Genomic DNA, 117963 nt, shown 5'->3' with positions numbered 1-117963 from the left:
ATCACAAAAACTGCACCTATATATAAAAGAAAAATCTAGCAACAAGTCTATGTAAGTTTATTCAGTAGAATAGAAGTTGTGAGAGAAAAAAGCACTTTTTGGTGTGGAAAAAGTTAAGATTACAGTAATGCACTACTGTAGCACTAGCCCAATCTGTCAGCTTTCAAGAACAATATAAAGGCCCGTTTAAGCTACACAGCCTTTGAAAAACTATTGAGGGAAATGGAAGAACTGGCCAATATATTTGCATCTATTATATATTTTGCATTGCTGCTTGGTTGATAGGGAGAACTGATTAAAATTACCAAGAAAAAAAAAAAAGCGTGAAAGTAGCAAATAATGGAAGGAACTCAGATCCTGTGGCTGAGCACTTTCACTGGTTTGACACAGAACGAGTAAGTATCCAAGACATTAACATTGCTGCAGAGGTCACTAGAAACAGGATGGTACAAAATAATTTAAAGTAAAGACCTATTCCGGTATCCTCTGACTCTTTTCACTGAGATATGTGTCCTACTTATTCGCAGCAACAAACGCCGGCAGTAAGTCTTACATTAACAGGGGTGGAACTAGAATGTTTTATGAATTATAGCAGCAATGATAGGGAAAAGGTTTAAAGTTCAAGGTGGAAGCCATCTGCCTAGGAACCAGGTAGCTATATTGCACAACCCACTGTTGAGTTACACTGTAATAGACAGCAAGGCAGAAATAACTTGCTAGATTAGATGGCTGTAGTCATCCCTATAGAGTAGCCATGTCCTTCTTGTTTCTGAACTTCAGTTTGTCATATAGGCATTTTTTTTTGTAGCCCCGCTACTTCATCCTAACAATTCTTTAGTTAATGGGTTTATCACCAGGTGGTACTTCTATAAAACACAGCATTACATTACTTTGAAGAAATTCCATTCCCTAGCTGACAAAAAAACAAATCAAGCACAAACTCCTCCACAAGAAAACCCACCACAAAACATTACTGAAACCCTTAGTCTGAGACAGTCCTAAATGGCTATGCAAAAGCATCTCTTCGACACGCAAACCATTTCCCCCCTCCTTTCCTTAAACTGAGATTTTTGCGCTTACTTTGCTCATATAATTTTGAGCTCTGCTGAGTACTTATTTAACTGGGTAAATGACAAAACGAGGTGCCCGGCAGGCTGAGTCGCTCCATGTATCAAGTGCATTTGCAGATGACTGCACACGCACAATCGCACTCGTGAGTGTTAAGGTGGAACTGAAGCCTCCCGAGCCTGCAGGGCTGCGAACCTCAACTGCCCGGGCCTGGACTTCGGCCCCGCCGAAACGGCACCAGCTACAACATATTTCACATGATATTAAACCAAAATAAATTGGATCAAGCCCTAAAAGCTCACGCACTGCGGAACGTCCTTCCTCTTCTCTCCCTCCCTTTTCAAGGGTTTTAAGTTTTACAAGCACCCTCGCACAGGGGGCTGCCCACCGCTTTCCCACGCCATGGGCACGGCAGCGCCAGGTGCCCCGAGCTCCGCCCTTCCCCGCCGCTCGCTCGGGCACACGGGCAGCCGGGAGCCGCGGCCCGGCCCGGCCCGGCGCTTCGCCCCCCTGCAGGCCGCGGGGGACCAGCTCTGCCCGCAGCCTGCGCCCGCCCGGTGGGGCGACCCCGGCTGTCCCCGGGCCCCGCTCCCTTACCTTGTGTCGGAACTCACGGGCGACCCGGCGCTCCATGGTGCTCGGGGCGCGGGCGCTGCGCGGGGCGGCTGCGCCGGCGAGGCCGCGCCCCGGGGCGGTGGGAGGCGCGCCCGCCGCTCTCGCCGCCCGCCGCCTACAGCACCCCCGGGCTCCGCCGCTCCCCGAGCTCGCTGCTTCAGCGGTGCGCGCCGCCGGGCAGCGGTGCCCTCCCGCGCCCCCGGGCTTTGGTTGTTCAAGGCCGAAGCAAAACAGAAAGGAGAAGGAAAAGCGAAGCCCCCCCCGCAGCGGTCACCTGGCCTTGCGCCCACCGCCGTGTCCCGGGGCTTCCCGTACAGCACAGAGCTCGCACCCCAACTCCTCTGCTTTGTTGTAGGTGTCTGTGTCACTGGCCCTACTAGGTAAGAAGAGCACGAAGATGTGAAATGCAAAGCATGCTAACACCTGGAGGGGGAAAAAAAAAAAGGAGTAATTTGCTTCAATAAACTGCAAATAACATATTTTAAAATTATTTTTAGGTAAGCAGGGTGAATCTGATGTATCACTGTTTAAGTCTGATTTCCACCAGGCTTTCCCATTACAGAATATTGTTGCTTACGAATGTAGCCTCTGACATGCCTACTGTGAGTAACTGCATAAGAGTCAAGCTCAGAGCACCTGAAAAAGAGCCTACTTCAGAGTAATCTCTTTTAGGTAACTTTGTCTTGGGCTGGTTCTGCTCCCACTTTCCCTATTGTAGTACACAATAGTGAAGACTTCTGCAATCAAGGCTGGAAGCAAGTGGAGGAGACCTGCTCACCTATGCCCTTTAGTCTCCCTGCAGAATCAGCATTACCCACATAACCCTAGAGAAGGGGGTTTACAGAAGCACAGGTAGCTTACCTGCTCCTCCTTCCAGCAGAGTGGAAACTTGTATGGATACACATAAAGGCATAATAAAAAAAAAATTCCATCCTGCCAAATACCAACTGGAATCTGGTTTGTTATTTCTGTGGGATAACCTTCGTAAGTTACACCAGCTCCCTTGGAAATTGCTCTCGTGCCTTTCAGAAGATGGCTTTGCTGTATCGGAACATTTCAATGGTGTGTGCATTACCCATTTCTCATATCAGATGTCAGGAATAAGAGAGGAATGCATTTTAAGCCTGTGTACAAATAAATTAAAAAACTGTTTTCAGAAAACAATCTTTTCTCTTAGAATTGCAACTTCTAGTACACAAATCATTTATCTTCTACTTAAGTTCCAGTACTGCACAATATTGAAAAGCCATTCTATCCAAGCATTAGACACACAGCTATATAATCTCTTCCCTGCATGTGCAAAACATATTTGTCTTATATTTGAAGAGAAGAAAGATACATGAAATTAAAAGGACACATAAAATACCATGTATGTTTCCTTTAAATTTACATATAGACTATAACAGTCATTGGTGTCTATCAGTCACATCTAGAAGACTTTACAGGAACAGATTTTTTACAAGCTGAAATTTATGCACATTTGAAAGTGCCTTTTTTTTTTTTTTAATCATAATTTTCCAGGAGTCAGAAACCCCTCCATGTAGTAAAATATTGTGGAATTAACTTCATTTGGTGATGTGAAAACTGCTCTGAATCATTAGGTAAAGGATAAATGAACTTGGGCTGTTAGTCTGCTCTGTTACATGAATTCCTGTGTTCTACTGTGCATAAATACAAAGCAAACAAACACACAAAGCTATCTCATGCTCCAAAACTGAAAGTTTGATAATCAATATATTCATGAGATGGTTCTGAAGTTCCCATTACTTCAAAGATATCATATTAAAAGATTGTACAAGTATGACTTGGTTGTGGATAACGAAATCTTTCATTGCAAGAAATCAAAACACATCTAAATTAGCTTTAAACTAGCTTCAGTTATTGTTTGGTATTGTGTGGCATTAAAGGAAAACGACTAAAGGGACAGCTCATTCAGTAGGCAAAGAAATACATTAAAATGTATGTTGTGTAAACTGATTCCTTTTGCTTTTGATTACTTTCTCGACTTCCATTAATGTAATCTGGATCAGGGGAAATGCACCAAAGCCAAGTGTATGATGCATTCAGAGCAGGTGGGCTCTGCTACAGGCTGAGGCTAGCACATAATTCTAAAAATCTGTTTGGGGTTACTGGAAAAAGGCTATGCTGAAGTTAAAGAATATCTTTCTCTCACTTTCTTTTCTTATACACATTCTGCCTCCAACATTTACAGGAGAGCACAGAATTCCCAGAAAACATCACTAGCTTTCCATCATTTGATTAGAAATGAAACACTTGTTGCAGCAAGAAACACAATCCAGAGGGACAAATTACAAAGGCAGAAAAGAGATCTTTTTAATGACTTACTGTTAACAGACTTCCCAAAGCAGTCAGAAAAGGCCCCTTTTCATCTGAGACAATTTCTCGCCTGGCATGGGCAGCTTCTAAAGCTTCTGTCATAAGATATGTAAGCCTGAAGAATGATGGGGAGAGAGGCAGCAGCAGATGGGAGAGGGAAAAGAACAGAAAAAAAAGGTAACAGCGATAGGAAGAGGGAAGAAAAATAATGGAAGGAAGGTAAACAGGCAGCAAATTTAATCACAAGGAAAAACAAAAGAAGAAATCTGGAAGAGGGTTCACAGACAGCTCCAAATTCAAGAGTGTGAAATTATAGTTTTAAAAAAAAGTTATCAGAAGCTATGGAAGTAATCCATACACATTAGCTGCATGCTGCATTCAGTTCATGTCTTGCTCAGGCCTTTCGTTATTCAAGTTCCGACACCTGTTTCAGTGGGCCGGGGCCAATGCTCTGTGTTAAGCATCGACGTTTGCTGCTTCTCAGCACAAGCAGGCAGCTCTCCCCAAGCTGGCCGTTTTCAGCCTTACAACATTCCCAGGAGCAAAGGCAAAGCCCCGGGTTTGTTAGAGGTGGGGCGCAGCCTTACACCGCACAGGTTTCAGCTCCTGCTGAGAAGCCGTGACACTAACCGTTCTCTAAACCCTAGAAGGGCGGAAAAGTGGAAATAGACGTGTGGAGCCGGTGAGGTCAGCGCCCGGCATAGGCAGTCAGGGAGCAGTATATGGGGCCGGAGTCGCTTGGCGGGGCGGGAAGCGGCCGGCCCAGGAGCCCCGTGGCAGAACGAGGGGCGGTGTCCGGCGTGGGCGGCTGATAAACACCTCGGCCGCTCCGCCCGGGAGGGCGGGCTGAGCCCAGGGCGCAGGTAGCGGCCGGCGCTGAGGGCTGGAGCTCTGCGGGAAGCCCTGCTGCCCGCCAGCCCGTATGGAAGCCCGGCTCCTGCTCGGGGCGCTGCTGTGCGCCTGGCTGCCGGCGGGTGAGCATCCTGCCGGGCAGGGTGCGGGGACGGGACGAGACATGAGGAGAGGGCAGTCCTGGCCATCACTAACCTCCTGCCTTTGCCTTCCAGCCCTGTCTCCGTGGGGCACCCGGGCGCAGCTCCCAGCCGGCGGGGACCTACCACTCTCTAGGTAAGAGCCAGCCGGGGTACAGCGGGGCGCCCTCCTCGCCCGGTCCGCGGCCGGCCAGGCGGCAGCCCCGGGGCGGGGTGGGCTGTCCGGGCCGAGCAAACCCTGCCTTGTTCTACTGCCCGCAGTCGAGGCAGCGCCGCGGGATCTCGGAGAGGGGGCGGCCTCGCCGTGGCGACGCAGGTAGGGGGGCGCGGGCCGGGCGCTATGAGGGGCGGCGGGCGGGCACGGCGAGGCTGGGGACTGTGGCGCTTTCTCGGGGAGACGAGACGGCCCGGACGTGAGGCTTTTCCCTGAGGAGCCCAGCCCGCCAGGAGAGCAGCCCCGTCCCGCCGTCGGTGGCCTCGAAGCTCAGTGCAACCAGGGCTGATGAGGCGACGCAGCGACGTCGTTCGTGGCCCAAGATGGCGCCTGGCTTTCCCGCCGCCTGGTGAGACCCCGGTGAGGTGTGATTGGCGGCGCCGGCCTGAGGGACGGGTGTTCTGGTTGTTATCAGGACAACGAGTTTTACCTGTCTGAGCCGAATATATCTGTACATTGCCATGATACTGTCAGTATTCTGATGGCTGTTCTACTTCTTGTGATTCTTCAGGATTTGTCCTTCAAACAGTGTTGAATGTGTATTTTATCCTGGCTATAAGGAGTGTCAGTTGTGAATGAAAGGAAATGTGGGGTTTAAAGCATTTCAGCAGTGAGGGAAGATGGTAGCTAGAGCTTCAGCTTGTTCAGAAATAGTTCTATGTTGTATGAAGCATCCTTGCTCCAAGGAAAGCTGAGGTCTGTTCTGGCTCATCCAGCAATAACCGCTTTGTGGGAGCCTTTTCCCTCCATAGTAAAAGTAAATGAGCTGGCAGTATCAGATCGCTACAACTCAGACTTGGCTTTTGGCTGTGGTTTGTCTTGGCAACCTGACTGTACCATTCGTGGTGTGTTGCTGAAATGTAATTAGGGTGTGTGGTTCCTGCTCCCTTGTTTGAGGGTGGGAAAAAGAAGGTTTGCTTTGTAGCCCTTGTTTGTAGCTCTGCGGAGGAGTCGCCTTTCTGCTTTCTATCCACTTTTTCTGGGAAAAGCTCAGTGGAGAGAAAAACTTGCTATGTAACTGTGAACAGGTAATAAAATGAACCACTAATAAAAGCAGATGCTTGTGGTTTGAGGTTCTCCCCCAAGAATTCAAGATACAGTAACAGGCTCTTTGTTTCCTTCTGTGCTAGCCTACAGAGCAGAAAAGTTAGGTAAGAAACACACTGAAGAGAAAGGAAAAAAAAATCAATATTAGTTTTAAGAAGGTAAGAACCTGAAGAGTAGTTGTTCTAGCCGTTAGAACTGTCAAGTAATAATGCATTTTTACATGTTCTTGCTTTTAATAAGCTTCCTCAAGAGGAAGAGGTAAAGCAACACTAAGCTTTAGTCATTAAGCTCTCTGCAGAATTTTATGTCCCTGAAGACTTAGTTAATGGCACAGCTTCCGAGATCAGTTTTCAGTCAAATGTCTAAGTAGGTATTTAGAACACAGAAAACACCTGCTATTTTAAAAATACTTTACAGAATTGTGCATAGGACTGAGAAATTTGCATGATAAAACTCTAGGGCATGAAAATTAAATGCAATAAATCTAACCAAGTCATTAGGTAAAATTATGTAGACATAGCTGGTGTTGTTTATAATGTTCTTTTGGAAATATTTTGCTCAGTTATTTGTATTGCTGTAGACATCATATGTTGTAGCTAATGCAGTTTATTAACAGATACTCTATTTGTCACTGGATTTTCCTTAATGAAAACTGTGTTCTATAATTGTGTCATTGAAATATGGATGTTTTGGAGGGTATAGCTGCTGCTCTTCATGAGGTGAAGTGAAGAAAAAATATGAAATGGCTGTAACATTTGTGTTACTGTATTAAGTAAACTAGGTAAAGTAATTAGATGCCTCATTAATAAGGAAAAACTATCGTAAGTTATTGGCTTCTGAAGACTGAAAAGCTGACGTTAAATTGAGAAAAATGTTACTCGGCCTACATGTAGGCAGTTCTAGAACAAAGATACATAGAAATTGGGTAATATGGTTTTAACAAAGGCATACTAATTAAGAGGTACACTTCTGCCTGTTATGAGCATGGCAATATAACCACATCATGACAAAATATCAATGGATTTTTTAACTTGGCTAAGCAGGTCTGCTCTTTTGTTTTCTCAAATAGATGATATAGGCAGAATTGGCTTTTGTGATTTGATGTATTGCTAGCTTTTTTTTAAGGAAATGTAAGCATTAATTTTTGACAATTCTTTAAGGCATCTTTATAGATCAATGCTGATGCTGCTTTTCTTTATGCATGAAAGCACATTTTACAGGACCGGTTGTTTTGTGAACACTAAAATCAAAAGTTAATACTATTTCCTTAAAGCATATATTCTGCAAGAGCTGGTATGGAAATTATTTTGACTAATACATAAATTGTCTTGGATATTGTTTCTTCTCAAAGAAAAATTGTGGAGAATATTAAACAAGTTACATGTGCTCTGGTGCTGTACGATTTCTTTCTGTCATTAAAATGCCTTCTTTAAGATGAGTTGTCTTTGTTCACCAGTTTCCTTGAACTTGGGCATTCAAAGCTGCGTCTTAAAGAGCAATTTCCAAAATACTATCTACAGTACCTCCTTGTATAAAAAATGGAGCTTGTACCTAGTCCAGCTGCTCTGTAAATGTGGTAGACAAGGTCATAAATTTATAAGCGAAGTGCTAAAGCTTTGCGCTTGCAAGAGGATGGGATGGAACGCGTATGTTCACACATAGTACCTAAACCATGCACCATCATCTTGGCTAAAACGGTGTGAAAGAATCTTATCCCTCCAATTTACCCAGAAGCTGTCAGATAACTGATGACCATGACTGGTTTTTAAGCTCACTAACCTGTGGGTTCTTCCTCCCCTGTCAAGTATTGAGTTCTTGTCATGGTACTTTGGTAAGACTCGGTGTATTTCTGGTTCAGAAGTGATACAGGTGCCACTGTGTAAATAAGGTGAGTTCAGAGAGAGAACGGAGGGATTGTGACTGGCACCACTGCTAGATGGAAGAAGGAAGGGGAAGTTGGATTAATAGATAAATATGGCAAGAATCAGGAGGGCAGTCAACATTATTATGACATACCAATTTATAAAAATGATTACAAAGTCGGATAGTCTAGAAACACTGGGATTCCAAAGGGTAATTTATTAGAGAAAAAGAAAGCTTAATTCACTACAATATTAAGAATTAATACAAGAAAACTCAAGATATCTTGCTGCTGACTTGAAGGCAGAAGTGCTTATAAGAGAAGAAACACAAAAGAATAAAAGATTTAGTTTGTCATCATAAATTTTTGGATGTTAGAACTATAGGAAAAGATTAAGGAGGAGGTGGTAGGAAACATTTTGAAAACTAACCTGGGTGTTTAAATTTTTTTAAAAACAAACAAAACCCACCATAGAACAGACTTGTTGATTTTGCATCAAGTTCTTGGAAAATAGTGTGACTTCAGGACCTCAGAAGTCATTTTGTTAATTATTAAGAAGGTGTGTAGTGATTTATGCATGCATACACTTTACAATTATTTTAAATAACTGAGTGATAAGTATTTCCAAAAGAGCAGAATGTTTATACTGAGAATTATGTTAAATACACCTGATGGTATAGAGGATGTAATTGAGCGTAAAAGGAATAAGAAGGCCACAGAGGACAGTGTTTGGATATGCACTTTTAGGCATTTTGGCTTAACTGGCTTAAAATCTGCCTGCTGGCTTCAGGCATAATGTACTTTGCTTCTTTATTGGAGGCTTGAGTAGAGTAACTATACTTTTTGGTTTACAATGGGGTGTTCTGGTAACTTTTTAGTAAACTGATATGAAGCAGTGAGCTTACTAAAAATGGTAAATCTACTGATAGACTGTGAAGATATTTTTTTTTAAGGTGTCTTGGTTATAGCTGCTGCTTTCTTTGTTCTTTCTGAAAGGAGTCTGCAATGGCAGTTTCCAGTGCTTCATCTACTGTGATATCTTTATCTCGGAACAGGAGACTTCACAGTATGAAATGTGGACCTTCTAGTAAGTTACTTATGTTTCTACCTGAAATAACTTCATCCGTTATATCCTGCATAATTTAATTATTTTTATGAAGAAAAATGTCTCAAGTAGCTAATACAGGTCTTCAGGGTAAGGGAGCTCTACCTCGATTGGTCTCAAAGTACCACGGGAGTATGATGATTTATCATGGGGTTTGACTTAGCTTAAAGTTTATACTTGGTTCTTGCTTAATCATTTGACAGACTGCCTCTAACTGCAGTTTCTCTAACAAAGACCTTTCAGCAGGGCAATCTGCTCTTGTAGTGATGTACCTAAAGATGCTGCCTAGATGCCATTAAATTAACTGACCCGTATGTCTTCTGTGTTTGGAGGTTTTTTGTTTGTTACTTTTGTGCTGAGGTAGTCTGTGGATGCTTTTTGTGTATGTAATCTATGGGTTAGCATGATGAGGTACTCTTAGCCACCAGCTTGCAGTGGTGGGCATTTGCTTGAGGAATTTGCATCTTGGCTTTTTTGGTTCATCTTATTTGCAGCAGTGGACAGGCTTAAATCTCTCTGCTTGAGGGTAAAGGTCCTCTGTGTTAGCTCTTCTGTGGAGCCTGTGCCATGCTTGTCTTGTGCAAAGGAGAAACATGAGGCAAAGTAATTCAGAGTCATTTTAGTTAATGATGCAAAACTCCTAGTTTCTCTTCAGCCAGCCTGATTGGTTACATTGTGTGTGGGTCCTACCTCATGGTGAATTGTCTGGCTTGTGTAGTCCAGCTTTATAGCACGAAATGCAAGACTGATAGGTGGACTGGGCTTTTACCAATTGTGATTAGGGCTGTGCTTTTTTCATCTCCAAAAGCTTTTAATTTCTTCAATACATACATACTGTTTTCAGCAGCTTTTGAGAAGCGTATAGCTGAATGTGGAGCAGTAATGGAAGGGTTTAGAGAAGCATAATATTACTGAAGTAAAAACTATTACCTATGAACCTCTCCAGTATATGAAAAATATCATATATGTATATGTAGTCTATGATAAAATTGCTCTACAAATATAGCAGTCAATACAAGTAAAACTCTTTGCTTTTGAGGGTTGCACTAGCTTGTTGACCAAAAAGTAGTTATTTTTTTAGCTTTCTTTTTTCATCAAATAAAGCAGCTTCCAAAGAGAAGTGCAAATTGTGCTGAGAAATTTGTTGCCATAATAGTTGTTTCGTTTCCTGGTTTTATTTTTTGCCAAATGAAAATTTCTTTAAGGGGCCTGGTGGATTTCATGTTCTGCCTCAGAGCAACCAGCTAGAAAAATCTAAGATGCATGGTTCTATTTTAACAGAGCTCTTGAAAAGGGTTTGTATGCAAGTTTATTGCTTCTTAAATAGGCCTAATATTTAAGTAAGGGAAGAACAAATCTAGAAGGAGGGAGAATGAAATGGGTAGCAAGTATCTCATGTTAACTCATCACATGTCTACGCTTTTAAAGGAGGATGTAGTTACACTGACAAGAATTAGGTTTCATTGCCCTCTGCAAATGTAATAGGATAAGCTTCCTGGTTTCTTTCTAACCTGTGTTTCTGTGTGGCAAAGATATTTCATAGGGATTTTCTGTTTCTGGTGTACTTGCTTTGTCAAGACAATGTTGTTGGAGATATGCTTTAGAAATGATCAATGATTGCTCATACTTGGAGGCAAATAAATTCAGAATTATTAAACTCTTTAAACAATGGAATATCTAGACATGAAAGTTTACCTTTTAAGTCCCAGTAAACTCTGTGTGGGAAATGGAATCCATTGTTGTCTGTGTGCAAAAGGCATATTAAAAACAAAACAGAAAAACAACCTGATCTGCTTTGTGCAAGAGTTTTGGTAACACACTCTAAATGCTTAGAACAATAGTTCAGTTTTGGCTGTTCCTGTTTGAAGTGGGATGCAAGCTGGTATAGCTCTGCCCATGGATTGGGATTTGCACCCATTTGGAGATAACATGAAATAGTAAAGCTGTTTGGTTTTGGTTTGGTGTTTGTTTGTTTGTTTGTTTTTTTAAACCAGCAAGGTAGTTTATCAGCTTCTTTCTCCAGTTTAGTGATGCCTTTATGAAAATTGTTCTATGACATACTTAGAAAGCCGTGATTATAATGGACTTATATTTCATCCTATTACAGTCAATTCTTCTTGCAATAACACTTCTTGCTTCCTCTAACTGTGTATGTAGATAAACCAACAGATTTTACATGGAATTTTTGTACGATGAGTGTGTGATTTATTGTGCAATAGATCTCTTTAACTTTGTGTTGTATTAGTCAACTGAAAGCAGCTTAGAAAGCGATGTGATGTCTTATTTGTCAGTGGAACAAAAAAGTTGATACAGTGCGAGTAAATGCCAAGAGACAAATTCTTGTGTTAGTTTCTTATAGCCAGGGAATATGGGATTTGACTTTTGAAATGTTTATCAGAGTGATTGACAGCAATTAGGATGTAGTTTACACAGCTGTTAAACTTGTAACTTCCTTCCACACAATTTTTTTTATGGGTGGTTAAGAAACCTAAAACAAGCACATGAAAAAAAAACCCAACAAACCAAAAATCGCGAACAAAACCTCCAGAACTAATGCATGTTAAGAACCCGGGACAGGCAAAACAAATTATTTCTGGAAGTATGTTTCAGACTACTGCTGAAAATTCCAAACAGGTTAAACACTTCAGGTTTTCTTGTGTTGAAATGCTGTAGCAGGAATAAGCTTTTAGTGTTTAAAGTCACTGTTACTATAGAAGATACTTGTCCCTTACAATGTGTGCTGGTTTCAAGAGATGTACCAGAGCAGAGAACCTACAGCTAGCCAGAAGGCTCTTAGTATTGAAGGATTAAAGTTACATCCTAGTCACTCACCTCAGAATCTGAAAAAGGAAAATTTTATATCCTGGTAATGAGATCTTTGTCCTCACTTCAAGCATGTGTTATGTCCTGCTGAAGCCTGTATGCCATGCAAAACTTGTGCCATTATGGGTAGATGCTTTCAGACTATAAAGTTGAAGGATAAAAGATAATGCAAGATACATTTGTTGTATTAGTTGTCCTGTAGTCAAAAGGACACCTGAAAGCTTTCTAGAGAAAGTGTGTGATGGAAATTATGCAGACTTACAAAACACAAAATTTCAAGAATGTTTACCACAAAAGTTTAAATATTCAATTTTAAGCATACCTTCTACTCTTTCTATGGATGGCTACAGATCTAGTTGAGGTTTCTTGCAAATTCTTAGCCCAAACTGCTTTGTTTTTTCTTTTTCCCATTTCAGAATAAAATTTGCTGATGTTTAAATAACTGATCTTTTTAGTAGTTTGATAACCTTCAGGCAGACCTCTCTTCTACAGTTGCATAAAGCTTTGAAATGTGTCATTTTTTAAAGAATCCTAAGAGTTAAAAAGGCTTTGTCTAGTTCTGCAAATGGCACTCCGGAGCTCTGAAACTGTTTGGGCTGAAGTTGCTAAATAGGCAACTTCATAAGAACTGAGGGAACAGACTGGACCTTTTACCTACCCAGCTGAAGTAAAACTTGATCACTTTTAGATCTCTAAATTAATCTTTCATACTTCAGCTTTTCTGTCCAAGTGAATCTAATAATGAATATCCTGAAAGGAAACCTGTCTTCAGTGATTTGCATTAAAGAAAGTTTTCATACCATGGCTTACAAAACAGTAACAAAATACAGAATTCCAACACTAGCAGGTGCTTAATGTTTTACAGGAAAATAGCTACAGGAAGGTCCACATCAGTCACAAATCAAGACGTTATAGTCTGTTGATGATAATGGTGAGGTCAAAATTCAGTTAGAGCGTCTGGATTCATGTGACAGTTAAAACAAAAATCAAGTATTTCAAAGTTGATGTGCCTGGTAATTTGAGTAGTCAGACATGTTCTTGAATGTGTGTGTTTGCTTTTACTTTTGTGGAAAAAGCTTTAGATGTCTCCTTGATTTAGTATCTTAACTTTCATATAGGATACAGATGCATGCTTTCCTTGCAGTTAACCTCTGTGCTCCAAGCGGAGAGCTGGTCTCTAGTGACTGTATCTCACTTCATGCTGAAGGGTTTCATGTTATATAAATTACTTTCAGCTGTACTTATTTTATTCCTAATAAACATGTTTGAAGTTCAAAAGAACAAATTACAGGTGAGCATACCTGGATGTACAGTCAATTTGCAACTGAAACAAGTTCAAGAGATCTTAAGTACTCATAAGAGAAGTAGTAATGTAAGAAAGCATAATAAACTAAGTGGGTACAATATCCTAGATACAAACCCACAAAATATATTGCATCTACAATACTATTTCAAAAAAAAAATGCTTATTTTAATGAAGATGAAAGATGCCTTTGAACAGTTGTTACATGAAGGCAGAAATTGTCTTGGAGCCTAAGTACAGAACATTTGGAAGGCCAACCAGAATTGGGTAGGACTGAACTGTTTTTCAAAATGGGTTTTGGAACTTCCGCTTGTCAGGTTATGTGATGCTATTAAAGCATCTCTGTTCAGAGAGCAAAAGCAGTGGTCACCTCTGAAGCTCAGACACTGTTCTCCAGAAACACTTGCAATGAGATATGAACAGGCTAGATCAGTCTCATTTCTTCCAAGGCTGTGATAAATAAAGGGCATGAGGTTCTGCTGCTGCTTGTAGGGTACCAGCTCTGGCCTGAAGACTCTTGCTGCCTGACACTGAAGAATTAAGAAGGCGGATTAACTAAGTGGAGGTCTGGGAGCCCAAGGGAATAAAATAACCCTGTCCACATATTGAGTGGGGCCTGTTTGGTAATTATCAGATGGTTAGAGTTAAGCAATGAGAGGAGCGGAGAAGAATTCAGACCTGTGTTATAAGATGATCCCAAATCTTCGCCCTGTTTAGTAAAGGAGAAATTTTTGACAAGTTACTTCATGACAACGATGGTCATGTTGTCAGAGTGACTTGCAAGTTGTAATGGCATCACTGGTTAGAAATCACGTTGCTGCTTATGCAAGTTGAGTGATGTTACCTGGGCCTGCCCCTTCCTGCTAGAAAAGTTTTCGATTTCAGATTCCAATGCACTCAACTGGCATAATGTCAAAGGAAAAGGAGGAGCTAAGGACTTTTTAATAGAGGTCACTTTCAGGTAAATGAAGGACACAATATTCTTCCATAACCTTTCCTAATTTTAGCCTTTGCTTAGTCTTGATGTTTATCCCAGCTCTGCTGGTGTTACGATGTTTCTCATGTCGCTAGGAGAGACCTAAACTTGTGATATGATCGTATGGGTTACTTATTTGGGGAGCTTATATTCCTTTAATGACAAAGATCAGAGTGAACTCTTTGTTATGGGAGGTTTATTCCAGATACCTGAGGAAGTATTTTTGTGCTAATTGAGCAGAATTGCATGATTAAAGGCCACATTGTTTGCAGTAGTAAGATCACTCAATGTAATCTGCATCAGCACTATTCCTCATTACCTGGCTGAGAGTAACTAATCTTCGCACACAGAGCTCTTCTAAGCAGTGTAAGGAAGGATACTACAGTGATGTAAAATGGGATAAAAGCAAACACAAGAGGTGTGTTACTATGTTTTACTGGGTTTGCGTGGCAAGGTTTTGGTGGGCGGGGGGCGGAGTGGGGGAGGCTATGGAGGTGGCTTCTGTGAGAAGCTGCTAGAGGCTTCCCCCATGTCTGATAGAGCCAAAGCCAGATGGCTCCAAGACAGACCTGCTGCTGGCCAAGGCCCAGCCCATCAGTGACAGTGGTAGGGCCTCTATGATAACACATTTAGGAAGAAGAAAAAATCTGCCTGTGGCAAAACAGCAGCTGGAAGAGAGGAGTGATGATATGTGAGAGAAAGAACTTTGCAGACACCAAGGTCAGTGAAGGAGGAGGGGGAGGAGGTGCTCTAGGCACCAGAACAGAGATTCCCCTGCAGCCCATGGTGAAGAGAATGGTGAGGCAGGCTGTGCAGCCCATGGAGGTTAATGGTGGAGCAGATCTCCACCTGCAGCCCATGAGGATCCCACACTGGAGCAGGTGGGTGCCTGAAGGAGGCTGTGACCCCATGGGAACCCCATGCTGGAGCAGGCTTCTGTCAGGGCCTGTGGCCCCATGGAGAGAGAAGGCCGTGCTGGAGCCAGTTTACTGGCAGAACTTGTGACCATGTGGGGGACCCAGGATGGAGCAGTATGTTCCTGAAGGACTGCATCTTGTGGAAGGGACCCACTGGAGCAGTTCATGAAGAGGGGAAGGACTCACATTGGAGAAGTTGGTGGAGGACTGTCTCCTGTGGGAGGAACCCCATCCTGGAGCAGGAGAAGAGTGTGAGGGGTCCTCCCCCTGAGGAGGAAGGAGCAGCAGAGACAATGTGTGATCCTCTGACTGCAACCCCCATTCCCTGTCCCACTGCACTGCTGTGAGGGAGGAGGTAAGGAAAATCAGGAGTGAAGTTGAGCCTGGGAAGAAAGGAGGAATAGGAGGAAGGTGTTTTAAGATTGTAGTTTTTGTTTCTTACTATCCTACTCTGATTTGATTGGCAAGAAATGAAATTAATTTCTCCAAGTCAAGTCTGTTTTCCTGTGATGGTATTTGGTGAGTGATCTCTCCTTGTCCTTATCTTGACCCATGAGCCTTTTGTTATATTTTCTCTCCCCTGTACAGCTGAGGAGGGGAGTCACAGAGCAGCTTTGGTGGGCACCTGGCATCCAGCCAGGGTCAGCCCACCAAACATTTTCTTAGACTCATACATGCCCAGACAGAAGTGAACTTAGTAAAGAGGAAAATCCTCATCGTTGAGTCATTTGACTTCCAATTCAGATTCGACTAGCTCCCTTTCTCTCTAAGGAGAGCAAGGGAGATCCTTCCCAGTGATAGCAAGGGTCCCCAGACCAGCTGGCTGTGTGCACAATCAGAAAAAATTCTGGTTGAAGCAGGTTACCTGAGCCACGGTTAAAGGGAAATCATTGAACCCAAAACATCAAAAGGGGGCTAACTTCCTGTACAGCTGGGAGGAACATGACTTGCAGTCTAATTGTGGATTATTGTAACTGGACTGGCAATAGGGCATATCTTAGAGAAGCAAAGAACAGAGACCCGAGCTCTGATTACATGTCTCGCACCACTCAAGATCAAAGAGATCAATGTCTGCCCCTCTTGTCGAGAGGAATAAGGCTTTTGTATTAGTGACAAGATTGGTCACTGTGAGTATGTAAATGAGATGGCTCAGTCAGGATAAGTAAGGATCTTTCTACATTGGTTTTTAAATTTAATTCATGTTGGCCAGACAGGGAAAGGAGCTAGATATTTGGGCTAGCTAGGCAAAGGAGCATTCTTTCTTACTTTGTCTACCTGACTTTTTCTTTTCAGCATGGCGTCTTTTTTTTTTTTTTTTTTTTTTTTGTGGGGAGGTGGGTGGAGGTGTGGTATGTGTTGAAAACAAAGCAATCAAAAATAATTGTTCAGATATTTTACAAGTCTTCATATAAGTGATTAGTATTTATAATGTTTTTGCAAATGGAAATGTCCATATAAACACCAATAAACTGTACTGACAAATTCCAGCAGAACTCAGTAAGCAAGGGTTCTGTAAACTTGTGACTGAAGAAAATATTTTGTACAAACGCATGGCCTAAAGTAGATGAACATGTAAGCTTTTGAAGTCTTCCTCATTATAGCCACTTGTGAGCACAGAACTTCTTTCTTCTAAGTTTCTAGGATCTCACAAAGCAGAAGGAACTTTACATATGGTCTTTATGCTCATTAAACTTCTACGTTGACCACACTTTGATAAAACAGCTGGTGATGGTGTTTGAGGTAGCCTCACAAGAGGCAAAGTATTTACATCATTCAGTCCATGAATACTGATGAGTTTGCATGTGAAGTAAATGCTGGATGCACAGCTACTTGGTGTGTGCGTCTGAAAGCAGTTTGTGTGTGGTACATATACTTGCAGACCAGGTGAGGTTTTTAAGAGGCATTGGCAAGTCTTGCTCAAGCTGAAGTAGGGGCTTAAAAGGAAGATGGAGAGTGTTTGTAGCATCTTGTTAAAAATGCTGTTTCTGATTGTTAACAGAGGTTGAGTTGCTTTTGGCTGGGATACACTCACACGATATGCTCCATTTGCAGCTTGCTTTTGGATTATTTTAGTGTATTTAAAGCTCTTAGTAAGAGGGTATGGCTCACTGGCTTCTGTAATGGTGCTTCTATTGATGTTTTCTGCTGGCAAAACAAACTGAATATGTGCTATAAAAGATGTTGATAGGAAATTGGTACTGGTAAAACATCAATCAAAGGAGCTTCTAGTAGAGGGAAGAAAAATGAGGTAGGGAGGAAATGCCCTTTGAAATGGATTTATTTTTCTGTTGCTATTGCTGGAATCAAGAATTCGGCATCCATTTAATGACAGTAGGATGTCAATGATCAACTCTTGACTTGTTAGAAAGCATTTATTTCCTTGCAATCAGTTTATTAAAAAAAAAGGCAACCATCCTCTAAAGTAGTCCCAAATCTAGTTTTGGTGTTGGTGCTTTTCATGTATGTTTAGTGAGTGCCAGTAGCGAGAACAAAACCTAAAGATGATGTGACCCATAGAATCATAAAACAGTGGTCTGTATCCTAGAAGACTTTCCTCTGAAGTCTAAGTCTGTCAAGACTAAATAAATTGTAGAGTTTATTTGGATTGGCAGAAGTGGGCCTTCCTTTATCTTTCCTGCATCAGCAAAGCTTCAAACCCTCTTTCTCAAAAGACTGAAGGTAATCTAGGTATGTTAGGACTTCTGTATATACTGCTGGTGATTAGATGTTTCATAGGCGAAGGTTTCGTTGAAATGGGATAAAAGATTTTTATTTTTTTTTTCTGTGAATTCTGGGTTTCAGGACAGCACTTAGTTCATATATAAGATTATTTTTCAAGGATGATGTGTTTATAAACAGAAAGAAAACAAGAAAGCTGAGTCTTCAGTTTGTCTCTTCCTAATATAGTTTCTTCTGAGCAACTTGTCTGCAACAAATAAAATCTCAATTTCTATTCTTCAAACACAAAAATTACTATGATTGTGTAATACTCAGTTCTTAAAATTCATATGCTTTCCTAAAGAGACTTAAACTTTAAAAGATCAAACATTAGCAAAATAAGCGAGTATATCACGATTGTTAGAAAAGCACTTAATCCCAAAGTCTAACCTGAGTAGCAAGAAGCTTTGTTTCTGCTTGTGCACATCTTTCCTTAGACTGTGAAAGCTTGTTTTGTCAGATTTTTATGGAAGTCTTCCCAGGGAAAATAAAAAGTAAAAAACCGCAACACCTGCCTCCCCCAAACCCAAACCTGTCATTGCGAGTTAGGGAGCTTGCTTTCCCTAGAGCAGGCTCACTATACTTAAGCTTTTTTTTTTTTCTTTAAAGTTTGTCTAATAAAATTAGAAACAAGAGCAGTGGTCTGTGTCTTTATGGAAAGTGTTTGTGGTTGGTTTACTTAAAAGTTGTAAGATGGAAGGAGGGTGGGCAGCTGAAAGTTTTACAGCGGGGATCTCAACACTTGTGTTTCTAGGGTAGCATGTGCTTATCCTGGTAGAGCTTGCCCATGCTGTGTTATCTGTACCAGTCTCTTATATAAGGATATAGGCACAGTGCTTTTCTTGCTGCATAATACTTGTTCACTTCTTCTATACATTGCTTAGGGGACTAAAGATATGTCAGATTAACGGATATCACAGCAATTTTGATTTGACTCCTTCAAATGTGCAGTAGACTTAGTTCATCTGGTTGTATTTCTTGAGGTGAAGCTTTTGCAGTATGTTTCCTGTTTGTGGAGGTCTGTGGGAGTCTCCTGGACTTTTAAATGCTAAGCCAGCATCTCCCATCATTCCTGGAGTTACATTCGGTGACAGAACTGGGTCTTAAGTACAAAAACTATAATAATTTATTTTTAATGTGCCTTCTTTTTTTCCACTCAGATTTGTTTACATGTTTTAATGGAGGTGAGTGTGTCTACAGAGAGCTGTGCAACTGCAGTCGATTTAATGCAACCGGACCAAGATGCCAGACAGGTGTGTAAAGAGAGAAAACTTAACTGGGTTTCTGGGATTGTACTCAGGTTCATACAGCTACAAGAATGACTACCCTCTGCCTAAAGGTTCCTTCATGCCCTAATATTTTTCCCTCTTTTCTGTGGTGGTATTTCATAGCACACCACATACATACATCTCAAGTACAGATTGAATGCAAAAACCAGTGGTACTTCTCAAGTGTCTCTCCTCTTAGTGTATAATACAGGTGCTGAAAGAGATCATATATGCAGAACATGGGGTCAATATAACTTTGAAACTTTCGATGGACTCTATTATTATTTTTCTGGGAAATCCACGTATGCACTTGTGAGACACACTGAAGTAGATGGACAGAGTTTTTCCATACAGGTAGGGGACTGTGTTTCTATGTTCCTTTTCGGCTGTCATTTAGCTTGCTACTAATGCATTAGTATTTAGAGATTAAAAATAACTTGTGATGACAGTATGGGGTTCTGGAATGTAATCTCGGTATAATTCTCATGTCATGTGGGCTACTGGTTGCTATAGCACAAAATGTAAATAGCTGGAAGGAAACTGATGCGTGTACTTTCAGAACTTGCTGCTGCTGTAAAAAGACTGCTCTGAAAAGAGTGCTCAGGTTTGGGGGGAAGAGTGGGACCAAACTCCTTGTTCACATGCTGAGGGTGGGGTTGGGAGTATTAGTTGTGTAATGTGGATTATGAAGAGTTTGATTAAAATCTTGACTTTGATGCTAGTCATCTTATTTGGCAGGTGAATAATGATCCTGAGTGCCATTCTTCTCCTTATTCTTGCAAAAGGTCCATTAGTTTATTCTTTTCTGGAGATGAACAGATAAAGATGAGCAGTGAAGTCACCTCTAAAGGATTTGGGTAATTGCACTCATGTTTCTGATGCTGTAGTTACACTGGAACTAATGTCATGATACTGATTTGGTAAGAGATATGAACTTACTTGTTGGTAGATTAAAAAAACCTATCCAGACCACAGCTGTAATAATTACGCCCCATCTAGTAGCCGTGTAGTAGAGTAGTGTCTGAGGAAGGTGATACCTACATGAGTGGTATGTAGTATTAAGAAGTATAACCTTTGATATTGATCCTTTGATTTTTACTCTTACTTTTAATTTCATCTCTTCTTTTAGTGGAATTACTCAATATTTTTATCAGGGTTTTCAGAGGTATGAGGAAGTAATTAAATCAGCAAGTAATTTACTTTTGATAGTGATGCTTTCTCATGTAAAGCTGTTTTTTGGTTCTGTTTTATTTCTCAGAGTACGGTTACCTTATATTACTGGAAACTTACACATCCAGAAGCTAGCTGGATACTTCCTAGTCAGGCACCAGTATGCCTTTACCCTGGCTTGGGATGGTACATCTGCAGTGTATATCAAAATGGCACCAGAGTATCTGGGCAAGACACATGGACTGTGTGGAAACAACAATGCTATCCTGCAGGATGATCTTGAAACTAGTTATGGTGAGTATTTAAAATACTTCTTTTTGTGTTGATACTACTTTTTTTTCGGGTGAACTAAATGTTACTTTGCTTAGTTTTTAATTGTAAAGGTAACTGAATTTACAATGGGAAACCTTTGAAATGAAGAATATGATATGGAAATACTTCTGGTAGATTATATTGTTAGTGAAGAGGGACGATTTCAATATAGATCGGGCTCTGGGGAGGAAGATCTTTAAAAAGCATGACAAAAAACTGTCTTACTCCGTTACCTCCAGTGGTATTTATACTTCAGTTTCCTTGGACTTGAAAGGTAAAATCTAAATGTGCACTACCCTCTCAGCAATTTTATATAGGAGCCTGTGGAAGCCTGAGATACTGCTGTTGGAAATAAATTGATAATTTTTATTAGTAAATCAAATGGATGAAGACTGCCGAATCTCGTTTGATCTGGCACTTCATTTATGCAAACACTTTCAGAAGTGACCAGTGATCCTTGGACACCAGCTTCAGATACTTCCAAGATTCTTGGCTTTCAATAAATACTGTGTGAAGACTTATAAAAGAAAAAGAACCAGGGGGAAAAATCAGGCCCCTTGAGAGGTATCTCAAGTTAGACGGTAAAAACTTCTGAAAATCATTGCTTTGGGCTGTTTAATTCATTGCTGCTCCTCGTTAAAATTAGGGTATTTCTGTAGAGTACTACTTTAAAGCTCAGAGTGCAATACGTAGGACGTTTCCTCTGTTGTTGAAGTGTGCCACTCGATGTTAGAAAGCATCAGCCCTAGGCTAATAGTAGCTCTTACTCCCGTTGAATAGTTTGCTCACTAAATGAAAATGCTTAAAATAATACTGAGATCATTGCATTCAGAGACTTTCCCTCTACCTTCTCACTTTTCTCAGGACATCTCAGTTGCATAAAGCTGTGGTTGTAGCAGAAGTCGATTCGTTGCATACCAGCTTTATCCAATTAGCTTGGGGAGCAGTAGTAATAAAGATATGGCAAGATACGCATTTGTGGGTATTCCCAGTAGTAATCAACGCAACCTATTGATTGCCGATGATGAATACCTTTCTTGGCCGGTTTAAAGCTAGCGTGGACATTACTACTTAAATGAACAAGTCACACCTTTACTTGGTTAATGTATATGATCATTTTGTACCCTTGCAGTGACCCAGGAATGCCTCATCTTTCTTGGGTTTTAGACTCCTTGGGACTGTCTTAATAGAGTAACAGCGTAGACATACGTATATACACTTTATTACATGTTTTCTTTCCTTTCTTCCGTTCAAGGACTGCGGCAGTCCTGCTCACTAAAGCCCTTCCTTGCCAAATCACACGAGTAGGCTTCTTTCTGCTATTCAAAAGCCTTCCTACTATAGTCCCTTTCAAAAGTTTTTGTTTCTTAAAAGGACCAGATTGTCTTCAGACTAATAGCTGATTCATGTAGTTGTAGGAAGGGTTTGGTGCTCTCTGCTTAATGTGATGTTTTGATTGAGATGGTTCCCTGGGAAATCCTATAGAAATATTGTTCTTCCAAGTCTCTGTGTGACTGTGTGTGTGTGTGTGTCTTGTTTAGGAAAACTGACAGATGATGTAACAGAATTTGTAGAGAGTTGGCAGGAAAATCCTCCACAAGGAACACCCAATTGGGATAAATCTCTTCTCGATGAACCACCCTGCCTGACACAAAGCCGTGAATCTCTACAGGTTTGAATCAACACAAAAGAATTATTACAGTAGTTGGTGATTCTAATTAGAGCAAGAATTTGATTTAACACTTTGAAGGAGACTAGAAATATTCCCAGTTCTTTGGAGAGGTGGTTTAAAATAGCTGCTGCAGCAGAGCTTCACTTGTCCCCTCCTTTTCCCCCTGCTTTTCTTCTGTATGAGTTCATAATTTAATTCTTGGTCTTTTCAGATGTTATACTGTATGCATAGCAGCCAATAGAAGTGTTTGCATTTGGGACTAAATGAGTGAAAATTTGTGAAGTAGGAGTGAGTTCTAGAGCTGGTTCCCATTCCTTCCCTTAGGAAGAGTAGAAAGAAGCAAGCTGGTGAAAACAAAATGAGCACAGTTAATTTGCCAGTGTTTAAAAAATGAATTATTGTTACTTCTGTCCATCACATTGAAGTAGATTTTCTTTTTAAGCAATATTTTCAAGATATAACCCTGAAAGGAAGTGCTTTGAAATTAAAGCTAATGCCAGACATGTTCTATTTCTGTTGCCTTTTACTCTATATTTTAACTAAAATGAAGGCTGTTTCAGGTTATCTGGGCTTAGCTGCAACAGGGTCTCTGCCTTCCTTCCTGGGGAAGGGATATGTTTTAGTACCATTGGTATGACCTTGGAAAAAGCTTCAATGTTTGAATACTGTGGCATGGAGAGCAATGTGTTGCTAGCCACTGCTTCTACTGGATGAAAGCGACTCCTAGTTCCAGACTCAGATGTCTGTTCTGATTTCCGTAGTATTCTATTCTGCTTAGGTTTATTTTTGAAAACCTTCTCTTCACAACAGCTATCTCATTCATTTCAGAGGGCATATGCATTGTGTAACATCCTGTTACATCCCCCATTTGAACAGTGTCATGAATATGTGAGTCCTCTTCCTTTTATGGCAAGCTGCACCAATGATCTTTGCATGTAAGTGAATGTTTTTGGGCAATTCCAAAGTTATTGTAAAAAACATTGTCTCTTGTCATGACAATTAATTGTAAATGTTAACAGAACTCATGTCTGTCTTTTTCTGCATATCAGTTCTTATCTAACGTTCTTTTAGTATTATGCTTTTCCTACTTGTTCTAGTTTCACTGCGAGAAATGTCCGTGGAGTTGTTTCTGGGTTGTTTTTTTTTTTTTGGTATAAGGATGACCAAAATCAGGCCCAGATACTTTGATAATTTGTTAGTGTACCTTCCCTTGAATGTGGCATCTGTTTTGATTCTGAGTGTGCAATATTATTAGTGTTTCTAGCCTTAATGAAAAGTAATAGTGAATAGATCAGTTTGGCATCTGCATATGTTAATCTAATGAAAAGAGGAATTTGATTACTATTTGAATTTATGCTATCATTTTATAACCTGCTATGCTCCTTCTCCAAGCAGTTTTGACTAGTTAAATTAACAGGCAGGACAGGAGAACATAATTTCCCTTTCTCGTACCATGGTGACTCATTGGCAGAAATCTTACACTTTCTTCCTGTGAGTTTTCTGAATTTATTCAAGTCTGTTTATACTGCTGTATCTCTGGCTGTCATGAATTTATTCACAAAATTAGCGTCAGGTCTCAAATACATTGATGACCTGTCTTCGAGTGTGGCAAAATGTCTTATGCATTGAAGATTTTTAACCTAGCCAAACACAATACTTTAGAACATTATTAAACTAGATTATGACAATGTGGTTGTATGCAATGTAGGAGCATTCATGAGGTTGTGACTGCATGTTTGAATGTATGTAGAAAATAATATGTCAACTCTTATTTGTGTAAGGTCAGCAGTTGATAATGCAACTTGGTGTCGAGCATTAACTGAATATGCCAGAGCATGTGCCCAAGCAGGAAAGCCGCTTCATGGATGGCGAATGCACTTTCAGCAGTGTGGTACGCTGATGCTTTCATACTTGGAAATACTACTTAGTAGTTGTCTTTGGGAAAGCATGCTCTTCATACTTTTACTTCTTTGTCCTTCCTCCTATTTTGAACTCTTATACTTCTCAATGGAAGTGTAATTATGGACTCACTAGGCTACATAAATGCAATGGATTTTCTTTTTTTGTGTGTAATTTGTACTGAATGTATTTAGAGCACTAAACTTATTAGAATGTGTTTTAAGAACTTTCCTACTAAAACATCAGAGATTCTTTAATATGATTAACAGTTTGTTTTTTCATAGAGCTACTCTTTCAAATGTTGTCAAAGTTTTCGTGCCTTTCTGATACATAAAATTTGTGTCACAAGAGATAAAAATGAATTTGAATTACACTTGCTTAAGTCTTCATTTTAGAAGTCACAGAAAGTAAGTTTGAAAGAGATGATCTAATTTGTCTGCCTAAGACCAAAACTACTTTGTCATTCATGACAGAAGATTTCCCCTCTATTTCCAAAAATGTTTGTTAATGGATGTTCTACCACTTCTGAGTATCTAAATAGCTCAGCTGTGAGAGAGTTTCCCTGGGTCTCCCTTGGTGTAATTTAACGTTATTCCTTCTCAATGCACCTTTAGTGGACAGAATATGAATATGTGTATATTCTGTGTGCATGTGTTATGAAAGTGATTGTTTCATTGTTCTAGATAACAGATGCTCTTTTGACTTACCAAAAAATAAGTACCTGAAAGAAAAGTGTGCATCCTATTTCAGCCCTGAGGCAGTAGCGTAATACCTTTTGTTTCTCTACCTGTTTCTGGTTTTAGTTATTACCTGTGCTGAACCCTTGGTCTACAACGAATGCATCAACTGTTGCCCTGTTTCATGTCATCAGCAATCACAGTGCATTGACAGTGAGCTTCCCTGCATTGACGGCTGCTACTGTCCGGATGGTAAGTTTGCTTCTCAGATCAATTCCATATAACTTTCAGATTGCTTCCCCCAAGTTTAAATACCTATTTGGCCAGACTAGATTAAGGCATTCACAGGACCCATTTATAAATGCAGTGCCAGCAATGTCGATGAATGACTCTCTTCCTCTCATAACTGACAAGAGTCTTTTCCTTCCTCTAACAAGTGGGATCCAGAGCACAGATCTACATTCCTAGCCATAGTGCTCCACAATTTCAGTGAAAAATGGGGTTTGCCCTGTCATTGATAGGATAGCCATTTTCCTGATTCTTGGTGGTTGCTGCTCGGGTTTTTGTTTGGGTTATTTTGGTGGGTTGTTTTGTTGGCTGGGTGTGTGGTTTTTTGGTTTTGGGTTTGGTACTTTTTGTTGTGGTGGGTGTTTTTTTTTTTGTTTTTTTTTTTTTTTCCCTCTTGAAGAATGTCTGCAAGGTCAGGTGCTTAGGAGAGCTCAGAAATGTGACAGGACTAAAGCTCACTCATGTGGCCAGAAAAAGGTTTTGGTACTGAGGTTCTTACACTTGTATGGTTCTGGCAAGTGAGGTATTTACTGATGTGGCCTATAGCAAAACTTTATCCTTATTACCAAAATAGACTTTGATGTCCAGTTTTCCCCTTCTTAGTTGCTTCTCTTGGGTCATAATTCTGTCTAAAAGAGGACAGAGAAAGTTATGCCATGGATCTTCAAGTCCTGCTTCTTATACGTACCCTGGTGATTTAGAAGTATAATCATCTTTGTCATACATGTTATCTTTTATGGGCTGGTAGAGTCTTTTAGCTTCTGGTGCTCTAATAATGGAATAATCAGAGGGGGCAGGGGGGAAACAAAGCACAAAACCATGGTAGTAAAACAAGGACCAAACAGTGCCTTAAAACATAGAGGCAAAGATTTATAAAAGTGTCAAAAAAGAAGCCAAAGGCACTCAAAGCAGCATGGTTTGGTGTTTGTGTGTTTGGTTTTGGTTTTTTTCGTGTATGTGGTTTCCTCTCCCTCTCCCCCAATATTAAATACTTGTTATTCATACTATTGTTAGTGCATCTCAAGCAATTTAGGGACTTGATCCAGGTAATATAACTTATTTAATAGAATTCAAATGAACACTTGTTCTGCAAAAATGACTACCAAATAATCTATAGAGTTTTATAATCATATATGACCATTTGAGCTGTTCTTGGGTATACTTGTTAGTGCTCCATCAGCCATTTGTACAGATAATTAACTTTTTTATTATTGTTTTTTTTCTTTTAGGGTTAATTTATGAAAATGAATTGTGTGTCAAGCCTATGGACTGTCCTTGTGACTACCATGGAAGTTTCTTTGAAACTGGTTCAGTGGTTTATGAGGAGTGTAATAACTGGTTAGTAATTTTTCTCTTTAAGCTGTGGACTTAATCCTTTCATGGTGATGAAAGACAAGTTCTTGAAGGCTTACTTCAGTTAAAAATTAAATGAACTTGCTAAGTTCTCACTCTTTCTGCCTACAAAAACTGTTATTCCATATATGTTTTGCAATAAAGGGAAAGATATAAGAGCTATTGATGTGGAAGAAGAGCAAATGTCAGATATTGCAAAGAACACTGTAATGTTTAGTACTCTCTTCACCTTGAACTCTGTCTCAAAGTAAAAGGAATCTGGAATTCAAAATCTTAACAGGAGAATTATTTTGACTTTAATTTGTCTCCTGTTTGTGTTGTCTCACTTGGATACAAAGAGCCTCCTGTCATTATGACACTAAGCTGCTGTTTTGGGATTTTTCAAAGTTAATTTTATACATTGGAAAGAAAAGTTTGTAGGAAGAGAGAATGCCTTTTACTGGATCAACTTAATTGAAGAAAATGGATGAGCTTGCCGATGTGCAACTTCTTTTTTTGCAACAATTCTATTTTTTTGAAGTAGTAAGATTCAAATTGCTTGTGTTTATTTTTCTCAATTTTAATCATCTTTAACTTTTATAATAGTTATCAAGGAGCTAAAATGAAAGAAAAGTGTTACTGGATGCATGGATGAAATTTCACCTGATCATATTTTCATGACAAGCTCTTGCCACAGCGTCCAGGCATTGTAGTGACTGTGATAGCTCTGTTGCACCCTTTTGTGAGACTCAAGACACTTGCTGCTCGTTTCATAGAGCAGGCGCCCTGGAAGAACAACTGAGGGACAGCCATATATACTTCACCAAAAAAAAAGTGTGAAACATTTTTTTTTTTATTTCAGCACTTGCATTGGAGGAAAGTGGATTTGTACAAATCTTACATGTCCAGGTACGTGCTGGAATACTTTTTTTAATAACTTCATTTTTACTTGGAGTAAAATATTACTGTTAGATCTTAATGTGATATTTCACTATATGATTTGGTTTTTTATTTTGTCTACATATAAATGCATCTGCACACACAGTAAATTAAATGTTAAAATGGTCTGAATAGCCAGCATCTGCCTTTCAGCTCAGCACAGTAATATGTTTCCCTATACATTGCCATCATGTCTCTGGTAGATGGCACTACCTGATCATTCTTGTCATTCAACTGAAGTTTTCTCTGCAGTCTTCACTGCACAGATTTATGGCAAGATTACTTTTGTTTTTTCACTGAGAGTATCGCTGGCTAGTGATCTAGTATCTAGCTATTGTACAACTGTCAGTTAATTATTTTCACAACATACCTGTGGAATGAGGGGTGTTAATCTCACTTCGCAGATAGGCAGCTAAACTACAGAGATTAAGGTCAAAAGGATTTTGCATGTTAAATGTACCTTATGGCCTCATGGTTCCTCTAGCTGCCAATAGATCCAAGCGCTGGTCTCAGAGTTATCAGTTAACTGTGGGAGTGCTTAATGTTTCTGCAAATTAGTTTTTAGAGCCACAAATGAAATACCCAGAATGTAAGGATCACATGTATTATTGTCTCCTTTTGTGGGAAGAATTGTTCAGGTATCCTGGCCTGGGATCAGGTAGGAACACCATAACAAAAGGATAAGGTTCAGTTCCTACCTGTGTTCCTAGTACTGTTATAGCATGAATAGAATTTTAGAAATTATAGTATGTATCAGAGTGTATGAACTCTACAGCAGTAATAACTGTTGGGAGTACACTGTCTTTTCTACCTACTTAAATACATTATTTACGTTTGTCAGCTGAATGCTCAGTTTCAGGAGACATTCATTTCATGACCTTTGATGGGCGCAAATACACTTTCCAAGCTACCTGCCAATATATTCTAGCAAAAAGCCGTACCTCTGGAGCATTTACCATAGCCTTGCAAAATTCTCCTTGTGGACAGGTAAGGGGTAAAACCTTCTTGTAATGTTTATATCCTGAGGCATTTATTAATTGGGGGGAAAAAGTATTAAAAAAAAAAAAGCTACCTGCAATTGAATATATTAAAATTAATCAGTGGTAACAGTTTTCTTCAATGATGAAGTAGTTGAACAGCAGCAGTGCAGAGGAATGTACCTCAATTTTCATGTTTGCTTGCAATAAATAGGAAAGATTATGCTAGCATTCTGATTCAGTGTTCGCTGAGGTCATTCAATAGCATATCGTGGGTCATGCAGCAAACCTGGATCATGACTTGTTTTCTTGAGCTTTCATCTTTGTGAATTTGCAGCCAGGACAGCGTAAGCCTTCTGCTTACTACAGCTTGAAGGAAGAACAACTTTTTTGTGCCTTGAATATAGATTTCTCTTTTCAGCTTTGTTCCTACAGCTTGAAATTCACTTTTACTTACATTGATATGAAAAACTTCGGATAGCTTTTGGGACAGCTGTCTCGGATTCAGGTATATGCATGCATCCATGTTACTGCTGTTGGTATCCTGTACAACTGATTTCAGCCGAACGTGCATGCACATATGTATAGCTGATACTAAGGATGTTCCTACTTTATATTTGAAATTTTTTTATACTGTACACAGTAGTCACTAAATACTTAATTTGCTTTATGTCCAAGACCCATTCTCTTTCCTTTGTTATGTATGTGGATTTCTGAGCATGTATTATAACGTTGTACATAATAGTGGATATATGAGGTATGGAGCACTGGTAAGACTTTCACTACAGTATTTCATTTTTATTACAGTCTTGATAGGTCTTGTAATTTTGAGGAAGTTAAGGCAGGTTAGAATAGGTCTTAAACAGGCAGAGGTGGTGTGAGAAGTGTAGTTGACTGAGCTGAGCTATTTGCTGCAGTCAGGCTTTTCTCATCGACTTTAAGTTCTACAGATGCACCTAAGGGCAGAACTTGGCCTACATTTGCATTAGGATCATAATGCTTCTGTGAGCACCTGCATACTAAGCTGCTGGACTTGCTGTAGGAGCAAGATGTTAAACTTTACGTCTTGGCCAGATTTATGTTCAATTTCCAATGGTCTTGTGTAATGATTTTTACCTAGGAGCAACTGTACAGATATTTGAAGTCTGTATAGACTTAAATATGACTCTTCTTGCTGTATTTCTAGACCATTTACCATATGTTAGGCCCAAATATCAGTTCGTAGTGTGATGAACTTCCATATTGTTGTATTCCATGCTGTACTTCGCATAAGCATCATTATTTTTTACTTCGGCAGAGCTGTGAAATGAGATCTTGGTGAGGACATGCACGTTAAAAAAAGGTCTAGGCTTTAAACTCCGTATGCATTTCTTGGATTTTACCACATGTTGAGTTTCATATTTTACCTAGCCTTTAACAAAGCTTGCCTGATCAGTCCCTAAGAGGTGTAGACTTTTACAGAGGTTTGAGTGAAGCATTCTGGGCATTAAGAGCCAGGTGGGTGGTCAGAGGCTCGGGTGGTGTGTTCCAGGGCTATGTGCTGCTAATTTAATCACCAATGTACAAGTGGTGAGAGGGTAGCAAGAACAGTTTGTGTATTATAGTGCAAGAACTTGGGGCTTCAGTGCAGCTATGTAGCTATCGACTAGCTGGTACCGCTTGGCAGAAGAGCTGCTTTACAGTTCCGTAGGCACCATCCATTATCTAGTTCCCATTTATAAAAATGAATGAATTGAAATGGGAAGATAAAAAATTTGTAATACAGAATCTCCTATTTCTTGATGGCTTGAGGTTTTATGTGTGTTTAAAAAAAAAAAAAACCCACAACCAAAACCCAACCAAAACCCACAAAACCCCCCCACAAAACCCCTCACAACTTATCAGTCCTATCTCATTCAAGCAGATTAAAAAATGCAGAAAGAAAATACTTGGGGAGATTTTAGCTCTCTGAATCACAAAGAATCCAGTCATCTAGAGCCTTAGAGCTGGTGACATAAACAGTCATCAGGCAACACGTTATTTCAAAATGATGTGAAATTTTGTTTAAGCACTTTTTGGAAGGAGAATCAGTCAAGTGATCAGCACAGCTTAACCTTATCTGAGTTTCAGGTGACAACCTCCCTGGCTTTGTAGTTTGTATGATGAGAAGGTCTTCTGAGTATAGTTGGGTTTTTTTAAGTGTTTAGTGAGAGAAATGGCCATTCATGTGAAAACACCTGCTGAAAGTTGGCAGAGGCAGTACTGTGCAAGAAACAGTTCACTGGAAGAAAGAATAATTGTCAGGCAGAATTTCTCCTTTAGTTTCAGCATGAAGGCATAATAAAATAAAGCTTTTGTCAATATTGTGTAGTGATGTATATACTATGGAGGGTTGTTCTCTTGGCTCTGGTCTGCTATGCATACCAGCTGGTATTCTTTTATTTTCAGGTGCTTAAAAGGTTGACAAAATTGTCAATTATAGCCACTGTTGCTGAATGATACGCACAGTAACATAATTTCTTAGTAGAGGCAAGACAGTAAGATAAGCTACAAGAGAATGGCTTCACAATGCAGGTTTCTGTCTTCACTGTCAGTCCAGGAGAGCTAGTTGAGCTGATGAAATATCTCTGGTTACTTTTATAATTTGCTATTTTTAAGTATCATTTTATCATTTCAACTGTTGGTGGAAGATTGTTGTTGCACTATTACTTGGAGACAGGGAAATTGAGTGTTGTTTTTACTCTTTATACACCACTGTGTGTCCTTTTGTGTCCACGGTGCTTGAAGGACTGACAGATGATCTGCTCTGTGCTAGTTCAGCATCTGTCAAAGCCACGTGGTACTGTTCAGAGATTCTTGCAGCTCTAGTACTTGTATTCAATGAGTAAGGCAACATTTGCCTTGTATTAGGCAAGTCCCAGTGGAAGTCAGTGAGAGCTGGATAAAAGTGTAAATTGTTGAACTGAACATCCTAATCTGTTTGCACTGTGAATGGTGCTGGTCACAGTATAATTTTTGTGTTAGTGCATCTGTCTGAAGGTAGCGATATTTTAAGTTACATTAAATCTTGTTCAGTGCCCCTTTCAGCATTGCAGATGCTTAACATTTTACTATTTCATCATCAGTTATGCCTTCACTGTAGGCCATGGGACCGAAAAGTGCAGCCTCCCACACCTCTGCTCGACATCCCTGGACTGCAGCTCAGGACCAGATCCAATCAATGAGAAATTTCCTGCAGGGAGACCTAGCATGCTCTTTGACTAAGTGATTTCAGACCTGTCTCTGTATGTTTTGATATTTGACATTGAGACATTGAAGATACATAATCAAGATGAGAGCAAAATGAACAAATAGTGTGCCAGAAGTGACTGGACCCAATTTTTGTCGTTGTTCTTGAATACCTTTTAAACTGTTACAAGGCCTTTCAGTGAAGGAGGCTGAACAGAAGAAACAGCAGTTGGGTGCCGCACCCTTTCCTCTGTAGATGGCAGGGATCAGATAGTCTCTTAACTTTGTCCAGCTACACTAAGCCAACGTAAATAAGCTCATGCCTCAGAGGCTGTAGTAGATTTGAGTATAGCAGGAATGGCAGAAATTTAATTCCTTCCTAGAGCCAAGAGAAAGTAGAAGGTGCACCGTGATGTTGTCTTTCAGTTTGTATCAAAGTGAATTACAGGATGCCAATACGCTAAAGTTCAAGTCATCTCTTGATTCACCTCTGTGCCTGATTCTCTGTGATAGACCCTCTATCTTTTTAAAAAAATCAGCAGTGATCAAATGCTGATAATAATAAAAGAAACATCTGGTAATCTTCTGTGACTAATAAGCATGCTTTAATGAACGTTCTTTCCCTATTGGCATTGAAAGGCAAAGTACCTGTAGTTATTCTGAAAGGTAGAAGTCCTAGCCTGGAAACTTTGATATGAACTGACTACTGTTAATCATCTATCTGGCTGATTGCCATGTTATTTAGTACAGGTGTATTTGTTACTGTGATATGTTGAAAACATTCAGTATTCAATAGGCCTCAGACTTGTGCTGCTTTTTACCTGTGTGGTGTGGTGTCTAGCTGAAGATCACTACAGTGACATAAAACATGCAGGGATATGCAGTAGTTCGGGAATGCATTTAGGTACCAACCAGCTTCATGGCTTGCTTTAGGACTTTTCTTAGTCTGTCTCAAAGGTGTTTTTTTCTGTTTGGGTATTTCTTCATGCTAAAGTTTTATAAAATGTGGGCCGTGTTGGCTTTCATGTCTTGAGTGGGAATCATCCACCTTTAAAAATAATTAAAGTTAAAACAAATGGCTGAAGGTTTTAAAACAATTCTGTCTATACGTCAGCATAGGCCCTAATTTGTTCCTTAGAAACTTGAAATGATGGACCAGAGTCATGAAGGGAAAAAAAAAAAAATCTGGCCTAACTAATGTAGAACAAGTGTACTATAGTTGACTTCTGTTTTGATGAAAGCAGTTAACTCACATTCAATTCTTGCTATTTAAACTGGTGAGAAATTTTATTTTGTAGGCCATGTAGCTTCTTTATGTTGTAAAACTTTAGCACATGAGTCAATATGTTGTTTCTTAGGATTTCAGTCAATTAGCTTTTGGTAATGTTGACAATTAAGAGCCACTGAAGAGGGTGGGTGTAGGTAAGGTAGAAGAGGTTGATCTAGGATTTTTTTGGAGTATGTTTCATTCAGACTGAAATGTAGTATTCCTTTTCTTTTTTTTTTTTTTATGTGATGTTTTGGCTTAATTAGAAAACTAAATGGAAATAAGAATAATGCTGTTTTAGATGATGATTCACAAGATGCTTCTGTCTCATTATTGTATGCCTTCAGAAGAATTTTATATCTTAAATGTGCTTTAAAAGAACCTAGGTTATATCAGAACACTTTAAAGTACAAATTTGGATTTCTGTGCACTGTGATAATGGATAAGGGACAATGCAGCCATGATGGTGAGCATTAGCTCGACCTCGGGGCGGGTGTCTTATGAATTGCAGGTGGCTTTGTACTAAGCTATGTAAGAATTGTTTAAGTTCTCTTTCCAAATTCCACTTTTGTGGTATATTTGCATAACAAGTTAGTGTTTTGGATTATTTCACATGTATGTTTAAATATAACTCAAATAAGTTTTCTTACTTAGCTGTAAAGCTGTATGTTTTACAAGTGCACTCTGCTAAGAAGCAAGATAACTGAAAATTTTTAGTTTCTCACTAATTATAGCTTTACTTGCACTCTTATTTAACATTCATCCTACTTAAATATTTTTTTTTTAAAAAGAATTTGTTTTGCTTTTACTTGTAGAACCAGGATGGATCATGTATCCAATCAATCAGCCTTATTCTTAAGCAAGACCTCAAGAGGCAAGTGACTCTGACTCATTCAGGAGATGTTCTGATATATGACCAGTACAAAATTAACCTGCCTTATGCAGATGGTAAGGAATAATATACAAGCATATAATTCCTATGAAGCACTAAAGCAGTATTTTAGTGGTATATGTGTATGTTGTGTTACTGTCAATATTGCTAATGTACTGAAGTGGTATATTGCTAATATCAATGTTAATGTCTTATGAAATGTTTCACAAATTCACTGCTGATGTACTTTTTACACTGATGGTAGGAGTTATGCAGTAGCTGGCCTGGGCTAGTGTCTCTTTATGTTAAGATTGAATATATTCTTTCTCTAACTAAAGTCCAAATGCCATCCCTCACATTTACAAGGTTGATTAGCTCTTTTATGAGGGGAAATTGTTTTCTCTGCTTTTTGACTGAATAATTTCTTTTCTATTTGTGTAAGCAACTCAAGTAAATATAAGTGGAAGGAGCCCTCTTGCACATCACAGATAAGCTACAGATTTTTGGACAAAAAATTTATTCTCTTTTTGCTTGAGTTTTTAAATCTCTCCTTCTGGAAGATATTACTGAGTATTCTAGATGTGAATATGTGACTGTGATTCAGTGTTAGCTTCAGTGAGAGCTTTACATGCAGATCATTAGTACATTCGATGTTTGTGAGGCCTTGGCTCTTTGGGAGTTTCCCCAAAAAGGCTTTAATACAGGAAGCACACTGCTGGTGTTAGGATTAGGTTATCTAAAATAAATGGTCTGCAATGTTATCTGCAATGTTTGTATCTTCAAATTGGTTTGCTTTCAGTTAACCTTTATGAATATTCCTGTGAACTCGATGTATTTTCAAAAAGTGTGGTGACCGTCAGGAGTTTCTTGTTTTCTTCTTTAAAGTCTAATTCGGTGTAACCATCTGTGAGAAATTTATGATTAGGGGAAAATAGGGCCTTAATAGGAAAAAATGTAACTTACATAAAAATAATGTAAAAAAACCAGTGAAATGACAAGAAACAAAATGCAAAGCACAAGTAGGGTTCCTTTGCCTTTCAACAATCTCTGTTTTTACTTACCAGAGCTATTTGAAATACGGAAACTCTCCTCTGTATTTCTTCAAGTAAAGACGCGCATTGGATTACAAATACTGTATGACAGAGAAGGACTGAGGCTTTATCTTCAAGCTGATGGACGGTGGAAGGATGATACTGTGGGCCTTTGCGGAACCTTCAATGGAAATATGGAGGATGACTTTTTGTATGAATAGCTGCAAGATTTCTATTTGCCAGTATATGAATACCTACAGTTAGACTGGTAGATCAAGTGTGTACTGAAGCTGAATGGATAGATACCAAGAGTAATTATTTTGAAGTTTTGTGTAGTGAGATAGGCAGTAGGTTTTAGTTTGCTAACAGAAAATCTGTAACTTCAACTATAGGATATCAAGCCAGGTTTTGCTTAAAATATTTTAATATAAAAAAACAGTGAAATATGTATGACTTGTAAGTGTTAGTTTATCTGAGAATTTTTGTCCAAAACATGGAGTGGCCTATATAAGGGACATTCTGCCCCTGCAAAAGTCACTTTATCTGTCTCCAGCTCCTAGTTTCTGCTGCAAGTTCTGATCTGCTCTCTCCAACAAAGCCCCCATTGTTCAGTGTCTGCAGGCCAGCAACAGGAATTGGCTGTTGCCTGAGCTTCGCTTCATTGTGATGCAGCGAAGGGTGGTCAGAGCTGCCTGAGCACCACAGTGAAAACTGCTGTTTGTCCTGCTTCTTTTCAGCAGATTTTCCTACAGATACTAAGGAAAACTTGCTTCTGCAGGATTGAGCAGCCTAATGGAAGTGGAAGGAGAACGTAAATTTGAAGTATAACAGAATATTTCTTTGACCAAGGGGGGGGGGGGGGGGCGGGAAGAGAACACCTTTCTCTCAAAACAGTTGGGATTTTTAAAATAAAAACTAGTAGACAAATGGGAAAAATTTCTATAATAGTTCCCATTTAAAAATGACAAACGTGCACACACACAAATATTCTAGTGGATTTTTGAACAATTTTTATCTTCAACATAAAAAGTATTATCAGAATATTGTTTATAATGAGACTAGGAAATATATAGGCAGGATCTCAATGAAGAGATTATTTATGTAAAACTACTTAAAATATTTCTGTTTGAAGCAAGTAAGTTTTGTAACATATTTTTGATGACAGTCTTTGGACTTGTTCTCAAATAAGTGAGAAATTGTTCAGTAGTTCATATTTGTGGGAAAAGCCCTTAAACTACAGGAACTTACAAGCTGTGCTGAGATGTGACACCGACGTTAATGTGCAAGCCTCTTGATGTGTACACCAAACACCTGATCCACATCAGGTCTGGTGTCTACACAGCGGTGTCTTCTGCAAGGCCTTCGCCCCCAGCTACTTTACCAGAAGTGATACTACTGGTTATATGCCTAATGCAATCTTTTCCCTAGAGTGTAACATCCCATATTTAAATGCATGGTTTCAATCATTCTCCCTGTACAATATCAATGTGCCTTGGTTATTTTGATCAAGGTCTTTTCTATCTTTCAGCTTCTACTGCCTCTCTGCTTACCTGGGCCTCATGGATATCTATCTAATTGTTTTTGCAGTTATATCTCTAGACCCTTGGATTTCTGTTCCTTTCTCTTTCTTGCAGGGACTAGAGAGCCTGGGAAGTCAGCTACCCAGGAACAGACAGGAAATTGTAGGTAGAGGAGAGATAAAAATGGATCAGAGGAGGCAGAAGTGTGAATCAGAGTGCAGACTTTCAGGACAGGGTGCCCCCCTCCTTCTGTCTAGTGAAATGGAACTTGGTCTGGTTTGATATGTCCTTCCTTACAGAGTATCTAATGGCTTTGGAGCAGACCTTTTCTTTCTTTTCTGTGCCTTTCCCTGGATAGAGAGAGGAGAGTCCTGAAACTTAAGCTGACAGTACTTTATGGGAGAGTTCCAGAGAATATGGAGTGGTGGAGGGGGTAGCTTAAATCCAAAGGGGGTGGTAGAACTGAGACGATTCTGTAAATTCTCACTGTATCTTTTGTGACTGACTTCTGTTTTGTAAAAGATCTCCAGTTGGAGTAACTGAAAGCACTCCAGAGCTGTTTGGAAACACATGGAAAACTTCATCGGCATGCCTTCTTGTGCATGATAGTTCCCAAATGGACCCATGTGATATTCATCTGCAGGCAGGTGGGCAGTGAAGGTCAATTTTTGACAAATGCATTTCTACTTATTACATCTCTGCTGATTTTTCTAGTTGGATCAGGTAAAGTAGTAACTAATCCTACCCATTGAAAAAATGAATACTTATAAATAGCGTTTGTTGGATTCAATCCCCTAACAAATCATATGGTATATTTTTTAAGTGTCTTCTGATACTTAGAGGCACTTGAAATACCCCCTTTTTATTTCTGGTTAGCAATTACAATGTGTAAAGCTAGACATGCATTAAAGGTTGGTAGTATGTCTACTATTGGTGATACTGCTAGTTAAGCTGGATACTCAAAAAGTATTGCAGTATTAATTTTTGAAAATATTGAGCAATGAAACATTTGATTTAGTTGTCTGCTATGGAGAATGAGTAGGAGAAGTACTTATGTACTACCAGCCTTTTAGATTCAGCTGAAAGGGTACAGCTGGGGAATGATGTTAGTGGCTGATGCCATGATGACCACAGATTGTCACCAAGACATCCTTATAATGGTGAGCTTTGTAGATCATCAGTTATATCCATTTCGTAGTTCTGACCACTTCTTGTCTGGGTCTCTGCACGCCTTTAGGCAGGATACAGAGGTAAAATACTGATTAAGGCTTTGCCTGTTAACTTCAGCAGTGCTAGGAAATGATCACATCTCCTGCTACAGCATCATCCCATCTTCTGAGTATTTGTACAATATGTGGCAGTGAGAAGCTTCATTCTTGCTAAGGTGTTTGGACGTGAATGGGGAAAAACGTGGCCTGTACAGGAAGTCAGAAATTCTGGAAAAGGAGTTTAAGTCCTAGTTTATGCATCTCTTTTATTTTGTGGGAAATACAGACTTATTTCTTTCTGGGTATTCTAATATAGCATATTACTAGTTTTGACATCTATTGCATAATTAATGTATTTGAAATTAAGATATTCAGATGAGTGCTGTGTTTGAAGCTTCTTGTGTAACTATTAGATAATGCTCTTGTTCTGTGCGTTACGAATGGCACTGGGTAGGGTGTATCATCTGTTGCCTAACCCACATTCATAAATCGGTTTAAAGATAAGAGATGGTATGTAGGCACTGTCTGCATATTGTAAAGTTGTCAGAATGCCTTAAAATCATTCCCAGAACAAGTTCAAAACTATGAGCAGTTAACTTCTGTTCTGTCCTTCCGTACTGTTGTAGAGGTATCAAAGATAGAAAGATATATATGGCAAAAGAATATAATCATCATCAGTTGCATTGTGTAGAAGACACTTTTTTATTCCAGGTCTTTTTAAAACTCCCTCATTGAAATGGTGTTTCATTTGGTTTTTGTATAGCCTCTTATGCAGCGGAAGCTTGTAGCATCCTGACGAAAGAACTTTTTGCTCCATGCTACCGCTATTTGAGTCCCGTTCCCTATTTTGAGCAGTGCAGAAGAGACACTTGCAAATGTGGACAGATTTGTTTTTGCTCTGCTCTGGCCCATTATGCTCATCATTGCCGAAGATTTGGAGTTGTAATAGACTTCAGAGGAGCTGTCCCAGACTGTGGTGAGTTGCCTTTCACTTCTAGTCTTAAATAATTACTGTTTGAGGACTTTAGAATGACAATCAGAAAATAAAGTTAAATTAATATCATCTTTTAAATAAGAGGATTAATTCTAGCACAATCTTGTGTACAGGGCAAGGTTCTTTTTTTCATCAAGACAGAATTAGTAGCAGTGCCTTTAGAGGATTGTTCCTTATAGTTGCCTTTCTTTAATTCTTTTGGCTTGTGAAACAATGCAAACATTTTTTTGAAGTAGTTGGAGGGCTACAAATGTATACAGAATTGAAAATGCATTTGTCTCTTATATGGCTTTGAATATCTTATACTTATGTTGATATTATTCATGAGCTGTGTGAGCAGATTTGTTCTGTTCCTCATAGATGCTTGGTTTATCTAATTCTTTAAATAAATGAGATGAAAAATGATGGTGATGTATTTAGCAGTTTTAGCTGGATTATTGTCAATGTCTGCTGTCTGACAATCTCTTTTAGCTTATTCTCTTATTGTCAATGACATAGAAATACATAGAGTGCTGAAATAAGTGTAGAGAATTGGTATTGCTGGTATTTAATTTAAAGTGAATGGAAGAATATAGATAGTGTAGAGACAGCCAAAGGTGACATCTCTGTTATCTGCTCTATGATGCCTCACAAGTAGAGGAGTGATACAAAAGATTTTGGTAGGACAAATAGTGCCCTTATTTAATTTTTTTTTTTTTTAAATAATAGAATTGGAAACCCTATAAAACAACCCTAAACTGACACCCCTTGATGTTTCAGTAGGTTTGGTTCCATAAATGAGTCTGAAAATCTTTTCTACGGAACAGCCAAGAATTTAACATCTGGTAGTTTTCATCACATCATGTAATTATACATGTTGTAATGCACGATGAAGAGGATTTTGTAAAGTTGGTCCAGCTTAAGTATCTCAAGCTGGAGTACCTGTAGATGTATCTAAAGACTGGCTCGCTTGCAGTCATTATGGCATGAATGGCTGTGTCTGCTCTGACTGAATGAGACATTCAAGCCATTTATTTTTTTTTGCCTTTTTAGAAGCAATTATAGTTTCATTAGAATATATTTAAAAATTCATAGTTGTTGGGTTTAAAATGTCAATCTTTTTAGTATTTCAAGAACTTCAGATTTTAAGTAGAGTTTTACAGGAGATGTATATATGTAAGAAAACTTGAGATGGTATTGTGCAACATCTGCAAAGTACACACATGATATTTATTGCCTTTAATGTTTTCTTTAAGGTGCTGTCCGTTTCCCAAAGCCCATGCACTAGAGCCAAGTGTTTTCAGAGTTAGAAGAAAAAAATCTTCGTTTAGTTTCCCTAGTGTAAATCTGGATTAACTGCGCAGACTTCATTGTACTCATTATTACGTGGATTTACATCTGTGTAGTTTACACAGCATAGTGCCAAAATAGCAATTTTAGTGGAATTTAATGTGATTGGAAATGAAAGAATAGAGATGTTTATCAGAAAACTATTGCAAAGTACTTGAGTCTCTTGTACTGTAATTTGAGATTTGTTTCATTTGGACAGCTCTTTCATGTGAAGATACAAAGGAGTACAGTACTTGTGTATCTACCTGTGGCAGAACTTGCCAAGCTCTGTCTGTGCCAGAGACATGCAGCAGTGATTGTGTTGAAGGCTGTGCTTGTCCCGCTGGAATGTACTTGAATTCCAAGACTGAACGATGTGTACGGAGGTGGGTAAAGTTGCACTCACTATTTTAGACCACTGCATTTGCAAGTCAGAGTGAAAAGCTATATGTATGTAACGTTGTAGATATTATTCATCTGTAAACTTGGTGCAATCTTAGAATTATAAAGAACCTGTATGTTGAACAAAAATAACTCTTTTATAGTACTGACACTCATCCAACATCACCAAAGCTAGTTGTTACATATTGTCTAGGTTTTGGTGTATGAGAGATATAAAAGATGTCTGTTGTTGTGTAGAGGTTCTGCTTTGTTTCTGATTTGGTTTGGAATGTGCTTGAGTTGTATGGCAGTATGTACCAGTAATTACTGAGATCAGCTTTTTGCATATTTAAAAAAAAACCCCACAAAATCCCCCCACACCCAACCAAAAAACGTCACCAAAACCAGCACAGCAACCAACTGAACTTCGAACAGCAATAAAGTCAGTGGGAATTTTTTTCTTCCTTCAATTTGAGTTAATCAGTTACATGTATTTTTCCTCTACTCCAGAAGTGAATGCCCTTGTTACTTTCAAGGAATTGACTATCCCCCTGGAGAAAATGTTATGACATCTTTGGGCAAATGGTAAGATACAAAACTTCTTTTTCCGCTGACTAAATGGTGTCCCTTTTTTTAGGAGCTCTGTCAAACATTCTAGTTAGTCTGTTGGGTTTTTTGTAGTTATTTTGGCTTTTTTTTTTTTTTTTTACTGAAATGTACAGAATAAACCTGCGTGTTAGGACAGAACTTCTTTAGAACTTAAGATTTCAGACTTCTGTGCTTATCCGATATACTGAAGTGCAAAATAGAAAAGCCACAGTCATTTTATAGGTACATACTCTGTGGTGAAAACCCAAGAGTTTCCCAAGTCCAGTCTGTGCAGCCAGACCTTCGTTGCTCTTCTTCCCTATACCAGATTGTAAATCCATTTATGAAGAATTATTAAGAATCTGTTTTCTGCTAATATAGAATCAATGTAAAAGAGCAATGTCGCTTTATTAACTAAGAAACAACACAAATAACTGTCAACTGCAGCTAAAGGTGAATAAGCATCTCTGTTAATGTTACTTAGATTTAGTATTTGTTCTTGTCCTTTTTGCTCTTCCGTTTGCATCATTATAGTCATGACATTAAGGAAGAAAACTTGTTAAACTATTCTGGCTGCTGACAGAAGCATCCTTTCCAACAGTTAGTTTTGTCTGGGAAAGGTTAAGTAATGTGGACAAGAAGTTCTGTAAAAAAAACAAGCTTTCAGAATTCTTTTTCTTGAAACAAAGCTTGAGCTCTCACTGGCTCTGCCAGTTAATGAAAAGCACAGCAGTTAGTTAAAAGCAGACCAAACCAAATCGTGTCTGTGTAATACAATTGATGATCATGATCAGTGTAAAACTTTGGGTTGTTGTAAAGGCCATGTAAGAGACTAATGTTGTCAGACACCTATTGCGGTGGGGACACATCATAAAAACACACACTCATTCTCACTCCCTTCAGCAGCCTAGTGTCCATAAATACTGATTGTTATAAAGTTACATCTTAATCATCAAGTTAGCTTGTCTTTGCCTTAGGGCAGATTCCCTGGAGAGTACTAGGCAACCCATTCTGCATATGGGGCTGTGCAAAGTTTGGGTGCATTGTTGCCTTCCTGGATATTTTTGTTCACAAAGCATGTGCCAGACAGCCCTGGCAGGCATAGGAAGGGGCTTCTCCTGGTAGATTCTTTGATTTGTTTCCTTTTATCCTCCTCCTCAAGGGTCTAATTTAGCTAATTATGCTAATCACTATGGTAGATATTTGACTGAATGCATGCTGATCATGTGATCATCCACAAATGCACTTTTTTAGAAATTACAACAGGTGAAAATCATCTTTCTGTTTATTTCAGTGGATCTGGGATCTGGCATCTTACGTTTCTTGTGAATGTCTTAATTAAAATATATCCGCTGGTTTACAACTGCTAGTCTTTAAGATAAAGAAAGAGAGAGCGCTGTATCTCCTATGTAGTCATGACTTTAGCTTGCTGCACTTTAACAAGGCTGTGGGAAAGAGGAAGGGCTTTCAAACATGGAGGTACAGACTGTCAGCTCCTCTGCATTACCTTATACAAAGTACTACACTAGGGATCATGTAGGACTACATGTGTGGATGAACCAGAAAAAAATGCACACAATGTATTGGGGTTTTATCTGTCACTGGTTTTATTAGAAACAATTAGGATCTTTACTATGCTCTGTCTGTGCTTTTTTTTTTTTCTCAAGTCTTCCTCTTTCTAACGTCCACTTTCAAACTGGAAATTCTTCTCATCTTTGTCTATGGAAGTGCCTTTCTATTCTGTTGTTTTCAACCAGTTCTTTAAAATACTTTCATTGCGATACCGATGTTATGTCAGCATTTGAGTTGATCAGTTCCCTTTGGTACTGCTTTGCCAGTTGGCTGAGTTACACTGTGAAGTCCTTGAGCTGGGACACTCTTCTTGGAGTGCTTTGTGGTACACACACAACTCCAGCTGTGACAGCAGAGTGGCTGTAGCACACCCAGAATTTGATTCTGAACCTGCTGATGAGCAGTAGGTGTACTGGGCACGTCTTATCCATTGCAAAAGAATAGGAGAATAGTGCTGGAGTTCATGGGCTCAGGTTCTCTAGTGAAGCACAGAACCTAAAATGAAGCCAGTGCTGCTACATTTTTCCCTGACAATGAGTTGCTATCAGATCTGCTACCATTTTGTGAAAGTACTAGACTATTTTGGCTGGAATTAGACAGAGGCACACAGTATTATGTTGCTCAGTGCTTCCCTGCGTACAGTATATTGTCAGGGTTGAGTTTTATGCAGTTTGCTTTTTTTCTTTGAACTGTGTCATGTAGGGGGAAAAAATGTTGTGTTTCTTCCTGTCTGTGTAATATTTTGCATATGTGAATGGGTATACATACTAAAAGCTTTAAGATACACTAACTTAAAATTTTTATTTTGATTCTTGATTAGCATAGAGTTCAAATTTTTTCAGGTTCTGATTATGAACAGTAGCTCCAGTTGGTTCTGATAATAGTCACAATTAGGTTGCTATTCCAGATTGCTGTCGTATTGCTGAAAGCAAAAGTAGTTTGAGACACTGTGAGGATAAAAATTAGCAACTGCATCACTGTTTCCTTCTGTGAGCCAAGAACACTGAAAGAATAGAAACACTTGTTTTATTATTTTGATTGAGATGTTTTCAGATGGATCATTTGTTTGTGGTCCATGTTAGGAGCAGTTAAGAACAAAGTTATCAATCTAGTGTTACTGTGTTTTGCTTTGCTTGGGGAAAAGTTGTTCCAGTTTAGTACAAAAAATTGTTGCAGTCACAATAGCTTGTGATTTGTATTATCTTCAACACCACAGTCTTACCTTCAGCTATGGGATAACTTAAGAACTGTTGGTATTGTCAAGATTTTCACATAAATTAAGAGCTTGCTTTTCAGTGGAGTTCTAAGCTGATGGTGAGGAAAATGGAGCATTTATAACAGTGTTAAGAATGTCCATACAAAAGCACATACCCAGAGGCTGCTGTAACATATACATATGTGTGTTTAGGGTTTTGTTTTGTTTTGCTGCTGTTGCTCCTTGCATGTTTTAGATAATGATGATTCTGTTATGTACAGGGCTTGGTTTATTCTTACTGCACTGACATTTTTGGGAGCAGTATAGCGTGTATTTCTGTATGTATTTTTATGTATTTGAAGTGTATTCTTTAGGTGTTAAGTCAATGCACACTTTATCCATAGTTCTAATGTTCAAAGCAAACATACTTATACAGTTGTTTTGTATTGATTCATAGTGTATGCTTCATTATTAAACAGAAAACAGTAGTATTTCAGATCTTCCTGACTCTCATTACATCTTAATGTACTTCTGTTGCAGCCATTGCAGGGATGGAGTAATGAATTGTGATAACAACATAATAGGTGAGTGAAAAGAGAGGGGGAAAAGATACTTCTATTCTAATGAATACATATCATCCAGTTTCTGTGGAACCCCTCATCTGTAGTAGAAGATTGTACGATATGTACATATGAATAATTTGCAGGAGGGGGTCCATAATTTAGGAACTATGTTTGTGTGATTTAAAGCAAGGCTAGTGCAGAGCAGCAGCATAACTGTCCAAAATGCTGTTACAACTGAGCAACTATTTTTTTTTTTATTTTCCCCATGCTTTAAAATACTGTTATTTTTTTAGATTACTAATGTAAATAAGCTTAGCTGCATGACAAACAGCAGAACTTCAGTAGGACAAACAGGACAGGTTAGCTTTGCCCCGTAAAACATGGTTGTAGGACCTGAACACTGGCAGTAATTTTTCACAGATATTTTCCTCTGCAAACCCTGAGTGACTTAAATATGAAAAAATATTATTTCCTTTGTTATACTTATGAAAAAGTGCTTTTTCTATTACAGTATGTTTAATATGTCATTAAGTATTATGGTGCATACTCTGTTATGATGATCCTTTTACTTCAGTGAGAAAGACTTTTATTTGAGGTTTCAGTTCTAGAACTGCCAACTGTGACCTTTACAGAAATCTGTTCCCCATACACTTGCAGGTGGTGGTTGTACTTTGACAACTGCACAGAACCTCTCTCCCTAACTAGTAAACAAATAAATAAAACCCCAGCAACCAAACAAAAACACTGCCACCACTTTGGGCATTTCTGCTGCACATACATAATATGCTTAGTGCAACCCAAAAGCAATCATGCAATAGAATTGTTTTGTGGCTCCTTCCTGGAAGGTCACATCTAGCTCTCAGACCTTTTCTTGGCATTTTTTTGCTTTCTGTTGATTTTTTTGTTTCTCTCTTGGTAGTGCGTTGCATTTGTGTGTTGGAGGGCTGATTCCTGACTAAGTGTTTAGAAAGTCATGTCCCTTACTAAATAAATACCTTAATTTCAGTATTTTGTATGAGATTTATAGGGGTTCTGTGATGCTAACTACACTCAGGAGACAGGCAATTGGATGTTACTGGATATTATGCTTTTCGGTTACCAATTCTGAATCTAAATTTATAGCACACCTTTATGGAATACAAAATTTCAGTTGTGAAGAATAACATGTTTGTCAATTTTTTTCCACCAGCACATGGCTGCCCAGTTGGACAGATTTTTATTAACTGCAGTAATCCACAAGTTGATCCTGAACTCAGCAGAGAGAGAACTTGTGAGAATCAGCTGCTAAACCTCACTTTCTCAGCACACCTTCCTTGTGTTTCAGGTTGTGTCTGCCCACCAGGGTGAGTACAGACAGATTTGCATCTTTTAAAGGTGCACAAACATAGGTGACTACTTTCACAGAATCACAGAATGGCGGGGGTTGGAAGGGACTTCTGGAGATCATCTGGTCCAAGCCCCCTGCTAAAGCAGGGTCACCTAGAGTAGATCACACAGGAAAGCATCCGGGTGGGTTTTGAATGTTTCCAGAGGAGACTCCACAACCTCTCTGGGCAGCCTGTTCCAGTGCTCTGTCACCCTCACAGTGAAGAAGCTTTTCCTTGTTTAAATGTGGAATTCTGCTAAGGACATACCACTTTTCTGTTTGGAGAATCTGAGGTGTCAAGGGGTGAGCATCCGACTCGTGAAGGCTTGCCACACAACGGTATGGGCCATCAAAGGCATAAGAAGTGGTAAACAGAGACAGGTGGAGCCAAAGGTCTAATACCTCACAATAATAAGAACAGGAATGTAGAAAGGGCGTTGAAATGATTTGATCCAATCCCTGTACTACAGTAGAATTGTGTTTAGCTACACAATTTTTTTCAAAAATCTAACATCTTATTTGAACATTTCACTGAAGGAGTCTTATTTCCTCATTCCAACCACTGTAAATGCTGTTCAGCTCTTTCCATTATAGAGTTACTTGCAAGATAGTCAAATCTGGTATCTTTTAAATATTTGGCCCCGGTGGTCCTGTACTACATGTATATTTATGTTTTTATTTGAAACTGCTTTAAGAAAAATGAAGATGGTCCCAAAGGTATGTTTTTAGAAACACAAGAGGCTTCTACTATGTATTAATTATGCGGGTTTTTTTCATTTAGACAATGAACCTTAATGTATTAGTTATTTTAATAATAGTTGCTTTTGAATAGAAGCTATTGGATCTGAATAGTCCTAATGTTCTAAGTCAGTCACCGAATTCACACTCTGGTGATTCGTACTGCGGGTTGACCACATGGGAGTCAGAGCAAAGTCAGACAAAAACAAATTGTTAGAAAGAACAAATACCATTACCTTCAAAGAGTACCTTATCCTATGTTCGTGACAGTTCAAGTAGTGCAGGATTCCAATGTACTGTGAATTTGTGCACAAAATCACCTTTCTGGGTGAAATACAAAACTGAGGTGACATTGTCCACTTTACAAGGGTAAAACAGCCATGGAATTTCTTTGATCTTAACATTAGTCCTTTACCTGAAATCATTAGATTTTTTTCATGCTTTTGTTCCTGTTCGAGATCTTGCATCAGTTTAGCTTTGTTCATTATCTGTAAGCTAAGCTGATTTAAGCAGTAAGAAATCAGTTTAACATGTTTGGTTAGTTTCGGTTGATTTCAGTAAACAATGGAAAAAAAAACAACCCACCTTAATGTAGAAAAGTGAATATATCACAGTCAAGAAACCTGTACAGGATGCTATATTTTTTCAGGAGGAATCATCTTACTAACCTGTTTAGTGGGATGATTAATCTTCAATGATACCATAAAAGATATTTAACACAGAAAGAGAGGGGAAGAACCTGTGTTCGCAGGAAGTGGTGTTAAGATTTCAAGAGGGCAGTATTTTTATTTTTCAATTTTATTTTTTTTAGTATCTGGAGTGTGAAATGTTCTTTCAAATACTCCGCTATTCCTGGTATTCCTTCTTAGTTGTGCCTAGAGTACATTCTAGTGGAACTTGCATGAAATGGATATTAAATACAAATTAAGAAAATCATAGTGCAAAGTAGCAGTTGTCTCTGAGCGTGATTTATTTGACCTCCTTTTTAGTCTGCAGTGGATAAATCAAACACAAGTAACTTTGCTGTAAATAAATTTATGGGACATCATTCCTATTCTGTGGGTTACAGTTCTTACAGTATAAAATTTATGATCATATACTTTCCCTCTGTTTTGGAAGTGATTGAGGGAGAACACAAATTTTCCTGGAACACGCATCCTAATGTTCCACCCTGCTTTGCTGACATATTTAGTGATCTTTAAGAATTTGTGTATTTTTTTCCTCTGTTTTTCATCTGTTACTGTTTAAATGGCAATTTCCTGTATTTCTATGCTGCATTCCAGAAAAATGAGTAATATTTGTTTACAACAAAGTTTGTAATTTTTCAAGTTCAATATTTGAATTACACTTTCTGCTTCTGGGTTGCTATGATTCAAATGGTTTTTCTGTCTTTAACTGTACCAAATGTGCATGATTTGACTCAAAGACAGAGTCTTTAATCAGACTGCAGAAGAAACGAAAAGACAAACAAAAAGAGAGAAAAACCAGTAATATCTTCCTATATTTCTCTGTACTATGTAACATGTTTACTGCAAATGGGGGGGAAGGAAGTGCTAATAGAAGTGATCTTACCATTGTTCTTTCAGTCACTTTGCTTAATTCCCATAGTATTTTTCTACTGAGAATGAGACGTCAAGGCAGAGTCCCTCTCTTGCCTTGCTCTGATGTAGCAAAGACTGTACCCGGATTTTGTGTAGCTCAGAGTATTACATTTGTGACTTGCGAGATGATTTTTCACTCTTCTGTCCACAACAATCAGTGGAAGGTGTGTGGAGATAGGAGCTTCTTTTTGCTCAAGTGGACTTCAGAGGAGGCACAGGCAATGGATGAGCCAAATTTTCAGAGGCCTCTGTGGAAGAGGTTGCAGAATATGAAAATCTAGCTGAATCCCTCATTCTTGTCATTCTACTTCTTGCTCTTGTTTTTCTTACTTTCACCTACCTTTGGTCTTTCAGCTGCTACTACCATTTCTGTGAATTTTCTTTTTTAGGGCCTGCTCTGCTTAGCACCAGTAGGATGCTGATGGTAGATCTGAATGCAGGGGTTTTCCTGATACAGCATGAAACTGCAGAAGTGCAAGGGTCTGACTGTATCTCAGTTGAAGCATCAAAATCAGTTGTTACACAGGATACAGCAAGGATACTAAAAAACCCTTCAAACAATCTGCAAAATTACTTAATATATCTTTATAATAAACTAAGCAGGGGCGGGAAGAAGAGGTAGACTGTAAAAAGCTCCCCAAACAAGTAAGAAAACACTCAGCAGTAATATAGTGACTCTCCCTATCTAGAGAGCGAGTGAATGACAATGAAGCCATTAGGTGTTACAGTAATGTTACCAACATCTGCTCTTTTTAAAAAAAAATTGTTTATCCTGTTTTCTGGTTAGGGAAGTCATGGGTGGTAGTGGAATTCTGGTATTAGGAATGTTATCTACTTATTTCATTCTTTTTACCTCCCTTAAACTCTGTTACAGACTCTGTAGGAAGATCTGTGAAACCCTCAGAGAGCAGATGTGTTGTTGGGGCAAAAGTGTTTGTGGCTGCATAAATCAGTTGGTGGTAGGCTGTTGCCCAGGGGAGGGAAGGGAGCCATGCAATACACAACCTGTTGAAAGCTGCTCTGGGGGAGGCTGCAACAGAATTATTTTTTTAGTGTTCTGGTCCAGGTTTGTGGGCTTAGCAGAAGGAAGGAAGCGTTTGTTGACTCACTGGGGACAAATGGCTTCTCCTGATTTCTTTAACAAGACTTTTTGCCTATTTGTGTGTATGTGAATGAACAAAGCTAGAGACCATAATGAGGTGGTAACGAAGCTGAATGTTCAGCACGGTGAAGTGTGATAGCTATCATTGTATCTTTGCCGTTCATTGTAGGCTGGACAGCAAGTGTAGGTGTCAAGAAAAATGTCTGATACTTCAAAGGGGAGCTGTGCAAGGCCTCTCTGTAGGGTATTTATGGTGACTTCTTAGATCATTGAAATCTATCCATTTGCTTGGCTTTACAAGAGACAAAGCTGTTATCACTTGTTTTAGCCAGGGTAATAACGTGAGGAAAAAACCTGCATTTACTGTTACCTTGTCAGCGTGGTGATTCTTGTGTCTGAATGTGCCCTGTTCAGTTCTCAGCAGCTTTAAACCAGTGGGAATTTCAGTCTCACGGCTGATTGTCTTCAAGTGACACAATACTTGAAATAAGTGTGGATTACAAAGAACATTTCACATACCTTGGGGGAAAATTACATGTTTTCTGTTTAATAGGGGAGAGGGGCTTATGTTGTCTGTATATTCCCATTAAGAATAGTTAGAGCTGTAAATTTCCATCTGATAAATAACACACTGAAGAGTCTAAGTCATAGCACACAAATTACCAGTTCATTAAGATAAGTAAAGAAAATGTTCCATGATAAATGCAACCAAATCTGTTGTCTTCAGAAAACTGTTGGGAACACAGGAAAACCTGTATAAAATTTGTATTACTACAGAGAGTTACTGGAATTCTAAACAGACTTACCTTCCAAAAGAAAAAAAGACTATCAGCCCAACAGTACCATTTTAAGAGATGGTCTGTTTCCCAATACAAATACATTTCAAACCTTAGCAGTTAGAAGCAAAGATAATCATAGATTGTATGGTGCCCGTTAGAAATCCTGTTACTGTGGAACTATCATGTTAGTTACTCCAGCTTCTGATGTTGTATTGAACAGGATCCTGTATAGGAACAGATCCAAAACACAGAACAAGGTGGAGCTCAGCAAGAGTTTGCGTTTTACAATTTTAATTTGGCAGATTGATCTGTCATTGAAGATGTTCTTCTATCTATTATTGGACCTTTAGGTCCTGTATTGGTATCTGTTTGCCTAGTCAATAGCATTACAATATTTTAAAAAAATAATCTGTTTTTGTAAGAAATACAGCTTTCTTCTCTTTTTAAATAAAATCATTCAGTATTTCTGGTCTATTTCTGGAGATTTATTTATAGAATCTGTTCGAGATCTCTCTTTATCTAACTCTTCTACTTCATTTTTTCTAGATGTTATTAAAAGCCATAAATATTTACTTTAAAATTTAGACTGGTTGATTTACTTAGTCTTGCTGGGGAAGAATTCCTCTCTTCTTTCTCTGTTAATGGAATCTTTTTAGCAATTCTTGTAAATTTTCAGGCTTTATCTCTTACTCTAGGAGTTGCAGTTATAACCACAAATTTATAGCATCAGTCTTGAACTGTAACTAGCTATGCATATAGTTACTTGTGTTATAATTAAAATCTCCTTTGAAGACTGTGAGGATATTTCTGCCAATAAAGTTAAGTGTATTTGTGGTTGCTTGCTTGAAGGTGCCAGTCGTACAGAAATATGTACTCAATTAATTTCATGCAACCAGGATGGCTCTTCTGATACTGATTAAGTTATTCACAGAGCAAGAGGTGTAACTACAGCTATAGGAAAACTATGCAGGAAATGAAAGCTCTTTAAATCTAGTGAAGAAAAGAGGGAACAAGAAGAAATCTTCCTTTAAAAATTCTTAGAATAAATAAACCACTGATTTTTGATAGTAAGAGGACATAGCACTAGAGCAAAAGGGCGTGATAGAGCCTATATCTCTCGGCTTCACTTAAATATAGTTAATTTGGCTGAGTTACAAGAAATTTGGTGAAATTTATAGGAGTTGGTGGTTTAAAGGGCTAGCATGCAAAGTGCTAGCACTTAATAAACATAAAATATTCAGGTCCCTGTGAAAGGAGTTTACCAAATTACTCATAATTATTAATAAAAATTGTACCTCTTCAATTTCAGAAGATGTTAAATATTTGCTTTTCAATAATAATAATGCTAATAATTAAAAAGTTTAGGAAAATATTTTTCTGTCTAGATACCAGGTGCATTTCTGAGGAATGTGTATTTTTTGTTCTTTTTTTGATAGTCTTGTTAAACATGGGGATGTGTGCTTGGATGCAGATGAATGTCCATGTTCGTGGAAAGGAAAGGAGTACTTTCCAGGTGACAAAGTAATTTCCTCCTGTCATACATGGTAAGCAGAGATCTATTTAGGTAATTATTTAGTTTTAGTTGTTTATTCATGGATTAGTTCTTCCTTAATCATAAATTTCACACCAGATTCTGGTAAATCATCTACCCTAACTTTGTATTTACATTTGTTCAAAGAGCTATTAAAATGACGTTTTTGTAGGGTTTGTTGTTTCAAGAAGCTTTTACATAACAAAGTAACAGCTATTGGGGATCTTTTTCTTTAAAAAAAGATTGATTTAGGAAAATCGTTTTTTATTATTATTATTAAGTTAATCTGAATTACTATTCCTTGGCCAGTGTTCCTAAAGTGCAGGTAAAATCCTTCAAATATTAAACTTGAGTGATATGTTAAAGCTTTTTACTTATTCATGTTCACATTTAGCATTGAATCTGAGCAGTCTAAGCACCCGAAACATAACCCTGTGGCCATAAGTATATGCCCACTACAATGATAAATTAAGGAGGGTACCGAGTACTATCATGTGCTGAGCGTAGTAACAGATAAATTGGTTGCTGATTTTGTGTGTGTGGATAACTGGTCAATCAATCGGCTTTTAAAGGAAGCATTCTGATACACAAGGGTTGATAGCATCACTCAAATACGTGCAGAAACCTATTCCTTTTACTATCCAGAGTTGTAAATGCAGCACCTACCTTATAGCTATGTAACTCCGCAGTTTCCCTGAGCTCTCTCAGTAGAACATGGTACACTACCATTTCAATAAGCTTCATAACAGCGAAGATGTGAAAATATACATCTGCATAATCTGGAAATAAACTTGTTTCATGATGGACCCCACCTATTTGCTTCTCTTATCACTGTTGAATGGTGCAAGCTGGCAGTAAGCAGCACTATTCATCTTACCAAAGCCTCAGAAAAATCAGCTGTACTGTAAAGCATCAAGATACTATGGTAGTGTTGTAGTCCAGCTTCTCAGCAGAGCAGTTCCTCCCTTTTGTCCCCTTCTTTTAGCTTACCAGGAACATTTAACTGGTGCCACCTGGTAAACTACCTGGCCTGCACAACTCAGTATAGCTTAGTGTGGTGAAGGCTTGTCCAGTCAGCACTAATCACTGCCTTGTCTGGATGTCATTGCCCCCTCCAGCCTTGTGCTGACTGCCTACCTCTGCCTCTCGTCAGGTCCTCAGTATCTGCTCTAGAAGATACTTGTAGCCCTTTGGTCGACTGGTGAAGCGACTTACAAGCCATCTCCACTGGGCAGGCAGGTAAAGCGACCCGGGTTATTCACCCCCTTATTTCCAAAGGCCTCTCCAATTGGACCTGGTGGGGGATTGCTTGCATCAGAAAGAACCATTATGTCCCATTTAATCTGTATGAGACTTCACCAAAGGCAGCAGCAGTGCAGGCAGAAGGACACTGGATATTTAGCCTTCTCTCTTTTTTTTCTGAGGCTGGGCCCATGTACAAATCCTTAAGGTTGTCATGGCTTTTCTAGTCTATGTCCAGAAGCAGAGACAGATTAAGCGATAGCGGCTTTTTGGCAATCAGTTGTCCGCTGAAAAATGGGAAGTCTGCAAGAAGCTCTGCTTGATACAAAGTGTATCAAGTCTTTGAGACTGCTCTGTGTGTATGCAGGGGTGTATTTTTTATGTCAGGGGAAACGTGCGTTTTTGCTCATGCAAAGCATGACGATACTTCTGTGCAAACCAACCCACTTAGGCACGCGTAGCAGTTATGACTTTAGTGTTATTTAGTGCACAGAAATAGCATGAGTTGACAATAAATATCATCTCACTGATATCCAATGTAGTATTAGCAACATTAATCTGATTTGTCTATTGAACAGTAAAATGTCAAATAAAAGAATTTCTTCAATTGGCAAAACTACTAGTGGAGTGCCAGGATCTTTGAACCCAAGCTCTGGGGTCTGGCTGACCTGCGGGTCTAGGTTTCCCGAGTTTGGTTTTCAGTGCAGCTGCCTGAAATAGTTATCGCGTGCTGGTGAAATTAAACACAAAAGGTGTCAGAGCAGCATTTTGGTTCTGGTTGTGCAAGGTAAGGTGGGTGGTGCAGTTAGTTATGCTATTTTGCTGTCATATATTGAGACCATTGAGCAAATACTGGTTAGTTTCTAGGCTGCTGAACTGTGTCTTCAGTATTTTTAAACAAATACTTCTCAGAAATCCTTTTTTTTAAAAAGCTAGTCAAAGTTTGTAAGACACTAGTAATCTGCTCTTCTGACTAGAACTCCCTAGATTCTGATAACTAAATGTTAGTTTACTTAGTATGAAACAAGACTAGCGCGAAGGACTTTGAAGACATTGTGTACCTCTTAAGCCCTTCCTTCTGTCTGTAAATGTGTTAAGAATCCTGAAAAAGAAAGTATGCGAAGGAGCTCCCTATTCTTTACGTGTTAAGAAATGTTTCTGCATGAGCCCATGACAGATCAGCATATGGAGGAGGGTTTGAGTAGGCCAAGAGTAAAACTAAAACCTAATGTCTCACAGAGAGCATGAGAAGCAGCACTTACTCTTTCAGTCCAAATATGGTTTCTTCTATTTTCATCTCTCTCCATTGGCTTGATGAGGTTCATGCCTTGGGTACTGCTTTGAGGTGACTAGAGCTAGCTGGGTGAGTCCTACTGCCATCTACTTGTGCTTTGGCACACCAAACGCTTTCCTTAAGTCATACTTTTAACTTATTTTAGCCATGTACTTAGTGTATTTATATGTGTAGTTATACAAAACAGAAGCAGTGGGCCAAATCAATGATGGGATAAGCAGAATCTTGGAAAACCTAGAGGTCGGTGCAAGTTACATTGTAAGGGAACAGAAGGAAACATGATGCTACTAGTAGATGGAGCTGCCTAGATTTTGTAGGTAATTGCTGCTCTTTTGAAAGCCGTGGTGTTCTGACCCTGTTGTATAGGATAGCAATATGAACAGAAAAGTTATACTGACAAAAAACTTCATACTCCTGGGTGCTTCGCTATGAGATGCCAAAGATTAATGAGCTATCAAATATTTCAGTAAGTCAGGTTAATACTTTAGTTGTGAAATGTGAAGCGTTCATTTAATCAGAAAATTCAAAAGTCAGTATTTTTGAAAATAAACTTAGATATATGCTGAAAATATATTACATACTGTATTTATTTTAACCTATATTTATAAAATACAGCTGTAGTAAAGGTATACTAGGGCACCAGCTCTGCTGTCTTTATCAAGGGAAGTTTAAGTGTCCAGGTGATCTAGAAACATTAAAAAAGTTACATTTTAAAAACGACTTGTAGACACAGGAAATTAAATTCTATCCATTATTTATAAATCTTATGTCATTTCTGAAAACATTATTTAAATTGCAACAGGGTGATGCAGAAAGAGACATAGTATCCAGTGCTACAAAGCCTTGCTGTTAGGCAGTTACGAGGCAAAGGTAGTTCAGAAAGGTCTGAACAGTCACTGTGTGCGACAAAAGCGTTTTGATGCTTGAGGTGGCCGTAGACAGAACTTTGAACTATTCCAGAAGCCCCTAAACTGTTAGGCTGGGGTTTGGGGATGACAATACCTAGGCATCTTGGGGGGGGGGGAGGGGAAAGAAGCCCACTGACCCAAATCATGGTTCTTTTAAGGAACCTAAGCACAAAAATAGTGCTGCTGAAATTTTTCCTTTGCACTTCTGTGAAATTCTTGTTCAAGCAGGGAGCGAATAAAGATTGTAGTAATAGGAGACGTTGCTCGTTGATTTTAAGATTCAGCTTATACAGCAACAAATGTTCTGTGAGAGGCTGAAAAAGAAAGCTTTACCCTTGTGGCACGTTATTGATGTAAGTTACAAGAGAATAAATTATATTACTTTGGGTGGCATTTTTTTGTTTTCTAGTTTCAACAAAAGAAATGCCCTTTTGGTGTCTGTGTTCTGGAACCTATAAATCCTAACAGGAACAAACACAGGCTGTATGCATTCAATATGTACTTTTCCCCCTCTCCCCCCGAGACTCAGTTTACGTATGCTGCTTGTAGTTAACATTTTAAAATGCTTCTGTCCACGGTCATCATACTTGCATGGCTTTCCATTTTTTGCTTCTCAGTGCAATAGCTGTAATCAGTTGTCCGTGGTTACAGTTGATATTACCTTTATTGGTCCTACATTTTTCAGCATTTGCCAGCATGGATCCTTTCAATGCACCTTCCATCCTTGCCCATCCATGTGTACTGCATATGGGGATCGGCATTACAGAACATTTGATGGACTAACATTTGACTTTGTCGGAACTTGTAAGGTTTACCTAGTTAAGGTGAGACTTTTTTGTAAAGCCTCTGTAAAACTGGATTTTAAAAATACCTGTTAAAATAATTTAAATTTAAAAATGCCTGTTAAAAACTACGCTTCTACTTACTTCCAACCTGTACATTTTGAGTCCTACATGCTGTTTGTTAAGCTTTGATGTTACTTAGACTTTGAATCGTACATAATGTAATAATTAATACAGTTTTATGCTAATTGAATAATATACATATTTATATTAGTATATTCCATTTCTTTTTTTTTCCTTCAGGGTACTACTTCAACAAGTTTTTCTGTTATTGTAGAGAATATTAACTGCTTTAATACTGGAACGATGTGCAGAAAAAATGTTTTCATTACAGTTGGAAAATCTTTTTTAATATTTGATGATGAAACTGGAAATCCTGTAAGTTTCAGTCTTTAACACTGATCAAAAGGCAGCATATGTACTTCTATGGGTGTTTTTTTCCTTTCATTAGCAAAAACTTACTGTGCTACTTATGTAGCAGAGGCATAAATATCTTTACCGTGAGTGCTGATCACATCTAGATTGTTCAATGGAAACCTTAAACAAAGTCTTGTCTCTGTTTCACAAGTGTTAGAAGTATGATCACAGTTATTTTGTTCAGACTGAATTCTTGTTTAGTGTCTTAAGAAAAATCCAGATATTTTGAGGTCAGTGGGAATTCTGCTGTTAACTCCACTAAAAATGAGAGTTTAGTCTGGTCTGGAATGTAAAGGAGGAATATTCTTGTACAGTTGTAAAAAATAAATTGCAGTCCCTGGTATGTCCTCCACAGCCTGAATTTCATTTTTGTTTTGGCCAAAGTACAAACTCTATTGCTCTAAATAATTAGTGTTTATAGTAATTTTGGTATAAATAGAACTATTTACAGTTTCTAGACTGACCATACATAGGAAGTTTTGTCTCTGTGTAAGGTATTGTATAATTAAACCGGATGTCTTAGTCCATGCCACAAATAATTTGAAGTCTGATTGTTATTGGGTGGAGAGAAGAATGCTTTATGTAAGTAAGATGGCAATCTCTGGACATATTTAGACAATTTCTTATTTCAAGAAGATGCTCCATGCATCTCTCTACCTATCCATATTCAAAAAAAACATGTGACAAACACCTTCTGAATGCAGTGATGTATAAGTAAGAGAAAATCGTAAACAGGAACCTTAAGACCTCCCACATGAACTATTAACTTTTTAATCTTCACACCAGTTGCCGTTACCCATCCTGTAAATTTGATATAAAATTAACTTTTAAAATAGGAAAATCATAAAAGTACAACACAGTTCACAATCAAAATCCAGACTGCTTTTGTTTAAGTGTTTATCCCTGTGTGGCCTTCTGTCAGTTTTTGGACTTCTGTCTGAGAACAGTGTTGTTCACTTTGTTTAGGTTCACTTATTTATTCATTTCCTGTCAAATGAACATTTTGTGAGGACATTACTTACATCATAAGCTGTCTTGTTTTATTTTGAACAGAGCTTATCTAGTTACACAGAAGAACTACAGAAGATACAGTTATGGAAAGCTGGATTTTTCACTGTTGTTCATTTTCCTGATGAACATATCACCATTCTTTGGGATCAGAGAACAACAGTTCATGTACAGATGGGTCATCAGTGGCAGGTAAGTGGAAATCAACACTCTTATTGCCATTTCTTTGATGTATTTATCTAAGTCTTATTAAGTAAGACATAATGATTATTCAAAGAATAGTGTGTCAGAAATCATATAGGAACTCAGTGGCAGAGTCAAGGAGAAAAGCATTCAGCTGTCTTGCCAATTAAAATATTAATTCTCATTTACTTTTGTTTTTCCCAGTTAGCATTTACTAAGTTCTGTAACAACAGGAAGAAATATCTTTGAGGCAACATTCTCCTTCAGTACTCATTCCTTTTATGACTGGAGGAGGCATTATTTTGATGAAGCATAAAAAAAATCACATAGCTAGCAAACAGGTCACTTCTCTGAACAAAAGATAAGCTCTTTTCTCAGAGGCTTGGAGATAGTTATTTGGAAGGGAATAATATTGATGTTGTCATAATAAAGTTATGGAAAATATTTCATTATCGTGAAGAGTTGGAACTGTTTTGGCTGAAATCAACTGAAAAGGATCAAATCCTGACAAATTTACAGTTAAGGATCTGAAGACAGGAACTTGACAAGCAAGTTTTGGAAATGGTCAAGGCTGGTAGTGTTTTGTACATGTGGAAATATGAGGGGGTATGTGTGTGTATATATATATATATATATGTATATCTCTCTCTGTCTGTCTGTCTATCTATATATCTCTATATCTTTTTTTCCCCAGGGTAAATTGACTGGATTATGTGGAAATTTTGATTTGAAGACAGTAAATGAATTGAGGACTCCAGATAATTTTGAATTAACTAACTCACAAGAGTTTGGAAACAGCTGGACAGCTGTAGAGGTACGTAGCAAAAAGAATGTGTTTGCTAGTAGATTTTTTTGCTGTTACATCATATAATTTACCTAGAAGTTTGTTGCTGGAAATATCAGTCAGGCAAGCAATGCAATTGGAAATACCAATGGTTATTAAAAATATCATAATCCATTAAGGAGAAGAAAATAATCACCTCTCTTTTTTTTTTTTTCTACACAGCACTGTAGTACAGAAAAGAATGCTTTACAATATTCTGAATCTACAAGTGTTTTTGAAGGTGTTGGTAGAACAATCAAGTAGTCACTTTTTTATGTAATGGAAGAATTGTGGGTTCACTTTAAACTGTTGACAGTTTAGCTGATCTTTCATAGCTGGGAAATATTTGACTGTGAAACCATAGCAATGGGAAGAAAATACATTTGTTCCATATGCTGTAAAGTTAAAAATTGAACTTTTTAATGTTGTGTGTCTGGTGATGTTCACACAAATGTTCCTTCCTAGTAGTTAGATTAAAAGATCTGATTTCTGACACTTCTAATGTACGTTGTCAAAGTGAACTTTATTATTTATGCAAGTTACACTATTTGGGTGTAAGGACTGCAGACTGGGACTGCATGGCAGCTCTGTTTAGACCTATATGTACGTATGTGTTTTTCTGCTGCTCTTGGACAAATGAAATGTCTTTAGATTGTGTACTTCTCCTTTTCTGCAGATTAAAATCCCCTTTTAATTCCGTATCTTAGTCTGCCTTTAGTTTCATAAATGATGCATTTATTTTGTGGTTTACATTTTTTTTTTTTCCCAAAAAAACCCAACCCAACCAGAACTATGCTTTGCAAGTTCAAACATAAAGTGATTATGAAACAAGTTTCTCACCTCGATTTTTGCTTTCTGGTTAAGTGTGTTGACAGCTCTGATATTCGAAATCCATGCAGTTTGAATCCCCTTAGAGAACCATTTGCCAAGAAGGAATGTGGAATACTCTTAAGTGAAGCATTTGAAGCTTGCCATCCAGTGGTGAGTTGTGGTCACGTATAGAAAGACGTGAAAGTGAATGTATCACTAGAGAGAAACTTTACTCTTCAACTCGCATAATTTTAAATCTTCATCTTGTCTTCTATAACACAATGATTTTGACTCCTACAGCAAAAAAAGAACATGAAGAAGGTCTAATCCATACCTATTTGGATTCTAAAATGTGAATGTTTAGTTGGAGCTGTTATAATCAGGACTATCTGCACTTAGCTGACCCAGACAGTAAGCTACTTTGGCACCAGTTTAGCATTCTACCATATGAGTAGTCCTATTAGTTCGCTTTGTAATTAATGCAGACAAAATTATAGCAAATTTGTGTTATCTTTTTTTTTCATCCCAAGCAGTATTTGCGTAAGCATAACCACTTGCTTTATTTTGATCAAATATACTACATAGCACACACATTTTTCATGCATATTTAAATAAACTGACAGTTTCTTCTAGGCAGTATCAGATGTGAAGAACTCGTTCCTAGAAGGAAAAATGCATCTCTCTGCTCACTCAGACAACCACCTAGGGAAGTAAATGAGCCATACAACGTGTTCTAACAATCAACAGGCACGGGTTCAGTTGGAAAATGAGGGGGACTGATTTCCAGAGCTAGGTCTTATATGGGAAATAACATACCCCAAGATGTTCAGGTATTGAGACTGTGTGCATGGCTTAAAGAGTTTAAGTGTCGGAATGGTTCCTAGGGAGAAAGGACATTTCACAAGATAGACAAACAGGAATCTTGCAGGGTTGCTTTGTATATTATTTTGGAAGAAAGGGGAAGCTGGTGTTAAAGTTGTGTTAATGTAATGTCCACTGCATAACATAGGTAGCAACTAAGTTCCTCGTAAGTGTATAAGTATTAGCCAAGTGTAATTCCATGTAGAATATGTAACAATTCAGTAAGAAAATTAGCTTTGACAGTTGTCTTTTGAAATTTTGTCACTTAAGACTTCAAAATAACTTAAGGGAAAAATCACAAATTAACCTGTGAAATTGTCTAATAATATGAAGAGAATGAACACTCACATGAAGAGTTTTCCATCTACTTTATTATTTCTTATATTTTTTGTATATGTAACAACACTTGTGAGGTTTATTGATTTGTGATCAGTTTAGAAAGAGTTTCTCTTATTTCATAAACTTCTTTGAGGTTTATTATGGTTTAAATATTACAAAACCATACAAAACACAAGCTTACACCAAATTCTTAATGTACATGTTCTTAATGGGTCATTGACTTCATAGTGTTACTAAGTACTGTACAAGATTTTAAGATGTGTTCTAATAAACTGTTTTTCTTGTGTTTTAGGAAACATTTAAATTAAAATCTTTAATAGTTCAAAGTCTTATATATTAAATTGTGAAAGTCAGAGCTTTGTATTGAGTTTGTTGAGAGTGTCTATGTGAATATTTTTGATAAGTGATATTTGTCTTTCCAGATTGACGTCACCTGGTTTTACTCAAACTGCTTGACAGATACATGTGGTTGTAACCAAGGAGGTGACTGTGAGTGTTTCTGTACAAGTGTATCAGCATATGCCCATCAGTGCTGCCAGCATGGAATTGCTGTAGACTGGAGGTCTCCTAGAGTGTGTCGTAAGTTTACTTAACTAGCAGTGCCAGTGGCTGCCACTGTTCGCATTTATGAGACCCAGACCTGAAAAATCAATCCCGTTAGGTTACCTGGGGGCATGAATTGAATCAGTAAGCTGCACTGGTCGGAAGATGGGTGGGTGCCTCTCGCTGCCCATATTTGTGCTTCTTCCCTTATTTGTGGGTGGTACTCTTCTATTTTTAATTCCTTGTCCTATGATGTGGAGGGAAAAGCCATGGGAGGAAGTCGCTATTAGGATACGGCATGCATCCCTCAGACCAAACTTGCAAAGTTAACAGCTGAAGTTGTTTCCATCTTCAGGAGGACTTTCCTTCTTAACAGGGTCTAAGAAACATAGCTGCCTTACTACTGCCCCCATAGCAAGTGGTGAAATATAAAGGTCTTCTGAAGAAAAACAAGTAGGTTTTTAAGCAGGGCTTTGTCGTTACCTTAGTATCCCTATTCAACAATGCTTAGAAGTTATAAAGAAATCTGAGGCCTTTTTCTATGGCACCCAGTGCAAATGCCTAACAAGAGGCGGTGATTTCCTCAAAGATGTGATTAAAAAGGGCAAGTTAGAAAGAATGAAAGGAAACAAACCTTTTTCAGACTTTGCATTTGCAGAGAGAGTATGCAGCTTACTCAAATCATGCATCAAATTTGGCATAGAGCAAGAAGGTTACTCTTAGTTTTTGATAGAAATGGTACGTGTGTTTTAACGTGAGCATGGAAAGACAGCAAAGCTTAGTCTTAACCACTAGAGGTCACAAAAAGACAGCTGTAGGTATGTAAGCTTAGTATTTCCTGCTAGAAGACAGTATCTTACTTAAATCAGTGTAGTTTAAGTTAGTATTTTATTTAAAGAAGTAAAGTAAATATTTGGCAATAATTTTTTTATGAATGTTAGTATATGATCTAACTTGGCCAAACATATGGCTTGTCCCTTAATCATAAAGGGTAATAGAAAACCTGTTTATCTGCAGAATGCCAGCAACTACATTTCTCTTCTTTTTATTTTTTAGCTTATGATTGTGAATATTTCAACAAAGGTAAGTCCTAAAGGAGCTGATAAAATGTCAGTAGAGTCTTTGATTTCTTTATATAAATATTAGTACTTTGTATAAAAATAATTGTATTAATGAAGACAGTTACAGATTATGTGTTAAATAGCCAAGATTGTTTTACTGGTTTATTTTTCTTTTTCAAAGGCTTTTAATTTCATATTCTGTTTTATTCCTGGGCCTTTCCCAAGAATACGTGTTTAACTCATTTTCTTTGCGTTTATGGGTCATGATTAAACAATTAAGTCATTAAATAATTAATAGACTATTCAACTCAATAGTACTAGTGGCACTACTTGCTTAAGGCATACTGCCGTTCAAAACTGATACTCCTGGGTCTGTTAAACCAATCATGATCTCCTCTGCAGCCTCCAGAGGGAGCGAGCTCTTAAGCTATTACAACTTTTTGTGCCCAAATGGGGAATAACTCTCCATTTAGTTATGTCTGACCTAGCTTTACGTTCCTGAGCGACAAGCGTTGTTGCTGCGTTAGAATGGCTCTCAGAAAGAGGCGCAAAACTTGTACAAGGTCCTGGAGTAAACCTTGAATCTGCGCCGGGTGTTGTCCTGCTGTGTTAACCCTGGAATCCATATTCAGAGTATTTCAAAGTTACCTTGTGAGTGACTGCATGGTTAGATATGGCATAAGGACAAGCCCTGCACGCCAGCCTGATGTGAGGAATGGTCAGGACTCCAGCTACTTATTCTATAATTCTTTGTATCAAGCTCACGTACAAACCTGTCTATCCAGATGGTTCACGATATTTTAGCCTTCTGATAGACTCCATATTGGCAGCAGCTCACCCCCAGAAAGATCTTGGAGGGGGACTTAGTTTAAATTAAAAGAGACTTGTGCAATGTGCCAGGCCCAAACAAAATGGCCAAGAAATTTGCATTTTCTCATATACTGACTGCTGGAAAGACTTTGAGTGGGATCAAATTGCTAACACAGTGGAATTTTATCTAATTCACTATTTAAGCCTTTAAATTAATTTAAATAAAGCCAGTTGAATGTAAGAAGTGGTTGCAGTTTTATGTTTCCTTTTTTGGTTTATTTTATAAAGGAAATTATGATCTTAGAGGTCTTTTCCAATCTTAATGATTCTATGATTTTCTGAAATATGATCTGATACTAGATAATCTTCTTGTAGTTGTAACAGATTGAAAGTGCAGTGCCTCTAACATCTGTGGTAGTAGCGAAGTGAAGTTAGATGGTAACATATACTTTTGAAGTGTGTTATTAGTTTTACTTGCTACTGAATTCTCACTGACAGAAATGAGTTGAAATAGTGGAGAGCTGTGCATGTGACCAGCTTGTAATAAACATAGTTATTATATACTTCTCACTTTGTATCTTGCTACTGTTTGCTAATCCAGCTCATCAGTATTCAACATAGGATGTTTCAGAGCCGACAATGGGGAAAAAAATCATCTCTATGCTGAGGATTTTCTTCTCTAACTCAAATACAGTAGCATTCCCCCAAATTACTTACTTTTGAAGATGGGAAGGTTAAGAAACTGTCTTAGACCAGAGAGAGGTTTTCTCTGTGTAACTTTGTCATGAATCCAGAGTGAAATAGTTCCAGTCCTACTAGAAGCAGGAGCAGAAGCCTTTTGTCTTTGGTAAGGGGAAGTTCTCAGCTGGTAATTGTGGTTTCTCAAGTTTTGGATGGGCCTGAGATATGAGACTTAAACATGTAATAATGTTTCCAGAACACTAGATGTTTTAAGTAATTTTTAAAATGTTTTTTTTCACTCTCTCTGCTGAAGGTAACCAGATCTCGCTGTACGTGTTCAGCTAGGCACGGGCTTGTGTCCTGACTGGCCGCTTATTTATGCTGTTAGAATCTAAAACTCTGATTGTAGTACAGCCTCCTTAGGATTTCAAAACTCTTAATAAATTTTAAGATTAGGGAGGACCAGAATATGAGGACAGGCTGCAAATTGCCATCCAAACTTTTAATCTGTTGGAATAGATTTTAAGGGTCAATGGTATTAGCTGCAATTATCAGCTGAGAAGTTCTGGGACACTTTGACCTTAGAAGAATGCTTACCAGGTCCTGGCTTGTGGTTGAGATGGTAGTGAGGTGAGTTGTTCAGGTGTGGCCTAAAAGGCCTGGTTTTAACAGAGAAGTTGAGAAAACTGATTTCGAATAACATGTAAAACTAAATGGTTTAAAATACTTTTCTGCAGTGAAATTGGACCTAAATGAGGTGTGACATTGTAAGATTTGTGAAGTGGTAACTTTGCATGCTTTTGCCTTTTTTTACTTATAGATAAAATGTGACCATTGCTTTGCTTATGATGCTGATTTCTTCCTGTCTCACTTCCCAGTGATTATGTTTGTATCTACACTGTTCGAGGAGTTCTGTGATACTTGATGACAACAAACTTTTATTCCCTGCAAATGCCTCATAATTTGGACACTAATAAAATAGGTTTTAAAGAATAGTAAGAAGTTTATAAAGCAGCTCACCATATAAATAAACAATTTAGAGGGATTCCAGGGTGGTCTGTAGAACACTGTTCACTTCTAAATCACATAACTGAGGGGTCAGCTAACTTTATTAAAGTGACTATGAAACCAAAGTGGATGAGAGGGAGGAAAAGAAAAAGCTAATCATGAATCTTGAAAATTGAAACTAGGTATTTTGGACAGTTTTCAGAACAGATATATTTCTGAAAGAGTTTGGCTTTGTTTTGGTTGCCATTATAGTTCATTGCATGGCACCTAGTGCTGTTTTTGGAGTGATGTGTTTTTTATGTGCTGTGTCATAATATTAAGAGCTCAAGCATTTGTGACACTTGCCATGAAAGATAATTCTGATTTTTTTTTTTTCTGAACAGCTCTGGGAAAGGGCCCGTACAAACTGGTCAGTTATTTGGATGGAGAATTTGTAATGGCAGTGAGGCTGGTGGATGGTGTTGTTTTCCCCATGAAAGATGAAGATACTGTTCCTGGACATGCAGTGAGCTTTATGCTGACTTCAGGACTTTATAAACCCAAAGCACATGGTAAAGTCACTGTAACCTAGAGGCTTAAATAAGGCAGAGCAAATTCTGCCCTTGAATATGAGCTTATGTTTAAGAATGGACCTGGGTTAAAAACTTTTCTTTATCTGTCAACTGATTGTGCACCTTAGTGTTGTCTGACAAAATTACCGTTTGGGTGGTTTCAATTAGATAACTGTAGCTTTATCAATAGATATTTTTAGTTGAAAAGCAACAGTACCCCCTGCCCCAACCTTCAGAAGCACCACACTGGTGTTGTAGCCCAGTGCTCCAGATACGTGTTGCTCCGTCTGCCTTTCCTCTGGCAGAATTGGGACATGGGAAAGAAGGGGAGAGAAATGATCCAAGGAAAGTACTCTTTAATTCAGTCACTTTGCCACCATCGTTCATTGTCTGCCAATGTACAGAGATGCCCATTGGCGCCAACCTGAGCTGTGTAAGGGTGTGTACTGCAAATTTGTCTCCTTCAGGTCCTGACCTAAGTTTCCACTGAAGAAATGTGTTGCTTATTCAGCAAATGAAAGAAGTCTTGCGTGCCTTCAGACAGGTGGAGAAAACCTGCAAGAATAAATTCAGCACTTTGTGACATTGATTAAATGCTGGAGTGGTCTGCATACACAACTTCAATGCCCACAGAGCACTCGAGTCTCAATACAGTTTTACTGCCCAGAGTAGGGGACTTCAGCCTGAAGGTGGCTGTCTTTGTGTAATCAAAGAAGGGACATGGGTCAGTTGAAAAAATGACAGGCATTTGATTAGTAATACTGCTGTCTGTAGAACTGAGACAAGAACCTCCTGTAACAGAATATCCAGGGCCAGATTTCTTTTATTAGTCATAGTTTTGAGACACTTGTACATTGCGTTCAGTTTAGGTTTGGAAAGGGAAGGTCAGTCCTGTTGTTCTATTTGCAAGTAAAAACTTTTTGCTCAGAATTTAACCTGGCAAATGGAATTTATGCCGTATACAATTTGAGGAAATTCATCGTTTGGCCATGGAGGAGTTTGTACAATCTATATGATATTTTTCATATCCATGTCTTCATTTATATGACATTCTTGGTTCTTTGGTACCTCAAAAATTGATGTGTTTTATCAGTTTCAGACAAATCATAGACAATAGAAAGTTTGGGGCATTGATGCACTGATTGGCTGTACGGCAGATATTATAAATCATGTTGACTATCCGTTTTTACTTACCAAATAGCTACTTGCCACAATTAATAAAAAGAATTCACAGGTGCCACTATGTTTTTCAGATTAATTGAAGTTTTTATGGGCAGAAAACAACCTGGTCTTTCTGAAGTGTTATACCAGAACCTGACAGTGTGTCTGTTTAATAGAGATCATTTGTTTCCTATGCATTCTTATTTTCAAGAAATGTTACCCAGGCCTGGAGGGTTAGTTGATTTTTACAGTACTTCAACAACTGTTTTCAAGAGAATAGCAGAGTTTACAGCAAAATAGAATGAAGTAATTCTCTGAGCAACAGATGCCTGTAACAGGCTCAAGATCTGCCACTCTGCAGTTGGTTGTGGAGAGGCTTGCTTGAAATCAGCAGTACTGTTTTCAGGGTAAGGTACCACGTGGATACATTTGCCAGAAAACAGACTTTGCTGTTAACATTCTTAGGGGAAGCGCTAGGGAGCTGACTGCTTAGAAAGCTGAATGCAAAATACATTTTTGTAATTGATTTTTAATGAAAGGCGGAGCTCTTAAGCTATAAATTTCTGATGGCAAATGTTGCTTGTAAAGCTAGTTAGATGAAGTTGATCTTATTATTAAATAAATGGCTTAGTGGAGGCTGAAAACTGAAGTTCTGCTTGACTGCAGGGCTATATTCTCTTATCCTGGTGTGGGCAGATGTCTTAATCTGCTTGTATTCCTGTTGAAATCTTTAGGGTATTTAGAAGACTAAATATCAATCAGAATCTAGCACTGAAATCCATATGTAGTATGTTTTCTTACAAGATTCAGGCTGTCTTCACTGGTAAGGCCAAAGGCAGCTTTCATTGCTCATGCTGCTATCAGTAGTTGTACACCAGAATGAGTTTAGTCTATTATGTATATATCAGCAAGTAAGTGAGTTCTGTGTGGTTTTTTTTTCAGATTCCAACTTGATTTCGTTTGAAACGGCTGAGAGACCAAACTATTTTCTTCAGCTTGTCTCAAATAATACTCTTGTCCTTTCTAAATGGAAAAAAAGCGAAGAGTATCACAACAGATCTACATTTGTCATTCACAAGAATACATGGCTTTCAGGATACAGTTCCTTTGAGTCATTTGCAAAACCAGGGTATTTCATCCACATTTCAGCCTCTTCAGTTGAGCTTTTAAAGTACCATCATTCAGAGGAGTTCAGACTGTCAACCCTTTTTAAACTTGTAGGTAGGTAATTGAAGTTGTATTTTATGAACAGCAGTTTGCTCCTTGTGAAAATACAGGGTAAATGGTATTGGTATTGGAAGTGATGAGATTGCTTACTTTTCCCCTACATCACTGGGAGCTGTAGGTAATCTGTGACATGCGGACTCAAAATCATCTTCCCAGAGCTTTGTAGTGAGGATGAGATTCTGTTTTCTTGTCAAAAGCCATTAAATAGCCTAACACAGAACTTTGCTGTGTTTGCCAACTGGGTTTGGAAATACATAGCCTAGTGCATAGTTTCTGGGCAATACTTGCTTTGTAAATGGTGAGGAAATCCTTAGGCAGTAGAAGATTCATGCTGATGAATAATGGATTCACCAAGGCAATAGGAAAGAACTGAATGTATCTCTAAAACCTAAGGTCTGTGGATGATGTTTTCTCCTCCTTTCCCTCTGATTGCCACCAAGAGAGAGTTTTCTGTACAGTGCATTCTTATTGCAAGTGTTGTGGCCTCCTCAGAGGTCATGTAAGCCAGTGCTAAGGGCATTGCCTGTAGATTACACCTCTCAGACCTCACGTTTCCCCTGAAAAAGACCTTGACCTTTATCCACATACCCACTCACAGAGTCTCTGCCTTTTGGGATGTTATCCACTAGTGTTTCAGGCACCATCTAAGTGGAGGTATGTGCCTCTTACTGGGGATCTAGATGTCTATTTCTCTAATGTTTCTTGGACAGCTACAGCTCTTGAGTACACAATGTGGACTGCTGTGAGACAGAATTGACAGATTCCTATTCCTGTAATAGTAGTCCCATTCCACTGAAAAATAAGGATCAGAAATGCAGGAGATATTCTTTGGACCCTTCATAGGAGCTGGATGCAGAAGTTGCTCCTACAAGAACTGATGACAAAAACACACATTAAAAAAAATCACTAGGCAATCATGCTCTTTCTGTTTTGGATTAGTAAGAAAAAGAAATAATAACTGTTTTCACATATTCTTAAACACTTGGGAACCATGTGCTGAAAGCAAGATGCCTTACAGGTCAAGAACAAGTTTCAAGAAGTTATATTGGCCTATAAAATAAAGCAAAGCAGATTGATCATGAAACCACCATTTGCTTTAGCATCTGCTTGTCTTGATACATCAAACACATTCATATGACTTTATGGACTTCAGTGATGACTACTACCTGCTGAAACCACTGGCCTTTGTGTGGTATATAAAATTCCCAAGTCACTACAAGTGTTTATGTTCTAATTTTTTTTTTTGTGCTGTAATTTTAAATCCAGTAGTAATCTGTTTATTTGGGTAGCAAAAGTTTTTCCATAGGTATTCCTGGCAATGCCATTTTTTAAAATCAGTTCTTCATTCTCTGAACCCAAAATTTGTTTTACAAACAAAGGAAGAGAATGAAATACTGTGTTAAAGGAAGCATGGCCTGGCCATGTTTTACAATGTCCACGTTGTATCTCAGCACAGACAAATCTGAAGCAGGCACTGACTTCTATGACAGAAGAGGCCAACTGTATGCCTCATGGAGCTTCTTGTTATTGAAACATTGAATTAAAGTGTTAATAGTGGCATTGTGAATCCGCTGATGTTTTGTGCTGCGTTATGCTGACAGCCTAATGCAGCTGTTGACTGGCACACTCCAACTTCAGAAAAAATGACAGATTTTGTCATTGCCAAATGCCTGTTGCCTCTTGACAAATGCTTGTAATCACAGAGCTGCTAAGGGTTTTGAACAGCGGAATTATAGAGCTAATGCTATTACCAGGATGTTCGTACAGCATTTCAAGCAAGGAACTTTTTTTGGACATAACAAAAATATCTCCTTAGTCTTTTATCTTTGAGGGAGGAATGAAGAAGGTTAAAACATGTTCCAATTCTCAGTGGTCATCCATTAACACAGAGTGGTATGTCTTTTCAAGTATGAAGTCTTTACCCTCCAGTCATTATAGCAAAAAATCCTATCTATGCCAATGGAAAACTAAAACAATTTACCTCAGCAAGTGGGATCAGATCAAATAATCAAGAGGCATTTCATTAATCACCACATCCGAGGGCTTGGGTTTCAGAGTTTTATAAGCAGAGAAACATAGGGCTTGAATCTTTCTTCAGTGTACTTTCACAAGGGCCAGCCTGCTGATGTAGGGTAATTACATGGTCTAAAAATACGGCAGCATTTGTTTAAGTTAATGGAAAAGTTACACCAGCTCCAGAGTGCACAGGCAAAAGTGTATTGAGTTTCCTGCTGACTATTGTAAATGCTTTGCATATTAGATCAGAAACTCTTGAACCGTCAACAGCTATTCCTGCGGAATCAGAGGATAAATATCGGGAGCAGAATAATAGGCCCAGTAAATCCCCTTGGCCAGAAAGTTCCTCATGAGACTTCTTCATGCTCTGTGACGCACATTCGAAAGGAAGAATTTTAAATGACCTGATCACCACAGCAATAGATACATGTCTGTTTAAAGTCAGCTGACGAGTCACTTTTTCCAGTTTCATTGCAATAAATATACTTTGACTATAAATTGCACAGATATGATGCGCTAACCCTGCAAAGTATTTTCCATGAGAAGCCACTTCAGTTCTTGAATTGGGTTATTTTCATTATACTTAGATTTGTTTGTAGTATGTTGCCACAAACACTTAAGGGTTTGAGTTGATAACTGAATTTGAATATCTAGAGAATACTTACTCAGAAGAAAATACATTTTGCATTCTATGCAGGAATTTTTACCGGCAATGGATTGGTATGCGGTCAGTCAAAAGAAAGAATGCACTTAGTCTTACCAGATGGACAAGCACAGAGGTGTCATGTAAGAGCGATCAATTCATGTTTGAAATTGTTGGGAAATTAGTGGATGTAGAGAATTGATGATCTTTTTATGGATATAGCTGCAGTTTCCTTACCCTTTTATAAAATAAAGTGCTCAAGCTAGTTACCTTTTGCCTTTCACAGAATTATCATAATATACTTTACCCTTTTAAGATCACTGTGAGTTAATTTTATATATATTATAAAAATATGACTTGCCCTATATAAATTCTGCAGCAAAGTTTTAATAATGTTAGTAATGTGCTTTAATAGGTAACTTGCTGTAAATATAAGGCCTGTCTCAGAAAATTTTCAGCTAAAATTAAAAGTCTCAAGATGCACTAAGCGTATGCACACTGCACAGAGGTATTTATCAATGTTTAAGTTTGATAGAGAACATTTTTGGTTCATTTTAATGTTAGTATCTTAATTAACTGAAACATGTTCAGAAACAGTAGAAAACTGAAAATGAAATTAACTTTAATGAAAACCTTTTTTTACAAAAGCATCTTGCACCTTAAGTCAGATTTCTACATAATATCGTTGAGTATTTTCACTTCAACTTACTCTCATCCATCAGTAGAATCAATTTTCTAGAATGTCCTGTTTTAGTTATATTGAGTTGCTCTGAAGTTTACTTTGAGCTCGTACGCTTTGTCAGTCCAAAAGGTCATGACATGGGACCTGGGCCTGGATAATGCTGAGCAACTGCTGTTGTACCTGCAAATCCTGGGAATGTCACTGAACACATCTGCTTGATAGCTCTTGGAATCAGACTGAGGTTATTGTAGAATTATAACGTCTTTCCTATTTATACCATGAACACAAACATTCAACCTCCCATTTTTGAGTGAATAAATAGGAGGAGATTAAAGTTATTTTAACAAGATTACATTCCTCTAACATCATAATAGTAAACTAAAACAAACGCATTTGAGGGATAGATAATTATACTTTCTTTCAGTGATGTTTTGACTGGGCACAAAGTTCAAGTTTTCCAGTGATACTTGCTTACATTTCTTATTGCAGAAACTTAGAAGTCATGGGCAGAGTTCATTAGTAGCTTGTGTCTGTTAAGTGGGTAGATAGGATTTCATGTTTCTAAACTTGTAACTGAGGACGTAGGCAACCTACGTTACTAAGCAGAGTTCTGCTGCTGTTATAAATAGAACTAATTCTAAAGAAAATTTTGTTCCTATTTGATTTTTTTGAAATCCTTGGGAAAAGTAGCAAAACTGAAAAGTGTCAGGTGAGAATGAAAATCTTAATACTTGATTTTTTTGCATTTTTTTAAATGTTTTATTTTAAATACAGTCTCTTATTAACATTAGGACATTTAAATTTTTAGGGTTTTTTTTAAATTAAATAGCCATTTTTTGAGCATAGCATGAAATTATTCATAATATGCAGATTCTGACAATGGCAAATTTTGTCCCTGTCAGGTAAAAGTCAGCATAGAAAAAAAAAAAAGGCGGCAGGATGGACTTTGTCAACAGGAGTTGTTGACAACAATTGTTGACTTGTCAACAGTAGGAATTGTCAACACACGAAGTGGCCAAGTTACTAAGAAACGTTATGACTCAACAGAACACCACGGTCTTGTCAGTGACAAAAAAAAATTAAAATTCTTCATTAAATGTTAGCAACAGTTCTCGTTACCACAGAAATATTTTTGCAAGTCACGAAGAAAGAAAATCCTAAGTTACAGGGAACAAAATGGTTCTGTGCTGTGCAAGCAAGTGAGAAAACAATGGGAGTTGGGGGATATCTTTTAACATATTATCTTTGGCCTTGCGTGTACATGCATTCATACAGAAGCTTTCTGCAGTACTCTAATGTCAATATGCTCAGCTCCTGTTGGGTAAAAGAACTGTGGGCTCAGTTGAGATGTCAACTGGAGTGACTGTCACCCACGGCATAATCGACCATTTTGTGAAGGATTTGCTGCGTCACTGAACAGATGACAAATGCTGGTAGACTTCACCAGAAGACGCGTGCTTATTTTCAAATGCCATGACAAATCTTTCTGAGGAACACATGCCTGATCTAAGCAGCTTGAGTCATTGTCTGTAAACTGTGTATCATTCTTTTGTTGTGAGTGAACTGTGCTGTTGCACTGAGTACAGTAAGCTCATATTACTGTTTGCTGGAGGGGGAATTTAAGTATTAAAAAAATGGGAAGCATGTGGTGGGGATGGCTCATTAGCATCCTGGCTAACATAAAGCATTCGTGCCATGATACTGGCAAAATCCAGAGTTTCTGAGCTGTGGTGGTTTCTGTCATGGGAATAGCAGTACTGTAGTAATAATACAGCTGAGGTTGGTCTGACGTGGAAGCTAATGTCTAAAATCAATACAGAGAGGGGAAGGGATATTTTCCTCAGTTTAGGAAGAGGGATGCTTGAATGGCTTTAAAGCACTTTGCTATGGCTTTTCCTTACACCCTAATGGGGTTATAGTTAATATACAGATGTACTAAAAAAAAAGGCAAAATAATCTATTTAGCTAGGTATAGAGATGTTTTATTGTTCTTTTGGCTTAGTCTTGAATTCATGTTAGTTCAGAACATGGCTCTGTGCCTGTTTCTCCTCCCCTTCTTTTTCTGTCTAATCTCTATTTAGTCTAAACTTTGTAAGCAGGAACTGCATCTTGCTGTGGTGTGTTTTTTGGTTGGTTGGGTTTTTTACAGTGGCTTGCACAATCAGTCAGCTAGGCCCTTGGGTTGCTTAGGCATTCCAGAAGTGATGTTGCCAATAGTGAAGACTTTAAATCTGATAAATGACTGAACTGACATGCTCCTAGCGCTGGAAAGACATTTTCATATAATTCATAATAGAGCACAGATTTCACTATATCTGAGGGTTTACTTGAGACATACTGGAAACTTTTGAGATACTGGAAACCAATGCATGCAATATCTTCAACTCTTGCTGTGGCGATTTGGTCTGTTCTTTTATATAGCTTACACACTAAAAAAACCTAATATAGCTTGGCCCAGTTTACTCAATTCTCTAAAATCACTGGACTGGAAAATTAAATGTCTGTTACTTCTACAGCTCTTCTTTGAAAACAATTTTTACAACCAGGTTCATGAATTCCTCTGCTGTCCGTACTTTCTGCGGAAGTAGAGACAAAATTTGCAGACAATCATGATTTCGTTCTTGACCGAAGGCGGTGTTTATGAACCACTCAACAAATGCTATTCCTTTATGTAGAAATTTGCTCTGTCTCCTACCGAGGCGTGAAACACTAGCAGACTCTGTGAACTTAATCTTTACAAAAGCTTGAGGAAAATGTGGCAATCACTTCATAGAAGTCTAAGTTTATTTGGAGAATAGGAGATGGTATGTTAATCCCAGCGCTTCGACGTTTTAATTCACAGTCACTATTCTGCTAAATTGGTAAACTATCGTTCTTTGTTGTGTTACAGTGTGTCTTCTGCAAAGCTATTCTGCAAAGCTTCTGCAAAGCATCCGTATTTAATCTAGGGTAGTCTGAATGAGATTTCCTGGATTCCACTTGGATATACTGTTATTGCTGGTTATTGCTACTGTTAGTGGTTGTCTGTGCCAACAGGTCTCTGATATGTTCTGGTTTTTTGTCATATATCTTTTGTCTCTAAACCTTAGCACTCTAACCTGTCAGTGCATACAAGAGCCCGTACCTCAGTGAGCAAAATGTATGGAAATAATTCCCTTTCTCCATTAGGTTTAAGCAACTTAGGTTGGCTTCACTAGAAGGGGTCACAGAAGAATGCAGTGATGCGTACTTAGCTTTTTATGGGAATGTAGTTTTATATCTTGTTACTGTCATAAGAATCATATTTTCAAAACCAGTGACAAGTTCTGTCTTTGGATAGTGACATGAAAAAAGGTAACGCTAGATGGCAATGTACACATTCTTGTCTGAATTTGATTTATACCTTTGATTTAAGAGAATTATTAGTATTTAAAAGATGATACTAATGGTTAATAATGGCAGAGGGATAATTAGCCATAAGTGCAGGTATCCCTAAATTGGAGGAAGAACAATTTCTTAGGATCTTTACGGAAAAATTTAGTGTTTCCAACGAGATGTAAAGAGCTACTCTCTTAGTATCTCAGTCAAGCAAAGATCAGCAAAACTTAAAAGTAAATAGACTTCAAAAGACCCAAACTGGAAACTTTTTTTAAGTAGTAAGCATTTTCTTTCTGGTCATTGATGTAAACATTGTTTAAAAGCAGCTACTCTGCCTCGGCTCTGAACAACATAACTCTAAGATTAGGTTTACCAATCTAGAGGGGATCCATGCGTCATGATGGTGGTCTTCTGCAGGCATAACTGTGAGAGCAGTGTCACTGCCTTGCCCTGACTGCTAGAGGAGGGAGCTGGGGTGGGCTGTCATAGCTCAGGTACTGAAATCCAGATATATTGTATAAGTCATGCAGGCGTTGGAAGAGCCCCTGGGCTAATCTATCATTGTGTGGGAAACTGTTCTGCATGTAGATGGGGCAGGGTTATAGTGACAAAGCAAGCATGGTACTGGGTTTGAATGTGCAAGTGCATGTCACCCACACAACCATTGCCACAAATCTGTTTCTCAGATTTTACAGTCTATTTCTTCTTCACATTAATTTTGTAAAGTTCCTGCATAATTTAACATGCATTGGAAGTATAGCTCATCCTTATTGCTGTTTATTCTCACATTTAAGTTTAACTCTTCTGAATTTGTACTTTGAGTTTCAATTATGTGAATTTGGAGTCTTTCAATAAACATTATCTGCATAGATAGTGTGAAGGCAGTAAGGGGGGATTTTTTGTGGTGTTTTTTATAATTTGCCATAGTGTTTCATTATTGATACTGTTTTGTCTGGTGAAGTATATGTTTTGAGTTAAATTTTGCAGGGCTACATGTCTCATTTCGTCTGAGTTGCTTTGTTCATTGTAGGAGCAGCTGGAATTTCAGATTCAGAATGTTTTGACATTTGAATTAATTTCTATTGGAGTGGCTATCTTATACTGCTTTTGAGCAGATCGACTGTTAAGATACATTGCTTTAAAGAGCCTAAATTGGCATAATTTCTGATTACTTTATTTGGAATGATGTTTGTTTTGGCTTTTAAAATACGATTGTGTCATACGAGTTATGTACGCTTTTGTGCTATATCAGCAAATTTTGCACATGAAGTAAACAACTATGTGATACATAATGTTATAAAGAGTATGAGCGTATCTAACTGCTGCTTTTTATTTTTATTCTAATAGCAATAATTGTGTTGAATCAACATAATCTTAATTTTGCGTTTTGTTTGAATAACCAAACTTATAGTTTCATTGTTGGTAGTTTTTGAAACTGAAAAACAGCAGCTCTGACTTGCCTGGCTTTGTATTCAGTTGATTGTCACATACAGTAAATGTGGCTATTTTGATGTCGTGTTTTATACTACAATGAGTAAAACCGGCTGCAGAGCCAGCACACTCTAATATGCTCTGCATAAATGTAAACTGTTTTTTCATGTTTTAGAGACCTTTGCAGTTCAAAAAATATTACCAATTTTATTTATAGAGAATACAGGTAGAAACAGTAAGAGATTTTGAGCTGCAATGAACTTGAAGCATGCCTCTTAGTCATACATATTTGTGTGTGTTTCTAGAAACATAAGAGAGTAAAAGATCTTTGTTGTTTTTCAGATGTCACATTTAAATTTCTGTCCCGTTCTGCATGTGAATGGCATTATGATGCCTGTACAAGCCCTTGTTTCAAGACATGCAGGGACCCTTTGGGAAAAAACTGTCAGGCAGTACCAAAGTAAGTATCTGTATTGTTAGGGGAAAGCATGTAATTTGGGTAATGCACTTCTGCAGCATAATAAGAATATGAGGGACCAGATGTAGGCTCAGTATAGCAGGACTGTGTTCTTGTATAAGGAGGTAAGTGAAGGAGAAAAGGAATGCCATCTGCTGTGGCAGCTACATGAAAGTGGCCTTTCAGTTATTAGGTAAGTATTGTCAGATTCTGGAATGACTAGTGTATTTGTAACTGTCAAGCTGGAGGGGTATTATAGAGTATTAACAGAGGTGATTACAAGTTTGTTTCAAATAGTTGTGCCCCTACTTTTTCATTACAGCATTGCAACATCCATGTCTGTCCTTGCCTTTTCCTCCCAACTGGAATTTGTGCTAAGTCTGGTAAAACTGCCATTGGATTTTGGTGTCTAAAAATGGCATTTCGTAAGCAATAGCATTCACTATTGAACCTGTGACTATTTGTTTCAAAGGCTGAGTATGAGTGTTCATGCTTTAGCTTAGATCTGAGTGAGAATGGAAGCCATGGCAATGACGTTTTGAAGGAGTACACTGAGGTGATGAGATTTAGGTAGAACAATACTGTCTACTTTAAAATAATTTATAAATAAATTCTGTTTTCCTAAAATTAAATGCTTGATCCAGAAGACACTCTTCAACTAGTTAATACTAATTGTTTTTCTTTTAGAGTGGAAGGATGCATCCCTGCCTGTCCTCTCAATATGTTGCTGGATGAAATCACTCAAAGATGCGTGTATTTTGAAGACTGTATGTTTGAAAAATTATGTATATTATGTATGACACTTAGCTTATTAATTTTTTCTATCTTTAGTCAAATTTTCAAATATCCGTGCTTAAATTTGTGAAACTATGACCTTAGTTATATGAATCTTGAGCTCACTAAAATATTTTAGTTAAAATAATTTCACTTCTCAAAAATCAGAGACAAATTTTAAACTAAGAAGGATGTTCTTTATTCATAAAACATTTCAGTAACATTAATAGGTGTGGAGAAAATGATTTAATTAAATTATTTTTAAATTTGTCTATGAATTTTAGAAGTTTAAAGGCAATTGAAAAGATCAGAATTATATGAGTTAACCTGTAAGTCTGTGAGCTTCTTGACTATGATGATGATTCATAAATTTCAGACTACTATTTACTTGTGTCTGATTTCAGGCATTGAACCTGCAGATGATAGCCCACCTTTGTCACCCAGCATTCAAACACTGGCAGTTTCACAGATAGCGTCAAGTACAAGCTTTGCAGTGCTCAAAGAAGCAGTAACTTCGTTTTCTGTACCTGAAGCAAAGGACATAGAAACAACACTTGCTTCAAAGTTGCAACTCATTGCAACTACAGGGAAAACTGAATTTTCAGCTGTTACTTCTAATACAACTCTTCCAAACATAACTTTATTATCAAATATTTCTTCACAGTCAACAGAAATGGCATCTGGGAGAAGCACTACAGCAATGTCTGGGACAACAAAATCTACTGTAAGCTTGTCTTCTCTTGTTGACACTTCTCCATTGTTTCCATCTTCTGTCAGTTCCGAAATTTTCACAAAGATTCAACTGATCAGTAGTGGTTCCACTAAACAGTTGAGGGCTACAGAACCTCAGATGGTAACTGCTACACATGCAGTGACTGCAAGCACAGAATCAGAAAGCAAACCAATTTCTACTTTTAATTTTACTGGGACACCACTTATACTTAGAACAACAGAACTACCAGTCAAAACTAAAGTAATGGAAATATCAGAAATATCCACAAGAATACTTCCCACCAAAGAAGCACAAGTAAAACCAGAAGGACTTACAACGTTTACAAAACCAGAAGGACTTACAAAGTTTACTCCCAGTTCATTTAAATCAATGATAGAGAAAACTACTGCAGATCTGACCCAGTTTTCCACATCATCACCTCTGGGCATGCTTTCATATACACCACCAGGAAGCCTAACAGGAACTTCAGAAGGGGTAAAAGTAAGCGCAGGGCAGTCTTTCACCACGGTAGCTAATGTTACAGTAACATCATTTTCTCCAGTGATCACTACTTCATCTTTGTTAAAACCAACGTCTTCAGCAACAACAAAAGCAGCAATTGTTCTAACTGAACAAAGCGTGAAAACTACGTTTTCACCAACATCCGCACCACCTATTTCATTAGCAAAGGCGATTACGGAACCTCCTACTGAAATGGTTGAACACCCGACTGGTACTGCAGAGGTACCTTTCACTACAACCCTAGGTCCAAAGACAACATCTCTGCGAACTCAAGAGGGATCATCAGAAACAACTTTGTTATCATTTACAACTCTTAAAAAGGAAATTCCCAAAACAACATCTCATATGGAACATATGTCAAGTTCCTATTTCCCTCTGTATTCACCACATCCTAGTTCTACAACTGAAAAATCCGTCACTCTTTCTACAAAAAGACCTTCAGTGTCTGTTCCTACTCCTACTTCTCCAGCTTCAGGTGAACTAAAAACAATGTTTAAAACTGTTTCAACTACAGGATATCCCTCATACACAGTTCTAAACACAACAGAGTTCCTGACTACATTATACACTAAATATCCTGTTGTGGCTGAGTCTATCAGAGTGACACCTCTACCTGTTGAGGTAACATCCAAAATAACATCCCCTTTTGAATTAGCAGCAAAGTCAACATTGTTTTCTGGAAAGACATCTACTGAATATGAGTCAGCTCTGGTTTCAAGTACAGTGAAGACAAGCGCTTCAGCGTATTCAGGTAGTGTTACCACATCAGCAATGAAAACCTCTATCTCATCAAAAGAAACCACCGCAGTTCCTTTTGTAGCTACAGAGAGAGAGTCAGCTCAAAGAACATCCATCACTGGATCTCCACTTACTCTCCTAGGTGCAACTGAAACCACGTTGTTGACAACACAGTCTGATAAATCACAAGTGGAAAGAATTACTAGTATCTCTACTAGAAAGCCATCTGCTTTCCCTTTTTCACCATCAAGTTCTCTAATCTCTTTGAACATTTCTCTTCCTTCACTACCCTCATATGGAAAAGAAGCATTGCTGACAGCTCCCAGTCCCATGCTTACATCCCGTGGTGCCAAGGAAAAATCAACTCTGTCCGCTTCTGTTGTACTTCCAGTAACAAAGTCATCTTACACTTTCCCTGCTTCTCAGTATCTACCAGATAAATCAGTTTCTTCACCTTCTTTAACACAAATGATACCAGAAGTAACAACCACACCAAAATATGCAGTAGAAACTAAAATAGTTTCTACAGCATTGAAATCTACGGTCCAAAGTATAACAGATACAGTAAAACTTACAGCACCTACAGCTCAGCCATCCTTTCCTCCAGCTTCGGTAGGCCCCTTCTTTTGGCAGACGTCTTCAGGAGATAAACTTTCAGTGCAGACCACAAAGACCATGGTTATACCACGTTTTTCTACTCAGGAGGCTATGGAACTTGGTCATCAGATTTCTGAGCCTTTGTTGACAAGCCAAAGTATTACCCCAGTTTACCAGTATCCTGCAGAAACTCTGACAGTATCCACTGGTCAGCCACAACATGTCTTTAGCACAACTGAAGCTACAGTAGAGTTGACTTCATACCCTTTAATCACCTCGCTACCTGAAGGCATTCCTTCAAGTATATTGCCTACTTCAGTAGGTCCTACACAAATTATTGTACCAACTGAAAAAGAGTTGCATTTAACCGATTTGGTCACAAAGCCATGTGTATCAAGAACTCCCTCCGTTTTGCAGTCCACAATCCCAACCAGAACAACTGCTGACTTGATTTTTGGCACCAGAATTCTCCCTTCCTTATCAGAAGTGCTTGCAGCTTCCTCTTCTTTAGCAACAATTAAAAAAGAAGCATTTCATTCATTTTCCACACAAAAGGCAGGTACTGGTCTAAAATTCACCTGGCAGGCCTCATTTACTGAGTCACTTGATTCAAGTCAAACACTTGAAACAACTACAACTTCAGCAGGATCTAAGTCAACCTCTTCATTGGTTTTGTTACCAGAAACAACAGAAATTCCCATCGTGATAGGGAGTGGGACATCTGCATCAACGAGCAAGAGTGGTACAGAGAAAACTGTGGCGTTGCCTAAGCAAGTCACACTTTCAACCACTGCCTGCAGTTCCACATTTCTAGCAAGTACAACGCTGTCAGCTGTGGCCCGTTCATCGGCTACAGCTTCAGCCTCTTCAGTTATAAGCAGTACTGGGAAAAATGTTAGTGTTTTATCAGCAACTTCAGACAAAGCAGAAGCAGTAACAGGATCCATCATAAGCTCTGTGAAGCCCACTTATTTTTCTGTTACTTCAGAAGCAAAAGGAGCTGTGCCCTTTGATACGGTAAAATCTGAAGAGCCAGAATTAACAACAGAAGTCCAAGCTGTTCATACTCAAGGTGCTACCGTTACACCAGAAACACCTCAGATGTTTTACTCTCCATATTTCACAAAAACAACTGCAGTTCCTTCTGATGTAAGTGCATCGGTACTGTCCGCTATACGCTCATCCTCTGAACCAAAACCTTTTTCTTCTATAGCTGCGTCATCGGTCAGTACTACACAAACTTCAAAACTTGAAATATCATCTGAGGTGCAAACACCTTCTGTGAGTTCACTGCTAATGATATCTGAGTATCCAAATGTCACCACAGCTCCATCAGCTTCCTCATTTGCCTCTTTATCTACCAAACCACTTTATGGCTTGACTGCAACATTTTCTGATGGACTGGCAACAGCTGAACACATGTCAGGAGTCACAGCATCAGCTTTTATGCACCCTAGAGAAACAGCAACTCTTCAAACTTGTATAGTGAGTAACTATAAATATTTATCTGTTTGATTTTGAATATGTCTTGGTTACTATTACACACATAAAAAAAATAAAATTGTGAATTGTACTTTGATCTTTAGAATTTACAATATCTGTATCAGAAAGCCCTATTATTTTCTCAATTATATCTGAAACTTTGGACTATTTCATTGTGCATAATGGTTTTGGTAAGTACTATAATACACTGTGTCTTAGGCCTCAGTTTTCTAAGTGTGACTGTTACAAGGATGGCAAAATACGGTGCTTCGTATTGTTCAATGGCAGTTTTTTGTCACATTGCCCTCCTTAAAGTGTGTCTTTCCAGAGATCCTGTTGTTATTGCTACTTGTGCCCTTCCATGCTTTTCCTTCTCAGTTTTAAACTGTCCTCAGAGTGGTTGGGTTTTCAAAGGTGTTCTTCACTTACAACTTCCATCAGTATCACAGGGATTCCTAAGTATTCTGTACCTGAAGAACGTGAGCCTCTTTTTTTTGAGCAAATACTCTGCAATATTGTAATACTAACTTTACTTTTTGATACTAGATTATTGAGAGTGGTAACATGTCTTTTATTAAATATGCCTTAGCCAATCACAGAGAACGAGTGCATAAAACACATTTGCTTGGATGGACAACTGATCCAAGTTAATAAGTCGCAGAACTGCCCATACAATGCAACTCAACCCAGCTGTGGAGTTTTAGGATTTGCTACTCAAATGAATGGTGACAAATGCTGCCCAAGGTGGGAATGTGCATGTAAGTTATAATTATGCCGTAATTTTGCAGTGAATTTGGGTAACAACTTAATGTGTGTCTAAGAAGACTAAGATCTGACACTTCTGTACCATGGCATAGAAATAGAAGATGCATATCGTATAGGTTGCTTATTGTCTAATGCAATCTATATTTCTAGTTCTACATCTAGGGAAATCAAAATACTCCTTTAATGTAGGCTATTCCTCCTACCCAGCTTTAGGTACCTGCAGTAGACGTGTCCAGGTCTGACTTAGACCAATCTTGTCTTCTGTTTAATCAGAGGACACCTAGTCCTATAGTCAGTGGATTTTTTTGGTTCATCTTATGTCTGCTTCAGCCTGAGAAGATTGCCTAGACTCTGTTAAGTAGCCCTGTTAACAGTTTGAGGCCTCTGGAAGCATAGCTGTACTGTAGTCACTCCCATCAATTACCTACAATTGGGCGAATTCAATTTTGTCCGTAATAGCAGCACGAGGATGCAGAGATAAGCAATGCAAATGTCTGCTTATGCTCTAGTGTTTGAAATAACTAGAACTCCGAGCCCTTTGAAACACAAAAGCTTTAGCAAAAAGACTGGGAAGAAGGAAAATTTCCATGTAAGCTTCTGCCTTAGGAACAAGACTAGAAGGGAACTAAGGATCCGGAATGAACCTCTGTCATTCATATTTTTTGCTGGTTTGAGTTCTGTAAAAATTACAAATCTTTGCTGGCAAGAACTGTAAGAAAATCACTGTCTGCAAAGGTGTGCAGGTTGTCCCACTGTAATATGCAGGATTTGACTCTACTGTCCACTTAGAGATGGAATAGTATCAAATATAGCTGAAATTTTGTGCTGCATATATGAAACTCTAGTAAGCGAGTTCATCTTCTAAAATTTTTTATATCCATATTTTGTGATATTTACAGAAATTCTAAAGTAAGTTAGAAAACCTATTTAATTTATTTATATTTTTCTTAGGTCGTTGCACGATTTTCTCTGATCTGAGCATTGTAACCTATGATGGAAATCATTTGGCTTTATTCAAAGAAGCATCCTACGTTGTTAGTCAAACTCAAGATGAAACTATAACCATCCATGTTCTTGATTGTAGAATGGTAACTAACATTTATCAGCTAACAAATGGTGTTCAGTACTGCTCGTAAGATGTATCTTAAAAGAAAGGGCGTAAATACTACACAGTTCTGGTTAATTATTCTTTGTGCAGTATCTATGAATTGTACTTGTACTTTACAACACTTAGAGGTTGTATAGCACTTTATCACCTGACTGTATAGGCGTAGTTCCTTCTGAAACAGGTGGAAGGTGAGAGGTAGGTCCATGTCATCTTATATGTGTAAAATACAAAGGTGGTGAGAGATGAAGTGGATATACATTCATTAGTCACTTTTGTGAATGCTGACATGTAGTAACTACCACCCCAGTGTACCACCAGTGTATTTCAGTGCATGATTTTTATCTGTGTTCATATGGAGAAATTTGCACTGGAAACACCAATCTTCAGAATAAATTAGACCACCCTGTGCATTCTGAGTGTCTGACAGGGGCAATACGTGTTGTTTTGGAAAGGGAAGAGAGAAACCTTAATGGTATCCTGCCTAACGTGTAGTATAGATTGGCTTTATGTCATGAAGAGTTGATTTCTTGTGAGCTTTTACAAAACTCTTTAAACTCCAGTCTTTTTTTGTGAAAGCTAGGTAATTTTGCGGTCCGTCACAAGGTTTGGTCCCAAGTAGTACCTTATGGAATTAATTCCAGAATATGAAAATGGAGATCTGTTTAGGACTTTCATATTTGTTTTCCTGTTGTATTCAGAGTTTTCTGTTTTGTTCAGCGCCTTGAAGCTCGGGAAGTATGCATGTATTTCTGATCCATTACTTCTCTGCTGTCCATATATCATACAGATTCGTCATTCCCAGTCTTGTTCTTGCTTTTCTTCAGATATGTAGTTCATTTTTTTTGGTGTCCGAACAGCTAGTCCACCATATATTTTTCCCTGAAAGCCTTTTTTTGTTGCAATTTTAAGATTGGGTGATACCGCACAGTTGCCAAACACAATGAGATTTTAATATTTTGTTTGTTTATATTGCAAGAATGCTCTCCAGATGAACCTTGTAGTCCAGACTTGAAACTGCAATCAGCAGCAGTATTCCTCTCTTAAAAATATACCCCCCAAAAGTCCTTAATGTCTCACTACCTAAAAACAACAAGCAGCTAATACAAAGATTTTGCATATCTTGACTATGGTTGATGTACTTTTGCTTTGTCCACAGAGTAATTCAAATTCAACTGCTTTGTGCCTGGCGATGTTGAATCTAACCTATGTATCAAACCAAATTATTATCAATCGTTTAAGTAGAAAAGTAAGTATCTTGAGGGTTTGTTTTTCTTTGCCTTTTAGATACCATCTTACTTCTGTAATCAGCTGCATCCTCATGCGGATGCTGAAGATTATAGTAGGAGACAATAGGTCATATAATTCATTGTTCCAACTTTGTAATTTAGTAAACTGCTAGTAAATTCTAGGAGTCAGACTGTGATACAAGGACAGTTAATGAGGTAAGTCATAGAGCGAGGCACATAAACTGTTAGTCTCTTTAGTACCTATATTATCTTTATGGAGGTGAGCCTGACTTCTTTTGAAATTAGTTATGTGTTAGATTCTTAAGCTGTTGAGAATCTGACCTTAGTTCTACCTACAGCACTTGCTCCCTGGTGTTTAACCTCTTGTCTGTGTGCCTTTTAGATAACAGTAAATTCAAGATTTGCTTGGCCTACTGTTAGAAAATATGGATACAAAGTGGAGGATTCAGGCTTCAAGTATGCAGTTGAGACCCCAACAAAAATCAGAATTCAGTGGTTTCACGACACAGGCGTGATGATTATTGAGTTTAATAGTACCAGAGAACCAAGAGCTTTGGGACTGTGTGGTAAGTATAAAGTAGTGCAAGAAATAAAAGCATTCAGGTGCTTTGCTAGGGAGGCACATTTTCCTAATGACATAAACTATCTTTTGCAGCATCTGGCCCAAAAGAGTTATTGCAGATCATTGCAAAGTTTAACATACTATTAAATTATTTTGTTAACTGTTGAATGATGTCTGATACCTATCCGTGTAATCATTTTTTACCCATAGTGTTGCTTCTGGCTGTAACCTGTCGAAGCCGCAGGCATGATTGCTGTAACCAAACCCAATTAAGACAGACAGGCATAAGTCCATAATGTCAAACAATGCACACAGACTTAGTGTTTGATATCAATCTGATAGGAAGAGATATGTGCTATTTTTAGTTTCTAAAGGTCAGAATTCACAGGAAATGTTAACTTGAGAGAACTAATCTTAGTTTATCTGTTGGAGGAAATAGTTCAGAGGGAATTTCTTAGTAGTGGGTTAAATAACCATCATGTTCCACACTGTTAGATCCGCTCAATAGTTTCACCTGGTTTCTTCCTTTCTAAAAAGCATAGCCTTGAATAAACTGTTGGTGCTATAGCTTTTGCACCCATGTATTTCTTGATGTAAATCCCTGCTGTGACACCTGAATCTGTAAATTTATCTCCTGTAAATTGAATCTGGAAACCAGGGTTACAGAGTTCATATCATTACAGTGGATATCTTTCCAGTTTCAGAAAGGGCAAATGCCTGTAGCTCAGTATCAAATACCAGTGACAGCTCAGTCCATTTCCAAGTCCTGCAGGCAGTAATGGGCTTCTCACGAAGGAAGAAAGTTTGATTTTACTGCAGTTTTGAAACTGGATTGTTATCTGTAATTTGCCCTAACTTTCTGTTTTCGACATCATTCTTGCTCTGGCTAGTTGTCATTGCAACTAGATCAAACAGAAACAAGAAAGTAAAGACTGCATTTTTTAGTAAGCCTGAGTCAAGTTATCCTGAAAGTCTCTTTTGCCTTTACCTGTTTGATTACTGTCATAGGGAAAATTTGGAACATTATGTTGCTGGTTTACAAGGGGCTTTAATTAGATGACAACGCATTTCTGTGGATGGTGGTTCCAAGTAGAACTTCTTCAGAGGATGTGCTGTATTGTTCTGGTATTCATCTCAGATTGGGATTCTCTGCAGAAGTGTGCCTGCAAGTGCTGTCTGGTGCAACTTACCAGACTTTGCTTTAAACGAGCTGGTTGTACTGCACCTTTTCAGGGTAAATTGGTCTACCCTGATCTCCTGTAATTTCTGTGTTAGTCTGCTTCTTGCATTTGAGCTTTCCTAGATGTCTTCTAGCTGAACGGCAGCATTGGTAGATCCTGATTTCTCAGCTTCATGGGAATAGCAAAACTGAAGACACCGTTACAGTTTTGTAGCACAAGCATCCCTTGGAAGGATCTGTCAGAGACAACAGTGTCTTCTACAGTGGAACGATCAGGCAACCACGGCAACTGGTGAAGAGCTGGTGCGGGAGATGAGGGATGTGGGAGGGGACCACGGACATCTTTATAGCAGAACTGGTGAAAGAGAGCGCAAGCCTGTCAGTTTTAGCTGCAACCAGATCCCGCCAAGCCAAATGTGAAACCTCAGTTTTGCTGTGTTAAATTTCCTTGTCAATGTATAGGAGAAGAGCTGAAAAAAGATATCCCAGACATGACAGCCATCCCTTGAAGTCTCTCAGAACCACCAAGTACTTCTTGTTTGTGTTGCATAGACTCACAGCCTCAAAAAGTTCAACCAGAAACATTTTTGGTTGAATAATGGTTACAGTTTCAAAAGCTGGTTTATTCTCTGAATGCTTATTGCTGTATCACTGATGGTCAATGGCTTGCTCTTGTTGTCAAGAATTGTGGAAAATGGTAAAAAAGACCAGTTCTCTAGAAAAGGATTAAACTCACAAATAGTTTTTGTGTAGGTAAAGATTTAGAATTGCTATGAAAGTTTGTGGAGACATCAGAAGAAAACATTCTAGAAATGTGATACGAAAGTCTCAAATTGTGATTAGGAAGAAAGCATGGGAACTGATCCACCATTCTGGGTTTTTTTGCACCTGCTGGCTCTTAAAAGACCTTCCAAAGGAGACTACTAAAATACTTGGATGTTCTGTGCTGACCAAAGTCAGTCTTCATGTGTTACACTGCTTCCTTTGCTCCAAAGTGTTTCAAAATTGCCAACTACCTTGGTTTAAACCGAAACAAAATGTGATGCTGCCTTCGGAGAAGTGAATACAGAAAAGTTTCGGTCTTTTCCTGCAGAGGGGTAATATAAGTATACCTGGAAGTGCCAAAAGCTGCACTTTTATGGTTGCTCTTAAGCCAATAGATGTTTAAGACTGCTCGGAAGCGTAAGTAGAATAGTACAGTATTTCTGAAGTACAGTATCAGATAAGCATCTTGGCATTTTATGAGAGTTTCATTTTCTGATAATTTTTACCGTTTTCATTTGTTGCTATACAGGGAGGTGCTCTGTAACCTTTTTTTAAAATACATTTTTGTTTTAGTGCTTGTGCAACTGAGGGTTGAAATTTGTGTGCCATAGCTGTGCTTTCTGAACTGCTCTTTGATATGCAACAGATTTCCATTCATAGATGCATCTTTACTTTTGCTTTGCTTAATTTATTTGAATTTTGTGTATTTTGATCCTACCAAACACTTTCTGCATCTGTTGTGGGTTGTGATAGTGTTATGTTGTATAATTTTTTTTGAAAGCTATTTACTTCATTGAATATGCCACCTCAAACATACTTCAGAATTACTTGTGCAGTGTTAACTGGCTTTTTTCTTCTGGTAATACACAGGTTTTTGTGATAGAAGCTTGGAAAATGACCTTATGCTACCCAATAGGACAGTTTTAAGCAAAAGCAGTGCTCCATCGACTTTTATAGACAGCTGGCAAGTTCCTGACACGTTAAAGTATGTTGGAGAAGACAGACATCAGGAAACTAATTGCTCAGTCATGGACTGCTCAGAATGCTTAAGAATGGTGTTGAACCAGACCTTCAGCAGCTGTCATCCTTATGTATGTTAACTATTTCGGAAACTTACATTTTGAGAGAGGCAGTTCTGATATAATTTTGTAATAAATAATTCATTAATTTGAAACTATCTGTAACTAAATCTATGGAATGAGATACACACTTTTATCTACAGTTGCAAGGTAAAAATAATTGAAGAGTGTGGCAGCTTGATAGGAGAGCTGCAATAAACAATTAACACTTTCAGAATTCATAATATATCTCTGTTAGTTTTGACAATACCATCCTTTTTATAAATTAGTCCCAGCTAATTCAATTGTGTCAATATGATGTAGAGCAATGTACAATAAAATAGTTTTAGAATTTAATTAATCTTTAAATGTTCAGTAATTTAATAAATTCCAAACTGCAGTAGGTAATCTGAGAGCCTGCGGTCTCAAAGGCTCTAGAGACAGGGAGTTCCAGCTTAGAGAGATGAGAGGATAGACCAGACCATTTAAAACAAACCTAAAGCAAATAACGAACTTGCAGCGTGCAAATAAAGTGTTTATTTGTGCTCATATGATTACATTTACCATTTCGCCTTTGGTATATTGTTGAGTTTGAAGAGGCCACCAAAAATAGACAAAAATATAGAAGTAAGGAAGAATAAGGAACAATGAGTATTTGTGACTTCTGTTGGAAAAACTGTATTAGTTCTTGCCTTGGCACTTGTAAGAGATGAAACTGAAGACTATAGGGATGTCAGCATTCAGGAAGACTGACTTTAAAATACTAGCAGGTTCTCTTTCTACACCAGTGAAGGCTGGTGGCATCTTGCTTGCTGTGAACCAAGAACTTTTGGCTTCGTTGTTTGTAGCAGATATGTAAAAAGGTCAATCTTTTTCTTACCTAGCAGGGTCTCTATGAAGGTGCGATTATTTTTTCTTTTTTTTTTAATTTGTTAGGTTCCACCTGAGCTGTTCTGTGATATATGGGTTCAAGACACTGAGTACATTCGAAATCCGTGCATTTCGCTAGCTGCCTATGTGGCAATGTGCAACAAATTTAATATTTGTATAGAATGGAGGAGCTCTGATTACTGCCGTAAGTATTTTGCATGTATGTGCACGTATGATTTACTCTAAATTGAAAATACCATTGCTTCCTGAGTCCTCACGTACTTTGGAAGTCATTACTGAGATAATAAATTCAGCATTTTTTAATTATACAATTCAAAGCGGTGTGCAAAAGGAATTCTGGATCATTATAGCCATTTCACAGATGGAAAAGGTAAGCTAAAGAATCTTGCTCAGAAGATTACCTCTGCCTTATGATGTACTTAACGAATCTTCTCACTTACAATGTAGTGTTCATTTCTCTTAGCCATTCTTCACTGATGAAACCAAAACACAACAGAATTGCTTGTGGAAAGGAGGAAGCACAGAAAGTTCTGCGGTACTTTGCATTGGTGATACCTGCTTGATGCTGCTGCAGAAAGCTGTGTCTTTGGAGAAAGGATTAGAGAAATGAAACACCTTTGAAATTAGATGGAAAGTAAGGAGTAAAACTTGAGAGCCAGAGTATCCTGGCAGAAGACATCTTCCATAGCAAGATACTAAAACGTAAGGCCAAATGGGATCAGTAAATAGAAAATTTAGATTACAGCATCTCTTTATGCTGTCAATGATTGTCCAGAAAAAGCCCAGTGATAACAGGGAGGTCTGTGGTTTCAGAGCTTCAAAAGGGAAGGACTTAAGAGAACTCATTGTACATGGAAATTTTAAGTAATGTCTTTTTTAAAATGTACGTGTGTACAGGCTTCATGCAGGCGTCTTGTGATGCCCTGCAAATACTAGTCATGGAATCTAAAGGTTAAAAACAGTCAGTTTTAATTTTTTTTTATTTTTCAATTTGTATGGATTTTACTAGCAAATAACTGTTAAAAAGAGGTCTCGCAAAATATATCTGTAGTGTAGTTACCTATTCCATCCATTGTGAAGGGACACATCTCTCTTATGTTTATACCGCAGTGACCTCTGGTGGTGTGTGTCTAGCAAGGAAGAACCGGGAAGTCGCATTTGGATTTTGTGGTCACTGTTAATATGCTGTAGACTGATTTTTTAAAAGCCAGAGTTCCTCTGTTTACAGGGCTCTAATAGATATTTCCTGTGGGGCATTATGGCCATTTTTAGTAGTGAGGAGCTAAATAAAATTAACCTCATCTCCCAATTAATATTTAAAGTCTGAATTGGAACCTTCTTTATTTTTGAGCACAATCCCTTTGTGAACTGGACTTTGTCTCGTTATCACGATTCCAGATGGTGTTGCTGTATGATCTAGGTATTATTACATCATGAGGATCATGTATTTTTGTAGTTCACAGAGCCACACTTTTGGCATTTGTAGTCATTCTGTTTGCTGTATTTATGCAGCTTTAATCTCTGTTTTGAACCAATGAAAGATCATGTAAAGTTTTCAGCAGCAAAAGTTAAATCAAAATGAGATGCTTTTTTGGTCTGTTTCTGCGTGCACCCATAAAGTGACAATGAATTTTTCATTACCAGTATAAAGAATGTTAAATGTAACTGTGTTCTTTGACTTAAAAATCACACACACACATGAGAGTAATTACTGTGGATATCTATTAAATATAGTAATGAATTAATCCAATTCTTTATCATTCCACATAAAACAATGCTGAAATTTGCCTTTATATAAAATTTCATAATTGATAAAGCTCTGCCCTTTAGTAATTACTGCATTTTCTTTAGCCACTGTGAAAAGTTTAGAATGATTCAGAGCACTGTGTTATTAACCTGTGCAGTATTTGCAAATGTTTTTGAAGTTTAAATTATTTTGTGTCCACACTGTTGCACAATTTGATATGTCTGTTGCTAAAATGCAAACTGAAGCCTGCTGAAAATGTTACTACAAGAGGAAAAGTAAAAGTGCTCACAACTTCCTTTTGTTTGAATTTCTCATGTAGAAGGTAACTGATCTGTATCGCTCTTTTAGGGTGGTAGATCCTACTGAATTGACAAGCATGGGAGTTTGACAAGAAGACAATAATGTCTTCTCTTAGGTACTGCCTCATGTGATTACAACTTCAGAATGAGTGATTTGTTTATTTCCTTCCTAGCCTTCCCCTGCTCTGAGAACTTCTCCTATCAGGCTTGTATAGCTGCCTGTGAGGTTCCAGATAGTTGTCAGAATAATGAGGTTGCATCTCTGGACTCAGACTCCTGCTCAGTGTTGACAGAAGGCTGTGTCTGTGCTGGAGGGACCATCCTGCACCGAGCTCACACTGCTGTCTGTATTCCTGAAGAAAAATGTGGTATATTTGGATGTGATTTTCTTCTTTATTACCTGCAAGTTGATGGTCAGATACTTCATTAGTAATAAGTTGAGTTCTGGTCTGATGTCTTGTGGGTTCTGCATATATGATTCAGTTGAAGACTCTAGCTATTCAGTAAACATTAACTGTACAGGTGAGCAAGCAGGGAATGTCCTTATGACATACAATTTTGCTCACCTTCTCTCAGCTGGAGGATGCTCTTCAAAATTGAAGTTTTTGCTTATGTTTATGCGTTCTAGTATTCTAAATATGTTAGTCTTGGCCTCATTGTGTCTAGCCCTTTGCTAGGGGTCCAACCTATTGATACTAAATGGCATTCAAAAGACATGCAGCAACAGTTAATTACACATTTTGAATAATATGTGGATATGTCCTATGTTTTTTCTGCCAGCATTGGTATTTATTTTCATTCAGCACACCAAATTGTGGACCAATACTTAACAGTAACAACATCTTAAAGCTGCAGTTTATTATAAATCATACTACATGAAGCACTGTAAATTAATAATAGTTCTGCTGTGTGTGAAACACAAAAGTAACTTCTTTTCAGATCACTACTTTAAAAACAAAGGATTGGATTTGGATTATAAGTGACTAGCCTTGCAGTGGAGACACAAAACACACCGGAGGTCCTGATCCTCTGGAGGGTATTGAGTGTCTTGCTTTCCCTTACGAACTCAGTCTCAGACTGCCTCCTCTTTCACTTTTTTGTGGGGTGAGAGGGATAGGTGATGCCTTCAAAACCCTGGGATTTTTGTATGTCATAGATCCACACTCACTGTGGAAGAAAATGTTGGTCAAAATTTGAACTAAAAAGGAATTACTTCTTTTTTCTGTTGTCCTGATGTAGCTTGTACAGACAGCTCAGGAGCACCTCATGCAGTAGGTGAGGTCTGGAAAGCTTCTTTGAGCGGATGCTGTATGCAAAAATGTGTTGACAGTGAGACCATTATTCCAGTGGAGTACAACTGTTCAGATACCCACAATTTAGACTGTCAGCGATTTGCAGAAGTGGCCTTGCTTGTTCCTGGTGATCAGACATGTTGTCCTCAGAAGATCTGTAGTAAGTATTCCTTAATGTTTATGAATACTGCCCACTGGAATATGAAGATATCCTTTCTCTGTGGTTTGTTTTCCTGTTACACATCCTACTTTTGAAGTGAATGGAAATTACTTCAATTCGAATTTACAGATTATGCAGAAAACGGTAGAAACTTAGTACTATTTGGCTCAATATCCAGCAGGTTTGGGGTAGATGTAGAGAGAGGGGACAAGGGTTATAAGGACTGAAATAGCACTGTGTTTATTTAGATATGAATTATGTTTCTCTCAGCTGTACAGGCTACTGATTTATTTTTCATATCCAGATACAAATAAATGATATAACTAATTCTGAGAAAAAAAAGATTAGATGATTGTTTATCTAATTTACAAAGTAAGCAGTAAAAAAGTATATAAAAGCTTTTCTTTTAAGCCTTATTTAGCTTAGCAAGTCCATCTTCAAAAAGAAATTGTAAGCAGTTTTCACATTTTAATCACCTGGGATGATGTTGCAGTGAGTTTTCCACAGGATATTTTTTTTTTTTCACATTCTCATAAGGACTTAATGTTAGTTTAACTTTGCTTCCATGGAGAGTGTTGCAAATTCCAGGTGCTTCTGAATTGCCTCAGGTTTTTTGCTAGTTTCTTGTGGTTTTCCTATGCATGTTGTTATTTGGAGATTTGGGGAATCAAACTGCAAATACTGCTTGCCACTGCTCAGCTCGACTTATAAATGTGTAAGATAGTTTAGAAGGTGTTTTTTTTTTTCTCTCCCTTTATGTAACAGTTTGTAATCAGAGCCTCTGTGAACCCCTAATCCCTGAGTGTAGTGGCTTGGAAAAGCTGGTCACTTACTACAGTGAAGAATCCTGTTGTCCCGACTACGTTTGCGGTAGGTTTCTTTGAAAAGGTAAAAAAGTTCACCCTGTAAAAGACATTCATCTAATCAATTAAATAGATCAACTTAGAAGCAAAAAGTTAGTTAGTGTAGACATCATTGTTAGTGCGGCCACTTACAAAATTCTCTTTCATCTAAAAGCTCAGGGTTGGTTTGTGCCCTGATTTGAGCAGATGTAATGATGGGGTCGTGTTTAGCAATCAGGCAAGAATGTGTCTTTGCTCTCTTGTGATAAAAGGTAAAAGTTTTTTCTAAAGTGTCTTGTAGTATTTGTCTGCTCTGCACTGCCATTTCTTAGGGATATAGCGTGACAAAGGAGGAATGCTATACTTCGTATAAAGAAATACATCTGTTGTACTTTTTTCAGAATGTGATCCAGCAAAATGTGAACCAATGGAGCAGATGCCAAGCTGTCGAGATGATCAAACACTAATTGCTGCTCGGGTGGAGAGTACCTGCTGCATTTCCTATATATGTGGTATGGTATCCTGGCTGGTTGAGACTAAAAGTGTTTTGGCGTATGCAGTAACGTGTACCATTATCTTGCCAATTAAGGCTTCTTGTAATTTAGCTCTCCCAAGACAGTAAGGCTTGAAAGTGGTTAAAAAAAATGGACATTAAGTTTACAAAACAAGAAATGGCAATAAACAGCTTCGTGCAACTGGGTAGTGTTCTTGGGTCGTGTAGAGGAGTGATGGTGGAGTCTGTGGATGAGTGAGTTGAGGGCTTTTGAGGGACTGTCCATGTACAGTGTGTGAACTGCATGAATAATTTATCTGAAAGACGACTGCAGTTTATATATACTCTTGCTCCCTATATCCTGTTGTGTCAGCTGTGGTCCATCTTATTCAATAGTTAATATCCCATACGAGAGTACTATGCAGATTTGTTCCGTTTGGGAGGGGAGAGGGGGGTTGGCCTTTAACAACTTAATTCAATAATAAAATTGCACTTCTGGCATCAGTGTAGGAGTTCTGATGTTACCATACAGTTCTTTTCTGTATGATATTAACGATAATGAGGTCCTACTGAATTTACTCTATTTTTGCACATAGATATCTGTGAATCGAAGGTCGGGTTGTCTTGATTAGATCTTCCATGTGCAAAAATTTGAGTGTTAAGGGAAAACTTGAATTCCACTTCTGTTATTACCAGAATCAGGGGGTCACTTCAATTATGTATTAGCGATGTGGGTGATCGGCTCTTCTCACTGTCCACACAGCATTCTTTTGTATCTTTTTTGATACTCAAAAAGTACCTGTTGGGGTTTTCATATGTGTTCAAGTGGGAGGATAACACTGGGATCACAAGAGATGCCCTTTATTGGGCATCAAAGATGCTGTAATTCAGGCAGAGGAAAACAAGAGGGTGACTTGGTAACAGAGAAAATCTAGCAAAGTTTTTCGTAACAGAAAGGGAGAGAAAATCCTGTTTCCTGTGATCTGACTCACAAACAATGTATTCATTTTTTTATAGCAGAGGACAAAGAAAAGGCAAGCTGCACTGAAAATTAGCCTCTCGTATACGTACTGTAAGGAATGAATGGACAGTATCTCTGTTATCTTTCATATGCATCTGTGACAAACTTAGGGGTACGTTTCCTAGGAAGTAGTAAGATTTCTTCCTATGTTTTAGATTTAAATCATTGTTTTCTCCAGCTTGCAGGGCTTGCTCTGATCAAATACCCAAGTGTCAAGAAGGAGAAGTTCTTGTTGTGGATGGCAACACTACAGAGAGGTGTTGCCCTACGTACCAGTGTAGTAAGTTTGACTTGATTTTGATATTTTAAGTAATAGAGAACATGTCAAATTTTGTAGTGTGGATCTTCAGTGACAAAAATGGTGGATTAGAGATGCAGCTCCACTTGTGCATATAAGCAAGCTATCGTCTGTAGTCCTGAACAAATAATCTTTACTTTTAAAACTTCATGTGCCTGAAGCATTATGTGAATATCTGTGTCATGGAGACAAATGAGTAATTCCAGGCCCCAAATCATGAACATTTAAAACTGTTCTAAATATTTACCTAGAGTAGTTGTACTTCATACTACTATTACCTGATGGCTAATGATTGAATTTTGATTATTAGTCTTTTCAAGTAAGGTGTTTTCTAAAGGTATTTATTATGAGTAAATAATATACTATCTCCTGATTCATATTTGTGTTCATCAAAATATGACAACCTTGTGTTTATTGGACTTTCTTTTCTTTAATTTTAGTTTGTGAAATACATCGTTGTCCTGAATTCAAATGTATGCTTGGCATGTCTTTGGTGGAGGTATGGAGCCCAGAGAAGTGCTGCCCCTTTCGGACATGTGGTAAAATGACTGATTTTCATTTCAGTTGCCTTACACAATAAGACACTGGCAAGAACTTTGGCCTTTTGAGTTTAAGTGTGGTTTCAGCCAGCTATAGCATTGTGATCCACTCATGAACAAATGATACAGAAAAATCATCTCATGGCACAGAACTTGTTGATGTGCCTGATTTGTTTATTACTGTTTATTACTTCTCAAGGGTGATAGCATACAGTAGAATTTGCCTGTTCTGGCTGACTTAACTTGAAAATTTTGTAAGAGTGTAATGGGTTTGCATGGGAAGGTTTTGGTAGCAGGGGGCTACAGGCATGGCTTCTGTGAGAAGCTGCTAGAAGCTTCCCCCATGTCTGACAGAGCCAACGCCGGCCGGCTCTAAGATGGACCCATGTCTGGCCAAGGCCGAGCCCATCAGCGATGGTGGTAGCACCTCTATGATAACGCATTTAAGAAGGTGGAAGAGTTGCTGTGTGACAGCAACTGCAGCCAGAGAAAGGACTGAGAATAGGTGAGAGAAACAGCCCTGCAGACACCAGGGTCAGTGAAGAAGGAGGAGGAGGAGGTGCTGCAGATACTGGAGCAGAGATTCCCCTGCAGCCTGTCGTGAAGACCATGGTGAGGCAGGCTGTGCGCCTGCAGTCCATGGAGGTTAACAGTGGAGCAGATCTCCACCTGCAGCCTGTGGAGGACCTCATGCCAGAGCAGATGGATGCCCAAAGGAGGCCGTAACTCCACGGGAAGTCCACACTGGAGCAGGCTCTTGGCACAACCTGTGGCCCTATGGAGAGAGGAGCCCACACCGGAGCAGGTTTTCTGGCAGGATTTTTGACCCTGTGGGGACCCAGGCTGGAGAAGTTTGTGAAGAACTGTGGCCCATAGGAAGGATTTACGTTGGAGATGTTCAGAGGACTGTCTCCCATGGGGGGGGACCCCACGCTGGAGTAGGATTAAACTGTGAGGAGTCCTCCTCCTGAGGAGGAAAGAGCGTCAGAGACAACATGTGATCAACTGACTGCAACCCCCATTTCCCATCCCACTGTGCCCCTTGTGGGGGAGGATGTCGAGCAAATTGGGAGTAAAGTTAAGCCTGGGAAGAAGAGAGGGGTGGAGGAAAGGTGGTTTTGAGATTTGGTTTTATTTCTCATTATCCTACCCTGATTTGATTGGTAGGAAATCAAACTAATTTCCCCAAGTTGAGTCTGTTTTACCCGTGATAGTAATTGGTGAGTGATCTCTCCCTGTCCTTTTCTCAACCTATGAGCCTTTTGTTATATTATCTCTCCCCTGTCAAGCTGAGGAGGTGAGTGATAGAGCATCTTTGGTGGGTACCTGGCATCCAGCCAGGGTCAGCCCACCATAGTCAGTAAAATATTTATGGCTAAAGAACAAAAAGGTTAAGTTCACAGGTCAGGAATTTGACAGTTTACAAAGACGGTAGTGTATCATACATCTTTGTGATGCCTTAAACACGATTCTCCATTACTTTATATTTATTGTAATGATTGTCATCACCGCAAGGATGCGAGCGGCTGGAATGATCATTTCTTTAAATGTGTTCAGGTAGAGTGCAGTTGGTAATCATGTAAATTGTTGTGACAAGTAAAGGTGGTGATAGAAGCTGGTATTAGTTTTCAGGATGGAACAGAAATCAAACATAATTCTGGACTCCCCAGATGGGTATATTTCAAAAACCAGCAGAATATCTTCAGTGATAACTTGTAAACTTGGACTTTCTGTTGTCTTTGCTCTTTTTTAGGCAAGTAGCATGTAACTTTCTAAACTATTGTTTGTATTCTCTTATTTTGTTTTAGAATGTGCCTGTGAAGCAATCCCCAAACCTCAGTGCAAACTGGTATGAAATTCATCATCTTTGTCAGTATTCTTTTAATTTCTTAATATATCTATTTATCCGTATCTTACTAATAGTTTTATCAGTGAAATATTAAATGCCATGTCATTCTTTTTGTTTAATTACTTTACAGAAAGATATATCCATTTTTAAGAAGCCAGTTGAGTTTAAATATCTTGCAGAATATAATGGCTGTATAGCATTGATATTTATGGAGTTTTCTTATGACCATATCCTGCCCTGAAGTATTTGTAGAACAGAACTGCTTTCTTGCACCTGACAATAAAATTTTGTTTTTAAAGTGTGAGAATTAAATGCTTTAAAGCATCAATGTTTTATTAATATTTTTTGTTACAGTAAATACATTAACATACATCATGCACTCAGACTGCTGACTAAGCAGAACTTTTAAACTGTATTTCATTGTGACTTGTGCATCACAAAAATACTTATTAGCATCGCTAGGTTAGGCTTTCAGTCAGTACTAGGTAGGCTTTGATTTTGCTTGTCATTATTTTATCCCAAAAATAATATTGCAATGGGAATAATTTATAAAAATTGTAATTTGTAGTCCTAGGAAGGAACTAGAAATAGTACTCACTTTTTACAGAGGAAATTCAAAATGCTTTGTAAGTGAGGCTGTTGTTAGTACTTTCATTTTGTAGATGAAGAAACTTGGGCATAAGGAATGAGGACTTGCAGAAAACTATGAGAAGAATCTTAATATGCGGACGTATAAACAATAAACAGCAAAATTAAAAAGTACATCTGTGCAATTGCCATGCTATTTATATCTGTTAAATTATTCTGTGAAAGAATACACTCCACACTGCATGGAGATTTTGTACAAAGGCAAGCCATTGCATTTTGTTGTTGGCCTGCCTTAGTCTTTTCTGTCCTAAATGTCTGCTGTACTGACACCAACAACCATTCCTGTTTTTCAGGTGTAATAAATAAATAAATAAATAAATATATCCCATTTGGTTATCGTTACTAAATTAAATGTCCTTGTGAGTGATGAAAGTGGATTCAAAATAGGTTTCTAGCGGCAAGAGATAATGCTACTCAAATCCTGAAGGAAAGGTGTTTAAAAGATAAGAAAACATACAGATAAGAAAACGCTGTTGTTTTACTTCTCTCTTTTTCTGCTTTTATACACTTAGGGGCAGAAACTTCAGATAGATGAACAGTTTCAGAACAGTACAGAAAATATCTGTAACTGTGTTAAGTACAAATGTGGTAAGTCAGAAAAGAATTTAATTCAAAGAAATACTCTTTCAGGTGCGAAGGTAAATTAGGTATTATAAATCCAATGTTCACTTTGAACGTGGTACTGAGGAGGAAAGAATTGACTGACATAATTCACAGATAGTGTAAGAAAAGGCAAGAAAATAGGACGCCTAACTAAATATTTGGGTTGATTATGGCCTGTCCTTGTATTCTGTTAGTTCCTGCAGCAGGAGGACTGTGCAGGAAAATAGGAGACAGATTTTTGGGAAATTTGAGTGGTGTTGACTAAGCAGTCTGCATTTTGCTGGGCTGGCATAAGGACTCCAGCAAGAAATGAAACACGCAATGTCTACATAAAGAAAAGCCCCTCTAACCCATTATGGGACTACTCAGGAGCTTGTATGCATGCTGATGTGCTTTACAGGATCAAGGACAGCATTCAGCCCATGCAAATTCATCTTAGAAGATGCCTAATAGCATCTGGAAAAACTCAAGGAAAAATAATGCGTGTGGGGCACCCAGTTGGCCAATAGAGTTGGGATTGTCCTTGCCTAGATTTCTACAACAAATATTTATACTTCTGAGCTAATTATCCTCTGTGGCCTCAATTATCAGTGGGGAGAAATAGACATTCCTTAAGTATATTTCTTATCTTGAAGTAGACTTATAAAAAAAAAAAAAATCAGTTGAAGAAGCCTGCACTGTCACTTTCATGGTGCAGCTAATAAAATATTATATACTTATTTAGATTTCATGCATATTTATATTTGAAATAATTTGGCAATCGTAGTGAAGCTGTAGACTACTGTTAAAAGTTTATATTTGAAAATCTGACCCGTAATTCTTAGAGCTAGAATAGCTTTTTCTGTTCCTGTTCTAGTGTTTGAAACTTTTTTTTTTTAACAGAGTTTTGATAACAAGCTGATTGTCCTGACTATGCTGCTTGTTTTTGTGTTTTCTTGTAGTGAGAGACAAAGTTTGCCTGAGTAATGAGCGAGGTGTGCTTCTTCCTGGACAGACAATTGTGGAACACAGTGAAGATGGCATTTGCCATATTTCTTATTGTACAAATGTGATTGATCCCTCCACTAAATACTACCGAATAAACATGTCTTCAATAGACTGTACTGCCAAGTGCAAAGCTGTAAGAAACTCAGAATTTTAGCCATGTATATTTTGAATGGTGGTCCTAATTACGTTTTGTTGAGTAGATTACAGTCATAGGAACAAAATGGAAGGAGTAACTATGAGATCTCCCTCTAATGATGTGCTACTGCACTTCTGATAGAAGTTTATGAAGTCTCACTGCCTTCACTGTGTTCTCCCTCATATAAATCTTGCATAAACTAATATATATAGCATACTTGCCACCTTGCATCCCTGTATAGCTTTAGCTGCATTATGTGCAAAATGGTACAAATTACTGGCAGATGCTATCTCAGTAAGAATTAGGAAAATTAGTTATTATAAACAGAAGAATTCTAGATGTGGTGAAAACAGCTTTATAAAATAAGCAAATGATACCGTGTCTTTTTACAAGGTATGATACACTACCATGGGAATAATATATAATTTTTTCTAATTATGACTTGATGTCTAATGTGTGAAAAGTCAAAATTTCAGTGGTTCTTGAAGTAAGCTGTCAGACTTACATTTGAAAATGGTAAAGACCTGTTCATTCTCTCAGAGTTGGAACTTCTCCCCATTTACTTCAATTAAGATCAAAGGTATTTTATGAAATCTTCGTATGTGTAGTGTGTATGAACGTAAGCTGTGCAGTTTTGAAAGTTATTTAAAAACTGTCCCGAAAATCAGATACCTGAAAAAAAATCTGCCCATTGCAGTAGTAAAATGTCGAGCTGCAAGATGGCCTTATACAAGGAATAATCTATTTGATTTTGGCAGAACCAAGTCTATCAGCCTCCAAAAGATTTAACAACTTGCTGTGGTAGCTGCAAGAATTTGTCTTGTTTCCACACTTTCAGTAATGGCACAGTTTCCAATTTTAAGGTAAGTTTATGCATATCTTATTCCCTCAAAATATTTAGAAGTAAACAAAAAAAAAATTATGAGATACTGTACACACATTGCCATATAAAATGTGCAAAGAGCAGCTTTATTTGGCCAAATTCTAGGAACAGTTTGCATGTACACAACGTTAATTTCTTGGGGAGTCAATCACATCGCTGTCTACAGAGATTAAGGGGATTTGACATATTGGAGAAATACCATCAACTCGACAATTTTAGAACCCACTTTATATTTAGTGGATTTTTAACTTCTGTACTTAAACAAAACTTTAACGTGCATCTAAATTATATTTTGCTATAAGTATTACTTTTGATTCAGACAAGATCACATACAATGGAACTGTATTATAAATACTTACAGTGCTGTTCTTAGTCAGTTGCTGAATAAAGCTTCCGTTTTAAAATTTTTAACAGCCTGGTACTGTTTGGATTTCAAACTGCATCAGATATGAATGCACTAAAACAGCAATAGGACCAGTTCTGGTTTCCTCTTCAGTTGGCTGCCCACCCTTTAATGAAACTGAATGTGTGAAGGTCAGTGTTCAATACGTTGTTTGCATTCCAGCTATGATTTATGTTTGCATGAAAAGGTTTTTACCTCAAGAAGGGAGAAATTATAAATTCTTGCAATGCCTGCATATCTGCCCAGATATTTGAAGGTGAAAAGCGCTATCTATACATGTGTAGTGTGCCACCAGACTGCCCAGTTACGCAGCTGGAGAGACCTCTTCTTAGCTCAGAAATATATTTTTTTTCATAGAGGCTTGTAATATCAAACTAGTCTTCATACAACTGTGAATTTGCATGCGTTTCTGGGTTGCATTTCTCCTTTCTAACTGATTCTCTGTATATAGCAATTTGTTTCATCACAATGGTCAAAAACATTGAAGAAAAGGAAAGATTGCATGAGTATCAGGAAGGTTTCATGGACTAATTTTGCAGCAGAAGCAAAAGCTCTGTTTGAATTTGCAAAATGAGATTAGACAAAATGCCAGGAAATGTTTGCAGGGAGCAATCTCATATTGCTGTCTGTACTTCTACATTTCCATGCGGATGGGAGGATACTTTCCTTAATGAATGTTGGTACGCAAGCAGGGAACAGTCCTAAAGGCAGCTGGGTGGCTGTAGGTCTTCCTCACAGATAACAACAGATTGGTTCTTCAGAGAGTCTCAGTTAGATAGCTGGTGAAAGGCTTTTTACTCTTCTAGGCAAACTAAAAAAGTTAAGGCAGAGAGACAGCTCATCATGGCTTGAGATGAACTCTCCTTCAAGTAATCCTGAAAGAGCTTTTTAAAAAGCTGCAGTTATTCTTCCCACAGTACTCTGGGGACTGCTTCATGCTACAGCGCTGAAGACAGACATGAATCTCCACTATGGGGAGTGGATGGCTTCTCATTTAGATGAGATTTCTTCCTCCTTTGAATTCAGAATCAGATTTTTGTGATTGTCAATATGGCCTCTATCAGAAGTCAGGGGTTTACTCTAAGTAACACATGATGGAGTCAGACTTAACACAGTTATTCCCACTCCAAATGCGGCATTTTGATAGCTGGTGATGGGTAGTGGCATTCAGTGACAACCACTTAATAGACACTTGTGTTAAAACAGTCAAGTTAGATCACTTACAGCCGAACCTTCATCCATAAACCAGTGTTGTACCACAAGCTGGGTCCTGTACCTGGTGTGCAACAAGCCAATTGTACACACAGAGCTGAGATATTTATATATTTTAAATCTGTGGAGAAAGGGGTGCTAGGTGGAAATTCCACAAAGCTAGCACACCTCGTTGTTTTGCTTTACAGTTTATACACACTTTATGGTCACTTAATTACTACGCATGCTCAGAAGGTATCGTTATGCTCACTACTGTAAAATGAAAAATACAAACTAAATTAGCTTACAGATTTTCAAGGATGTTTATCCTTGAAAAAGTGGTTTTTTACTCATTAATTGTCCTTGCCTAGATCACATGTATCAGCACAAAGAAGCCAGACTATCTGGTGGTACTCTCTGGGGTATCAGTCTGTCAGTGGTGTTCTTACTCAACGGAATAGACGTTTGTAAGGTATGCATTGCTGAAAGACCACCTGGTCCAGACGACAAAACAACGGGCTCTGAGTCTTGTGAAAAACTGGACTGCAGTAAACCGGATCGCAGTCTGGGAAAACAAGATCAAGCTTGGGAAAAGAATTCTTGCTGTTGGACCACCTGGCCCATAAGACAAAAGCATAGGCCCTGAGTCTTGTGAAAAACAAGATCAGAATGTTGTGAAAAACAGGGCCAAAAATGGCCAAACTTGGGAAAGGAAGGAAAAATTCCATCACTAAAAAGAAAGAAAAAGAAGGAAAAAAAATTTTTTTTCATTGCTTGATGTACATCACTGGAGTGCTGCATTTACGTGAATAACATTGCAGAGCTTTGTCTGGAAGGTCCTTCTAATAGTGCAGATATATGGGAATGAATGTTTGAAAAAATCAAGTTTTTTCCTCTTTATTTCTGTCTTGGTCAGGTTGGAGGCTATGTCGTGCCGTTCTTAGAAGGATGCTGCAAAACATGTAAGTGATTAATGACACTTCCTGCCTCACAACTCTGTCTGATTTATTGTTACCTTAGAAATAAGGTTGATTCTTTCTGCATGAAAGCTTGATTCACTTGTCTCAAAGGCCGTGCTTTTCCTAGTCCTACTCATGTGAATACCACTGAAACTAGTGGAGTTACATCAGAAGAAAGTAGTTTAACATTGAAGAGTTTACTCCACTGATAGTGATTGTGGCTGGCCAAGTCACCAGAACTGCTGCCTTGAGTATTTTGGCATTTGAATTTATATTTGATATGGATTTTTATTTCATGTAAAACTCCTCAAAGTATTAGTTACTGTATTTAGTATAATAAAAGGTACTGTGTTTTGAAAGGCACCTTAAAACATGCTCCATCTACATTCATATCTTCATTTGGTAAAAATGAAGACTGATCTATGCAGTTTGTAAGTTAATGCTGTGAGTGATTAACTGATTGTACTATAGTTTGAGGTTCCATTAATAGACATAGTTCAGAAGCTTTCAGACAAAATCTTTTGAAAGAACTTACAATTAAAAAATCCCCCCTTACTTGATTACCAAGATATATTTTGACACCTATGAGAGCTAATGAAAGTTCTGTGGAAAGAAAAAATTCTCTACAGAATACGTTCAAAATATGCTAATTCTTAATATAAATCAAGAGCTAAGTATATTTTTTCTTACACTGATACATAGCTGAAACATTTTTGCGAATTTCATGAAGAATTTAGCCTGAGGCAGACACCTAACCTGAAGAATTTAAGCTCAAATACTTGAAGTTGACAATGTTATAAGCAATTGAAAAGGAGATTTTATACTGGGTAGTATGATACTATCTTTAAAAAGGTGCAGAAATCTCACTTCATTTGCATAAGTGGCTGGAATAGTGACCTAAAAGCTAAAGATAGTAGGAGATAAAGCGTGGGAGAGAGCTGGAGAAAAGTGCAGGTATTTCCTGCTGGGTGGGATGGGGCTTGAACAAACATAACTACCAGATGTGGTACCACGTGCACAGTTACTGCAGTGGGATGGATATATGTTGCCAACTGGGAGGTATCTTTTGGTGTTAATTCATTATGTACTATGTTTTGTAGTACAAAGTGTACTGAAACTGTGGAAGATTTATGTGCTTTTTTCCTGGTCCTGATTACTGTAAGGGAATGGTAATATCTCTTCGTGTTTTTTCACTCTGATGGACCTGTGTTTCAAGCACTTATCCTAGTTCTGTAGCTGATTTTCCATAGGGTCCTTGTGATTAGTTTTTGATTATCTGACATTACCCTTCAATGGCTTAGCAGCCATATAAGCCAGCTTCTGAACAAACAATTTAAGATAAAGTCCATTAATCTACTTTTCAGCAATGCATATCTTGCTACTATACTTAAAGAAAGATCATAACCACCCTCTTAAGTAAGTAAGACAAAAGTATTGAGGCATGTATCACAAAGTAAAATTTAAACCTTGAAAAATCCAGTGACTTCCAAGATGCATTTACAAGTAGATTAATACAGTTTTGATTTCACACCTGTTTATAGACAACGTAGTACCTCTGAGTCATGTAGTTCATTCTGACTCCAAACAAATCTTGCATGACAGCTGTAGTCAACTGTAATTGTGTGAGTCGTTTTATGAGAAGGGTTATTGGGGTTTTGTTTTCTTTTGAAGTTCTTTGCCATTAAAAGCTACTGTGATTTTTGCTTTCAGTTTTGATTGGTATTTGAAAATTGAGTCCCAGGAGTTCTACCAAAACCCAGGGAGTTTTTACAAATACTGCTCAGAGGAAATTACGCTATTTCTTTCTTGTAGCCACAAAGGACAACTTAAATTTAGGGTACCAGGTTGTCTTAGTTAAATCAATGTAGAGCAGATTCTTCCTGGTTTTGACATCAGGATTAGCAATGCAAGTAAAACCTGGATATGGTCCTGAGCCACTGATCCCTGCTTGAGCTGGGAGGTGGGAACAGGTGACCTCCAGAGGTCCCTTCCAACCTGTGATCCTATATCATACAGACATTTTAAGCTTGAATTGTTCCCTCAAATATGCTGAAATCTAGTAACTCCAAAATGTTTCATACTGATAGGGAATCCTCTGTAACATGTGCTCTGTTCAACATGTAATATTCTTACCAGGTTCTTCAGTGTCAGTGCTCCTCCCGTTCCCTGTTAGCCCAGTCACTCCTACAGCCTACGCTGGCTGTAACACAGGTACATTTTCCTGGAAATAAGTATGACCAACCCAAACAGCATCATTGTTGATTTCCAACAATGTACTCCCTGATAGGAGCATCAGGCCTCACGTTACCCAATGACGCCAAAAGCTGCAGTGTAGTATAACTGCTCGTGGTTCAGTGACTCACATTTTGGTTTTGTTTCGGTTTTCATTCTGCACTTTGTGGGCGGTGCATTGTTGTCAGCCAACAATGTACTGTCGGTAGTAAGCACTCGTGTAGTCTTTAGTCTGCTGCATGTGTAAAATGGCTGTGTTTAAAAATGTAAGCTAATTCCATTATGTTTACAGTGCTGTAGAACATAGAGACTAATGGTTTTGCTTGTTAAAGCTTGTTATGTGAGCAACATTTTCACATATGATGTATCACATAGTTTTGCTTCCAGTGGCACATCCAGTAGAAGCAGATCATTTCTTTCCCATCCGTAGTTAGGACAGTATGCTCAAAATAGCAAGCCTGTGTTTACTCCATGAAAATTGGGGATTTGTTCTTTTTAATAGAGCATGTTAATTTTTTGAATGGTAGCTTGAATGCAATTGTTTTGGCATTTATTTTATGAAAACATCTCTATATTTTTGTAAAATGAATTATGTTGACTGTAATTTGTACGTCACTGAGTGATACATCCTTCCTTACATTACACTCGTGACTGTAGGAGGTACTACACTGAAATCTGTGTTACTCTTTCACATTTGGCATCACTTTAAATGACAATGGTGTTGTGAGTCAACCTAAAAACCAAGCAAGGATTTTTTGACCATACAGACTTTGAAAAAGAATCTCATAACGCGACACATGTAAGATGCTCACATGTTTTGTGAGGTTGTTCATGGAAATGTATACTATACTGTAGAGCTCATAAAAACCCACTGGACATTTACATGCATGGAAATACATGATATATTTATTTCTGTGTGAAGTATGATGTACTTCCACTATAGCCTGGATGAAATCATAGTCACAGCTGCACTGAGTTCTCCATCCTACACACCATGTATAATGTAAAAGGAGAAAGGACATGAATAGGACTACATGAAACATGAAATAATGGTGAGTGGTTCTATTTTCAAAAACAATTTTTTTTTTCATTTCTCTATTTACTTTTCCTTAAGTGAATGTAATTCAATGATCGTCGAGCAGTAGCCAGCCATTTCTGATTGTAGATTTTTATTTGCTTCCAAGATGCATTGCTGTCCTTTCTTTCACATTCTAGAAACATCTGCTATGTCTAGGAACAGTAGCAGGCTTATATATTTAAAAAAAAACCACGAGCACCAAAAATATTTCTGAGAAGCAGGATTACCTGGTTTGACAGTGATTAGAGCAGGGAACTGGATGGTGCATGTCAAGATGTAATGAACATCTGTCATGGTTCAGTATTGGTCAAACCAATGAGTCTTTCATTGCCCTTGCTTTTCTGGAGCTAACGGTACTCACTTTTTGTCAACATCTTTGGATTTCTTGGCTGAAAGAAAATGCAACTCTTAAGTGGAGGGTCATGTGTGACTGCATCATGGTGTGTAACATCTGCTGTGAGACTGGAAGCTGTTATAATGGAATGGACTGTTCATTTCTGTTACAGATCTGCAATGTGATGTGGTTTCTTCAGTATAGAGAGGATCATCGAAAGAAGATATTGTGCTTTCCGATCTCTAACAACTGAACTTTATACTGAACTACTTTGCTTTTCTTCACATGCTCAAGATTCCCTTCTTAAATTAAGTTTAACTCCTCATTTCATTTCATGAGGGTTTTTTTGTATCTTTATTTCATCCATATACTTTGTACATACTTCTGTGAGAAAAATCGTGGAAATAATGCTAATGAAAATCGAAATAAAACATTTAATTTTTTCACTGGTGTTTTTTTTCTTATTTAATCAAAACATACAGAAATTTAAAGCTCCTATTCTTCATCAGTTTCTGCTGCTAAGTGTTCATTTTAAACTTTGTCCATACCACTATAATGCAATTGGTATCAAAGTTTGTTACAGTCATTTTGCAGAAAATGCATTTTATGCATTATTAACAAGCCTTCTCACAGGATTTGTTGATCAATTTTACAAAATTTTTTTTAAAACAGTGGACTTACTCTTAAAAGGCTTCTGAGTGAAGCATGAACCTTTTATAACTTATTGAAGATATAAGGAGACTTTAAGTCTCCTTATATAAAGATATATCCTTATATAAAATGTAAAGGTACTTTAATGCACAAAATGAATAGTTTCACAAGTGATGCAATGTATAGCTAATGTCACTTTGCTGAAGTTTTCTATGTGCAATGATGTATTGGGTCTTTGTGTCTCTTGAGCCCATAAAATGTTCAAGAACGTTCTTGTCTGAAATGTTTAGAATTTTGAGTTGATATTTTTCAATCAATGCCCATTTTGCAGGTAAGGAAGACGGAAAATTCTGTAAAAAGGTGACTGTTAGGATGACTATCCGCAAGAATGACTGCAGAAGTAACACACCAGTAAGTAGATAACTGGTTTAAATGTTTCCCTTAATTCTCAGCAATCATTTTCTGAAATAGTAAGAAAAAGGGGGATGTCACTTCTACTTCTGTCTGCATTTAGGCGCGTTGATTTAGTGGAAATCCAAGGTCTCTGTTCACCCTATAATGCAATTGTTATATGCAAATTAACTTCGATATAACGGAATCTTGCCAGTGATATATTTATTACAGTTAAAACGGCTGCAGATATGTTTAGTTTTTCATCTGTCTAGGGAAAGTATTTAAATGCCAACTTCACAAAGAAAGGAATCTTGGATCCTGAAGGGTTTTTTTTTCAGACAGCAGCACAAGCATGCTGTGAAATGTGTAGGAAGAATGAGACACTATCTGTGTGTGTCTAGCGAAGGATTTACTGTAGAGGGACACCAGCAATGTCCTGCTGGGCAGTAAGGCAGTGTGAGCAGCAGCACGGGTGCAAACAGACATCTTGTGTGAAGTGTCAGAGTGCCTGGAAAAGCTGTAAGAGTATAGGGAAACAGCTGTAACCTCTAAAATGACTCTGAGAGTACGTTTTGTAGAGTAAACTGTTGAGCAGCCAGGAAATTTAGTCTCGGTGTCTCATTGAACAGAAATGCAAATCCTGACTATTAAACTTGAAAAAAAAAATCATTTATATGACTGTTTCTGTTTCAGTCTGTATTACAGTCTTGGTATCATTAGTAATAATTCCCCTTGGCTTTCCAAAGGATTGATTCTTTGTATTCCTCCTTACTGATACCAGTATAGCAACACTGCTTCGGTGTATTGCTGAAATTAATACTGTAGGGAGTTGTGGACAGAACATTTGGTGCTCTGCTCAAGCCAAGGTTGTTATGAATACTTTAAAACTCAAAACTGAAATTGTTCTTTGTGTCTGTTAATAGCTAGAAACTGCTGTTACTGAAATTGGCAGGAAAGTCATCATTAAACTCAGAAAGATTAAAATGGAGACCTATCTGGGCAAGGTACTCCAGTTTCTTGCTCGGACAGAAGGGGATTTCATAAGGGGCTAGAGGGAACACCTCCAAATTTTATATTGCCGTGCCATTGGATTTGGGTACCTAATGTCTTTGGACTTTCTGGAGAACTCCTAACTTTATTTCCTAGCTGCTTCAATTGCCTGATTATTTTTCATGTTTATTACCAGGTGAACATTGTTTCATGTGATGGCAAGTGCCCGTCTGCGAGCATTTACAACTACAACATCAACACATACGCAAGATTCTGCAAATGCTGCAGGGAGGTCGGACTACAGAGACGAACTGTGCAATTATATTGCACCAGTAATTCAACCTGGGTCAGCTATTCAATCCAAGAGCCTACAGATTGTTCTTGCCAATGGTCTTAAAAAAAGCATAAAAGGAAAGAAAACAGCAAGCCCAGCTGTTCCCAGCATAAGATGATTTGAATAGTTTATCTATTTAAAATATGATACCCCAATCCACTGAATTTTACCAGTTTAATTCTAAAAGACAAAACAGTAAAAAATATTTTTGACTCTTCTAGATTTCTGAAGAATGGCTTTGCATCATTTGTATTGTGATTTGTCTTCATGTCCATTCATAGGGATGGTTTTAAGAGTTCTTGTGATATGTGCCAACTTAAAAGGTGAAGTGATTTACTTTAGAAACACCTCAAGAGAAAGAACACCATCTATTTTGTTCTGGAAGGCTGGCCCACTTTGTCAGGCACCCGTTCCTGGTTTAAATCATTGACTGCCTTACCTGGCAGTAGTTCACTATTTTCAATGCGTTGCCATTGTGCAAACACATTCCGTGTCTATTAAGAAAAATTTTTTTGACAACATGAGAAGAGTTTTCAGTTTAAATCATGTTCCTATTGCAAAGGAGAGCATGTACAAGAAATTCAGTTAAAGATTTTATTTTTTTTTAAACAGGGAAACATTGTCAATACTGATAACTGTGAGTAATATTCCTTGGTCATGATTTGAGTTTTTATAGTGAATTTTATATTGTAGCGAAAAGCATTATGGCAAACATGTAATGTATGGAACATAGACTGGTTTTAGGCTATCTAGATTAGTCATAAGGAGTTACTTTATCTTTCTGATGAACAATATGACGTAAACTGAAAAATACACAGATTTAACAAATGAAAACCATTTTACATGCCTTTATATAGATGTACATTAAATGAAAACATTCAGTTTGTGAAGTGCACCATACTTAAACTGTTTCTTTAGGAGAATGAACTTTAACACTGATTTTAAAGATGTGAAAATTCATTAGGAAAACAAAACCACAATTATGTATCTGTCTAAACAAAAAACAAAGTTGAAAATCTGTCACCAGTATAGTAGAATGTAACTTCTTATGGCAAGTGCTTGATACTGAAAATGTACAATTGTAAGGTTTGAAATTTCAAAAGCAATTTTGCTTATGAACTTGAACAATTAATGTTTTGTTGTAATGAACTAATTTTTGTCTCCTCTAAGCTAATGTTGCTGTTCTATTCTTTTCCAACAAATACCACCAAGATTTAGCAAAAATCAATAGCTTTCATTTTGTAGATTAAAATTGTAGATAGCACATAGTGGTACACTTGAGATTCTGTAACAGAAAATAGATCTCAGCATAACTTCCTAAAAAGCTGCTTGTCTGCACTTAATCATGAGAACAATGTGTTGTTAAAATCAGTCATGAACATTTTTTATATTAATTTTGTATACTGTATAATTCATTCTTATAATATCTAATAAACAACAGGAAGTCTTATTTTGTTACAATTAATTTTGCTATCATTGTTACAGCATCTTAGTATCGTCTTTCAACATGGTAGCAATGCACATGGTTAATTTTAGGATTTGCTGCTATCGCTGGTACTAATGATCTAATACTACATCAAGGAAGATCTACACATGTGTTTTTGAGTATCTACATCTTTTTCTGATTCCTTCACAGTTCAATTTCATCTTCAGAAATGCAAAATTCAACTATGTAAATTTATTCGAAAGAGAAATTGGAAAACCATTGTTTCAAGGTATAACAACACATTTCTGACACTGTCAGGCCATTCTGGAAAAACAGGGGAAAAAAGAAGGGTAAATTTCTGCACATATGCTTTCTGCAGCTTTTTCCTTAACCGTCCCTCAGGGTTGACTGCAATGAGTAGAGTGTGTTTTAAGTAAGCGTAGGCATTGTGTTATAACGTAGTTGCGTAGTGATGATTACCCTTCAGTACTTAGGGCCAGGTAAGTCATTAAGATCTGACTGTAATATGTGTAGTCCCTACCCGTTTCATAAGACATGTTTCTTGTTCAAAGAAACCTTCTAAATAGTGAGAAAGGACAGAGTTTGGGAGGAGTGAATCCTTTGGAAACCCATGGACTGAGGAGCAGGAAAAAAAAAGTGCTGCTTACAAGACCTTCAACCCAAGTACCTAGAATTCAAGCTGTGGCATTTTCAAAGGTAAAGTTCAGCCTCCTTAGTACCAGTTGGCAGATGCCATCCTAGAAGCTAGGAATTAATAAAAAGAGCTGTTTCTTTTGCTCTTAAGGAAGATGGTATTTGCTGTGAAGTGCCAACCAGCAACATGAGGGACAGAATTAGAGTGGGCATTAGGCCAGCCACCACGCTGCCCTCAGATGTGACACAGTCCCTCCTCTTGCTACTAGAGCTAATGGCAAAGTGCTCCTTGCTTCCAGCAGCACAAGGCAGTTGCTCTGAAACCATTTGAGATCCAAGCTTTCAAATCTTGGTTGAAGAGCAAGTTAATACTGGCAGTGAGAGTAGAAAGCAGACTGTAGTGTACCCAGTAACTAATCAAAGGCTGCTGCTGCTTCTGTTTCATCAGTAAAATAATAAACATTATGTTAATTCCTTACATCTGATTTCATAAACATTGGGCTTATGCCGAGAGAAACAAGGGGAAAGATCCATAACTGCCTAGGGCTTGACAGGGGGAAGCTACTTTTGCCCTTGCCTCTGTGTCAAATTCCTTCACGGATGCTTAGCCTGTCTGGATAGTTCAAAGCAACCCGGGCCCTTAACATGCATTTACCTTACCCTGTGTTTGCACAAAGCAGCTCAGCTGGAAAAAGATTTTTGCCTTATTTGTACTTCCATGTCTTTGGAAAACAAAGGGGCCTCGATGAGCTGTGGGTGTCATTTGGCTCTCCCATGCAGGAGGCGCTTGAATTGTAACAGGATCTGAGTTCTAAAACAGCTTTACTTTCTTTTTAGTAAGAAGTTGTCTTTTGCTTGGTTATACAGATGCAATACGAAGGGTATACAGCACTGAAGCTGTACTCTAGAATACATGCATTTTACTATCACAGCCTTATTTGTGTCTTTATTACCCTTAAAGGCATATGGGCACTTGGAGTTAATGAAATACTGGAGCCTTTATGTAAGTTCTCATAGTGGCAAAAGTTAAATCCAGCATTCAGCACGTAAAACAAGTCGCCAGAGGGAAACTTGCTTCCTAAAAGCACTGCTACCACAGCATAGGGTGTTATGGCTGTTCCTGCACTGCACGTGGTTCAGAGACAAAACTGACTGGATCCTTCACTGAATTCGAACAACATTTCCTGCAGTATTTTGTAGAAGAACAATGTCTGCTAGGGATCTAAAAAAAAAAAAAAACAAACCACAAACAAACCCCAAACGAACAAGCAAGCCTGGCTTTAGAAGCGCAAGAGGTGTCTACTGGGTAGTCGTGTGGAGGGCAGCCTTGGCTGGGTGGCTGCTGGGCCTGAGCAGAGAGACTGCTCCCTCACAGCACGGGGACAGGGCAGGGGCAGGCACCCCTGCTGCGGCCATGGGCAGGAGAAGGCACCTGTGCTGCTGCCATGCACCTGTGCTGCTGCCATGCACCTGCCGCCTCTCGGAGAGGAAGCCTCAGGGGGGTGTGGAGAGGCCTCCTCCCCTCCCTCCAGCGATGCGGCCAGTTCGCACCAGCTGAAGCCTGTTTCTGTGGGCCAGTCCAGGTGGAGGTGGTGCAGGGTCTGGGCTGGGTGTCTGGGGGACAAAGGCAGCATGGAGGAGGCAGCCTGCGTGTGTGGTGAGTGCTGTTGTTCTGAACTAGCTCCTTATTTTAGAAGAGAAGAAGAGCCACTTGATATGGGGCCTGTGGGCTGAAAAATGAGGGACAGGAGGCTTGTGCCCTCAGATTCTCTGGCATGGGTCTTTAATCCTTCCCTTGTGCCTATCTAAGCATGGCTGTGAGCAAGATTTGAAATGAATCCTGTATTCTGTAAGATCTGGCTTCTGGGTGGTGAAAGCAGCAAAGAAATAAAAATGCTGGTGGTGTTTGAAACCGTTGTGCTCATACAACCACGTTGAATCAGCTCTTCAGGCTCTGCTGGGAGAGGTGGCTCTGCAGGAGAGTGGACCTGCCTCGCCTCTGGAAATCTGAAACTGGCGAAGCCAGAGGAGAACACGGCTCCTAAGTTTCCTTGTCTTTTGTTGGCCTCAAGGCTATCTGCAGAAATGCGCTTCTAGAGGCGGATTAATTTAGATCAAACTCAAACATGGTGTTTAGGTGATTTCTCCAAACAATTAAACACTGTTGGTGCTTTTCTGGTAGACATCTTGTAACTGCTGCTCTGCAGGGCTAAGTGTATTGTAAAGTTGTTTATCCTGAATAAAAGAAACCAAATTTGAAAAACTCTTTTCAGAAAGTAGGTGAGACACTGAGTAATCTGAGGAGGTGAGGGGGAGAGAAAATGGGTATATGATAAAAGTGGGCAGGAATAGTTTTCTTCTGTCTCTAGCATCACAGTAAATAACTTTTCTTTTTTCTTTTTCTTTTTCTTTTTTTTTTTTTTTTTTTTAATATAATGTGAATGAAAATGCTGTGGGAGTGAAACCCTGACCTTCCTGAAAATGAGGCCTGTCACATTTCTTCACAAGTCTCAAAACTTTACTCCACCCCTGAGGGCCACATTCTCCTTACATGTATTTGCATATGTGGTTTCTCCACAAAAGAAACATCATAGGCCTGTATTTTGTTAAAACTGGGATTTAAAATTTTTCCCATGCTGGATTGTTTTCCATTTTGAATACGATATTTAGTGATTTGAGTATGGAAACATCGCTTGTTTGTTACGGTGCTGATTGCTCATTGTTATCTCCTTAAAAAAACACTTCACTTGCATTAGCTTAAGCAAGCTTACCCAGACATGCTTCACAGGAAAATATAAATGATTTGGCAGCTGGAGCCTTAAGTATGATGGATATTGGCCATTAAGAAAGACCTTTAAAAAGAAATATAATTATATCAATTGTGCTATCTAAATTCTCACTGTCTGGGTTATTAGTATGTGATCTGGTCTCAGGATAACAGTCTCTTGAGTAATGCTTCCTCTAATTAGCGATAGTGCTGCCTGGTGGTTTGGTAAATTAATCTGAAATATTGACATCTGTTGGTCTACAGTTTAATGCGAACTATTAGTCACAAGTTAAATAACTTGCATCTCCTCAAACAGCCTCTCAAGTATGCAGTCCATGAAGTCAGACCAAAATCATTAAAAAAATTTTGTCCTCACTCTTATCTCTGCCCACACCATCATCTTTCTCCCCAGTGCAAGTGGCTAGCCATGAATAATTAAAATGAGGTAACAGCTGCTCTGCAGATGGTGATTTTTTTGAAAAATCCCTTCTGTGCGATGAGGACATCTAACCTCTTTAGAAATAGTACCTGACAGACTGCCATTCCCTCAGGTCTGCTTTCTGTATGGACTTTTGACCAAAGCTTTGACTGTGTCAGCTCACTTTAGCTGTTTAAAACATAGATACTGAATTAACTCAGGTGTCCGGGCTTCATCCATCACCAAGGAAAGAAAGCTGCATCCAGAGAGTGACTCATCCCATCCTAAAATATGTGTCTAAGGTTGACGTGATGAATCAGCCTCCAGATGTATCCTCTTTCCTTTTCACTGCAGAGAGAACCGGGATGGCAAGGTGTGGTTAGGCACCTTGGTTTTAGGTTGTTAAAATTAGTTGGAATGAAATTCACCCTTAATGGTCAAAGGTATCTCAACAGGCTCAAACATCAGCTACTCTGATAGTGTACATGGCATATCTTATCTGACCTCCTCATATAAGGTGATTAATGGTAGTATTTGATTTGCATGAAGATTAATTTGTCTTGTACAGTTTTTCCTGTGTGTCTTGAAGTATATTTGTTTCATGTGACAGCTGTACCTAAACTATCCCTGTATCCCTAGAGCTGAAGAAAGATGTTGTCATCAACCACATCTTCAAGACAGAAAAGCGCAACTGAATTTGGGAAGATGCAATGCATTTATTGCCATGATGATGTCATATTAGCTGGAAAAGAACTACAAGGTGAGTGAATTTTAAAGTACTTCTGTTTCATAGACCTTTTATTGTGTACGTGTTGGCTTGAGTCTTGTGGGTGACTCATGATCTTGCTTTCTAAGCTTTTGGCTTCCAAGATCTTTAAGTCAATGCAATTGTTCAGAAGGTTATGAAACCTACCTGTGAAATATCTTTGTGCTTTAGCTCTTTGGAGTGTCGAGTTGAGTTTGAGGCCGCAGAGAGGCTTTTCAATACACAGGCCTTTCCCAAATGTTTGATTTTTTTTTTTTTTTTTTTTAAATACGATTGCCCAGGAGCCGATTTTGACCTCAGTTAATGTACTTAAAAGGAACATCAGATTTGGTGTTTGGTTTTTCTCAAGACTAATGTGAGTTCATGAATTGAGTATGTGGGATTTGTCCAATGTGTGCCTTGTGTAGTAGAAGACTGGAAAGAAAAAAAATTATAGCAGAGCACTTCAATAAAATTTCTTTTTGATTAATAGTGCAGAAGGCTGATTTTAAGCATGAAATATCAAAGGCAAGATAGCTGGAGTAATGCCTAATGTCGAGAGCATGCCTGTTCTTGTTCTCTGTTCTTAATTCCCCAACTGTCTTTTCTGGACCATATTTCCTATTGAGCTCCATGTTGATGTTTTATTTTACTAAATAGGGGAAAATGCAGAGAATGACCTTCTGAGACGAGGACATCAGGGTGCCTAATAGGACTGATATCTAACCTGGCTGTATGCAGGATGCTGTCCTGTTTTACAAAGGACACTGATAATGTGCTCCTCCATTTCCTATCAGGAGAAGATAGGAAAATGGAAGAGGAGGACAAAGGAGGTGAGGGATTAGTTTTGTGAGGAAAACGTTTAGAACTTTATCTCTTCAGATTGGACTGGCAAACTCAATTTTAATGAAGTTGTTATACAGGGGAAAGTGGGAGTCAGTACCTACGGGACCTATTGTGAGTTTTGGCATTTGAGAGGGAGGACACACACGAATACACACACACACCCCTCCCCTGTTGATAATGGAGGAAAACCGAGGTACTCTGTGGTTATGCTAATAGCAATGGGCTTGAGTGCAGCCCTTGGTGTACTGTTAATACAGGTTTGCCACGTGTATCCTGTCCCTACTGCCCCACTGTGTTTTGCTGGTGATGCCAGAATAGGGACAGAGCAAGCCAAAAAGGCAGGGGCTGAAGGCTGCTGCTGTTTTCCCTAGCAAATACCTGTGGGATTTTTGATGAAGGGTTCTGGCTCTGTGAATTATTTCAGATCTGGATGTGTCCGTGTTTTCTCAGGGCTACAGTTTGGGACTTGTCTGTAGGCAGTGACAGGCATAGCGGCTGCACAGGGCCACAACATTCATTCTCTGTTATAGTTTGGCTGTGAAGCTCTGGGCTGCTCACCAAAATAGAGAATTGTAGGTGACAGTTAATGCAAGGATGCAATTTCTGTGATGTTGCAGTATCAGGAACTGGTACTTCATTACCAGGTCTCTCTCCTGAATTTTTTTAAGTAAGAAGAAATATTCTGCAAACCTGTATTTAATGGAAAATTTTGCAAATATAGTTTTAGGAGTTTCCCATATATTTTAATAGTAGTTGCTCTTCTATCTTATCCGTGTGTCATGGAGCTAAAGAAGGAGTAAGGGGCCTTCTGGTAGCTCTAGTAATGGGAGTCTTGTAATTGCCTACAGTGGACATGAAATGAAAGAAAATATAACCTAGTGCCCTATAAATACTGTACTTAAGCTGATCTCTGGAATGAAATTCACAGCACTATTGCACATTTGTTTCTCGGCTCCATGACCAGAGGAGAGGGGGGAAGGGAAGGTAGCACTTTTAGGCTTTAGATTTAGCCATATTGTAGCACTTCTAAATCTTCTGTCAACACTGGCGTGACGTTGCATTCATTAAAAATGCACGATTTTTTTAAACATCCATCTGTTATATAAATAAAAATAATGCAGCCCTGTATTTTTATGGTATACTAATCCTGCATGGCCATGGTCTAATTATCAAATGATTTCATGCTACCCTGGTGGCAGGCAACATCCAGACCACTGAACACTTGCTATGGATCTCTTATTAAATCCCTCTTGCACAGTTTCATTCATAAATTTACCATGGCTTTTAAAACAAAATAGTTTGATGCTTATACAGCAATATCAAGTAAGAGCAGTATGTTTCTAGAACGCAGCAATATTTTTCAGATGCTCCACTTCATGCATGACTGAATAATTGGTGGCAAACTCCATTATTGCATTCTTTTACCTTGAGTGGAAGCCATACTGCTGGTAGGTAGCGGATTCTAGTTGTGCTCAAAGACAAGATGCCCTAGGTGTAACCTGTCCATACCTTTGTGGAGCTTGAATATTCTACTTTCTACAGCAAGCTTCGTTTATTGACAATGGGTGTCCTAATTTGTGTATCAGCACTCCTGATCCACATCCATTTCCCTGCTCCATTCTGGCTGGATTGGAGCTGGCGCAGAGGTCCTGGAGTTCTCATGGCTCTTGCCTCCTCTGATGGTCCTCCAGCACTACCCTGCGTCAGCTCACAAGAGAGACATGGTGCCTTAGGGCTTTGGAAATATGTCATGTTATACTTAGAGAGCCAAAATCCAAAGAAAATTGTAGTTTTGTTTGTTTACGTTGTTAGTTGTAACTTTGGAAAGACTTAGGAAGTTACTTGGTGGAAGTGGCTAGTGGAAGTGCTTGCTTACTTCTTTAAGGCAATTTTTAACTTTTAATTCGGTGCAAAGGGCTTATTCCCAAGAGACCATGCAGTTAACTCCATTAACAATGGAATGATTAAAACCAAAATTAAAGTAGTTGTCCGGTTATACCTTAGCCTGCAATTTACCCTAAACAACTTCATGCCATCTGTGCCTACTTGTGCCATCTAGTCTCTTACCAGGTAAAATTTGTAGCTTAACAAGAAATCTTCCCTTTGTCTTGTGACTTGGAGTGCTCTGGTAGTGTTGCTTTCTCTGGACTTGCACCATCCCCCATGTTTGTTTGTTAAGGCCATATGTATCCCGTAGATCTGCTCCTCATGATCTGTAGTTTCAGTGGAGCACTACTGGAGTGGAATTGGATAGAATTGTTTCTACCCTTGTCTGAGGGCTGGTAGAGAGCCAGTTAGCTGGACACAAGTCATGGAGGTGACAAAGAGGAGCCTGTGACCCATTGAGGGCAGATCAAAGCACTGATGGTAGCAAACAGCACCAGTGTGCAGGTAGCTGGGGGCTGCTGGGAGGGAGAAGGGGCAGGGAGAGAGACACATCTTGTGACTGTGCATTTGGGTTAATTTTCCATCCTTGCAGTGTTTTTTAATTTTGCTTGATGAAAGGTTTGTGACTTCCAGTACTTCCACGTTCTAGTTTAAGCCACCTTGCACAGACCAAAATATTTTTAGCAGCCTTTTATGTTTGCCCAAAACAGCTTCAAATAAAAATGAGATAGTACCACAGGAGTGATTTGCACCCATGTGTTACCAGCATC

The 117963-nt window shown here is 38.3% G+C and overlaps 1 protein-coding gene across 1 annotated transcript; it reads left to right on the top strand.

Moving 5' to 3' along the window:
- The first annotated feature begins 9139 nt into the window (after window positions 1-9139).
- On the top strand, window positions 9140-108513 carry OTOG (otogelin). The gene is made up of 53 exons (XM_086472395.1): window positions 9140-9221; window positions 19137-19229; window positions 19444-19598; window positions 19983-20101; window positions 20503-20708; window positions 22268-22398; window positions 23227-23333; window positions 24180-24289; window positions 25101-25226; window positions 26492-26600; window positions 27457-27503; window positions 28375-28520; window positions 33800-33932; window positions 34920-35097; window positions 36929-37053; window positions 38378-38590; window positions 40137-40302; window positions 40808-40882; window positions 44193-44236; window positions 45405-45558; window positions 51238-51345; window positions 55462-55600; window positions 55862-55996; window positions 57089-57235; window positions 57921-58040; window positions 58914-59030; window positions 60482-60638; window positions 61659-61685; window positions 64546-64713; window positions 66817-67095; window positions 75573-75690; window positions 76375-76454; window positions 76866-80515; window positions 81102-81270; window positions 82229-82365; window positions 83542-83631; window positions 84015-84198; window positions 87010-87230; window positions 88134-88272; window positions 90308-90502; window positions 91374-91586; window positions 92352-92456; window positions 92830-92940; window positions 94121-94222; window positions 94681-94779; window positions 96588-96628; window positions 97789-97864; window positions 98821-98999; window positions 99761-99865; window positions 100300-100419; window positions 102396-102441; window positions 107065-107144; window positions 108313-108513. Exons 1-53 carry the CDS (start codon window positions 9140-9142, stop codon window positions 108511-108513), a joined length of 10377 nt encoding a protein of 3458 aa, XP_086328521.1.
- The last annotated feature ends 9450 nt before the right edge of the window (window positions 108514-117963 follow it).

This window comes from Leptosomus discolor, chromosome 12 (assembly GCF_034619465.1).
Source record: "Leptosomus discolor isolate bLepDis1 chromosome 12, bLepDis1.hap2, whole genome shotgun sequence".
Lineage (NCBI taxonomy): Eukaryota > Metazoa > Chordata > Aves > Leptosomiformes > Leptosomidae > Leptosomus > Leptosomus discolor.
The sequence above is the reverse complement of the archived record's forward strand: the minus strand, read 5'-3'. Positions and strand labels throughout refer to the sequence as shown.

Excerpts from the sequence above, each read along its gene's own strand:
- OTOG (XM_086472395.1), top strand. The coding sequence starts at position 9,140 with ATGGCAGTTTCCAGTGCTTCATCTACTGTGATATCTTTATCTCGGAAC. Across the intron at positions 51,346-55,461 it reads ATTTCCTCCTGTCATACATG|CATTTGCCAGCATGGATCCT; the intron begins GTAAGCAGAGAT and ends TACATTTTTCAG. Across the intron at positions 59,031-60,481 it reads TTGAAGCTTGCCATCCAGTG|ATTGACGTCACCTGGTTTTA; the intron begins GTGAGTTGTGGT and ends TTGTCTTTCCAG.